A 144,179-nucleotide genomic window follows, 5' to 3' on the forward strand; every position below is an offset into this window, starting at 1 on the left:
GTGGTTAAAAATCCACCTGCTAATGCAGGGGACACAGGTTCGAGCCCTGGTCCCGGAAGATCCCACGTGCCACGGAACAACTAAGCCAGTGCGCCACAACTACTAAACCTGCTCTCTAGAGCCCGTGAACCACAGCTACTGAACTCACGTGCCACAACTACTGAAGCCCACGCACCTAGAGCCCATGCTCCACGACAAGAGAAGCCACTGCAATAAGAAGGCTGCACACCTCAATGAAGAGTAGCCGCCGCTCGCCACAACTAGAGAAAGCCTGCACGCAGTAACGAAGACCCAACGCAGCCAAAAATAAAAAAATAAAATAAGTAAATAAAAATGAAAAGGAAAATTAGTAGTTAGAGTTTACAAGCTGTTCCTGGTTTTTATATGTTATACATTCCTTGAAAACATGAAAAAATGGTTTAAAATTTGATATTGAAAGGAGAAAAGTTTCATTCTGAGAGCTAAAAATATAAAATCACAAATTATACATTATTTTTCAAAAATAATATTTAAAAATATATCCTCAATATTTTATATATGACCTCTAATTTTATTTTCCTTCACATATGAATTCAGTGTATGTGGATTTGAGCTTGGGTTCAAAGAATGTGAGCTTGAAGCTAAAGACGCAGCACTTTAAGGCTTCAGCTAATAATTTCCAGCATTGTCTGTTATTTCAATTTTGTGAGACTAAGTATTTTAGCAAGAATATGAATATTTTTTGTTATTCCTTTTTTTTTTAAGAAGGGCAAAATAAAATACCCAAATAATTGTGACCTTTGCTATTGCTAATAATTAATATTCAGAATGCTATATTTTTATGAGCACTTATTTTATGTTAGGACTGAATAAAACATCTTTGTGTGCATTAATCCATTTAATACTGCAACACTCTGAGATGCTGTAATTATCCCATTTGAAACTGAAGCTTAAAGCAAATTGCATATGATTTCACAGCTAGTAAGCAGATGAACCTTTAGAAAGATGGCATAATTACTGGTCACCTTTGTGTAACATTTTGAAAAACTGGTTGTCCAGCTGACATATTGAAAGTGTGAATTTAGCGTAAGAAAGGAAGTTTAGGGGTGTTGATTATATCAACATTGATTACATGACTGTTGAATACGTAAGATTTAAGAACTACATATTTTCTTAAATAATTACAATATTATTATTTTACAAAGAGTTATTTGTTATCAGTCCGAATATTAGCTTTGGTAGAATTTCACATAATTCAGCTGTTCAATTTCAGAACCCATTTGTCTCACCCAGTTGTTCAGTACCTAAATCTTCTAGGCAAGCAAAGTGTACATTGAGATTACTAGTAAGGTTAATTTAATGAAGAAAAATTTGGCACAAGGAATGGAGATTTTTGTCTTAAATATTCCAAATATACAGCCTAAACTAAAATATATTATGTATAACATATGTAATAATGTATATTAAACATTTAAGTTATGAAGTCAGGATTTAACCTGGACAATTTGGCTGAAAAGACTCATCCTCCAAAGTCTTTGGTGTTGTGTGACATTTACATCAATTAAAATGCTCCAAGCACTCAACAATATATTTTTGAAGTAAATACTAACATTTTCAATATCCTTCTTATATGTCAAACACTAAACTTTTAAAAATCAGTTTTATTTTAACTTTAGATAAACTGCTTTAAAAATAACCCAAAGTGTACAAACCAAACTTACATACGGTATCTACTTAATGGTAGAAATTTGAGTACTTGCAGATTTATGCATGATTTGCCAAATATTATCTCACCTTTAAAATATTCTGATGTATGTATGGTACAATGTAAAACATTGCTATTTGTTTTTACTTGAATATGCTATTTCAACCAAATACCCATATTCCAATCTCACTTTTTTGTTTATACCGTCTGTAACCTAATCCCTGACTACCATGAGTTCAAATGTCTCTTCTTGGCCTTTTAAAAATGATATAATTCACGTATATGCTTGTGTGATGTTCAAACTCAATGAACCCTATTGGACCTAACACTCCCCTTTTATAATAAACATTTTGTTATGAACACTCACATAGATAAAATAACTTGCATATACTTATCATTACCATATATATATATACATATATCAAAAAGAAAACAACATTCAATAAACTAACTGGTATTTCAAAATATAAGTTCTTAGGAACAACTACATTGCAATATTGCAACTGCCCTGGAAGACATAATGAAGAAGTCTTGCTCCTGTACATAGAATCACCATGAATGGGAACAGCAGTAAGTGCATACTGATGAGTTGAAGTGTGTTGCTCAAATTTAGCTACTACAAGCAGCAGGCATTCGCACTGATGACATGATTTATCAAAGTAGAAATTACATCTTTGTAAAATTAAGACATTATACAATTTTTCTTTAACATACATTACAGTAGCATTTCTGGATAATTCGGTTTATATTAAAGCTCTGAAAACAAACAAAAAATCAAACTTTGTGTTGATACAGAAAATTGAGTTACATTCTAGGCCAAGATAATTATATAGGGGGTTCACACCTATGTGAATGACCAATAGAATATTCAGTGGTTGTGCAGTGCTATATATGGGGGAATTATATGCTTATGAAACTGTCCTGGACTTGGCAGGATATCGCACATTTAGGCGCCACCCATCAACACCAGGAAGGTCCCACAGTCATTGCAACAACCTAAAATGCTGCCTCAAATTAAAAAAAAAAAAAAATCCCTTGGGGGTCATAATGGCATTGTTGAGAACCAAAGGCCTAAATCATCTTTGTTATCTGTCTGTGTGACCCAAATTCATTGAAAAACTGCTTAGACTGTGTTTTTCATTGAGCTGTAAAGTTCTAACTGTGAATATAATCAAGAGTTAGAAGATAGCCTTCCATGTGTTAACAGTTTATGATAATTTACTGTCTCAAGAATAGGGCACAAAAGCAAAATTTAATTTATGGGTTTAAATACCCTTATTAACTCGCTTACAAGTGAGTCAAAAGTAAAGCCTAATTAAAAATAGTTTCTAGTGGGGCAGTTTCTTTTATATCTGAGTTTCACTTTGAAATATCAATACATTTAGTATCCTATTTATTACCTGAAGCTTCTCTTCCAATCTACTTGCATGAAATGTTCAATTGCATTTCATGGCACCTTAAAGTTTAATTAAATTTTTGCAGCAGCAGGTCTGCCCTTTAAGGCAAGATATTTCTTCCAATCAATATGATTTTCATACAAAAAAGAGCTTGCAAAATTTATTTTCTCCTTTTGGAAAGCAAATACTATTTGCCTATAAGTAAATAAATGATAGTTTCCCATGGCTATTTTTTTCCCATGGCTTATTTTTAAAATAAGGTAGTCTGTGGCAATACGAATGCATTTGAGCTTGTAGAAAAAGAAGAATATTTAATCCTTTGAGATGCCATCTAATCCCAGAACCCTATATTTCATCAAGCTCTAGATAATGAAAACATATAACTCACATTTGAATCAAAATTACTTGACATTATTCAGCTTTATGGTTTTTCTACTGCTTGGATTATATTACCAAGACTAGAAAATCTAATGTATCTAGGAATATACCTGAGCTTAGCAAAGTGATTCTTATCTCTATATCTAATTTTATCAGCCAGAAGAAGGCAATTTCTTTTCCTATTTTTAGTTGCTTCTATATTTTTGTGACAACTGTCAATTGCCAATCTGCAGCAGTAAGAGGAAAAGTCACAGACAAGCAGGGCACTCTCTGCTACAGTCACACTAGCCTGATTCCCATTTCCCCACATCCCAGCCCCACGCATGCGAGCTGACCTGGCCCCAGTCCCCAAAATAATCCATCAAGCAAGCCTGTCCTCATTGGTGCCAAGTGTTCAGTTGCCCAAGCCAGAAACAAGAAGTCATTCTTAATACCTTTCTTCCCCTTCCCCTGTCCCTCTGATACTCAATTCACAGAGCCCAAGCAATGGTACCTGCTAAAAAGCTAAGATCCACCCACAGCTGCCCATCTCTTGCAACAGCAGCTTTTTCTAAACTACCATTACTTGCTGCTTGACAAACGAAAACAGCCATCAAACTGGTCCATTTGGATCTATCCTGTTCCCCCATCCCCTTGTCAAAATATTTTAAAAATTAATTCCTAAAAATATGACTTCACTGCTTAAAATGCTTCAATATCTTACAATTTCTCATTAAACAAAAGTCCTTCATGTGCACTCCAAAGCCCTGGATCAGTGGTTTTTATCGACCTTTCCTGTCTCACTCTGTTCCTTGCTACTTTCGCTTGTGTCACATGGTCTAGTTTCAGCTCCTCACTTCAGACAGGCATGCCTCTTCCAGAGCCTTGAACATGTCATTTCTCCTGCCTGGATTCTCTTCCTTATTTAAGGAGATGGAATAATAACAGAGAGAACTGGAGCATTGCAACAGAGATTGGGGCTCATATGCCAGGTGCACAGTTTACTAGCTGTATAACCTTAAACTCTCTGGGAACAGCAGTTTCAGCATCTGTAACATGGGGATAAATAACAGTCTGTTTCAGAGTTACTCTGAAAATGACAAGATTTGATACATGTAAAGCATTTAGGAAACATCTGGCACATGGTTAGCCTTCTACTCTCTTTACCTAGTTAATCCCTACTAAGCCTCAGATCTTGGCTTCTGTGTTGCTTCCTAAGAATTCCCTGATCTCCCTAACCTAATCAGGGCAAACTCCTTGTGGAGAATCCCTTATCACTGTGTACCCGTCCATCACAGGGTATGTTACTGTTGCAGTTTTCTGGTTTTTGGTTTTTTTCTTTTTCGGCTGTGTTGGGTCTTCATAGCTGCACGGGCTTTCTCTAGTTGCAGCGAGCAGGGGCTAATCTTTGTTTCAGTGCACGGGCTCTAGGCACGTAGGCTTCAGTAGTTGTGGCTCGTGGGCTCTAGAGCGCAGGCTCAGTAGTCATGGCGCACAGGCTTAGTTGCTCCGCGGCACGTGGGATCTTCCCAGCCCAGGGCTCGAACTCGTGTCCCCTGCATTGGCAGGCAGATTCTTAACCACTGCGCCCCCAGGGAAGTACACTGTTGCAGTTTTAAGTTTATTTGTGTTAATGTCTGGTTAATGTCTAACTCTCCACTAGATATAAAACTCTTTAATGGTAGAAAATATTTTTGGTTTTGGCCAAAATTACATTCCCCATACCTAACACACTGCCCAGAACCTAGTAGCACTCATTAAATATTTGCTGAATAAATGAATGTTCTACCTTTTTCCTTGCTTGCCTTCTCTTTCCCATCACGTGTTTTCCATTTATCAAAGTCGTTTGATTCCTGTCTTATTTAGTGGTCTTCCCAAAAATCTCACAGTTGGGATTAATCTCTCTGCTCTCAGCTCTCCCATTGCTATATTTCTCTTTTAGAACAATAATCATCATCTACCTTGCATCAAGCTACACTTGGTCTTTCTTCAATTGTCATTAGCATCAGGTTTCTAAAACTTAAACCTGATATATTCAGGTCTGATGTAGTCAAAGCTTTCGGATGACTTCTCAGAAGGTGAAGTCAACCTCCTTAGCCTGATACACATGTAAGTCACAACCTGATTCCAGCCAACTTTTTTCCAAACTTATATTGCCCCTAACCCCCATGTCAGGTTTAGACAGGCATTCTCTGCGTGGAACAGAAGGTACCTACTACCTTTATGGAGAAGCATGACCATCACATTGTATAGTCAGGGGGGAAAAAAGCAATAATTTCCAAAAGAAATCAAAAAGAAAACATGTAAAAAGGATTTCCTTGTCTAGTTCTAGACTCCAAAATAAGTGAAACCTTGAGCCTTGAGCACAAGATAGTGACACACTAACTAAAACAATATACTTTGTTACTTTTGCGATACTGATGTCTGGAAATTATGTGCGTCTGTCTGCACGCACCACAATGTTTGTGGTTTGGAAATAAGGTGAGAAAAATTGCTCTTTTCCACCATGAACAGTCAGTGTGGTAGAATGCACTACTGTTTTCAGTTCTCCATCCCTCCCTCCATCCTTACTTTCTGACATGTGGCTTTGGAGTTTCCCCCTCTGAAGGTGAGTATACTCTCCTGCACTATTGATGTTGGGAATGGCCCACGTAGCTTGTTTTGACCAATGAGTTGAAAGTGACAGTTTGCCAATTTAGACCCCAGTCCTTGAGAGACATCCACTCACCCACAAGCTTCTGTCATCACCTGAGAAGAACATGTCCTGGCTAGCCCACTGGACCAAGGAGGATAGGATAGGAGACACTTGGAGCAGACTTGAGCCCATATTAAAACTTGGAGTCACCAGCCAAATCCAAACCAGAGCTAACTAGCCCCAGCTGACCAGCTCATATGCTTATGAAGCCATTGGGATTTGTAGTAGTTTGTAGCACAGCATATGGACTAGAGCTAACTGATAAACAAGGTCACCTTGATAACCTCATGGGGACTTTTTTCTTTAAATACTCACTGTATTCTTAAGTTTGTGAGCCAGTCCTTTTAAAGCCTGATCTTTCTTGCAGTCTTAATAAGTAAACTCTTTTTCCTTCTCTAGATGCTGTATCCCTGAGTTATCCTTGATAAGAACAATCCATGAAACTGTGTTAAAAATTAGTTTCTAATCACCGTGGGGAGTAGTATATTCCTGAGCAGTTTGTCTGCCTGACATTCTTCCCTTGGAATCAGTTCTCTCCTAGGAGATGTCAGAATTCCTCATCTACAATAGACTTCTGGTGGGCTTCTGCCCCTGAATTTAAATTTAACTTCTTCTTGTATTGGTTCTAACCCCCTGATATAGATGACACTGTTGTCTAGTTTCTGGTCCTTATTTAGAAGAGACTGAATATGGCAAGTTTATCTTCCCAAAACGACTGCAATAATATTTCCAATTCTACATACTCCCCTAGAATTTTTCCACTCTCGCATCAAGAGGAGCAATCTATTTCCCAACCTCTTGAACCTGGGCAGAAGTTTGTAACAGTCTCAGCAAATAGAACAGAGCAGAATGTCTGACTTCCATAAGAGGTAACACTTTCTAAGTGGATCTCTCCATTGGAACCCAGTCACCATGTTATGAGGAAGTTCAGGCTACATGCTGGTGTTCCAGCCAACAGTCCAGCATCAACCATCGTACATGGGAGTGAATGAGTCTTTAGATGATTCCAGCTCCCAGCATCTGCTCTCATCAACTCCTCAACGAGCAGAGGGGGTGCTTGCCTGGACACTGGAGCAGGGGCACAGGGCATCCGTGTCTGACTGCAGCCACTGAGTTCTGTGAAGTGGGCTTAGTCTTAAATGCAGGGAAAAGTCAAAGTTGCACTTAAAAAGCTTCATCTCACCCATGCTCTCCCCGCCTTCTGCAGCCCTCCATCCTCAGAAGCTCTCTCCACTTGTACCAGCTCAGTAAAGACTTTTACTTCTCTGAGGGTTTCTCATGTTTATTTTCTAATTTCCTGAACTCTCCATTTCTCTCTCACATCTATAGATTCCTCAGGGTTGATTTTAATGTAAAGAGACTGCTAGCAGTCCATGCTTGTTCACTATCTTGGCAACAGATATATAAGAAGTACAGATAAGAGAAACATTTGCTTATACACCAGATATTTTACACTTTGGATTCCTATTTCATAGTGGACCAGTTTTCCAAAAATTGCCTTGACAAGATAAGCCTGGTAAGTGTGCATACAGGTAGATTCATGGGAACATCTTGGCAGGTGCCAGTTTAAGCAGGGTCCCTGATTTAGATAACATTAGTGACCAAGATACCTACTGTCTGTTGGTCATTATTGGAACTTAGAATACTAACCAGTATACTAACCAGCTTCTACCTATGTTTACCATTCTTCAGCTCCAACTATATTTAAATAGAACTCTATCATTGGCAGTTTATAAATGAAGGAACCAAACCACACCTTAGATCAACTACTTACAAATTTGTTACATAGCTAAATGTTTCAAATCATTTCATGCTTCATTCAGAATAAACTGTAGAGTTCTGTCATCAGGTCACTGGCTCTGTTTCCCACTGCTATTCTAGTTTCCAATGTGTCATCTGTACCCCTATGTCTGCTTCTGTCATAGCTTTGGGGAGGAAAGCTGCCAGTCCTGTACTTTGACAAAATATCTTGTCTTATAATACAAAACTTCCTTGTCTTAATGAGAAAATACAGAACTGTTGTTGGTTTGTAAACTGGCCCTCTTACACAGTGTGGAGGGAGAGACCAAAGAAAGAGGCAGACCACTCCAGATTGGAAATGGTAGAGTTAATAAACAAGGGAACTTACATATGAGGCTTGTTTTGTGTGACCACAAGACAAGTGGATCTCTACACCCACCCACCAGAATCTTAAAGGTTTACATAGTGTCCTTAACTGGGTTCAGTCATATATTCAGCCAGATGGTCTTGACAACAAGTCTCTCAAGGATACGGCTCCTTGTGTGGCACTGGTAGGCAGAATGTATTGTACATTCCAAGGGCAGGGGTGAGGGGTGTCTAATTGCCCTGGCCCAGCTCAAGGGCCAACCATTAGTCACATCCTCTCGATGTCCTCCTCCAACACCTTCTCTATGAAAGCTGCAGCCCCTTCATACTGAACCCTAGCAGGACCCTGTGGGGCTCCTGGGCACAAAAGCCTTTCTGTGTCCCCTGTTATTTTTTGGCAGGAAATAGGCTTCATTCAGTCTCCAGGACCTTCCCTGAGTTCCAGGGCAGGTTCAAACAGTTGCTAATCAGGGAAGAGAGGGGATGCAGAGACAAGGGAGGAGCAGTCAAGAAACAATAGTGCATTTTTAGTTTTTTTAGGAACTTCCATATTGTTCTCCATAGTGGCTGTATCAATTTACATTCCACAGTTCAGGAGGATTCCCTTTTCTCCACACCCTCTTCAGCATTTATTGTTTCTAGATTTTTTGATGATGGCCATTCTGACTGGTGTGAGGTGATACCTCATTGTGGTTTTGATTTGCATTTCTCTAATGATTAGTGAAGTTGAGCATCTTTTCACATGTTTGTTGGCAATCTGTATGTCTACTTTGGAGAAACATCTATTTAGCTCTTCCGCCCATTTTTGGATTGGGTTTTTTTTTGCTATTGAGCTGCATGAGCTGCTTGTATAGTTTGGAGATTAATCCTTTGTCAGTTGCTTCGTTTGGAAATATTTTCTCCCATTATGTGGGTTGCCTTTTTGTCTTGTTTTATGGTTTCCTTTGTTGTGCAAAAGCTTTTAAGTTTCATTAGGTCCCATTTGTTTATTTTTTATTTTATTTCCATTACTAGGAGGTGGGTCAAAAAGGATCTTGCTGTGATTTATGTCATAGAGTGTTCTGCGGGGGGAAGGGGAAGCTGGGATGAAGTGAGAGAGTAGCATTGACATATATACACTACCAAATGTAAAATGGACGGCTAGTGGCAAGCTGCTGCATAGCACAGGGAGATCAGCTTGGTGCTTTGTGACCACCTAGAGGGGTGGGAGGGAGGCTCAAGAGGGAAGGGATATGGAGACATATGTATACACATAGCTGATTCACTTTGTTGTACAGCAGAAACTAACACAACATTGTAAAGCGATTTTACTCCAATAAAGAGATTAAAAAAAAAAAAAAGAAACAATAGTGCAACGTTGGGGCAGAGTCCTGGTTCCCCCTCAAGGGATATGCATAACAATATCTTTGGGCTGTTTTACAGATATTGAAACGCCCAACAGGTGGGAGAAATTAACTGTATGCTGCCCACAAGCACATAGATCCCAGACCAGTTGGAACCAGGAGGTTGATGATGCAGACTCCCAATTATCTCACACAAGCTGATCATGCCCTCCTCTTTGAACTATTACCATAAAGCTCCTCACTACCCCCTCCAGGTTGGGACACACAGTTTTGAGGGCATTAGCCCACTGTGGCCCCCTTTGCCTGGCAAAGCAATAGAACTATTCTTTTCTACTTCACCCACAACTGTCTCCAAGATTCAAGTTGGTACCCGTGTACAGAGGCCGAATTTCAGCCACAATACCTTAACGTTCTCTGGCTGTATCTACTGTTAAGGCTCCACCTCCATCTAGGTTCACAGCCTCACAGCCCAAAGCTGAAAACTATGATTTCACCACGTGATTGCAGAGCCTCTCTGATTCTTTATACTTTAAGGAAATTTTTATTTGCTCCGTAGAAGAAAAAGTAAATAATTCCTGATTTATGCTTATGGTTGGCACACACTAGGAAGTCTAAAATGTTTATTAAAATAATTTACTAATGTTCTGGGGTAAAAGGATTAAGAAGTAAAAAAAATTAAGTTTACAAAGGCTGGCAGAGTCAGTCATTCATCTGTACAGATGGGAGAAACTTTTGCTACATCTGCTCCTGCTTCCCTTATTTTGCAGATAAGAAAAGTGAAGCTAAGGGATGTGGCTGAAGTCTTGTGGTCACAAGTCAGTCTGGCTCAGTGGATCCCTGCTCGGGCCAGCAGCCCTGGTGTGCTCACCCCAGGGTGGTCAGCATCTCTGTTTGCTGCATTAACAATATGTGATCCCAGGCACAGGGTGACCTGTCTGGCCACAAACACAGAGGCTTTGAGAGTCTCTGCTAGAGCACAGAAATACATCTTGGACTCTATGAGAGACCTTAAAATAGCTCTCATGTGGCAGCACTGCTTGGATGGCTTTGGAAAGACATTCACTAGCCAACAACCCAGAAGAAGTTTTCAGTTCAAGGTTGAAGAAGCTCACAGCCCAAAGTCAAGGGGCTGGAACCTAGTAACATTCTCATAATCCAGAGAGATATTCAGCTGAGTGGGTAGGGAGGAATGTTTAAGTGGGAGGAAGTGTTGTCAAATTTGAAACAAAAAATTATTTTATTTAAAGCTGGGGTTCCTGATTCATTCTGGATGGTGAGTAATATATCTTTAGGTGGGAGGGTAATTGACACGAAATCGTGGATGTCTGGCGGATGGTTTTCACTTTGCACCTGCCTTTCAGGGTACAATGTTGTACAGGCAAAGCTGAAAAGCAGGGGAAAAATAAGGGAAGTATGTAAAGTCACTTGAATCTCAAGGTCACCAAAGTACTCATTTATATCTCCAGATACTGGGCACTGAATAAATCGTTTTCAAAATGAATGCAGTAATTTACCAGCTATTATTTCAACAAGGACCAAGCTTGGGAGCTGACAGGACATGTGGCTGGATAAACTGCTTTTACTTTGCCCCTAACACAATGCCATGTGAAGGCAGGCATTTAACACATGCTTTTGATCATCCTGGAGATGGGTTGTAATTGTTATGAGAGTTAAGGGAACATCAATCAGAATTAAGCTAAAACCCTCACTATATTCAGATCTGCAGAATCATTATTATAAGAACTAGTCTTCCTATTCTTAAAAAAAGAAAAAACAAACAAAAAACCGACTGAGAACTCTTAATGAGCAGATGAAATGTACCAGGACCATTTTCCCACATTTCAACAGGGAGTAAAATTTTTCAAAAAAGACATGTAAGGGGACAATAAACATATATAAAAATATTCAATCTAAGTAAGAACACAAAATGCAAATTAAAAGGATAATAACCAAATTAGCACAGATTAAAAAAAAAGATAATGCCCACTGCTGATAAGGGTACAGTAGAGTGGGCAATTCTCTGGCTGATAGAGTGTAAATTAATTTACCCTTTCTGGAAAAGCGAAAACAGCAGTATGCATCAACGGCCTGAAATTGCTTATAGCCTTTAAAGTGATGATTCTATTTATAGTCATTCTGCCTAAAGAAATAATTTTAAACACAAAGCTTTATGCAAAAAGTTGCTCATGTCATCATAGTTTTAACACTTAATGGTCAAAAATCAACCTAAATGTGTATAGTAGGATTTAAAGAATAATTGATAAAATATATAAAATATCTACATACACATATACGCACAAGAAAAATTTTTTAATACTAGAAAGAAAATGTTTTAAACATCTGGATGTTGTGATTCTCCAAAATCTGTAATGTTCATGATGAAGTAAAATCCTGAAAACGGACTATTTTTAAAAGTAAGAGATACTCACTAAAAGTACTTCGTGTGTTTTTATTCATTAGAGTTTTAGACCACTAAGTGACCTCTGACTTCAGTTAAAATGGTATGAAACTTGTCAATGTCTCTCATTACAAAGGAGTTCTGTCAATTCCTGAACCTGATAAAGGTTCCAGCCAGTCTTATGGAAATCTGATTCTGAACTCAGTATTTTTTGAGTACCTGCCTCTCACTCTCTCTGATAAAATTAGCAAGGTACCCCAGAGTTAAAAGCCCAGCACAGCCACTGCTCTTCATCACCCTCATTTGGGTTCCTTTTCCTTATTTCATGCCAGGCCTACACCAGTCATTGGCTTCATTGGCTGCCCTGAAAATATTACTTGCACTCCTTTGACTCTTACACCCAACTGGAAACATCCATCTTGCTGTGCTAAATGGTCTTACTCTATTATTCTTCAGCCACTCCTATTTTGTTCCTACCAATTAGAATTTTACCTCTAGGTCCATAAAGTGAAGAGAGATTCCTCATTTCTAGCATATACTCCTGAAACAGGAGGGAAGGGGGCAGGGTACAACCTTTAAAAGAATGACATAGCCCGAGGACACGACATAAACTGACTAGAACCAAACAGATCTAAGATGGCAGAAGAGTTGACTTCCACTAGACCTTGAGCCTCAGTATAAGCTCATGGAAACACATCACCTAAATGACACACCCACAGGCGCCATGACAGTTCCAAGACTGACCATAAGGGTCAAAAAGTGGGAGGTGGGAGACGGCTTAAAGATGGCGGAAGAGTAAGACGCGGAGATCTCCTTCCTCCTCACAGAGACATCAGAAATACACCTACACGTGGAGCTTCTCCTGTAGAGCACCCACCGAACGCTGGCAGAGGACCTCGGACCTCCAAAAAGGCAAGAAACTCCCCACATATCTGGGTAGGGCAAAAGAAAAAAGAATAAACAGGGACAAAAGAATAGGGACGGGACCTACGCCAGTGGGAGGGAGCCGTGAAGGAGGAAAGACTCCCACACACTAGAGGCCCCTTCGCGGGCGGAGACTGCGGGCGCCGGAGGGGGAAGCTCCGGAGCCGCGGAGGAGAGCGCAGCCACAGGGTGCGGAGGGCAAAGCGGAGAGATTCCCGCAGAGGATCGGTGCCGACCGGCACTCACCAGCCCGAGAGGCTTGTCTGCTCGCCCGCCGGGGCGGGCGGGGCCGGGAGCTGAGGCTCGGGCTTCAGTCGGATCCCGGGGAAAGGTCTGGAGTTGGCAGAGTGAAGACAGCTTGAAGGGGGCTAGTGCGCCACGGCTGGCCGGGAGGGAGTTCGGGAGAAGTCTGGAGCTGCCGAAGAGGCAAGAGACCTTTTCCTCCCTCTTTGCTGCCTGGGCGCGAGGAGAGGGGAGTAAGTGCGCCGCTTAAAGGAGCCCCAGAAGCGGGCGCGGAGCTGCCGAAGAGACAAGAGACTTTTTCTTGCCTCTTTGCTTCCTCGGGTGTGAGGTGAGGGGACTAAGAGCACCGCGTAGAGGAGCTCCAGAAACGGGCGCGAGCCGCGGCTGTCGGCACGGACAGTAGAGACGAGTGTCGGACGCTAAGGTTGCTGCTGCCACCACCAAGAGGCCTGTGTGTGAGCACAGGTCACTCTCCACACCGGCCCTCCCGGGAGCCCGTGCAGTCCGCCACTGCCGGGGTCCCGGGATCCAGGGACAGCTTCCCCAGGAGAACGCGCGGCGCGCCTTGGGCCTGTGCAGCGTCACGTCGGCCTCTGACGTCGCGGACTCGCCCCGCCCCCGTGCCACTCCCTCCCCCCAGCCTGAGTGAGCTGGAGCCCCCGAATCAACTGCTCCTTTAACATCGTCCTGTCTGAGCGAAGGGCAGTCACCCTCGGACAACCTACACGCAGAGGCGGGACCAAGTCCAAAGCTGAACCCCAGGAGCTGTGCGAACAGAGAGGAGAGGGGGAGGTCTCTCCCAGCAGCCTCAGAAGCGGCGGATTAAAGCTCCACAATCAACTTGAAGTGCCCTGCATCTGTTGAAAACCTGAATAGACAACGAATCATCCCAAGTTGAGGAGGTGGACTTTGGGAGCAAGATATACTATTATTTTCCCTTTTTTTTCTTTTTATGGGTGTGTATGTGTGTGCTGCTGTGTGAGATTTTGTCTGTATAGCTTTGCTTGCACCATTTGTCCTAGGGTTAGACCGACCCATTTTTCTGTTTTTTGTTTGTTTGTTTGTTTTTTGTTTTTTGTTTTTTTTAAAGGAAATTTTTCTTCTTAATAATTATTTTTTGTTTTAATAACTATACTTTATACTACTCTGTCTTCTCCCTTTCTTTCTTCCTTTCTTCTTTCCTTTCTTCCCTCCTTCCCTCCTTTCTTCCTTCCTTCCCCCCTTCTTTCCTCCCTTCCTCTCTTCCTTCCTCCCTTTCTTCCTCTGCACCTTCCTTCCTTGCTTTCTTGCTTCCTTCCTTCATTTCTTCCTTCCTTTCTTCCTTCCTTCCCTCCCTCCCTCCTTCCTTCCTTTTCTTTCCTCTCTATTTATTCTACCTTTTAGTTTGAGCCGTGTGGATTAAAGGTTCTTGGCGCCCCAGCCAGGCACCAGGGCGGTGTCCCTGAGGTGGGAGAACCAACCTCAAGACACTAGTCCACAAGAGACCTCCGAGCTCCACGTAATATCAGACGGCGAAAATCTCCCAGAGACCTCCATCTCAACACCAAGACCCAGCTTCACTCAAGGACCAGCAAAGAACAGTGCTGGACACCCTATCCCCAACAAAGAGTAAGACAGGTCTACAGCCCCATCCATTAGCAGAGAGGCTGCCTAAAATCATAATAAGGTTACCAACATCCCCAAACACACCACCAGACGAGGACCTGCCCACCAGAAAGACAAGATCCAGCCTCATCCACCAGAACAGAGGCACTAGTCCCCCCAACCAGGGAATCTACTCAACCCACTGAACCAACCTTAGCCACTGGGGACAGCCACCAAAAACAACAGGAACTACGAACCTGCAGCGTGCAAAAAGGAGACCTCAAACACAGTAAGATAAGCGAAATGAGAAGACAGAAAAACACACAACAGATGAAGGAGCAAGATAAAAACACACCAGACCTAACAGATGAAGAGGTAATAGCCAATCTACCTGAAAGAGAATTTAGAATAATGATGGTGAAGATGATGCAAAATCTTGGAAATAGAATAGACAATTTGCAAGAAACAGTTAACAGGGACCTAGAAGAAATAAAGAGGAAGCAAGCAACGATGAGCAACACAATAAATGAAATTAAAAATACTCTAGATGGGATCAATAGCAGAATAACTGAGGCAGAAGGACGGATAAGTGACCTGGAAGATAAAATAGTGGAAATAACTACTGCAGAGCAGAAGAAAGAAAAAAGAATGAAAAGAACTGAGGACAGTCTCAGAGACCTCTGGGACAACATTAAACACACCAACATTCGAATTATAGGGGTCCCAGAAGAAGAAGAGAAAAAGAAAGGGACTGAGAAAATATTTGAAGAGATTATAGTTGAAAACTTCCCTAATATAGGAAAGGAAATAGTCAATCAAGTCCAGGAAGCACAGAGAGTTCCATACAGGATAAACCCAAAGAGAAACACGCCAAGACACATAATAATCAAACTGTCAAAAATTAAATACAAAGAAAACATATTAAGAGCAGCAAGGGAAAAACAACAAATAACACACAAGGGAATCCCCATAAGATTAACATCTGATCTTTCAGCAGAAACTCTACAAGCCAGAAGGGAGTGGCAGGACATATTTAAAGTGATGAAGGAAAAAAACCTACAACTAAGATTACTCTACCCAGCAAGGATCTCATTCAGATTTGATGGAGAAATTAAAACCTTTACAGACAAGCAAAAGCTGAGAGAGTTCAGCACCACCAAACCAGCTCTACAACAAATCCTAAAGGAACTTCTCTAGGCAAGAAACACAAGAGAAGGAAAAGACCTATAAGAACAACCCGAAACAATTAAGTAAATGGTAATAGGAACATACATATCGATAATTACCTTAAATGTAAATGGATTAAATGCTCCCATCAAAAGACACAGACTGGCTGAATGGATACAAAAACAAGACCCATATATATGCTGTCTACAAGAGACCCACTTCAGACCTAGAGACACATACAGACTGAAAGTAAGGGGATGGAAAAAGATATTCCATGCAAATGGAAATCAGAAGAAAGCTGGAGTAGCAATTCTCATATCAGACAAAATAGACTTTAAAATAAAGACTATTACAAGAGACAAAGAAGGACACTACATAATGATCAAGGGATCGATCCATGAAGAAGATATAACAATTGTAAATATTTATGCACCCAACATAGGAGCACCTCAATACATAAGGCAAATACTAACAGCCTTAAAAGGGGAAATCGACAGTAACACAATTATAATGGGGGACTTTAACACCCCACTGTCACCAATGGACAGATCATCCAAAATGAAAATAAATAAGGAAACACAAGCTTTAAATGATACATTACACAAGATGGACTTAATTGATATTCATAGGACATTCCATCCAAAAACAACAGAATACACATTTTTCTCAAGTGCTCATGGAACATTCTCCAGGATTGATCATATATTGGGTCACAAATCTAGCCTTGGCAAATTTAAGAAAATTGAAATCGTATCAAGTATCTTTTCCGACCACAACGCTATGAGACTAGATATCAATTATAGGAAAAGATCTGTAAAAAATACAAACACATGGAGGCTAAACAATACACTACTTAATAACGAAGTGATCACTGAAGAAATCAAAGAGGAAATCAAAAAATACTTAGAAACAAATGACAATGGAGACACAACGACCCAAAACCTATGGGATACAGCAAAAGCAGTTCTAAGAGGCAAGTTTATAGCAATACAATCATACCTTAAGAAACAGGAAACATCTCGAATAAACAACCTAACTTTGCACTTAAAGCAATTAGAGAAAGAAGAACAAAAAACCCCCAAATTTAGCAGAAGGAAAGAAATCATAAAGATCAGATCAGAAATAAATGAAAAAGAAGTGAAGGAAACAATAGCAAAGATCAATAAAACTAAAAGCTGGTTCTTTGAGAAGATAAATAAAATTGATAAACCATTAGCCAGACTCATCAAGAATAAAAGGGAGAAGACTCAAATCAATAGAATTAGAAATGAAAAAGGAGATATAACAACTGACACTGCAGAAATACAAAAGATTATTAGAGATTACTACAAGCAACTGTATGCCAATAAAATGGACAACCTGGAAGAAATGGACAAATTCTTAGAAATGCACAACCTGCTGAGACTGAACCAGGAAGAAATAGAAAATATGAACAGACCAATCACAAGCACTGAAATTGAAACTGTGATTAAAAATCTTCCAGCAAACAAAAGCCCAGGACCAGATGGCTTCACAGGCGAATTCTATCAAACATTTAGAGAAGAGCTAACACAGCAGAGGGAGGAACACTCCCAAACTCATTCTATGAGGCCAACATCACCCTGATACCAAAACCAGACAAAGACGTCACAAAGAAAGAAAACTACAGGCCAATATCACTGATGAACATAGATGCAAAAATCCTCAACAAAATATTAGCAAACAGAATCCAACAGCACATTAAAAGGATCATACACCATGATCAAGTGAGGTTTATCCCAGGAATGCAAGGATTCTTCAATATACGCAAATCAATCAATGTGATACACCATATCAACAAACTGAAGGAGAAAAACCATATGATCATCTCAATAGATGCAGAGAAAGCTTTTGACAAAATTCAACACTCATTTATGATAAAAACCTTGCAGAAAGTAGGCATACAGGGAACTTTCCTCAACATAATAAAGGCCATATATGACAAACCCACAGCTAGCATCATTCTCAATGGTGAAAAACTGAAACCATTTCCACTAAGATCAGGAACAAGACAAGGTTGCCCACTCTCACCACTCTTATTCAACATAGTTTTGGAAGTTCTAGCCACAGCAATCAGAGAAGAAAAAGAAATAAAAGGAATCCAAGTAGGAAAAGAAGAAGTAAAGCTGTCACTATTTGCCGATGACATGATACTATACATAGAAAATCCTAAGGATGCTACCAGAAAACTACTAGAGCTAATCAATGAATTTGGTAAAGTTGCAGGATACAAAATTAATGCACAGAAATCTCTGGCATTCTTATACACTAATGATGAAAAATCTGAGAGTGAAATTAAGAAAACACTCCCATTTACCATTGCAACAAAAAGAATAAAATATCTAGGAATAAACCTACCTAAGGAGACAAAAGACTTGTATGCAGAAAACTATAAGACACTGATGAAAGAAATTAAAGATGATACAAATAGGTGGAGAAATATACCATGTTCTTGGATTGGAAGAATCAACATAGTGAAAATGACTATACTACCCAAAGCAATCTACCGATTCAATGCAATCCCTATCAAATTACCACTGGCATTTTTTACAGAACTAGAACAAAAAATTTCACAATTTGTATGGAAACACAAAAGACCCCGAATAGCCAAAGCAATCTTGAGAACGAGAAATGGAGCTGGAGGAATTAGGCTCCCTGACTTCAGACTCTACTACAAGGCTACAGTAATCAAGACAATATGGTACTGGCACAAAAACAGAAATATAGATCAATGGAACAGGATAGAGAGCCCAGAGATAAACCCACACACATATGGTCACCTTATCTTTGATAAAGGAGGGAAGGATATACAGTGGAGAAAAGACAGCCTCTTCAATAAGTGGTGCTGGGAAAACTGGACAGCTACATGTAAAAGTATGAAATTAGAACAATCCCTAACACCACACACAAAAATAAACTCAAAATGGGTTAAAGACCTAAATGTAAGGCCAGACACTATCAAACTCTTAGAGGAAAACATAGGCAGAACACTATACGACATAAATCACAGCAAGATCCTTTTTGACCCATCTCCTAGAGAAATGGAAATAAAAACACAAATAAACAAATGGGACCTAATGAAACTTAAAAGCTTTTGCACAGCAAAGGATACCATAAACAAGACCAAAAGACAACCCTCAGAATGGGAGAAAATATTTGCAAATGAGGCAACTGACAAAGGATTAATTTCCAAAATTTATAAGCAACTCATGCAGCTCAATAACAAAAAAACAAACAACCCAATCCAAAAATGGGCAGAAGAACTAAATAGACATTTCTCCAAAGAAGATATACAGATTGCTAACAAACACATGAAAGAATGCTCAACCTCATTAATCATTAGAGAAATGCAAATCAAAACTACAATGAGATATCATCTCACACCGGTCAGATTGGCCATCATCAAAAACTCTAGAAACAATAAATGCTGGAGAGGGTGTGGAGAAAAGGGAACCCTCTTGCACTGCTGGTGGGAATGTAAATTGATACAGCCGCTATGGAGAACAGTATGGAGGTTCCTTAAAAAACTACAAATAGAACTACCATACAACCCAGCAATCCCACTACTGGGAATATACCCTGAGAAAACCATAATTCAGAAAGACTCATGTACCAAAATGTTCATTGCAGCTCTATTTACAATAGCCAGGACATGGAAGCAACCTAAGTGTCCATCAACAGATGAATGGATAAAGAAGATGTGGCACATATATACAATGGAATATTACTCAGCCATAAAAAGAAATGAAACTGAGTTATTTATAATGAGGTGGATGGACCTGGAGTCTGTCATACAGAGTGAAGTAAGTCAGAAGGAGAAAAACAAATACCGTATGCTAACACATATATATGGACTCTAAGGGAAAAAAATGTCATGAAGAGATTAGTGGTAGGACGGGAATAAAACACAGACTTACTCGAGCATGGACTTGAGGATATGGGGAGGGGGAGGGGTGGGCTGTGACGAAGTGGGGGAGTGGCAGGGACATATATACACTATCAAATGTAAATTAGATAGCTGGTGGGAAGCTGCTGCATAGCACAGGGAGATCACCTCTGTGCTTTGTGACCACCTGCGGGGGTGGGATAGGGAGGGTGGGAGAGAGGGTGATGCAAGAGGGAGGAGATGTGGGAGCATGTGTGTATGTATAATTGATTTAGTTTGTTGTAGAGGGAAAACTAACACACTATTGTAAAACAATTATACTCCAATAAAGATGTTTAAAAAAAAAAAAAAAAAAAGTGGGAGGTGGCCCAATGCCTGGAAATCCCCACCCCTTCCCCAAAAGAGCTGGAATACTCCTCTCACTCATTAGTCTATGAAATTACCCACCTGTATTAAAACTGACAACCCCATACCCTGGTGCCTCTCTCGCCTTCTGAGATGGCCCACACTCTGCCTGTGGAGTGTGTTTCTCTCTAAATAAATCCACTTCTTACCTATCACTGTCTCTCACTAAATTCTTTCTGCAATGAGACATCAAGAACCTGAGCTTCATTAAGTCTTGAGACCAGGTATGATCTCAGTTAAAAGAGTGTGGGTTCAAGTCCCAATCTGGGTTTTGTCTGGGTTTGAATCCCAGTGTGTGGGTTCAAGTCCCAATCTGAGTTACATGCTTTCATTCCTAGTGTATACTAAAGCATATACACTGAAACATAAGAAACCCATCTCTTGGTAACAGTTTACAAGTTTGTGTATGTATGTATGTATTAACTATAGTTGATTTACAATGTTGTATAATTTCTGCTGTACAGCAAAGTGATTCTATTATAAATATATACATTTTTTCTTTTTTAAAAATATTATTTCCCAATATGGTTTATCATAGAATATTGAATATAGTTCTCTGTGCTATACAGTAGGACCTTGTTGTTTATCTATTCTGTATATAAAAGCTTACCTCTGTTAACCCCAACCTAGTTTGTGTATTTAAAACAATACAGCTGGCAATGTCAAATGGCATATGTAGAGATGTTACACTTGCCCACTTCCCTAAAGTATTTAATATTTGGAAAGAATGAAGGATGTCTCCTGCCTTCTCCAGTCTCACTGACCACGTTAGGCAAGACTTCCACGTGCCCCTGAGTACCAGCACAGCCAAGAGTTAAGGCCTGAAAAATGGCCAGTAAAAGCCTGAGTCTAAAACACGAATTCGTGACTCTTCCTAAACAGCTTTGTATAATGAATTCTAATGGGAAACATAATGGAAAGCCAGTCATATGACATCAAACTTTTATTACTTGTGATGTATTCATTTTAGGCAGGTGTTTTGAACTAACCTGTAGCCAATTTCATGCAGGAAACCAAGTCATACAGAATTCTACCACAGTGGAAAATGAAGTATGCTTGCTGTAAGGTGAAACTTATATACTCTAGTCATGGTAGAAAAGTGACCGGATTAAAGAAGAAATTGGTTAACCATGTTTTCTAAGTCTGTGAGTCTGTTTCTGTTTTGTAAATAAGTTCATTTGTATTTTTTTTACATATAAGTGATATCATAAGATATTTGTATAACTGAATCACTTTGTTGTACACCTGAAACTAACACAACATTGTAAATCAACTATACTCCAATATAAAATTAAAATTTTAAAAAAAGAAACTGGTTATATGAATTCTTTTTTCAGTAGGACCATTCAAAACAAATTTCTCTAAAGCAACAATTCATTTTTAAAATCACAAAAGGCTTAGAGCACTTGACAAAAACATATTGCATTATGCAACAAAATCATCTCCTTTCCATAGACAAGACTGTATTATCTATCATTTTTGATGGTTTGGAAGGAGACAAGGCAATACCTTAAAAGTACCCTCTCTCCTACTTCCTTCAGTGTCATTTGTCACAAAATAGGCACTTGCTCCAAGATTATTGAAGGTTTTTCAGGATGATATGTTGTTTACTTGCCCTCCTGATCACCAACATCCAGCTCTCTCCTCATTTCCTGAATGTTTTGAAGTTACAGGTTTTTCTTTGCAGACCCTGTTCATATTCAAAGTGGGAGATGTTTTTCTGAGGGAAGAAGGAAAGCTGCAAAGAAGAAAGTGTTCCCACTATTGACTCAGGCTACAATCTTGAAGAAAAATAATAATATAATGAAATGGGACCAAAAAAAGACAACTGAAGCAGAAGAAAAACCAGAGAGGGAAAACATTCCCAGGATGTAGGAAAGACAAAATAGTACCAAGAGCAGCAGACCTTTGAATAAACACTGGGTATAAGGAGGAAAGCTCATCAGAATGAAAATGAAAGTTTTATAAGGAAATGGGAGGGAGAGAAGGAGAAATGAAAAAGCGAATGCAAATACAAAAGCATATTCAGGCAAAAACACAGGTTGAATGAAATGAAGCCAACAACTGAGCAGGCCAGGGCTCGTTCTTACTAGTGTTTCATCATTTGGCCAAAATGTATTTCCTTGCTTTAATTGACAACACTCCACACAACAGGAGAACAACTGAGCAGTCCCTACTAGCCTCCCCTACCACCTCTTCCATGCTCTGTAAAAGAGCCATTCCCTGTAGGAAATTTTGGAAGACTGGGGAAGCCATATCTCTGTCTAATCCCTGTGTTCTCTCTTTCCTTACATACCCATCTCAGAAAATCTATTTTTTGCCATTAAATAAACTTCAAGCCTGTAACTATATCCACAGACATCTTTCTGAAAATAACATCACTGACCCAATGAGACAACTATACAGGAAGCAATCATGTCTAGATACACAAAAAGGTGTTTGTGAATCATCGCCCGTGGCTTCAATTTTCCCTAAAGTGAAGTATGCACCATTTGGAAGTATTTATTGGTCATATCAAAGAAACTTCTGAGCATCTACCATGGGCACAGACTATGTCAGGAACAAAAAAGGATGCAAAAATAATTTGCTCTGTTTTCTAGTAATTTGCAATTTAATAGGGAAGGTGAAATAAATAAAAAGTAGAGAATAATAAGTACTAGTAAAGAGGAAAACATAAAACGCCTCAGAAATCCAGAAAAAAAGAGATTAATTCCTACTAAGGGGCTTAGGAAAGCTCTTGAAGTGGATACTGTTTGAGCTGTGGTTTGGGGTGTGTAGGGGGGCGGTGGTTAACAGAACAGAAGAAAATATAGCTTAAAAGGCATTTTGAACAGGGAAAAACATGAGTAAAGGTACAGAGTTGAGAAATTATAAGATGTATACAGGAAGAACATCTAATCAAGTTTGACTAAAGCATCAGGCCTATGAAAGAATATTGTTTTACTTTTTCCCTCTTTTAACAAGGCTGTATGGATACTGGTCAAAAGCAAAGTTGCAGGTGTCAGAATGCTTGGATTCAAATCTGTTCTCTGCCCGTCCTTGCTGTGTGACCTGGAGCAAGTGAATGAACTTTCTTTACCTCCATTTTCTCTCTATAAAGTGGGGATTATATGGACATATTCCATAGAGTTGTCACAAGAAGCAGAGACCTTAGAAGTGTCCATGGCCCATGATGAGCACTGAGTGTTATTAGTTATTATCATTCTTATCTAGGGAGTCTGCAGACATGAAAAGCTATAAGGACAATTTTCTAATCTTTTCTCTCAGCTACAGCAAACTAGCTTCCTTAACTTACACACAGAAAGCCTAGACCAAAGGGGGTGGGGGAAGAGAAGACTAACCAATAAATAACCTGATACTCTTGCATTCCTGCTCTTAAAATATATGTAGATAAAACAGCTCTTCTGATTATTCTGTTCAACTTTAAGCACATAAACTCATTGTGCTTGCTCAATCTGTCAATGGGACAAGGCAAGTCAAAGAACAGCTAGTTCTACAGAAAAGTGTTTAAAGTTGGGCATTCTTTTCCTGTGTTTATCTGCTTTCTTCCTTAGTCAGAAGCATTTACATCTTCGAAAATACCAAGTGTGCCCTGACTCAGAGATTCACCTACAGGGAATGAAAAAGTTTTCCTTGATCCTCTTAGGGTCCCTGGCTGGGTCAGCAAATTAAACTGACAAAGACCCATTAACAGGAGAAAAGCATACACATTTATCCCATATGTTTTACATGGCATGGAGTCCTCATGAGGAAATGAAGACCTAAAGGAACAGTTAAACCTGATAATATTTATGCTCGGTTAATGTAGTGTGGATAGTCATGTAGCAATATGATAGGTCACATAGCATGACGTAAGTGTAGCAAACTGGGAGAAATTTAGCAAAGGCCTGTTTGTTTAGATTCTTCTCGGTGTCCCTTTGTCCTCAGAAATAAGGATGTTGCTTTCCTCCAGGGAGGGCACCTCTCACTTGAGAGTTTTATGACCTGTGTCAGGGGAGAAGGATGAGAAGAAGGTCAAGGTGACCTTCCTGCTTCTGCCATTTTCTCAAACTCCTTCAGCGTAACATATTCAACATGCCATATTTTGGGGTAGTGAGTCCTCAACTCCATCACATCCCAGTTAGCTGAGCAGAGTCCACCACCTACCTCTATTTCCACAGAGAAACCCAAACCAGCCCTGGTGTCTACCTTCATCTATACATGGACTTCGAGTAAAAATCAAGAGATTTTGGTGAACTTATTTTCTTTCCTCTCAGCCTGCTGGTATTTTCTTTTCCTCATCTGTTAGTTCAGTGCAAGAACTGTAGTCTACAGTTAAGCAAAAAAGCAGAGTCGAGTCTCAACTTAGAAATAAATTTGAATCTTAGGTTCATTCCTTTTGGAATATGACAGGAATTAGGTGACTAGTAATAATCTACGGCCATAACCTAAGAGCCATGGAACATGCACTTAGCAAGACACTAAGATAACTGTCCGCCCAGGACTCCCAGGCTTTATCCTTCTCCGCAGTGAGTGACTAACTGTGCTCTGAACTGTGGTCTCCTGCTGCACAAAAACAGGTTATAGAATGTGAGAATGCCCATCTGAGATGGGAATGGAAGAGTGAATGAACCTTGTTGTGGAGAAATCATTAATTAAGACAGTGAGAAAGACGTTCAAAATCAAAGGTTTATTTTAAAAGCAAAGTCATGAACTCTTTTTCATTCATAGAGATAATTTCAATATCTACCTCTCTACTTCTATGTTTGGCTTCATCTCCCCTTCTTTACAAATCCCTAGGCAGATAAAGACATAAGTCTTTCATTTTAGACTGAAAGGCACTCGGGTAAGGGAGAAAGCTAGTTAACATTCTTCAGTATAGGGGTCTACACACCCTTACCAATTATAATTGCATTGTCTGTCTGGAAATTCTATTTTAGAACACACCAAAGTGAACAGATGCCTAGAAATACTTTTTGTTGTTTTCTTCCCCACTTTACAGCTTTCTTTCTCTCAAGTGAAAGCTTAGTTTATTTATTGAATTATGGAACAGAGAATTTAGTCAATTCTGGCTTGAAAATGTAGATCACAGTCCTCTGAACAATGTTCTAAGAATTAATTAAATTGAATTCCAATTTATTTCTTGCCCATATGTAACTCACATTTGTCTGACTTTTTTTTATAAATGAACATCAAGAAGATATTGCTAGCTTTCACTGAATAACAATGTGCTTGCTTGTATTTATACAGAAGCACTCTAAGTCTTTCAGAGAAACTGGTATCATTAACTCTCAATAGTTCTGTGAGACATGAGCCACATTCCTATCTTTGAAACGGTAACAAAGAAGTCAGCTCTGAAAATCTCTTGATTAGGAAAATAACACCCTAAATCTTTCAATAGGCACGAATGTGGTTTCTTTCCAGCGAGCTATTTCAACTTTGAAGTTCCATTTTCTTTGTCTTACTGGAATTGTTTCTGTTCTTAAACAAAGATTCATTTCTGCCACTAATTATCTTTATGACTTCAGGCAAGTCATGTAATGTCTCTGCATCTGAAATTTCTTATCTGTAAAGTGAATGAGGATTTCCGGTTAAAAATGGAAATTTGACACGCCTGGAAAATGAGAGTAGAAGACTGTTAAAGGTATAAACCCATAAAAACAGAGTATGGAAGAGGAGACAACAGAAGACAGGACATGTCAACCACACTGCGGAGGATGAAAAGGAGATAGACAAGTGGTACCTGACTGCAGGCAAGCAAAATGCAAACAAACTGGCTGCTGAGGAGAAAGTCAGAAGCCCATGGATTGTGGGAAACTAAATCCACCCCCATCCATGTTCTAACGTCCACAACTGTAATATGTTACCTTACATGGCAAAGGGACTTTGCAGATGCAATTAAGTTAAGGATCTTGAGCTGGAGATAGTGGCCTGGATTATCCAGGTGGAGACAGGAGAGGCAGAGCGAGACGTGATGAGGGAAGCAGAGGTTGGAGTGATGAGGGGCCGTAAGCCAAGGAATGCAAGCAGCCTCTATAAGCCAGAGAAAGCAAGAGATGTATTCTACCCTGGAGCCACCAGAAGGAATGCAACCCCGCCAACACCTTGATTTTAGCCCCATTAAGGTTCACTTTGGACTTCTGACCTCCAGAACTGTAAGATAATAAATCTGTGTCTTTTTAGGCCACTAAGTTTGTGGTAATTTGTTACACCAGAAATAGGAAACTAATACACAAATTTACACCTCAGAATTTAGGGTAGACTCAGGAACTAGGAGCAGCACACACCACTAAAGATGGGTTGAGGGGGGCTTCCCTGGTGGCGCAGTGGTTGAGAGTCCGCCTGCCGATGCAGGGGACATGGGTTCGTGCCCCAGTCCAGGAGGATCCCACATGCCGCGGAGCGGCTGGGCCCGTGAGCCATGGCCGCTGGGCCTGCGCGTCCAGAGCCTGTGCTCCGCAACGGGAGAGGCCACAACAGTGAGAGGTCCGCGTACAGAAAAAAAAAAAGAAAAAAAAAAAAAAAGGAAATGGGGCCAATTGAAAGTCTATATATGGAAGACGTGGACCCCCAGTTCTCTTCTCTCACCCTATGTAGCCAGGTGACAACCCTTCCCCCATCACCACAGAAGCATGACGTTTTATGTTCTAGAAAAATAAGATAAGGAAGCCTCCAAATGTGGGAAAACCAGGCACAGTGGAGGGAAAGAGTGAACCACTAGGCCGAAAGCCATCTGCATACTGAACAATGGTGACACTAGCCCCTTCCCCAGACATGCAATTCCATAACACAAGCAACCAAAGGGTTTCTCTCTGAGGAGACATCTACAGATGCCAGGACAGGACCCTTCAGGAGATCATTTGGTCCTGCCCTGTACCCCGACAGCAGCCCAGCAGCTGAGGGGCTCCAGCTATGCACACAGTTTTCACATAGTGTCTTGGCACTTCATACTTTGATACACGTGAGCAGACAAGACTCAAGATGTTTGCGATTGTGGGCCTGGGCTTATATCCTGATTCCAACATTTACTAAGTGTGTGACTGTGGACAGGTTTATTAGCCTTTCTTCAGCTCACTGTTCTTATCTGTTAAATAGATTTCTACTTCATAAGGTTGTTGTAAAGATTAAATGAGATTCTGGATGCAAAGCATTCAGAATCATCAGTAGAATGAGAAAAGATAAAATCCAGAACACACACACACACACACACACACACACACACAGGGAATTCAGGTGGAAAAGAGATAATGTAAGGATACAAAGAAAATTCCAAAAAAAAAAACCCTTTAATATCCTCAGATGAAGTAAGAGAGTATGTTATCGGGGGTGGGTGGAGATCAGGGAACAGCTCTTAAAAATTAAAAATATGATAGCAGAAACAAAAATGTCCATAGACTGGGCAGAAAATAAATTTTAAATATTCTCCCAGAAAGTAGAATAAGATAAAAAGATGGACAATATAAGAAAAATGTAAGGAAATCAGTCATAAAGCATATCTGCCAAGTGGTAGTGGTATTTGGGGGGATAAAATTTTGCACCTTGAACCACAACAGCATAATCTGTAAATAAACTTCATATAACACAAGACACCAGGTATACTGTTGCCATTCCTCTCCCTGGTTCCCATTTCTTAAGCTTTAATCAAGAAATACTTAGGAACTATATCTTTCTTATCCTTTCAATCTAATTCAGTTCAGACAGCCTCGAACCAACATTTCATTCATATTTAATTTCCATTTTAAACATGAAATAGAAGGTGAGCAAGGAAAAGGATAAAGTCAAAACCATAGTTTCAATAAACCACATAAACTGCACAATTTGTGTTCAAATTTTTCAATTCATCCTTCACTTATATGTTATTTGGTCTGTGTATTCCCAGACACGTTTTGTCCAATCTGCACCTGAGTATTACCTGAATTCTTATAACCTGCTTTCCACCTCTTTTAACTAATTTGTTTCTTACTAGCTACATTAGCTCATTCTCCCATAAAGAATAGGATGGGGAAAAAAATTAAAAGGGAAATTTAGAAATTGTTGAGATTCAGAGGATTCTGTGATTCTACGTGGGTCATATTGTTATCAGCTTCTATAAAATTGAGCCTGAAATGGTCAGCCTCAGTCATGGCCTTTTTATACAGGTATTGAGCCCTTTCAATGACCCTGTATGGATTTATATAAACTTAACTTTAGTTACATTAAATTAAACCAGAATTTAACCAAATGAAAACTGGTTAAAAATAAACAAATGTCAAGAGCTATCTTAATTTTATTTTAACAAAAATACACTTTTAACAAAGCAAATGAAAAGAGATCTGTAAAGATAGTGAGAAGTTGGGCTCCAAACCCTGGGTGTTTATCTTACTTTAAGGATATAAGCCTCAGATTATACATGGCACCTGCTAGCAGCACTGCTTTTTGTTTTCCCTTCACCTGAGGTATTTTCAATTATTGTGCAGTTCAAGAACCACCTGGTATCCCTAGCAGAAATAAATAAAATAATCAAGAGAGAAAACATCAGACTTTAACAAATGAGAATTTAAGAATTGTGGGTGGATTTATAACAGCTTTTTCTCCTGCATTCATTTTCACCATGATTAATAAAAAGAAGCTCTCTCAACACATTTAAGAGTGTTCCTGCTGAATATAACATGTCATTTAAATGTTGTTACCTTCAAGGCAAAAATCCCAGAGCAGCTAATACAAGCAACAACAAAGAAACTGCCACCAAAACTCATTCTCTATCTGAGAATGGACAGACCAAATATACCAAAATAAAAGTATGTCAATATTACATAAGGACCGTACACAGAAAGGTTGTTGATATGTGATGTCCCTCAACCCTGACAGACCTCAAAACACCACCCCTGCCCCTCTCCCTGAAATCTAAACCACAACCAAGCTGACTTTGGTCAATGGCACCATCTAGTGGTAGCTACAAAGACTGCCCCAAATCATCTCATTTCTTCCCCAGGAGATCATACAGTGATTCCATTCTTTCCATACATGTAACTCTGTGTATTTTACCTAAGTAATTTCTATCTTTAGGAGTAGAATTTTTTTTTAATAATTTTCAAAGTAATACTTATTGGATTGTGTTTTGTTTTATACTAAAGTAAACCTTAACAAGTATAGAAGATTCAGAATACAAAATATGCAAATTAAAATGAATTCTAACACAAAGCCATCATCCCAAATAACCACCAATGGGCTTCCCTGTTAAGATGGAAGGTTTAATACATGCATATAATTTCACTTCCTCATCCAACCCCATTAAACTACAATAAAGGGATTTTTTTTAAAGACATAAATCCACAGGATAGGAAGTACTGGAGAAAACAGTAACATAATTTTAGAAGATGGAAAACAGATCATGAGACAAAACTGACTTAAGCCCCAAGGCAGGGGAACCTGAAGTCAATAGTGGGGAAAGCTGATAAACAACATAATTTTCATTGTAAATTCCAGCTACAGCTGGAACTGTGAGCAATGGAGACAGAGGCTAAAATAAGGAAAAATTTATTACAGTTGTTTCAGCAACAATTAGACCCTTTCCCCACAGCATGCTGACAAATGACTGTCTCTTCCTAATACCAGCAGAATCCTCGAGTTTTATCTTTAGGAGGGTGAGTCAGGGTTTCTGAACCTTGGACTGACTGGGGCACAATTGAAGCATTGGGTACCATACATAAAGGGTAATTAAGGTACCAAAGGCATATTGAATTATTTGTTCTAGGTGCTGAGACCTTCAGCCCCCTGGCTTTACTTTCCCACAACTTTGGAAGCCAGAACTCTACTCCCCAAGCAGGAACCAACTAGGGCCAGCTTCTCTGGGTAACCTCAGAGAACAAGGTAACAAGGACATAAAGGTCAAATCAACCTACATTGAAACTCAAAACCTCACACATTCAATAAGAACTGCAGGCTCACTTTTAATTCTGAGCAGACACCCAAGGATCAATGAACATTTGATGAAATCAGTTAACAAGGAAGATAAAGACAAACAGGAAAAAATAACTTAGAACAGAGATTTTTCAGAGAGAAAAAAAGCTTACAATCAATCTATGGTTAATATCCTCAGAACAATGAGATATTACATCCATGAAGCATCATGCTCTTGGAAATTAAAAACATAACAAAAAATATTTTTAATCAATAGGATAATTAGAAGACACATTGGATAAAATCACAAGTAGAGTAGAAAAAATAAAGAGAGAGAAAAAAATTGAAGAACAAATACAGTTGGTATAATATCCAAATATTAGCATAGTCTGAGTAAGAGTTCCAGAGAGCAAAAACAGGGGAGGATATTATAAATGAAATCACTCATGAAAATTCCCCAGGACTAATAGACCTGAGTCTCTACATTGAAAGGAATCATCAAAATGCTCAATAGGTGGAAAAAGACCCACTCTAAGTCACATCATTGTCAACTTTCAAAACACTGAGGACACACAGAAGATCCTAAAAGCTTTCTGGAGTTAAAAAAAACAGGTCACATACAAATAATAATAAGCATCAGAATGGTTTCTGACTTATCAGAAATACTGGAACATGGAAGATAATAGAACACCTTCAAAATTCTGAAGGAAATAACTTCCAACATAGATTCATACAAGTCAGGTAGAAAAGTAAACTAAAGACATATACAGAGATACAAGATCTCAAATTTCTCAAAATTATCTGCCACATATCCCTTCTCAGGAAATCACTGGTCGTTGTATTCCACCAAAATGCAGAAGTAAACTAAGAGGAATATACAAAACATAAGAAATAATATATCCAACCTGAGAGAACAGTGGAGAGAATTTCCAGGGTGATGTGGAAGGAGGAATCCCAGGATAACTGCTGTACTGCCAGTAAGGAGAGAAACTGGTTCAAATTAAACTCATCAGAAAATGTGTTGCCAAAGACGGCACAAGGCCCCATATCTGGAGGCATCTGTCTCTCCAGAGGGAGCAGGAAGACAGAGGTAAGGTCAATGGAACCATCTCTTCACTGATGTTATCCACAATAGTGATGGCATAGAGCTGTAACTGAAAGATGAGACTACAAAGAAATATGTTTCTAACAAGGTTTACAATGAAGCCTAACATCATTTGTTTGTTTGTTTGTTTGTTTTTACTAAATATCTTGACAAGAGCCTTCCAGGCCTTAGAGACTTCAATACCCATTAAACACAAATTCATCCACATATTTAATTCATATGTGTGTATTAATGATTACATACCTACAAATGCTAGTATATGCATAGAATTTATCTGGAAAGATACACAAGAAATGTAACAAATGTTAGATTTGTTAAATGTTAAATGTTAAATCTAACATTTGTTAGATTTCTTGTGTATCTAACAAATGGGAAAGGCAGCTGGGTCAGCAGGAGTAAAGAAAGAGGTGTAAAGGAGAGTCAATTTTAGTTAACTTTTGTCTTTTTTGATTTCTGTAACATGGGTGTATATTAAGTGAATAAAACAAGATGTTTCCTCCCCTCAAACAATAAATATTTAGGTGCATTATCTGCTATTCCCATCTTCCCATCAGGCTCTTAAAGTTTTGCTCACTCACCCATACACATTTATTTTTAATGCTTTTCTTCATTCCACTCGCTATTCTTTTTTTTTTCCCAGTTATCCTAGGGGGGAAAAAATCTTTTCATTTGTAAGGCAAAAGATTATTCTAATTATGGTTGATCAGCCTAAGAGTAGTGCTAATGATATTTCCATATGAAGGAAGAGTAAATCCATAAGTTCTGAAGGGAAATTAACCGTAATAGTCATTGCCTTTATTTCTGAAGAACTTGCCTACGAGGCTCAGATAATTCAAATTTTTAAAATAATTTTCATGTATCTCCTCTTTTCCTCTAATTAAGACTACTCTAAGCACAAGCTTTCAAGATTAAGCAACTATTTCTTATTCAAGTTGCTTTCAGTTTTGTTTAATTACTGTACTGCAACAGCCTTGCTTCCTTGTTTCTTACATCTGGGTCCCTGATTCCGGCTGCATCACATCTACAGTAGCGTGAGACAGCTGTTGAACGTGGTGCTCAGGCAAGCCCATCCTAGAACAGGCAGGAGCTGGAGACCTGTCAGAACAATGGAAGTAAGTGAGGAAGCACCTAAAACCATGTTTAGGAAGAAATGATAAGGAGTTGGATGTGGTATCTTCAGCCTAGAAGTAGGAATAACCAGATGTCCATGTGATGGTTGATAGCAGAAAGGCTCCACAATGAGCAGCTAACAAATGGCCCCATCTGCCAGTGGGAACAAGCATCTAGGAGTCTGGCAGTGGCAGCAAATAGAGAAGCAAGGCAGGATAGAAAGCATATGAGGGCTAGACAGGGATAATGTCAGTAACTGGCAAGAAAGAAGAACTAAGTTGCTAGAGACAGTAACAAGTTCTGATCGGGCCAAAATCTAGTTGTAAGTCAACAGACTCCTGAAATATAACTCCTTAAAAAGAGATTTTACAGGGCTTCCCTGGTGGCGCAGTGGTTGAGAGTCCGCCTGCTGATGCGGGGGACGCGAGTTCGTGCCCTGGTCCGGGAGGATCCCACGTGCCGCGGAGCGGCTGGGCCCGTGAGCCGTGGCCGCTGAGCCTGTGCGTCCGGAGCCTGTGCTCCGCAACGGTAGAGGCCACAACAGTGAGAGGCCCGCATACCGCAAAAAAAAAAAAAAAAAAAAAAAAAAAAAAAGAGATTTTACAAAGCATCTAATTTCAGAATCTAATTTAGGAAGAGAAAAAGAGATTTAAATGTTGGAATTAAACGGGTTTAGTCTAAGACCTTGAGGGAAGGAGTTGTAGATATGAGTAGAGGAAGCTAGGCAGGGTATCAGCAGCCTAGGGACATGATCATCCTTTTATATCTTTCATTTTATAAAGTATAGAATTATAATTATTAGAATTCTACATAATTATAGAAAAATGTGTTCTACATTTTAACCCACCAGAGTCACCTTTGAAAACAAACTTTGCAAGTAGGAAATTTCTTATATGTAAGTTGTGTTTACTTTTTTACCATCTACAATGAATTATACATTAAGAGTTATTAGGAGAATTGTGTTCGGATGGTTTTGCAGGTTGCAATAACTGGGGTGTGCTTCTGGCATCTAGGGTGTGGAGTCCAGTGATTCAGAAAGTCCTGCAATAAGCTAGACCAACATGTGTACATGCACACTTACATACAATGTCCCACTCAAAGCGCCAGGAGCACCACCATTGCAATATACCAATTATTTTACTTTACCAATGTGCTTTCTATGTATAAATTCAGTCCTGTGCAACTTCAAAGCTTCTAATAGAGACCTTAAAAGTTCTATTGCCTATACTTCTTTACCTGAATTCATTTATTAGTGGTTTAAAAATATGGTAAAACTTCTGGTTAGGTTTTAGACACTTCTTTCATGAGCATTTTATCTAATTATGAATAAATACAGTAGAATCAGCTCAAAGCTATCACGAAAAGCACTACAGAAGAGAGTTTTCTTGCTGATGTTTGTTCCTAATGGTAAAGGAAACGTGGGTGAGAGAATCTAAGGCATTCTCAATGTAATAAACTCATGCAAAGGAACAAGAATCAATTAAAGCAAATCTGTCACGGATCTTGGGTTTGACAAATCACCCCTCAGCTTCACAGCAGGTGGCTGCCTTGGGTTAGCATCCGATCCATGCACCGAAGGAAACGTCTTCAAAATGACTTCCTATGTCATTACCCTCAAGAGAGACTTGTTTATCAGAAAGGCACATTGGTTTTTGAAACAAGAGACGAACATATGTTCTATGATTCCAGGGACTACAGGAGTCCCAGGCACCAGCAGATTAGAATGAACTGTTCACCTATTTCAGCTCATTAAATTCAATGGAGGTACTATCTGTACAACAGGATAAGAATGCCCATAAATCTGCAGTTGGCTGTGGATGTACTACACAACACATTCACACATGAAGCTCCTCTACAAATCTACCTTGATATGAAGCACATCATCAAGGCCACTGTTTTATGCCTGAGCACCATTTAGACAAAGGCATCTCTACTCAACTGTCTTAGAGCACGATTACTTCAATGAGTGACACATACATGAAGTGCATGGAGTTTTAATCGAATCTGTCTTACAGATTGAACTTTCACAGTCTGAGGTAATATGAGGGGAAATTGTGATTCAAATTTTATAGAATTTGGCCAGTCAAAATTAGAGAACAGAATTTTTCACATCCTTAGGTATTAACTGAAAAATAGACAATCTGGTTGCTATCCACCGACCCTACCACCGCACACACATACACACTTCCAACCCCATGTAAACCCTATTCACCTTCCTGGTCCAGGTAAAGTTCAAGTTATCTCTCTCCTTTTCTAGGTCCTGTGGTTATCGTTTTCTCTAACAAGCACTTAGCATATGCTACTCCATTTTACTTTTTTTTTTTTTTCAAAAAACAAATTTCATATCTTCATTGCCCATAAGGTTTGTTCATGTTGTATACATAGCAAAACCCCTGTGCAGAGTAAGCACGTAGGTATTTATGGATGAGGGTACTGTGGCTAAGGGACATGCCCGGCTGCTGAAAGGCAGAATGGAGGCTCACGCGAGACTTTCTGATTCCATCTACTCCTTCTAGTTGGGAGCTGGGGAGTGTTGCAGTAGGCGGGGAGGTGGGGTGGGGAGGAAGAGGAGGTTCAACTTAAAAGCTAAAGAGTGAGCTCCTTGAATTTATTTTATTAAAATCTACATCAGTGATTATTTTAAATATGCTGCTCAGTTGCTGTCTGGGCAGGAGCATTTGAAAGTAACCAGAAGACTTTGCTTGGATCAAAGTATCTTTTATGGGTTGCTGGGTTTTCTTCTTCCCAGCTTTATTTCCTGGTGTATAAGCAAGGAATGCATATACCTATGTATCCTCAACAGAAGCATACATGTGTTACAAGGACAAAGAATTTTCACTGGGAAGAGATCTATGGAAAGGATCAGCCAGAGGTCCAGAAGTATAGGAGTTAGGATGACTTTGCCTCCTGGTTTGCCCAGAACAGTCTCAATTATTCTAGTTGTCCTAGAATAATTATTCATGAAGCCCCCTTTCACTCTGAGAGGTGTCCTGGTCTAGTCAATAAGTTACAGTCGCTTGATATGTGAGGGTTTGGGGTTTAAACTGGGGCCCATGTTGCTGGAGCCCTTTAGCCTCTCAAAGGTATTAAAGAGGGATGATTGTAAGAGGTAAAACTCACCTCTCCTGACTCCTAATTCAGTGTTTTTTTCTTCTGGCTGGCCTCTAACAACAGCATAGTTATTGTACCTGAATTTTCTCTTCTAGATTACTTTTGTCTCCCCCAAAATGTTTGAAGGCCTTTAATGATTGATACCATCTCTCATCATTCTTTCCCTCGATCCTTGGCATCTAGAACCTGCTAAAACCATAGTAAACAGTTCAATATATGCTCACTAATTGACTGGTAGTCAATTACACGCTACCATTTTATGTTCTGAAGATCAAGTTCTTGACATTTGTCAGGGATGAAACCTGAGATCTTCACAACCTGCCCAATTGATTTGTACAGTTGTTTTCCTCCAACTGCTAAACTTTCTCTTCTATCTCTAGGGCCAGCAATTGGATTTCATTTTAGATCTACTTGTCCAACCACTTCCTAAGTGTGTCTACACATATAACAAGTCATCTGAGATGGGGTTGCTGGGTGGTGAGCAAGGAGTCTCACTTGTCCACCACTGCATCCTTGGCTCCAAACTGTCCCTCAGCACAGTGATAAGATCTGAGAGACACAGGCTTTAGAGTGGTGGGCTGTGTGGTGCAATTCCAGGTTGCCGTTCTCATCTATGCAACACAGCAGCTCCACTCTTGATTTCCATGAGTCAGAATCACAAATTTCAATTTGCTAATTCCAAACATTCACTAAATATTAAAAATGCAAGCTATATCAACAAGGACCTACTGTACAGCACAGGGAACTCTACTCAGTACTCTATAATAACCTATATGTGAACAGAAAAATAGATATAGATAGATGTAGATATATAGATATATCTATCTATATATCTACATCTATCTATATCTATATATCTATAGATATATATAGATCGATATACATATACATATATGTATAACTAAGTCACTTTGCTGTACAGCTGAAAATAACACAACATTGTAAATCAAATATACTCCAATATAAACAATATATAAATAAAAATAAAATAAAATAAGACAAATTATAATAGGCAAGATTTCATCATTTTTTCCTAGTTCAGTTTTGATTCCGTCTGAAAGAAATCTGATTTCTGACTTAAAAGATCTTTCTCCTCTGTAATTCCATCTTTTAAAAATTGTCCACAATCAAGTTCCATTCAAATTTTGATATCAATTTCATGATGGAGAAGGGAAAAAAAATCTGGCACCAAATTTTGTCACCTAAGTACTGACAGATTTTGATGGATCTGTTTACATATATCTAGTCCTACGACATAATGATCACATTATACTAAGATGGCACCTCTGTGTTCTCACTGCTGTGAACTGGCAAAGACTCGCTTGGCATTTATCACAGCCAGGTTTCTAAAAGAAGGATTAAAATGGAAAACACATTTCATTTGAACCAAGTTTAATCTCCAATTACACCTAATTTCATGATTCAGAAATGCTGCTTTTTGTAATTATTAAGTATGACCCCAAAAGCGTTTTAAGCCTATATTTGGGATTAACATGGAAATGAGTCAAAAAATACAGCTGGCAGAGCTCACGAGAGATGCAATGATTCACACAAGATACGTATACCCTTCAATTCGGGCAGAACAGGTAGTTACCGTTTAACAGCTTGGTGATTGTTGATGCCTCCTGGTATGCGGCAAGCCAACTTTTAAAAAATTTCTGCATCCAACGCTCTTCACAGAAATTCATAGAGGAAAAAAAATATCCAGCTGTTTTTAAAATACAAAATGCTTAACTGACAGCATGATTATCAGTTGAAACCACGGACTATTTAGTTGTCAGGGGTTCTCAAGGGCAGATTCTGCAGCTTTGCTGAATTCTTACTCATTAAATGCTTGGTTCAAAAATAGGGCTTCCATCTTTAGAGTTGGGGCTACATTTCTCAAGTGCTTGGCATCCCAAGGGCAAAAGCAGAAGTACTTACTGAGAGTTGCTAATAGAAACATAATTAAAAAGACAACGACCCCACCATTTAATCCCCTGAAAAAACAGAGCTAGATTTGTTGGCAATGCCAAGTGGCATCTTGAAGTGATTCAGTAATTCAGTACCAAAATGTCTCTAACATGAGGGAAAAAAAGAGGCTTTGTGCCTTCATAATAAAAACTGGCTCTCTATAGTGTTGACAAAATCCTAGTGGAGCACTTCCATTTCCCTGCGTAGATGTCACTTCGCTATACATATACCTCCACTTTCACAGACCATGTTTCCTTAAGGATTCCCTCATTGTGACTGGCAAGCAAGATGCTGCCCACCACATGAGCCAGGATTCACTCTACTTGAGTTGTTTTGTTTATTTATTTTAAATAAACTTTCTTTTAGGAAACAATCTAAGTGTCCATCAACAGATGAATGGATAAAGAAGATGTGGTGTATATATACACAATGCAATACTACTTGGCCTAAAAAAAGAACAAACTTTTGCCATTTGCAGCAACATGGATGGATTTGATGGGCATTATGCTAAGTGAAATAAGTCAGTCATAGAAAGACAAATACTGTATGATATCACTTATATGTGGAATCTAAAAAATATAACAGACTAGTGAGTATAACAAAAAAGCAGACTCACAGATACAGAGAACAAGAGGGGAGAGGGGGCAATAAAGGGGTGGGGGAGTGGGAGACACAAACTATTGTGTGTACAATAGGCTCAAGCATATATTATACAATACAGGGAATATAGCCAATATTTTGTAATAGCTGTAAATGGAAAGTAACCTTTAAAAATTGTATAAAAATTTTTAAAACTTTTAAATAATTTTCGATTTACAGAAAAGTTACAAAGATAGTACAGAGTATTGCCATATATGCTTCACCCAGCTCCCCCTAATGTTATCTTACAAAACCAGCATATATTTGTGAAAATTAATAACTTAATATTGGCAGAATGCTATTAACGACAGACTTTACTCCAATTTCACCAGTTTTCCCACTAGCATTCTTTGTCTGTTCTAGGATCCAGTCCAGAATACCACAGTGCATTTAGACAATTTCTCTTGCTTTTCCTGTTCTTCAGGATCTTGACACTTTTTCCCTCATTTGTGTTGTCTGATGTTTTCTTATGATGAGACTAAGGTTATGGGTTTTGTGGGAAAATATCACAGAGGTGAGGTGCCCTTCTCATAACATCTCTGAGCTGTTTTCGAGCAAGAAATAAAATGGTAAAAAGTTCTTACCTTATCCTCCAGCATAAAGATGTAACAGCTTACAAATAGGTGAGTTAAGGAATTGTTTAAACATGAAAAATCACCTTTAGCATGAAGTTAAAGCATCTAAAGCTAGTCTGTTTGCCTTCAGACAGAGATTTCAACCAAAGGATTACAGCACATCTGTGCATTACAAGCAGTTTTTGAGGTGTTAAAAAATATTTGGTATTAATGACAGAGTACTAAAGCCTACACATGATTGGCTCTATCTATAAACTGGAGTAAATTTAAGAATATCACATAATATACTCCTACTGACTTGCATCTAATATGCTTCCTGGAGTGGGAAAAGATGGGGTAGAGCTACAGGTCATATGCCCATGAAAACGGCTCACATTCATAGAGATGTAGCACATATACAAGCATTAGAATATCATCTGAGAGGCTCATTTCCTTTTTAAAAAAGAGTTGATAATTAACTCGTTAAACCGGTAATCTACAAAATGTTTCTTATATCCTTTCATCAAGGTGTTTTAGCATGCACCCTACTTAGCCTGGATTCTTCCTCAAAAGTCTGTAAGACAATGGCATCTGTGCAGGGAATTTGCTTTCAGAAATGATCCCACTAAAGGGAACGGAAATAAGCGCTGCATAAAGGAAAAGATGGCAGAGTCAAAGGCCAGTCCAAACGTGCACAACTGGGCTGGTTACTATTAAGCATCAATGAGGTCAGTCATGTCGGGACCCCGTGAGGGGCCATGCAGAATGTACTTCAGCGTCATCCATCTGGGACACTGGAAAGGCAAGCATTTATCCACTGACTCCTGGCCCACACTGAGTCAATTTTCTTACACTTCCAGATTTGTGCATGCATCAGAATGACGAGAGAGATAGAAAAAGCCCGGAACTACAGGTGAGACAGGGATATAGCTGAAGGGGCTGACAGATTATGCCTGTGCATAGCTGGTTGCCACACAACAGCTGTAGTACAAAGGTGAGCTAAGAGTGTATGAGCCAGGACACAAGGAGGGAGGGCTATACGTATATGCATTCCTATATAAATTCATGTGTTACTCTCAACCCATATTAAATATTAGCAAATTTATTTTGTTCTTATTTTCAGGGAAAAATTAATATAAATACAAATCCTAATATTTTCTTCCTACAGCCCAATGAACAGTCTTGCCAACCCCTGGATTGCACATGGACCACTTTGGAGACCACTGATTTAGACTATACAAGATTCCCCTTGAATGACTTTTTTCTTTGTAACATTTTTATTGGAGTATAATTGCTTTACAGTGTTGTGTTAGTTTCCGCTGTATAACAAAGCGAATCAGCTATATGCATACATATATCCCCATATCCCCTCCCTCTTGCGTCTCCCTCCCACCCTCCCTATCCCACCCCTCTAGGTGGTCACAAAGCACCAAGATGATCTCCCTATGCTATGCAGCTTCTTCCCACTAGCTATCTATTTCACATCTGGTAGTGTAATTATGTCAGGGCTACTCTCTCACTTCATCCCATCTGTTAACCTTATGGGGATTCACTTGTATATTATTTGTTGCTTTTCCCTTGTTGCTTTTAATATGTTTTCTTGTATTTAATTTTTGGTAGTTTGATTGTTATGTGTCTTGGCATGTTTCTCCTCGGATTTATCCTGTGGTGGACTCTCTGTGCTTCCTGGACTTATTTCCTTTCCCATGTTAGGAAAGTTTTCAACTATAATATTTTCAAATATTTTCTCAGATCCTTTCTTTTTCTCTTCTTCTTCTGGGACCCTTATAATTCGAATGTTGGTGCATTTAATGTTGTCCCAGAGGTCTCTGAGACCGTCCTCAATTCTTTTCAGTCTTTTTTCTTTATTCTGCTCTGCAGTAGTTATTTCCACTATTTTATCTTCCAGGTCACTTATCCATTCTTCTGCTTCAGTTATTCTGCTATTGATTCCTTCTAGAGATTTTAAATTTCATTTATTGTGTTGTTCATCATTGTTTGTCTGCTCTTTAGTTCTTGTAGTTCCTTGTTAAATATTTCTTATATTTTCTCCATTCTATTTCCAAGATTTTGGATCATCTTTACTATCATTACTCTGAATTCTCTTTCAGGTAGACTGCCTATTTCCTCTTCATTTGTTTGGTCTGGTGGGGTTTTACCTTGCTCCTTTATCTGTTGCATATTTCTCTGTCTTCCCAATTTGCTTACCTACTGTGTTTGGGGTCTCCTTTCCGCAGGCTGCAGGTTCGCAGTTCCCCTGGTTTTGGGTGTCTGCCCCCAGTGGGTAAAGGTGGTTCAGTGGCTTGTGTAGGCTTCCTGGTGGAAGGGACTGGCGGGTGGGGCTGGATCTTGTCTTTCTGGTGGGCAGGGCTGTGTCCAGTGGTGTGTTTTGTGGTACCTGTGAACTTATTATGATTTTAGGCAGCCTCTCTGCTAATGTGTGGGGTTGTGTTCCTGTCTTGCTACTTGTTTGGCATGGGGCATCCAGCACTGGAGCTTGCTGGCCGTTAGGTGGAGTTGGGTCTTAGTGCTGAGACAGAGATCTCTGGGAGAGCTCTTGCCGATTGATACTATGTGGGGCCAGGAGGTCTCTGGTGGTCCAATGTCCTGAACTTGGCTCTCCCACCTCAGAGGCTCAGGCCTGACACCAGGCTGGAGCACCAAGACCCCATCAGCCACTTGGCTCAGAATAAAAGGGAGAAAAAACAAAGAAAAAAAAAAATCTTTTAAAATAATAATTAAAATAAAAATAATTAAAAATAGGAAAAAAGAAGAGAGCATCTAAACCAATAAACAAATCCACCAATGATAACAAGTGCTAAAAACTATACTAAGATAAACATAAAAATGAGAAACAGTCACAGATAGCAAACCCCAAGTCTACAGTTGCTTCCATAGTCCACCTCCTCAATTTTGGGTTGATTCATTGTCTATTCAGGTATTCCACAGATGCTGGGTACCTCAAGTTGATTGTGGGGATTTAATCTGCTGCTCCTGAGGCGGCACGGAGAAATTTCCCTTTCTCTTCTTTGTTTTCACAGCTCCTGGGGTTCAGCTTTGGTTTTGGACCCACCTCTTCTTGTAGGTTGCCCTCAGGCTTCTGTTCCCGCCCAGACAGGATGGGGTTAAAGCAGTGGCTGATTAGGAGGCTCTGCTCACTCAGGCTGGGGGGAGGGAGGGTTCCGGTAGTTATCATTGGAATGCGGGGCGAGCCTGCAGCGGCAGAGGCTGGCGTGACGTTGCAACAGCCTGAGGCGCACCATGGTTTCTCCCAGGGATTGTCCCTGGATCACGGGACGGTGGCAGTGGCGGGCTGCACAGGCTCCGGGGGCGGGGGGCATGTGGATAGTGACCTGTGCTTGCACACAGGATTCTTGGTGGCTACAGTAGCAGTGTTAGCGTTTCATGCCCATCTCTGTGGTCCGAGCTGATAGCCACAGCTTGCACCCAAATCTGGAGCTCGTTTAGGCGGTGCTCTGCCTTCTGTGGGCAGACAGGGAAGGAATCCCCTCTCCTCGAGCACCCCGAAACAATGGTCTCTTGCCTCTTAGGTAGTTCCAGACTTTTTCCTGGACTCCCTCCCGGCTAGCTGTGGCACACTAGTCCCCTTCAGGCTGTGTTCACACAGCCAACCTCAGTCCTCTACCTGGGATCCGACCTCTGAAGCCCAAGCCTCAGCTCCCAGCCCCTACCTTCCCTGGCAGGTGAGCAGACAAGCCTCTCAGTCTGGTGAGTGCTGATCGGCACTGATCATCTGTGTGGGAATCTCTCCGCTTTGCCCTCTGCACCCCTGTTGCTGTGCTCTCCTCCGTGGCTCTGAAGCTTCCCCTGCTCCCATTCCACCGTCTCCACCAGTGAAGGGTTTTCCTAATGCGTGGAAACATTTCCTCCTTCACAACTCCCTCCCGGAGGTGCAGGTCCCATCCCTATTCTTTTGTCTCTGTTTTTTCTTTTTTCTTTTGCCCTTCCCGGGTACCTGAGGATTTTCTTGCCTTTTGGGAAGTCTGAGGTCTTCTGCCAGCATTCATAGGTGTTCTGTAGGAGTTGTTCCACATGTAGATGTATTTTTGATGTATTTGTGGGCAGGAAAGTGATCTCTACATCTTATTCCTCTGCCATCTTGAAGGTCCCCCTCCTTGAATGATTTTGACTTGGAAGTTTTTCTTGGTTGCTTCAAGTAAGACAGTGGAAGAAATTGGAAACAAAGTCCAGTTAAGAAGCTCAATTTAATTAGACCATTGACTTCCCTCTTCATTTAACAGGAGTTGCAGTTAATTCCACTTCTCTTGTTAAAAATAATAAAGGTCTAATAATAAGGACCCATGGCATAGTACAGTGGTTCTCAAATTTGAGCATGCATCAAAATTTCCTGTGAACGATAACCATGAAACACAGATTGCTGGGCCCCAACCTCAGAGCTCCTGATTCAGTAGGTCTAGGGTTAGGCCTAAGAATTTAAATTTTCAACCAGTTTCCAGGAGATGTACACTTGGACAGTCAGGGGAAAATGGGGGCTGGAGGGTGTGTGAGAGGAGAGGGGCACACTTTGAAAACCACAGGCCCGGTGGGAGGAGCATGGGCTTTGGCATCAGACAGTCAGGCCTGCGTTTAATCTTCAGCTCTACTATGTGCTATCTTGAACTTCTCTGCTGACCAGCTGTGCAATGAGAGTAATTCTCACTGTACAGGGCTGTTGTAAGAAGTAAGGGAGGAGATAATGTTAGCAAGGGGCCCAGCGTCGTATTGGGCATGCTGTAGGCTTCATCAGTATAAACAAAACCACTAATATTGTGGGTTAGTTCAGCAAATAATGTTAGAACACCAAAAAGTAATTTAAGAGATTTAACGGTAATTTGGCAGAATGACAGATCTTTCTAGACCAGGTGGGTTTGTTTTGAAAAATTAAGGATAATACAGAACTGGCAGTAAAATTTTGGTGTTCATGATTAGTTAAGGACTGTCTTATTATTATTCATGTCTCTAATTTTTCTTCACTTCCCCACTTGCTCTAGACTTTGTGCTGCTATTAGCTCAGAGTTGGGGGCAGGGAGAGATGGCCTCACAGGCCTGATCACCAACACGCAGAGAGTGGTTGCAGGGCACTGGGCCACCAGGCAGAATTTCCAGGGGTTGCAAAACCTCTATTGATCTCTCCCCTGCTTTTACAAATGTGAGATCATAAAATCTGCCAAATGTCCTCTGGAGTTTAGATAAATGTTTTGAATTTTTAGAATACAAAATATTTCAGATTGTCCAGTCTGTTAAGCAATATTTTCAACTCTTTAAAAAAAAACAAAAAAAAGGCCTGTATTCATCTTAAAATTATTTTTACCATGTTGATTTGCTCATCTACAAATGTATGCTGCTTAAGTAGTAGTTTAAATGTAAATTTTAATGAATGCTATGAATCAGTGCCTAATTTGCACATTTTGTTAATTACCTGTGGTTTAGGATAATCCATCCAAGATGTTCCCTATTACCCTGGATAATTGAGTTGACCTACTTTCAAATTTTTGCAGCTCAAATAGAAGGCATTCTAGTCAATTTTCATTCCTAATAGAAAAACCATCATTTATTTAAATTGTATATCAGACATAATTGGAATATAAAATCTTGGGATGAAAATTGACTTTCAAAGGTCATAGAATTCAGCCCCCTACTCTTGGGTGGACTGTCAAGCCAGCTAGAGAATAATATACTCCATCTTTTACAGCACAGAATGCTGTCAAATGTAGCCAAAAGGTGCACCAACCTGAGGATCAGCCCATTTCTCTCTTCACCATCTGAGTCCTTGATCTAAAGGAAGGTCAACCATAGCTGTTGCCAATATCACATATATAAACATACTTATAAATACACCCAGGCACAGCCTACACGCCCCCTCACACACATAGAGGTTTGCAGTAAAAATTCACACAGCATGAAGTTCACTCCTCCCCACAATTCTCTTCCTTGGGTACCTTTGATGGTCCTTTTATGCCTAGAGCCGAATCAGATGTTCCTCTATGAGATTTCTCCCCACTCAAAAAAAGAAAAAGAAGTTGACTTTAAATTGTGGTTCATATTCCACATTTAAAAGATTCAGGAGCAGCTTTGCTGTGGAACCTGGTTTGGCAGTGGGGAATTTGTTTTTTCAACCTATCATGCTCTTGTCTCCATCTCTTTTTTGTTAAGAACTCTAGATCCACAGTGGAGCAATAGTGTAAGGCAAATGTGATAACCACTACTATGGAAACAAGGAGTAATAGTTATCTGAGAGCTCCTCTCAGTTTTCCCTCAAGCCCATTCTGTCAGTTTCTGCAACACTGTACCCCTAGGTTGTCTTATAAACCTCTTGCAAGCCTCCATCCTGGAATCTGCCTGTGGCCTGATTTGCCTCTTCCTGTCCACACCCAGGAAACCATATCTACACGTAGGTTCACTTTCTAGGCAGAGGCTTTCTCTTGCCCTCTTTCCATTGAACCTACTCTACCCACTTGTCATCGTCCTCTTCTTGCTCAGACTCCCCATCTCGAAGGCTAGTCGTGGCCTAGGTCAGGAGACCTTGCCTCAGACAGACTTTGACTTAATATTAAGCTTCAAATTGAGTGCAGATGCATGGAGCCTGCCCTTCAGTTTCCCTGCCTGGATCCTGCTTTTCTCACCCCAGACTTCACCTACCCGGTCTTCCCTATCTTTGCTGTGACAACTCCTTTTTGCTTGTTGCTTAAACCCAAAACCTCAGAGTCATCCTTCCTTCCTCCTCCTCCCACATCACATATCCAACCCAGACACTCAAAATACTAAATGCATTTTGGTGGATTGATACTATGGATACAAATTCTTTCTATCCTGCTATGCAGGTCCCTTTGCAATGTGACTTTGCTGCTCTTCTCAAGAGATGGATCGATTTTCCCACCAGTTATATCTGGACTGCCCTTGTGATTTGTTTGAAAAAATAGGATGTGGCAGAAATATTATGAGACTTGGAGGTGAGGATTGTGCAGCATCCCATTCCCTCTCCTGAAACACTGCCCTGAACCCCTACATAAGAGGGCTGGTCTAGTACTGGAGGATGAGCAGCTGGGTGGAGGAAAACCAAGGATCCTCAGCATGTGAAGAAACCTGTCTTGGACCTTTAACCCACTCAGCCTTCTAGTGAATGCAGCCACATGAGTGTGTCCAGAAGAAACTATCAGAGGAACCAGCTGGCCAACACACAGAAAAAAGATAATAAATTATTTTAAGCCACGAAGCTTTGGGGTGTGTTACCCAGCCACTTTCCACCACCCACATTGCTGCCATTTTGATTGGAACCACCAACCAGAATTACCTCAGTAGCTTCTTACTGGGCCTACCTAACTTTTTGCCCTTGGCCCCTATAGTCACTTATCAATACAGCAGCCAAAGTGATCCCTTCAAAAAATAGTCGCCATATGATCCAGCAATCGCATTCCTGGGCATCTATCTGGAGAAAACTCTAATTCAAAAAGATTCAAGTACCCCAATGTTCATAGCAGCACTATTTACAATAGCCAAGACATGGAAACAACCTAAATGTCCATCAACAGATGAATGGATAAAGAAGATGTGAAAAAAATATATGTGTGTGTGTGTGTGTGTGTGTGTGTGTGTGTGTGTGTGTGTGTGTGATGGAATATTACTCAGCCATAAAAAAGAATGAAATTATGCCATTTGCAGCAACACAGATGGACCTAAAGATAATCGTACTGAGTGAAGTAAGTCAGGAAAAGAAAGACAAATACCATATGATATCATTTATATGTGGAATCTAAAAAAAATGATACAAATGAACTTATTTACAAAACAGAAATAGACTCAGACACAGAACACAAATTTATGGTTACCAGAAGGGAAGGTATGGGGGATAAATTAGGAGTTTGGGATTAACATATACACACTTCTGGATATAAAATAAACAACGAGGACCTACTATATAGTACAGGGAACTATACTCAATATCTTGTAATAACCTATAAAGGAAAATAATCTGAAAAATATATATATATATAAGTGTATAACTGAATCACTTTGCTGTACACTAAAAACTAATACAACACTGTAAATTAACTATACTTCAATTTTTTTAAATGAAATTAAAAAATACAAGCCAGATCATGTTACTCCTCTGCTACTAATCTACCAAGGGTTCCTGTTGTACTCGGATTGAAAGCCCAGGTACTTATAATATCCTGCATGGCCCAACAAGGGTTAGCCCCATCATCTCTCTAACCTCATCTCTTGGATGTAGAACTCACAGATACAGAGGTCCGACTGTGCTACACTATTTTATATAAGGGGCTTGAACATCTTTGGATATGGTCCTGGAACCTGTACTACTGTACTCTCTCTTTTCCACTCAGCTTCAACCACACTGGCTCCCTCTGGTCCCAAACACGCCAAACATGCTTCCGGTGCCTGCAGTGCTCCTCTCTCAGATATGTCCGTATCTAACTCACTTGCCACCTTCAAATCTTTGCTCAGATATCACCTCCTCGGTGAAACCCATCCTGACCACCTTATTTAAAATTGCACTTTGCACTTGCATTCTGCCCAGGACTCCTAATTGCTCGTACCCTTTCTATATCTCTTATCATCTTCCATCATTCTATAGAATTAACTTATTTATTATGCTTTTGTCAGTCTTGCTCCATGATGGCAGAGATTTATGTCTATTTTCTTCATTAATGCCTGGCATACAAAAGACTAGATAACTGTTTGTTAAATGGATATTCATTATTTACAGGAAAGGTCATCAGGGTCTTTGATAATGCTTAAATCAAAGTTTAACAAATCATGGTGATTTTCAGAAACTCCAAAAATGTTTTGTTTGAATTTCCCTTTTAAAATATGCTTCTGCCATTTTGGAAAGTGGTATGGAAAATACACACTCAAATATGTTATTGACTGAATTATGTGTTAATCAAAACAGCCTCCTCATAACTGTCATGAGTTGAAGCATGGCAGCTTCCATTTTTCTTCAGTTTTTTCCTATTTTTCCCCTACACACTTTCTGTCCTAAAGTTCCTCAGCTCAGGCAAGCCTCTGTTTTCTCCAGCTAGGCTCCCATAGACCTGGCTCTGGCACCTGCTATGCACTGAGCTTGGGTCCCCAGAGGCAACTGCTAAAGTTGTTATCTACGGAAACCAGGAACCAGACACAGCATCTGGAAACCAGGAGAAGGCAACTGGAATTCCCAGAATAATGACAAAGGGAAGGACCAGAAGTACCTAGCAGGAACGCAAACAGTCTCCAGGAAAAAAAAGAAAAGAAATGGAGCCGATTAACTGACAGATTTGACCAGGTGGAAAATCGTATTGAGAAGCATTTTACAAAACTGTCATAGAGTGTGGGAGGACCCAGTGTTAAGTTGAAGAAAAGTAGACTGAAGAAAAACAAAAATGAAACAATTATTAACTACAGAAAAAAATGAAGATGCTGTACTTGAAATGAACATCATAAAAATTAGGTCTTCTCTGGTGGTGCAGTGGTTAAGAATCCCACATTACAGTCAGCTAATCAACAACAAAAGTGCCACTAGAGTGTAGTGGGAAAGAAAATTCTTTTCAATAAAGGATACTGACTCAAATTAAATTAAAACCCTTTAAAAGAATCCCATAGTATCGACAGGCAAATAGAGAATGTAAGAGAGACAAAGAAACAGTGTTTAGTGTCTGGGGACCTGCTAGGGACAAGGGCTGTCAGCAGTGGCAGACAAGGTGTGGGGTTTGACTCTAAGAAAGGGACTCATTGCATCTGCTTTCTTTTTAAGCCCGTCTTTGATTTTTGCAGAAAAAGGACCTGCAGGTGTGTAAAACATTTTCAGTTAAGGAGGGCTCTGAAGGCATTTAGGTGGACATATTTTGCTGAATTTTGACACGTTTCTTGGTAAATTTTAGCAGTTCTAAGGCTTACTATGCTCTCCTCCTAAAGCATTCCTGGGTCCTGGTGATACTAGAAGAAATACCCTTTATTCAACTTATTTTTTACAATGGTCCTTTAAATGGTAAATATGTTCCAAATCAGAAATGTTAACTTCTGTGTATAGCAGGAGTCTTCTCACTTTGTGTCTTTCTGAAAGTAACACTATTATTTGCTCAATTTAGTTTAACTAATTTTTCTATTATTTAAACCATTTACTGAAGCAGTATGAAATATTTCTTCATTCCAAGTTTAAGGCCCAAGAAAGAATGGTTTCTGCTCTTCTCACCCCATATCTAGGGAATTCCCAATCAAATTGAACAGTACTTTGGGAATTTATCCAAGGAAACGTAGACCTCAAAAAGATTTCAGTCTAAATGATTCCGATTTTTCTCTACCCAAACTCATAAAATTAACTTGGAAACCCTCTTGAACCTCTGCATTATTTCAAATTCTAGTACCTAGTACAGTGCCATGCTCCCTGCATACATTCAATAAGTGTTAATTGAATTTAAATTTAGATTTAATTCAAAGTCTTTGAGGGAACTAAATTTACCACATTTTTGTAGCTTTTTGCTTTACACCAAGGAGTCTTTTCCCTAGGTGTACTGTAAATTAACTTCAGAACTTAATGTTTAAATGAAGGCAAAGCAACTCAATACACAGCCTGACAAAGCTGAAAATACGTCTCCCTGTGATGATCAAACTGCTGTGGTACCTTTGCAGTAATTCTCCTCAGCAGAAAATCAAATGGATAATAGTCTATGTGTTTAGTATATTCTCCTCATCACAATAATAGCTCTGTTAAAACGGGTTCCAAAGGGAAATGCTATTAAGCATTTCATCAATTCACAGTAACAGTTTAGTGAGAGACTATTCATGGAGGCTTGTGCCATAGAGTGCATTTATAACACCCAGTAACTGCTCAAATCATCTTTGACTAAACCTGAAATAGTGATGGCAGACTCTCAGCCCTTTTCACAATGGCACCTAGCTTGTTTCCTCTACTTTTGTCTTCACTTGATTTTATTTTTGATGAGCAGCTCATTCTCCAGAACTAATCATCTTCCCGTAAAACAGAAGACAAACTGAATGGGAGAAAGAAGTTCCGCCCATCCAGAGCACTGCTGAGTAAGACATGGCCTCCTTCGCTCTTCTGAGTTCTTGTTCTGAGACGCCTCAAGTCTCCTCTAGGTGTCAGGGGAAGGAGAAGGGAGGGAAAGTGTTCTTGCATGGAAGGAGAGGCCCTCTGAGGACGTCAATATGGCCAAAATGGGGCTACAAAGAATTCCCCCCTACTGCTTTTCTGGTTCAATATAAAAGGTCAAATATAGAAGAAAGGTATCTCTTCACCCTCAGGAGCACATTGCCCAAAGAAAATAACTACATGTTCTTACTTTAATCTTAGGCAACACAGATGAGGGCAGTCTGCCTAGGAAGAGGACAAGAAAGGAATCTTAGTTAGATACTCCCACCATTTTTATAAGAGTTCCTATAAGTATAATTCAGACTCACCGCTTCATGTAAGGAAAAATGTCAAATATATATATATGTAATTGAGATGTGTCCAAAACTGGGGGCAGCCTCTCATCCCAACTCGAGCCCACTTAAAGCCAGACTCAAAAACAAATCCAACTCTATGAACCACTGGTGAGCGTTTGAGATTTACTGAAAATTAGGTGAGGCGTCTTGGGAATGGCTACATGGTATACTCTATGTAAAAATGACTTCTAGATCCCTAGGGAATATCTCTGTAGTACCCTCCTTTGGTAGCCAGCCTCCCAGATGGCCCCCAAGGATCTGTATTTCCTGGCATCTATGCCCTTGTGTATTTCCCTCCCACACTGAGTCAGAGCTGGCTCTGAGGGATCAGGAGTGAAAGTGATGGTGTGGTGCTTCTGAGGCTAAATCATAAAAGCCATTATAGCTCCAACGTGGCCTCTAGTATTGCTCGTCCTGGCAAAAGTCAGCTACTACATTATGCAAACACTCAAGCAGCTCCATGGAGGGGCCCACGTGGAGAACGCAACCAAGAGGCAGCACTGATTTACTGACTATGCTAGCTGGTCCTCCAGCCCAGTCAAGTTTCCAGGTGACTGTAGCCCCAGCCAGCATATAACTGCAACTGACAACTGCCCAACCAAACCTGACTGTCAGAATCTGCAAGTGTAATAAATGATTATTTTGTCACTAAATTTGGGATGATTTATATGCAACATTAGATAATTAGGACACTCCCACCTCCAACTTTCCTCTCTGGCTGCCGCCGCCTTTTTCCTCATCACCTTTTCCCCACATGACTTCTGTCCACATCTTTCTGCATCCTGAACCCTCAGAAGCAATGCCACGTCTCCTCCCTACCCCATCCCCTCCATGTCTGCCTTTTTTATGCAGAACCCTGCTCTCTCATGCCTCTCGGTAAATACAGCTATCCCTTCTCTTAAAAATAATACCTTTTCTCTTTAATAATATCCAATGATCTCCCCAGTAATTTATTTTCCTTTTACATACAGAGGTGCTAAATCTTACTTTCTTAAATTAAGACTCAGAAATGATGTCACCAGCACTTTCAGGTCCCAAATTTACTACAGTGAAGTAAGGACTGCTCCTTAAGGCCATCTCATTAAATCAAATTAAAAGTAAATAAGCAAGTGAGTCATCTCATTAAAACTTAAAGGTAAACAAACATGAAAGGTGATTTTTCTTATTTTATTTTATTTTTTTTTTTTTGCGGTATGCGGGCCTCTCACTGCTGTGGCCTCTCCCGTTGCGGAGCACAGGCTCCGGACGCGCAGGCCTAGCGGCCATGGCTCACCGGCTTAGTTGCTCCGCGGCATGTGGGATCTTCCCGGACCAGGGCACGAACCCGTGTCTCCTGCATCGGCAGGCGGATTCTCAACCACTGAGCCACCAGGGAAGCCCGAAAGGTGATTTTTCTTATTTTTCTTTGTGTGTCCTCATTATGCAGCATTATTCTCAACTGAGAAATGTGAATTCAGTTACCCTTATTCGTTTCAGCATTTTGTAACTTATTGTGCAATATTTGCCAAGGCTTAAGAAAAATTATTTTGTCCTAATAATAGATCTCTAACCACAGTGGTTGAAACTATTTGTTGTAACTTTTCTGGCTATTGCGGGATTTCTGAAAAATAAATAAATCTTCACTTTTTTGCTCCATTGCTGTATGCTGTATTCAAGGGCATCTCCCTTGAAAAGTACTTGTAGAAAGAAGAGGATGCATTTATCTCTAAATTGTCCATAAACAATTCATTTTCACTCTAGTGTTAAATTTTTAAGCTACTAGTGCCTAGATTTACTTCTATTATCAAAAATACCTACTACTAGAAATGGAGAGAACTTTCAGCTTCTTTTTCCTCCCACCTTCTCTTGAAACCTTCCCAGCCTGTGGTCTTCTGTGGCAGCCTCCAAGTTCCCACAGCAAGTATCCCCCCAACACCCCTACCCCCGCCTCATTCAGGATCCCTGTCACTTCACTTCACCATTGTTTGACGCTCTTACTTGTTTCACTCTATTCCAGAGAAAGACAAATTGACTGCCTTAGTTTATAATGCATATGAAAATGTTAAAACCAGAAAGTTTGTCATTTTTTCTAAATCTCTTTTATTCAGGGAAAAAAAAAAGAAACATGTTCCTTATTTTGCAGGAAATGACAGTTTTCTGTTTGTTAAATGACAACATATAATTAAAATCAAATAACGATTCCATGGGCTTATATTATCCCTGCATAAATAAACTCAAAGACACATTTTAGAATTGTTCCAATTCACTCTCCATGCTCTCATTGATTCCCATAATTTCACCCAAATTCCACATCTGTGTAGGTGAAAATGGAAATTATTACCTAAGTATTTCAGAGACAGAAAAATGGTCTTCATGGAAGTTTCTTTCCTAATCATTGTGGTCACTCCCTTTCTCTTTTATACAAAACCCATCTAGTTTGTGTGTATTAGTCAGGGCTCTCCAGAGAAACAGAACCGGTAAGATGTATATAGACATACAGAACGAGACTTATTATGAGGGGCTGGTTCATGCAGTCGTGGAGGCTGAGAAGTCCTATGATCTGCCATCTGTAAACTGGAGGCTCAGGGAGGCAAGTGGTCCCTTTCTGAACCCCAAGGCTGTAGGACCAGGTGAGCCAATAGTGTAAGACCTAGTCGAGTACAAAGGAGTACAACCTAGTTGAGAACCAGGACCGCTGATGTCTGGGAGCAGGGAAAGAAGGGTGTCCCAGCTTAGGCAGACAGCTGGAGCCTTCCCTTCCTATGCCCTGTTATTCTCTTCAGGCCCTTGATGGGTTGGATGACACCCATCAGCATCCGAGGGAGGGCGATCTGCTTTACTCTGTCTACTGATTTAAATGCTAATCTCTTCTAGAAACACCCTCACAGACACACCCAGAAATAATGTTTTACCAACTATCAGGTTATCCCCTTAGCCCAGTCAAATTGACAGATGAAAAGAACCATCATGATGTGTTTCATCATGAAACATGAAAATTCAGATGCCAGTAACGGTAAATTCAAAAGTAGCAATCACCCTGGTGTTAATCCCAAGATTGTTTAAGAAAAGAAAACCATGCCATGTTAGCAGGTATGTGCAAGGAGAGAAAAGTGAAGAGGGAGAAAGAATATAAATCAAATCAATCACATGAAGAGCAAAATTCTTTAAAATTTTTAATCAATAAAGGGTCTAGAACTGTCCTGTCCTGCTGTCCAGTAGAACTTTCTATGATGATGTAGAGTATTAAGTATTTGAAATGTGGTTAGTCCAACTGAGGAACTGAATTATTTAATTTTAATTAATTTAAACTTAAATGTAAATAGCCTTGTGGATATGGGGCCGCTATATTGGCCAATACAGGTTTAAAAGCTAAAAGGGACCTTGTTTTCCTCAGTGTCTACAGGGGTCTGGCCCAAAGTAGTTCTAGAGACACCAAATGGTGAAGAGAAAAAGATGAAACATTTAAAAACATGTTGTAAAGCAATTATACTCCAATTTTTAAAAAAATACTACCAAAAACAGATGTATTCTGGTCCTGTTTGCTCCATGAGCTTGAGCAACTTATCTGGCCCGCTGTTTCCTATCTGTGAGTGGGGAGGGTAACTGTCTGGCCCCTTTCATCGATTTCCTATAACTCTCCAAATGAGATCACCAACAAGAAAACCCAATATTGTAGTTCAGTCATTCAGGGGCAATGTGCTATTGTTTATTGACTGAGGTTGAGTCCAGAAATGGAAAGCAGGAAGAAAAAGTTTGACTTTACTTAAAACTAGCTCTCTTAAATCAGGAAGCAAACCATGAGAAGATCTCCATGCTGGTGGTATACTAAGGAAGTGCTCCCAGGAGAAACCAGGAAGAGACCAGGAAGCAGGACAAGCAAGGGGAGAAAGACGAAGTCCCAGCCTTAGCCTGACCCTCAGGACAGCTCTTAAGGGTAAATTACAGCTCAGAGTTTGTCTCAGCTGGAGGCAAGGAAGCTGGACTTCCACAGCCCCCAGTCACAACCTAGGGGCTGCCCCGGAGGATGTAAACTTCCAAATACTTTCAGCTGTGTGTATGTCTGTGTTTGTCTGTTCCCTCGCACACGTACATAAGCATGGATGCTGCAGGCAGTTTGGAGCAGTTCCAGCACCCAACATAGAGGCAAGAGAGTCATCACAGGGACTGGCCAGGGCACAAAGTCATGGTAAAGGGATCCCAGGGATCTGCAGGGTCTGGAGCCCTGGGCAGAAAGGGATCCATTAACTAGCAAAGAATGGACAAGGAAGACTTGACAGAGAAATCCTAGAAATGAATAAAATGTCTGCCTGCATAAAACTGCTGACAGTATGAATAGAAAGAGCATTTAGCTATAGCAATTAGTCAGAGGTGTGCTCTAGATAAATGTTCTAGGGCTTTTAAGTTTTCCATCTTTTTGGTTAAACTTTCCATATTCCAGAAAAGAAATAAAATGTTTTTGGTTTTAAAGCAGAGTCACTTTGTTTTTCTAGCTCTTAAAACAAAGATACCAGGCTTCCCTGATGGCACACTGGTTAAGAATCCACCTGCCAATGCAGGGGACATGGGTTTGAGCCCTGGTCTGGGAAGATCCCATATGCCACGGAGCAACTAAGCCCGTGCACCACAACTACTGAGTCTGCGCTCTAGAGCCCGCGAGCCACAACTACTGAGCCCACACGCCACAACTAGTGAAGCCTGTGCGCCTAGAGTCCGCGCTCCGCAACGAGAAGCCACCGCAATGAGAAGCCCGTGCACCGCAACAAAGAGTAGCCCCGGCTCGCCGCAACTAGAGGGGAAGCCCGCACACAGCAATGAAAACCCAACGCAGCCAAAAAATAAATAAATTTTTTAAAAACACTTGAAAAAACCCCAATAATATCTCATCAATTTAGAAAGAATATGAAGTTAAACATTAGACTTACTACAGACAAGTCAAACTTGAATGGCCTATCTACTAAGCACGTTTTGTTTCTGGCCTTTAACTTTCACCTTCAACCTAAAGCAGCTATACTTCCACAGCTTTGTGTTTTCATTGTTCTTTTTTCTTAATTAAAAGGATTGTTTCCAGGAAATAATGGAAACTGCTCTGATCTGTTCTCTTGGTCCAATGCTAATTTTTTCCTACCTCTTATTTTGATACAGTAGTACCTCATTCCTGAGCTTACTTTCTCCTCCAACAGTTTAGATGAGAATTTAATATTATATTATTTTTTCTTTGACACTCTGGTACATTCCTTTAAGAACTATAGGTTGTAAAGAGGTCATGTTTACATTCATACATATTCTTCACAGATTTATACTTTAAAATTACAAACGAAAATGGGAGCAATCACAATTTTACAACAGTTGGTCATGGAGCCTAACAACTTTTCAGTTACTTTTAAGATGAAGATAAAAATGAAATACACATATTAATTTAAATGATATCAGCAATGCTTAAAGTTTTTCATTGCTTGAAAAGCAGACTTTAATATCTGATATGTACAATATACTTAATTCCAAGGAATATTTGACCTGAAATATTATCCTAACTATTAAGTTTATCCAATTTAAGGATTGTACCCCTTCATATTTTAAAAACATTTCCCCAGCAAATTAAGTGAAATTCTAGTATATAATTTCTATTTTTCTATTTTCTATATAATTTCTATTTTTCTGATTCTATTTTTCATAAAATATTCGCTCCAAGGGAGGAAAAAAACTAAGCTCCAGGATTTTTTTTTTTTAATCTCACACTTGAGCTAACTCTTTACAAAGAAAATATCAACATTGGTAGAGTAATAATAACCAAAATAATAACAAATCTCAAATAACAAGTATTAAACACATTCATTATTTTACTATAAATATCACAAAGTAAAGTCAAAGTGTCATGCAGCATCAGAAAATGTACAAATGTGATTATTTATCTGCATTGAGTTTTTAGCAAATTGCCTGTTTTAACCAGCTCCAAATATCCTTAAAACTTTTAAATTTCCTTTATAATTTTCCTATCCAAATTTTAAACATTATATCCAATATTTTGTTGCTTTGTCCTTTAGCTTTACTATCCCAGGTCCTGACTACACCAATTGCCTTCACAATATCCATATACCTAAGAAAAACCATCTATCAAACTGTGGGATAAATAACAGGAATGGTTAGATACATACAGGATAGTCCTTTCATTATGGAGTCATAAGGTAATGGATAAAAAGGATAGACTGCAGTAAGTCCTACCTAGAGAAATATAACTATCAGGAAAATCCAACCACAGTCTTTAAAAAGGCACAGCTTTTGAGTGACAGGTTAACCTCCCCTTCACACACATGCACGAATACAAGACTGATCGGTATATGGAAAAATACATGTTCAACCTTAATCAGAATTAAAGAAATGCAAATTTTAAAAATTAGACATAATTTCTTTAACCTTCAGATTGGCACAGATCAAAAAGTTTTAAACTGTAAAAGGTAGAAAAAGTGAAGGGAAATAGGCATTCTCATATCCTTCTGTTCAGAGTGCAAATATGGCAGCTTCATATTTTTAGATACAAATATTCCTTTTCCCAGCAGTTCCTCTATTATGAATCTGCCTTACAGATATACTCACAAAATTATGTCATGGTATATTTATGGGCATATTCATCTTGTTATCTGTATAATACCTAAAAATAAATAAAACCTAGACAAACCACAGATACATACATATATTATGCAGTATACTCTATATATGTATAGAGTAATATAATATATTAATATTATAAGAGTAATATAATATATTACTATCTGAATATAATCTATAGTTTATACACATTAAATATACAATATATAAATAGATATACTATCAATCGTATATAAATATAGATATATAGATATGATTATATATATATGTAGGGTTAATATATATAGCTGGAATATGTATTATACAATATTTTCAGATAAAGCCTAAAAATGCGTCTGGAAGGTGACTTTAGGTAGTGAAACTGAGCCTGATTTTTTCTTTGTGTTCCATTTAAATATCCAGCATGTATGTATAAATTTTATTTAAAACTGAAAACTCAGAAACAATTCTGGAAGTAGCAATGGAACACTAGGAAGATGTAAGACTCAGTCATTCACTGTCAGATATAAGCCCCATAATTATTATTATTATTTTTTTAAGCCCCATAATTATTAAGGGCTGAGATATCCAATCTCCTTTGTAATAGAGGCTTCCCCAGTGTTTCCTAGGACTTGGAATTGTCTGGCAATTAACTAATGTCCAATAATGATGTGTAAATTACTAGATTCATCACATGTGCAGCTTCTGCCACCAAACTAATGGTTTGTTTAACAAATGGCTGATGTCTCCATTAGAGGCTTTTCTGTTTCTAAACTGCATTTGTTGCGTTTGGCAAGTGCCCCAGCATGGGTGTTTGCTGACTGGCACTGCTTGATACCTACAACAGCATAGATGTGCTCTACAGTGGAGGGCAGTATCAAAGGGCTGTTAGAGAAGGCCCCCAGATTCTGAAAGTTCAGGGGGGGCCCAACTGCAGACCAAGCCTACGGCTTAACTTTCTTCCCCTTGTTGGTCTGCCTTTCCCATCCATCCATCCACCCAGCAGGTGCTCAATGAGCTTACACTATGTGCAGATAATGCTCTGGGTACCAGAAAAGACTAAAACCAATGAAAACCCTGCCTCCTGGAGCTGACATCCTACTAAAATGATGTGTAAAATAAGAATTAAAAAACAGTTAATTTAGACCATGTTTGATGGTGATAAGTATGTGAAGAAACTAAAAGAGGGAAGGGGTTCAACTTTATGGTCAGGAAAGTCCTCCCTGAGAAGGTGACCTCTGAGTGAAGATCTGAAGGAGGTGATGGAGCAAGCCTGAAGATATGTGAGAGGAAGAATGTTCCAGGTGATGCAAATAGCAAGGGGGCGAGCCCTTCCATGAGAGTATGCCTGGCAAGTTGGGGAACAGCAAGGAAGTGAGGAAGAAGAAAGATGAGGTGAAAATAGATAACTGGCTGGCTGGAGAGGCCCACACTAGGTAAGGCCTTATAAATTATCATAGGACCCTGGGTTTTTCCTCTAGGCCAGATGAAAAGACATTGAAAGGTTTGAGCCATGAAGCAACTTGCAATGACTTACATTTTTAAAGAATCACTCTTGCCCAATGGTTCTCAAATGGGGGCAATTCCCCCACCACCACCAGTCAGGGGATGTTTTGCCATGTCTGGGAACATTTTTGATTGTGTGACTTAGGGCAGGGAGGTGTTACTGGCATCTAGTGAGGAAATATGCTGCCAAGCATCCTACAACTCCCTGCAACAAAGAATGATGTGGCTCAAAATGTTTAAAAGGTGCCTAGGTTGAGAAGAGCTATGCTGTACTATGAGCAGAACATAGGGTGGGCTGGGGAGAAAACAAGCAGCAAAATCCATCAATACGATGTAAACCAGATGAGAGAGTATGGCTTGAACCAGCTGGTGGAGGTGATGAGAAGCGGTTAGTTTCTAAATGATTTCTGAGCATAGATTCCATATGACTTGTAAATGGTTGGATGTAAAGTACAAAAGAAAGGCAGGAGTCAGTAGTGAGGGTGAGGTTTCTGGTCCTACTCTGCCTTTTGAACCTTGTCTCCTCGAATCCGTGTTTTCTTCACTCACCACATGTCCTGAACCTCCCTGTCCTCCCCATCAATGCTACCATGCTCTGTCCCACCACATCTGGTTCCACATCATGGCTTCTAACTTTCATCCACTGCATTTCATACCTTTCCCATTCCTCAAACACTGTGCTAGACCACCCCTGCTCAGTCCACACCCAGACTGCTACAACATCATTTTTCATTATATCACACTGTTGATCCAGAGGACTTTGTTCCCCGTATCAATTCCCCCCAAAATGGCACAGTAAAAATTCAGTTAATTTCTAAACTTTCTCTTCCATTCACCTTCCATTCCAAGCATACCATCTTTACCATCTCCTGAACGGACCTCTTGTCATTCCCTCCCTCTGGAATTTCCTCTGTCTCTTTACCTCTAAAATCGTTTTGAAAGCCCAACCATGCAAAATCTGGCTCAATCAACGCCCATCTTTCTAAAACGGCTTCCGTGTTTAAGCCTGGATAATTCTGTTCACACCTCTACTAGGAAGCTGGCTAGATGACTATTTGGTGGGCTGCTTTGAAAAGTATTGTTCCGCTGATTTACCTATATATGCTAGAATATTCTGCAAGTTTGATAAAGAAAGAAGAATTATACATTTTTGTACCTTTCCCTGAGATGCCATATAGAGCTGCTGCCCACACAGAGAAATTAATTAAATGCTTTGACTTTGACTAATGAAAGAAATGCTGACATGTTTATTATATTAGAACATTTTGCATAATACAATAATTTTTAAAGGCACATGGTTGGATAAATGACATAAAATATGCCTACTTCAGGCTCACTTTCTCTTTTAAAACAATAAATTTTCCACCCAAAGCAATAAGAACACAATGCCAAGAGAACTAGAAATGTATTTGGTGAGTGGAATGCTCAAGACAGGAAATGGAGACTATTGATGAAAGAGGACAGCTCACAATAAATGCATAGGCACTGTATTCATTTTCACTGTAGGTGCTGTTACCTGGCTAAATGGCTAACCAGAAGGACACAAATCAACAAAGTTGAAATGCCAGTCAGCCTGCTCTAGTCTTTTTCACGAGTGCCCTCAATGGTTTCTGTGGGCATGATGGCAGCAGGCATTCAATTTTAGCGGGAAGATAACCTCAGGTCTCACACAGCCAGTCTCCTCAATAGGTAACACAGCCTCAGATACGTAGATAATCCTGCTGATAACCTGGCCTCCTCTCCTCCAGTTATCTTGTCTTTCACCTGCTCTGCCTCACTCCCAAGGCCATCCCTCAGCATTGCCATCACCAACAAACGCCACTCCACAGCCCAATGGTAGCCTCTTCGTTGGTCTCTCTTCTTCCCCCTTGGCTCCTATACAGTGTGCTGTGAACATAGCAGCCAAGGGATAAAACAGAAGGTAGATCACTTCTCACCTGCTCAAAACCTCCCAATGGCTCCATCTCACTCAAGACACCACACAAAGCCCTAACAATCACCTCCAAGGTCTTACAGGACCCTGACCCCTATTATTTCTCTAATCTCATCTCCTACAACCCCCCCTCACTCACTCTGCTCCAATCACCCTGACCCTTTTGGCATTCTGCCAGCACACCCAGCCTCAAGGTTTCTGTCATCGCTGTTGCCCCTGCTTACAATGCTCTTCTCCCAAATTACTCACTTCAACATGGGTGACTTCGACCTTCTGTGCTCGTTCTATTTAATGAAGTTGTAGCTCCCCCAGTATTGCTCTCCCTCTGCCCCTATTTTTCCATATAGTACTTGTCAACATCTGAATTGCAACGTAACTTTTTATTATTTGTAATATTTACTGCCTTCCTCCACTAAAATATAAGTTCCATAGGGCAGGGATTTTGTGTGTGTTTTCTCCACTCCTATACCTTCAGCATCCAGAACAATATATGGTTGTGCTCAATAAATGGCTGCATAGATGTTGCCTGCGGTGCCAATGCTTATGTATTTGCACACATTTTTTTTTTTTTTTTTTTTTTTGGTGGTACGTGGGCCTCTCACTGCTGTGGCCTCTCCCGTTGCGGAGCACAGGCTCCGGACGCGCAGGCTCAGCGGCCACGGCTCACGGGCCCAGCCGCTCCGCGGCACGTGGGATCCTCCTGGACCGGGGCACGAACCCGTGTTCCCTGCATCCGCAGGCGGACTCTCAACCACTGCGCCACCAGGGAAGCCCCTTGCACACACGTTTATGTGCATGCACCCGCATACACACACCCATAGTCAAGCGTGCACATGCATAAATTGGGATTACAGCAGCATCGATTGAAGGATAAGAGCCTTCAAAAACCTCCCACTTTCCTTTGGCTCGGTTTTTCACTGTTTACTCCTTAATTCAAAGGCTATGGAAATCGCACCTACATAAGGGACAAAATGACCAAGTCAAACTCTCCCTCTGTCGATTCATTTAAGGCAGACTCCACTTCTGAAACGCCCATGTTTTCCACATACTCACATTTCTAACTTTGCAAAGCCTGATGTTTCAAGCCTTTGCAAGCAGAGATCCAAATAGCATCCCCATCTCCTTGATAGAAAGAAATAACTGGCTTTATCTCTGATAGAGTATGGAATTGACTTTTATGCATTAGTCATTCAACCTTGAATTGAATTTTGACAGGCTCTGCAGTGTGTTGAATTGCTCCCTCAAGGATGAGAAGTATACATTCCTTATTAAATGTGTAACAGAACTCAATAAGGCCTGTCATTTTCCACTGCAGAGATGAACTTGAATTAAAGCAGAATTAATTCGGCTAACTTAAGCAGAAGTCTAATACCAAGTTTATTTCAGTTAAGGTAGAAGACAAATAAATCAAATTCCTATGCAAAGCTCTGTAGTAGTTCAAACAATAATCTCTGATTCAAAAGGACAGCTGGAAGTATGTCAGAATCAAGAATTTTATGACTCCTTTGCAGCCTACAGAAATGCTTAGATGAATGGCACATGTTAAAAAGAAGTGAACTATATTTTTAGAAAGGACATATTGTTGCAGAAATGAGCCTGTCCTTAAGACAGCTCTGCTGTATACTCTCCAGCAAAGTGGACAGCTGGGGCATGTGTGGAGCAGGCCTCTAACGCTTACTGAGCACCTGCTATGAACATCTCATTACATCCTTTAACATATGAATCCTCTTACGTTTCCCTCTCATTTCTCTTTTTATGTCTAATTATGCCTTTGCTTTCTTTAAGACTCTGCAGGTGTATAACTTACAACACTCCTACCCCAACAGTCCTCATTCTCCCCTTAGGTCACTTCACTGTTCATTATACCCTGCTATTTGTAGATTTCAGTCTGATTTCATCATTTATGCATTTGCCATGTACCATAACACCACACACACACACACACACACACACACACACACACACACACACACACAGTCATGATTCATCTTTCCTTCATTAATAAAACTTACTTAACCTGATGGATTATTATTGTAAAGAACTGGTCTTGGGTAACATCTTAAAGTAGCTGCTTTTGGCTTTTACCAAATCCCGCTTTCCCTTATATGAATTCGTCCACTTCCCCAAAGTGCCAACAACCTTCACAATTACCCAGCTGCCCAGCACTGTCATGGCTGTTAACCCAGGCCTGCAGTCTGAAGGTATCAATCTGAGTCCTTGATCCTTGTCTTTCTCTCCCTCCTATCTACTCTACAAAAAGCAGATCTGTTCTGTGTCCTAGTCTCTCCGTGCCTCGGGATCTGATAAACTAAAACAGGTCAACATCAAATGAGTAAGACTTTTTAGCCAAGCAAAATATCTGTAGTATACAGGAAATCATCTAAGCAGTAAATAACCCATTAGGAAGGGGGAAAAGGAAAGAAAACAGGTCTGAAAATACCAAATAAAACAGCAGAGGTCAATCCAGAAGCCGTTTGGGAGCCAACAAGCTTTCCATAAGTTATCAAAGCACATCTCCAGATGACTGCCAACCCACCTCCTTACTGGACCAGTCTCGGCAAACTTGTATTAGTGCTCCCTATCAGCATTATTTGAAGGCATTTCACCAGAGCCCACCTCTAGGTCCTTACTTCTCTCTATGACCCTGTTATTGAACTTCACAAGTCAGACCTTCAGAAGCACGTGTAGAAAATACCGGATGCGGGGTGACCATCACCGCCACGTTCACTCTAACTTTAAACAGGACTGCTACTAAGTCCTGATAGGGAGAATAGAATCCTAAGGTCATCCTATCCATGCCTAACTGTTCTGCTGGACTTCTGAGAGTGACTTATCCTTGGAATCTCAATTCCTGGACTTTGCCCAGCTTTTTGGACCCCCATTGCCTCTCTCTGAGCCCCTAATGCAACTGCTTACCTGCTTCATACTACCCTTTGGATACTAAGTTCTGTTTGGAACTTCTAATCCCTAAAAGGTAGCTTTTTATCCCAATCATTCCAGAACTTACCCTTCCCTTAACAGGTAAATCTGCTTCTGGTTCTTGGTCCCTCTACATGTCCCTCTCACTGTAGTTAAGAAAGTGCTACATCCTGCTAGTTCCAGAAAGAACAGTCTTGTCTTCCCTATCAGGGTTCCACTACCATATAAACAAAGATCATGACATAATACTCTATATAGCATCTTCTTCTCCACTCTGTTCATCTCATTTTCCTATGGTATTCCAAGCACTCTACTATGGAGTACTTTACTGAGAATAGGAATCAGTCCTATTCTTCTGAAATCAGTGAGTCAGAAGATTATTCTAGTGGCCTGGGCATTTGGCCACAATGATGGTAGTCCTTATGGACAATTCACACCAAATTCAGCTAGCCTTGGTCGATAACAGAAGATTGCTAAGAAGTGGTAAAGAAGGGGTATGTAAAGATAACAAGATTTGTTCATTTTTTTAAAGTGATCTTAAAGGTTTATTCAGAAAGTTACTCAGAAGTATAGGGCTAGGTAAGAATAGTTAAATGCCACACCCATCCAAAGCAAAACCACATAAATCACGTATACCTTACATCCTATGTATCTTTATTCTCTTCAAGGTGCTTTCATATAACAAATCGAGTAAAATTTCTATCCCCACTCATTGATCCAGAGTATATCCACAATTTGATCTTGAGAAAAATAGTATGGACTAGGATACTTCCTGACATATTCCATCCTATAGAGCTAAGCCCTGTAAGGATGTTTTCTCCTCTGGGTTTGCTGCCTCACAAGTAGTGCAGGTGATCACAAGCTATTTATCTTTATTTCCAAAGCACTCTGGGAGATCAGAAGAGATGAGAATTGATTAATGCTCTCTATGAAAAGTTCAATAACTGTTTAATCACAGCTTGGAAATAAAGTAATGCTTCTGATATTTTACAAATTAATTTAACGTTGCATTAAAAATAAAATAGGCCGTAAACTGTGCTGTGCAGGGATAATCAATGGCTCATTATCTTTGCTTCTAGCAAAATGCACTGATTCTTTTAAAGCCATTAATGAGCAGTATTGTGCAGTACACAGCTGCAAATGTGTTCAATTATTATTGATCCTATATCTATAAAACTAATCTTATCTGGGCAGAATTTATGAGCAATAATAATACAAACTCTTCTCAGTTTATACCAAAGAAATAAAGAAAATTCATGTCCATAAGGCAAGATTCTAAGATCACTGGGGGGAAACAATTTCTGAGCGCTTATTCTATTCTGCTGCCACCACATCACAGCACTTAATCACTGTTAAACATAAATCAAATAAGACATCATCAGTGGTGACCAATGAAATGTTAACAGAGTCTTTCCATATAACCAAACCATTATGGCAATTCCATAATTTGGATTGATGTTACCACTTTGTTTAGATGTTACTGGGACATTATACACAGATTAGCAATAAGGTTACTTCTATATTCTTTCATATTTTATGACATAATGCTTACAAATATTTTGCTACTAAAACAGAAACTTTGAGTTAGATTGTTTTCATTGTCCAACTTTGTCAAGTATGTGTTGTCCATGTGTCTAACTGCTTATTTGATATCTCCCCCTTGGAGGTCCTTTAAGCTCCTCAAACCTATTATGTCCAAACATCGTGGGCCAGCTCCTAGGGAGGGAGGGTAGCAGTGGAGTCTTGGGACCTAGCTTATCCAGGATGCCAGGGTGTGGGAAGAAGGCAGAACTGACTATTACAGCCTCTTTAGAGGGAGAATGGTAGGAGAATGGAGAATCCCCTGCAAATAGAAAGGAGGATGGAAAATGGCAATCTAACCACTCTACCATGTATCAGATTTTTACGTTCTATTTTATTTTCATTGCTGCAAAACAGAGGTAAAACTTAACTATTTTCAGGCGACACCAAGGACTGCTTTACAGTGAAACGGTAAGTAATCACCAAGATGTATCATAAAAGGGGGACACGTTTCGTTTCGGAAAGCTGCCAGACTGGTTCCCTCCCATGCTTTTGTGGAGCTTCACCAGTTTGTTAAGCCAGTTCTGAAATGCAAAGATTTAACATCCTCCTTTTACTAACTACCCTCATCTCAAATAGCAGGAACAAGAAATAACAACAATGCAGATAACAAAAGTGTGTAGAAATTGCCAACATTTGTTAACTCTCTTTAAAACCATATCTTGATGTTTCAAACAACTAATCATGTTGCACCTTTCAGGGGGTTTCAGATTGCTGCCACTAACACTGGCAGCCTCCTGACCAGAATGCTCAGGGAGAGAAAGCAGAATGTGATCTCTCCTCTCAGCATTTCAAGGCCCCAATATGCAGATTAATGCCATCCCCATCTAGCAATGGTATGAAGCAACATGACAGATTTCACCCCCTTTCCTTACATGGTGTTTAAAGGAACGTTCTTGCCTACGTCTAATTTTATTATAGAACCACAAATAAAAACTCACTCCCAACATGTCCTCAAAAAGATTGCCAAACTTTCCATCAACTGTTCAACAGATTCAGAGCCAGATGAGGTCAACACTCACTCACACTTGGCAAGTGTGAATCTGAAAACACCCACATTTCTCAGGAATGGATCAAAAGGGAGGCAAATTCAGAGAGTGAATGAGGCCAAAAGCAGTACCTGAGCTGAGGTAAGACAGTAGGTCCAAACCAGAGGAAGCTCAACATCTCTGAGGCTGAGCTGTCCCCAGCTAATCCAGGAGGGGGCAGCAGAGTGATAGCCCGGGTCTCTAGCGGTTACAAGGGGCACACCCAGGATATCAAACAAAGAATTTTTCTCTTTTTCACCTAGTAGCTCTGAAGACAAAGCTATCTTTGCTACTTAACTGCTTTCAGTCGTTGGACATGTCAGACTCACAGGCAAGGGAACATGCTGGTGGGAGTTTCTGAGATCATATATACTTGTAAAGACTGTTGGCCTAATCATAAGTTATTATATTTTGGCACAGGTGAGTTTAATGTAGATAACTAAGGTCCCAAAACAAGGGTTTAAGCTGAGTAAGAACTTTGAATTATAATACATCTACAACCCTTCTCAAACTTTAGTATGAATGAAAATTACTTACAAATCTTGTTTTTAAAGCACGAGTGTACAAGAAAAAATGCTCATCATGCAGATTCAGAAAATGCAAATCAAAACCTCAGTGAGAGGTTTACCACTTCATACTCACTAGGATGGCTAAAATCAAAACAACAGACAATAACAAGTGTTGACAAGTATGTGGAGAAATTGGATTGTGAAATGGTGTAGCCACACTGGAAAACAGTGTGGCAGTTCCTCAAAATGTTAAATACAGAGTTACCATATGACCAAGCAATTCCATTCTTAGCTATATACCTGTTTGTTTGCTAGGGCTGCCATAACAAAATACTTCAGACTGGGTGGCATGAAGAACGGAAATTTGTTTTCTCACTGTTCTGGATGTTCAAGACCAAGGCACCAGCAGGGCCGGATTCTCCTGAGACCTCTGTCACTAGCTTGCAGATGGCTGCCCTCTTACTGCCTCTTCACATGGTTGTCCCTCTGTGCACACACACCCCTCTAATCTCCTTTTCTTATAAGGACACTGGTCAGATTGGATTAGGGCCCACCCTAAAGGCCTATTTTAACTTAATCACCTCTTTAAAGGCCTGATCTACAAGCACAGTCACATTATGAAATACTGAGGGTTAGAGCTTCAACATATGAATTTGGTGGAGATACAAATAAGAATAGAACATATGTCTACACAAAACCTGTATTTGAATGTTCACAGCAGCATTATTCACAGTAGCCAAAAGTGGAAGCAAACCAAATGTCCCTCAGCTGACAAATGGATAGAGTATATCCACACAGTGGATTATTATTGGGCAATAAAAAGAAATAAAGTACTGATTTATGCTACAACATGGATAAACCTTGAAAGCATTCTGCTAAGTGAAAGAAGCCAGTCACAAAAGGCTGTATATTATTCCATTTATATGAAATATCCAGAATATGCAAATCCATAGAAAGTCAGTTAGCGGTTTCCAGAATCTGGAGGGAGGTGGGTAGGTGGAGTGACTGTTAATGGGTTGAGCTTCTTTTGGGGGTGATAAAAATGTTCTGAAATTACTTACTGGTGGTGGTTGCACAACTTTGTGAATATACTGAAAACCACTGAATTGTATATTTTAAAAGGGTGGATTTTATGGTCTGAGAATTATTTTTTAATAAATATTTCACTTAAATCGAAAACAATGGGTACATTCTAGGCCCCAATTACAGATTTTGATTCATATCTGCAGAGGGTCCAGAAATCTGCATTTTAAACAAGTGTTTCCACCCCAAAGATTATACTGAATTATGTTGGAGATATAATAGGCTAAAAAGTTGGTCATGTGGAGGCTACTTTGAATGAATAGTCACCTTCAGGGTCACCCTGAGTGGGAAAGAACTAAAATATACAAACCTGCACTTGAACAGGTGCAGGAACAGGTAGGAAGGGAGAAGCTACAGCTTTGAGCCCTGGATGTCCCGGGAAAATAGAGCTTACATTCAGAGACAGTCAACTCAAGTGCTCATTCACTGAGAATTTACATAAAACCAAATGTGTACAGTTTAAACAGCAGAAATTTTTGCACTGGAGAAGAATACAGACTCTGCTCTTCCCAGCTTCAGCTCTGAGACAGATTAAAAGAAAATTACCACTGTCAAAGAATGATAGAAAAGTTACTTTAGAATAGCAAGGTGGCCCTGGATTTTATCAGCTATTATTGGATTCTTTTAACTACTATTGAGACCGTTTGCAGGCACACAAGGCCAAGGTGTGGAGTTAAGGTTCAGGTTAAAAATAAGATACAGGATTCAGAATTCTGTCCCTCTTTCTATAAAGAGTATATGTGTATAAGGTCTGAGTAACCCTACAAAAGTAATAATCATGTTTCTTCCCAGCACATGTGTTTGATAGAAAGCTAATGAGAGAATGGTCAAATTATATAACCTTTAAATATTATCATAAAAAAGCAGGCAACCACCACAAACAAATCAATTCATGGAAGAATATTCCCAGTTCTCAGCAAAAAAAAATTAAGTTGTGGAAAGTGTGATAGCCAGCCTCCCAGATAGCCTCCTGGTATTCCCACTGCTGTACAGCCCCTTCCCATATCAACCAACAGAACACAGCAGAAGTGATGGTATATCACCTCCAACATTAGACTGTAAAAGACATCATGGCTTCCAGCTTGGTCACTCTCTTTCTTGTATCACACAGTCTGGGGGAAACCAGCTGCCCTCTCATGAGAAACCCTAGGGACAGGCTCTTAAGGAACTGGGACTCTTGCTCGCAGCCATCTTGTTAGCAGATCAGCCCGCCCCAGACAAGCCCTCAGATGCCTGCAGCCCCAGTCAACAGCTTGACTGTAACCTCGTGAAAGATCCTGAGCCAAAATCACCCAGCTAAGTCACTCTCAGATTCCCAGCTCTCAGAAACTATGTGAGATAAATGTTTATTGTCTTTTTCTTCTACATTTGGGGGTAATTAAGTTTGGGGATCATTTTTACAATAGATAACTAATACAGCAAGTTAATTTTTTTTATGCTATACTGTCTTAATCAATTGCACCTAATATTTACTGTCTGCTAGAGAGACAACAAAATATATAAAACAAGTTAACTAATGGTATGAATGCAAAAGTCAGGAACCACCATCCATGAGGTGGGGGAGTAATGTGATGGGAGAAGGTTTTGAGTCAGGCAGACCTGGATTCAATTGAGGCTCCACTACTTTCTTGGTGAGTGACCTTGGGCAAGTTTCTTAAACTCTCCTAACATTCAACTGGGGATAATGCCTTCCTCGTGGGACTTTTAGAAAGTTTAAATAAATGATCACATGTGTGAAACACTCAATGCAAAAAGTGTTCAACAAATGTTGATTTCTCCTCCATCCTTGTTGATAGTTTACTGCAATTTCAGTCATCAATAGTGACATAATCATGTTTTCTTCTAGCCAAAGTGTTTCTAATTAGATATCACAAAATAAAATATAACACTCTTTCCTAACATTTTATAGAAAAGAAACTTGACTTCTAGTTACATCAATTGAACGTGTTGAGAATAATTGGATCCTATGACTAATGTGGAACATATTCTCATTAATTAATCGCATACATGTAGCAAGAATAAATAACATATTAAAGTTAACTCCTTAGAATACCAACTTCCATTCTTAGTCTCACCTTCAGAGATGGCCAAATTTATTTATTTATTTATTTTAAAAGTAGAGGGGAGACGGCTTAAAGATGGCGGAAGAGTAAGACGCGGAGATCTCCTTTCTCCTCACAGAGACATCAGAAATACATCTACACGTGGAACTGCTCCTATAGAACACCCACCGAACGCTGGCAGAAGACCTCAGACCTCCAAAAAGGCAAGAAACTCCCCACATATCTGGGTAGGGCAAAAGAAAAAAGAATAAACAGGGACAAAAGAATAGGGACGGGACCTACGCCAGTGGGAGGGAGCCGTGAAGGAGGAAAGACTCCCACACACTAGAGGCCCCTTCGCGGGCGGAGACTGCGGGCGCTGGAGGGGGAAGCTCCGGAGCCGCGGAGGACAGCTCAGCCACAGGGGTGCGGAGGGCAAAGCGGAGAGATTCCCGCAGAGGATCGGTGCCGACCGGCACTCACCAGCCCGAGAGGCTTGTCTGCTCGCCTGCCGGGGCGGGCGGGGCCGGGAGCTGAGCCTCGGGCTTCAGTCGGATCCCAGGGAAAGGTCTAGAGTTGGCAGAGTGAAGACAGCTTGAAGGGGGCTAGTGCGCCACGGCTGGCCGGGAGGGAGTTCGGGAGAAGTCTGGAGCTGCCGAAGAGGCAAGAGACCTTTTCCTCCCTCTTTGCTGCCTGGGCGCGAGGAGAGGGGATTAAGTGCGCCGCTTGAAGGAGCCCCAGGGGCGGGCGCGGAGCTGCCGAAGAGACAAGAGACTTTTTCTTGCCTCTTTGCTTCCTCGGGTGTGAGGTGAGGGGATTAAGAGCACCGTGTAGAGGAACTCCAGAAACGGGCGCGAGCCGCGTCTGTCGGCACGGACAGTAGAGACGGGTGTTGGACGCTAAGGTTGCTGCTGCCACCACCAAGAGGCCTGTGTGTGAGCACAGGTCACTCTCCACACCGGCCCTCCCGGGAGCCCGTGCAGCCCGCCACTGCCGGGGTCCCGGGATCCAGGGACAGCTTCCCGGGGAGAACGCACGGCGCGCCTTGGGCCTGTGCAGCGTCACGTCGGCCTCTGCCGCCGCGGACTCGCCCCGCCCCCGTGCCACTCCCTCCCCTCAGCCTGAGTGAGCTGGAGCCCCCGAATCAACTGCTCCTTTAACATCGTCCTGTCTGAGCGAAGGGCAGTCGCACTCGGACAACCTACACGCAGAGGCGGGACCAAGTCCAAAGCTGAACCCCAGGAGCTGTGCGAACAGAGAGGAGAGGGGGAGGTCTCTCCCAGCAGCCTCAGAAGCGGCGGATTAAAGCTCCACAATCAACTTGAAGTGCCCTGCATCTGTTGAAAACCTGAATAGACAACGAATCATCCCAAGTTGAGGAGGTGGACTTTGGGAGCAAGATATACTATTATTTTCCCTTTTTTTTTTTCTTTTTGTGAGTATGTATGTGTGTGCTGCTGTGTGAGATTTTGTCTGTATAGCTTTGCTTTCACCATTTGTCCTAGGGTTAGACTGACCCATTTTTCTGTTTTTTTTGTTTTTTTTTTTTTTTTAAAGGAAATTTTTCTTCTTAATTATTTTTTATTTTAATAACTATACTTTATACTACTCTGTCTTCTTCCTTTCTTTCTTCCTTTCTTCCTTCCTTTCTTCCCTCCTTCCCTCCTTTCTTCCTTCCTTCCCCCTTCTTTCCTCCCTTCCTCTCTTCCTTCCTCCCTTTCTTCCTCTGCACCTTCCTTCCTTCCTTTCTTGCTTCCTTCCTTCATTTCTTCCTTCCTTTCTTCCTTCCTTCCCCCCCTCCCTCCTTCCTTCCTTTTCTTTCCTTTCTATTTATTCTACCTTTTATTTTGAGCCGTGTGGATTAAAGGTTCTTGGTGCCCCAGCCAGGCACCAGGGCGGTGTCCCTGAGGTGGGAGAACCAACCTCAAGACACTAGTCCACAAGAGACCTCCCAGCTCCACGCAATATCAAACAGCGAAAATCTCCCAGAGATCTCCATCTCAACACCAAGACCCAGCTTCAATCAAGGACCGGCAAAGAACAGTGCTGGACACCCTATCCCCAACAAAGAGCAAGACAGGTCTACAGCCCCATCCATTAGCAGAGAGGCTGCCTAAAATCATAATAAGGTAACCAACATCCCCAAACACACCACCAGATGAGGACCTGCCCATCAGAAAGACAAGATCCAGCCTCATCCACCAGAACAGAGGCACTAGTCCCCCCAACCAGGGAATCTACTCAACCCACTGAACCAACCTTAGCCACTGGGGACAGCCACCAAAAACAACAGGAACTACGAACCTGCAGCGTGCAAAAAGGAGACCCCAAACACAGTAAGATAAGCGAAATGAGAAGACAGAAAAACACACAACAGATGAAGGAGCAAGATAAAAACACACCAGACCTAACAGATGAAGAGGTAATAGCCAATCTACCTGAAAGAGAATTTAGAATAATGATGGTGAAGATGATGCAAAATCTTGGAAGTAGAATAGACAATTTGCAAGAAACAGTTAACAGGGACCTAGAAGAAATAAAGAGGAAGCAAGAAACGATGAGCAACACAATAAATGAAATTAAAAATACTCTAGATGGGATCAATAGTAGAATAACTGAGGCAGAAGGACGGATAAGTGACCTGGAAGATAAAATAGTGGAAATAACTACTGCAGAGCAGAAGAAAGAAAAAAGAATGAAAAGAACTGAGGACAGTCTCAGAGACCTCTGGGACAACATTAAACGCACCAACATTCGAATTATAGGGGTCCCAGAAGAAGAAGAGAAAAAGAAAGGGACTGAGAAAATATTTGAAGAGATTATAGTTGAAAACTTCCCTAATATAGGAAAGGAAATAATCAATCAAGTCCAGGAAGCACAGAGAGTTCCATACAGGAGAAACACGCCAAGACACATAATAATCAAACTGTCAAAAATTAAATACAAAGAAAACATATTAAAAGCAGCAAGGGAAAAACAACAAATAACACACAAGGGAATCCCCATAAGATTAACATCTGATCTTTCAGCAGAAACTCTACAAGCCAGAAGGGAGTGGCAGGACATATTTAAAAGTAGAGGGGTTCCCTGGTGGCGCAGTGGTTGGGAGTCCGCCTGCTGATGCAGGGGACATAGGTTCGTGTCCCGGTCCGGGAAGATCCCGCATGCCGCGGAGCGGCTGGGCCCGTGAGCCATGGCCGCTGAGCCTGCGCGTCCGGAGCCTGCACTCTGCAACAGGAGGGGCCACAGCAGTGAGAGGCCCGCGTACCGCAAAATTAATTAATTAATTAATTAAATAATTTTAAAAATAAAAAGTAGAATATATATCTTCTTTTTTTATTCATCTATTTTCAGTAGGGGCAGAAACTATTTTTATATCAGCCATTTTGAGCAAGTATATTAAAAAATTTTTACCTGACATGTAAACATTTTATAAACATTCAGTTTTCACTTCCTCGGCAGGAGTTTTTAGAAGCACGGGTGGAACCCTCTCTCTCTAGCCCACCCTGTGGCCTGGGTCCCTGAATCCAGCCTGTTGCTGATGGTCACTAGTGGACATGGCTGCCTGGAACCTGCCCTCCCTCTGGGCGCCTCAGCTCACCCCAGAATCTCACACTCGATTTATTCATGAGGATATAAATCACCGCAGGTTTATACAGTTAGACATTTTTTTCACTTGCAGACTTACAATTTCCAGAAATCAGGAGTGGAGGCCTCTTCTAAAACTGCAATGGAAGCTAAACCCTTACCCTTTTCTTTAAGCTTAAGGCTGTCCCTGAACACAATTATTTGCAAAAGTAAGAAGTTCTTAACTCGCTTTAAAATCCTTTCTCTGAATGGAAGCTTCATCCATTTAACAAATATTTATTGAGCATGTGCCCTCTTCTGGGCACTGAGCTCCTGGGAGGAGACAACTGTGAACTGGACACAATCCTCATCCTCGGCTACAGCTCCAAACCACATGGCTGTCAAAGCACACTCGGGTGTCTGCGGCCCCCTGCACGCGGGACATGTGAGATGGCCAGATTTAAATTGACAATATATTCCAGATGCTGAAGGACAGAGAGCACCTTTGGGTAGCATTCAATGAAATTGTACCCCAATCTCATAATCAGGAAGGCCTGCTCTTTTCTGTACAGTGGAGAAAAGAGCAGAATTCAGTAGAAATTTCAAGTCATAGTAAAGTTACACCTGAACAAAAGCGCACAAAAAATTTCTTTTTTAGGGAAATGTTTTTTGAAACAGTTACTTCTCAAAGCATGTTTCTTAGGTTGTAGAACTCTGGGGATTCTTTTTAGAAAGAGGTAGGAGATATAGGTGTTCAGTCTTCAGTTTTCTGCCACCCAGTGGAAATTCTTTGGATAGTTGGTTTCCTCACACCCACCTGCACTGACTGTCTGCTCTTCTATATGTATGCATAAGATGCTGTCTAATCCAAGTGTCATGAGAGACAGGTGCCATCTGCCTCATCTAGTCCATGACTCACCTGTGACACATCTAATACTGCCTAGATAATGAGCATTCCAATGGCACAATAGGACCCAAGCTTCTTAGCAGCCCATCTGTTCAGCCAGAAATTCACCTCAACTGGATGTGAGAATAGGATGGGAAAGGCTTAGCAGAGCAGACCCATGTGCTGTTAAGCAGGCTGATTTTAGAGTACTGATGGTGGTTTTAAGACTGATTATTTATTAAAATGATACATGCTCATCTTGAAATGAATTTAGAGTTTAGAAACTAACACAAATGATACACTTAATCTTATATTTTTCCTTAAACCATAAACTCTTGTGATATCCACATCACTTGCATCCTCACTCAAGTCTTTGCTCAAATATGATCTTCTATGGATAAAGAAGATGTGGTACATACACACAATGGACTATTACTCAGCCATAAAAAAGAATGAAATAATGCCATTTGCAGCAACATGGATAGACCTAGAGATTATCATACTAAGTGAAGTCAGTCAGACAGAAAGACAAATATAATGTGATATTACTTACATGTGGAATCTAAAATGTGATACAAATGAACTTATTTACAAAACAGAAACAGACTCACAGACATAGAAAACGTATGGTTGCCAAAGTGGGGCAGGGGAGGGATAAATTAGGAGTTTGGTATTAACATATACACACTACTATATATAAAATAGATAAACAAGGTCCTACTATATAGCACAGGGAACTATATTTAACATCTTTTTTTTTTTTTTTTTGGCCATGCGTTGCAGCATGCAGGATCTCGGTTTTCTGACTAGGCATCAAACCCATGTCCCCTGCATTGGGAGCATGGAGTCTTAACCACTGGACCACCAGGGAAGCCCCTATATTTAATATCTTGTAATAAACAATAAAAAAGAATCTAAAATACATATATATGTAGGTATAACTGAATCACTGTGCTGTACACCTAAAATTAATATATTGTAAATCAACTATATTTCAATAAAATTTTTTTTAAATATGATCTTCTCACTGTAGCTTTCCCAAACCACCCCATTTTAAATTGTAGGCCTCTACCCTTGAACATCCTCTACTACTTCCCTCCTTTAATTTACTCGATAATACTTATCATAATATGCCATCTAATTTATTGATGTGTTTTGTTTAATTTTTAGTTCCAGTAGAATGTAAAACTCTATTGGAAATTAAAAATGAGGATTTATCACCAATATCTAAAATAGCAACAAAGGCATAATAGTGCTTACTAAATATCTGTTAAATGGCCACTATTTTTCCACTAATCTTTATGTGCCAGTACAGTGTCTTAAAGTTTTGTCTCCAACTCGTAACTCCACTGCTCTCTCCCTACTCATAATAGATCTATCCCAGTGCTTAACACAAGGTAAAGTGCAATAAACATTAAGAATATTGATCAATTAATCACTGATTTCACTAGAGAGACACGAGAACAGGAAGAAAAAAGAAACAAAATTACCTAGATTAAAATATAGTATTTGTTATTCATCTGTTCACTGGATGAACATTTATTAAAAGCCTTCCATGCTATCTTCACTTTCACAAATGGCTTTGCCACTTGTGAGAGACTGAACAGTGAAAATACCTACACTCATTGTAGTCACTTCAGTGTGCTGTCAGAATTTGTGATTTTGCTTTTAAATAATTTTCCTGAAACAATAAAATATAAGCTTTAACATATAATGAGCTGTCTAAGGGTCTGGCACAATTATATATCCTATTCTCATAAATCAGTTGCTTAGCAGATGGCCAATAACCCCTCTGATTTATAGAAGGCATTTTGGGGACTCTATTTGAAATGTAGAAATAGTTTAAAACCCTGATAACATGGAATGGGCTGGTTGCTTATATGAGGAAAAGAGAGATCAGGGGTAAATGGAGCTTAATTTTAGAACAAGACAGTTTAGGGATGAGATAACAAGGAGAGAAGGGCCATTGGGACCCAACATCAATGGGGCTTAGACTTTATGAAGCACCGCAGAATTATTGCCACTCTGAGGTCTCCTGAGATGCCATTAACTAAATTTCTTTGTTAGTGTATAAATGATGTTATTAACTCGAAAGAACTAGCCCAGATTCCAGGGAATGTCTAACTCACCCAGTGAGCAGTGCTTTAAGCACCAGAGGAGTCTGGCTCACGGCGTGGATGGAGGGCTTTTAAAGTGTTCTCCTGATCAAGCATATGTAACATGTATGCTCTTTGGAGTTAAAAGATTTCCACAGCTGCAAAAGTTATTTCATTCATTTATTTAACAAACATTAGTTGATCACCCACCCCACTAATCCCCAAGCATACAATGCTGATAAATCAGACAATGAAGCTTCCTGACTTCAGAGGGCCAACATTTGAGATGGAGAGGCTAGTCAGGAACAACAAGAGTAACAAAAAGAAGCAAAACAAAACAAATTTTAAATGAAGATTATCTATGGACTGTGATAAGTGCTATGAAAGAAATATACAGAGTGATGACAAAGAATAACAGAGAGGCGGCTTGAAGAAGGGTCTGAGGAGCTGACATTGAAGCTGTGACCTGAAGGATAAACCAGCAATACAAAGAACAGAAAAAAAGTCCAAGCCGAGGAACAGCCTGGAGTCCGGAGAGGGCCTGCCTTGCTCTCTGCAATAAAAGCAGGCCAGAGAGGCTTGAGGGAGGGAGGTAAGGTTCAAAGGTGCACCAGAGCCAGTGCGTACAGAGCAATGTGGTCCAGGTCTAGGGACTCAGAATTTTATTTTAGATGTAATTGGGGAATAACCTTTTCCTATGACTCCCAATTAAGGCCATGTGTAAAGTAGGATAAATGAATAACTTCCAGCTACAAACACCTAGAAACGCTGGATAAAATGGCAGAATTTTTTTTTCAAAAACTAAGTGCAGCTCTGAACTTAGGATAAATAAAAGGAGAGTCCCAGGTGCTAGGGGGTGAAAGGGTGAATATATACTTAGAAGTGGCATACAAGAACATTCTGGATGCTGGAAAGGTTTTAAATTTTGATCTGGGTGATAGTTAAATGAGCGTAGATTTATATAAAAAGCAACAAAGTTGTGCACTTATGATTTGTGCATTTCCTATGTGTATTTTATACATTGATAACATTTTTTTAGATAAATAAAAGCAAACAGAGAGGAAAAACAGGGAGGGCAGTTAGAATGCCAACCAATTTTTTAACTGCAACAATAGAGGCTAGCATCCAAAGGAATAATATTTCAATGTGCTAAGAGAAAATTTCAGTCTAGAACTCCATATTCTATTAAATCATCATTCAAAAATGTAAACAAAGACATTTTTAGACAAAGATTAAGTTACCAACCACTGATCCTCACTATGGATAGAATTAAATAAAAAGAAAATTGCATCTAGTAGAAAAGAATAAGAAGAAACAATGACAAGTGGAAAAGGTGTTACAGACACCACTGATTTGCAGTCCAGTATCTGGGGGTACCATCAAATTAGACAATGATTGAGGTTCGTTGGGCTGAGTTTTTAAATATAAATTCTCCGTGCCTTTGATTTTTCATCTATAATATAGAGATGATAACTGTACCTTCTGCACACAATAGTTGTAAAGATTAAGTGTGTATATGTGCATCCTTGGAACAGTGCCTGGTAACAGTGAGTTGTTATTACATATTATACATCTGAACCCTTGGTAGAAAGTCTTGCTCTGCTGTACTCTGTCCAAAGAAAGGTTTTTTCAGAAGTGTCATGATTCTTTTTCCTTATATATCACAAATAGCTTATTTTCTACTTAAAGTCTTCAAGATGTTCATTAAACTATTTTTTTAAAGAGTATTGGGAATCCATTGAAGGCTTTCAAGCTGAAGATTAGGAGACTGATTTACATTTTTAAGTGATCTCTGAAACTACTGTATGGAAAGTAGGCAAGAGGGCAAAAATTCAATCAAGGAAGCCAATTACAGTGTATTTCAAAAGGAAAAGTGGGAACTGATAGCGCCCTATCTGGGCATAAATTAGGGAGAAATGTAGAAAAAAATAATAAAAACAAAATGTATTAGGATGTAAAATCTGTTACTAAAGAACTCTTTTGAAAACACTGGAGTAAAAAGTTAATAACCAGATTCTCAAAAATCAGAAAATGCAACTCTGAAAAGTGTCTCTTATTGTAGTCTAGTATTATTTTTGTTTATGTAATACTTTTAACAATCCTAGATTTCTATCCAAACTTATCTCCAACTATACAATTGCAGACTGTACAATTCTCACTCCCTTGCCTTTGATCATCCGATTGCATCTCTGCCCTAAATGTTCCCCTCTCCCTCCTCTGTACTGCAAGATGCCTTACACATACTACGAAGACTGACTCAGATTTCATCTTCTCCGTCCCAGAGTTTCTACAGGGGGCATCAATATTTCTTTCCCTTGTTTTCCAAATGAGCTATGTCTACAATATTAATGGACCTGTCCTTATTGTAGTCTACCTTGCCTTATAGTTACTTGCATTATCACTCTCCCTGGATTACAAAACTCTCAAAATTAAGGAAAATGTCATATTTGGTCTGCATCCTTTACATCTCCAGCAGAGTAGCTTTACAAATATTAAAGGACTTGAAGTTGAAGTGAAAAGGGAGTCATCGTAATTGAATGATCTAAACGATGAGACCTCTGAAAAAAAGAACAGAACAATCGTGACTGAGGAGACCTCAGTGCCCAGGAGTTGCAAAAGTTGCCTCTGGTTGCATCATCCCAAGAGTTTGCCTCTTTGAGTGTCAGTCCTGATTTGTGAAATACTATTTAACCACCAGAAACACATTCCTACTTCCAAGTACCAGAGAGGACGGAAAAGAAAAGCAGAAAGCAATAAATATTTATTTGCCATCGCTGCCTCAGGCACCTTAATTTGGAGATGTTATTCTTATTTAACAGGAAAATGAATGACTGAATGAATCCTTAGTCATTAGTATCTTTCTATTTTATATTCTATTCCTACATTTTTGTGATTGACAGATTTTGCCTCATGAGGTGCTTCATGGATACTAACATTAGAGATCAGAAAGCATCCATGGAGTAGTGAAGAGGGTCCAGCTCAGAGACAAAATAATACAGAATGGAAATATAAATTGACCTCCTTACATAGAGAGCTTGATGTGCTCTCAGAATCATTGGGATAATGTAGTAGTTTTCAAAGTTCACTTGAGGACAAATGTTGTAGCATCTTGGAGAGAATGCGGTAAACGCGTCTGCCAGTGCTCATGTCCTCACAGGGTGGCTGTTTGAGACTTATCTACAGAACTGTATACGTGCCTTCTCCCAAATAGCCTGAGGCCTAATTAAAAATATGTCAGCTGCTAAATCATGAGGTTAGGGGTAAGATAGGTTTGTCCCAAAGGGCACAAGCACAATTTTGCAAATTCCCAAAATGGCAGGTTTGGGAAGCCACTCTACTCAACTAAGGCAGATGCCCAATCTGTAAAAACACATTTAGAACCCTCTCCCCTATTCAGCTGCCCATACTTCAGGCAGATCATTAGTCTCTAGACATGGAAAGTTTAGCTCTCCTACCCAGTGAAGGGAGTCTAAAATAAGCAACTCAAAAAAGACAGAACAAAAGCAATTTTGAGGCTGAAAGATAGCAAATGGCCCTGTGCTGGCCGGTGTTCAGTGGTATTCTGTGGTGTTCCGTGGACATTGGGTGGCACACTGGCAGGAACACACCCTGTCAAGCCATGGTCGCCTTTGCTCAGAACATAGTTAACCATTCTGGTCCTCACTTTCCTCATCTATAAAATGGGAATAATAATACTTAACTCACAGTGTGGTTGTTAATGGAAGCGTGTTCAATGAAGCGATCATATTACCAGCGTGTGGAGGTGAACGTGTACAAAGTGTGCTCACTCCTTTTAATGCCCCTCAGTCCCATGCCCCCCTGACCCCTGCAGCAGCTACACTTTCTCTCTCCATTAGAAGAAGGCAAGGTGTAGTAGAACCAGATTACATAGCAGACCATCTGCTCAGCTCAGCTGCGCCAGGCAATGAACTCTAAAGGCTAAAACATGTCTATGAAAACATGGGACATAATTCCATACTCGGTTGGCAAAATGTAAATGGCTCTAACTCATATATGCATTAAAGCATGCATGTATTTTGAATTTTAACAGTTCAATAGTATTTGTTATATGTAATTTCCTGGAACCTTCACAGGGGGATGGAATTTGGTAGCAGGAGGACCCTTCTTTTTTTTTTTCCTGAGAACGATTAAAATCTTCATCCTTCTTTTAATGACGATCAAGGCATTAAACTTGAAGATAGTATTAAATTGTGGATGGTGGCATAAAAGCTGGGAGATAGAAGCCAGAAAGAGAAAAAATGCTGTGAATAAAAAGAGTGACAGAGAAGGGACAGGAGGATTTAGAAAAAGTAAATCAGAACTACTAATTGCTGGAGGTAGGGGAGAAAGAGAAAGAAGAATATATAAGGCTGTGGGGTAGAGAAGAGAATGAATGATAAGAAATGAGATACCCAATGGGAATTTCTGGAAATGTTATGTACATCCTCCCTGATCACTCTTATAGAATTTTTATTAAATTCTACATTGCTCATTGATGAACTTAGACAAGTGCATTTTTATTTTAAGGGAATTTGAAAAGGAAAAAAAAGGCTAAATAATAAATAAGTTATAACTATAGAGGCATACTATATTTGTATTAATAGAAAAGTGGTTTCACTCCACCCGCCATGAAATAGATGTTGAGTAAATACTTAAACATAAGTTTGAAAGGATACCACAGTCCCTGAGATGCCAACTTGTTTCCTCAATTCAGCTGATATTTGAGGAAGAGGAGAAACCAGATTAAGACGACACAGAGAGATGCTCAGAGGTCAGCCAAATGTGGAGAGAGGAGAAAGCTGAGGAAGCTGAGAATCCGCTTATCTGCTGGGATTAGTATGAGGTTGCTAACTTACTTCTACAGGATGGGACAACAAAGGAACATTCACAAAAGCAGGGAGAGAGAGGGAGCTTCAGAAGGCGAAGAAAGTGACTATCGGTGTCAAATGCTGCAGCAAGGTCCATGAAATCAGAAGAAACAATTCTGCTTGGTGGCAAAAAGCCATCTCAGTAAAGAAATGACCCCTCAAGTGATATCACAGACTAACAGAGAGACCAAAGAAGCTTATGAGAGTCAGAGAAGGGCTCCATCGAAGACTCGTTTGTTCCATCCTGCATGCTCTCTGTAGGCAAGTCCATCCACTTCTGTGATATCAATGACCCCCTGAAAGATGATCTCCCCAAGTTTATCACCCATCCCGAGACTCTCCCTCCTCCACCTCCTCCACCCAGCATTCCAACAGCTTGTCAGGTATTTCCACCTGCTTGTCCTATGGGAATCTCCATTTCATTGCATTCAAAATAGAACTGATCATCTTCCTTCCCAAGTGTTCCACCTTTTACCTTCTCTATGAATAGTGCCTACAGTAACACCTGAGAACAGCCTGGATTCCTCCCTTTTTCTCACTTTTCACATAAAACACTAACCAAATGCTAATGGTACTTGTAACCCCTGGGTATCTCTTTATCTACCATCTCCCTTCCTTCCCCTATTCAATCAGTTTTTCAGGTCTTCAACCTTTCCCACCTGTGTTACTGTACCAATTTCCTAACTGGTCTCCCTGTCCGGCCTGGCATGGCTGTACATCACCGCCAGAGTGACTCTTCTGAAACACAATCTAATCTCGTAAATATCTTAGATTCAAATTCCTTCCTTAGCATCAGTAATTAACATGGATTCAAGATAGGAGAAAATCACTTCAGTGCTTTAACTTTCCTTTTGTAAAAAGGGAATCATGCTGAATTTCTTAACCTACAGCCAAAGAATTTCTGTGATGATTAATTCAATATTGCTTTCTAAAAACTAAGTTTTAATGATTGTAAATGTCAAGGAAACAAGCCTATGATATAAAGCTAAGTTTTAAAGTTTTAACAAGAAGAATCCTAAATTACGTTTTATAGTGTGATACCATCAATGTAAAATGCACAGTAAAAATCCTAGAAGAAAATGGTCTAAAATTTTAATCGCAAGTGCCTCTTAATGATGTGATTACAGACAACTATTATTTTTTTTTCATTAACACAATTTCTCCCTCTCCCACAATAAGCATATAGTTCTTCAATAATAGAGGCAAAAGAGTCAACTTTTCAAAACCTGAGCTGTATGAAAGGGGCCCTAGTACAAAAGAAAATTCCCAATATTTAAAGCTGCTGTTATAATTCTGAGGAAGGTTCCTGGACGTAATTACTTACTGAACTGTTACAAGAAATTGGTCCTCTCTTTGTACTTCTCCCAGCGTTTATGTCTGGGAGACATGACCAAGGACAGTTCTGAACCATCCCAACACTACCCGGCTAAGGAGGGTGAAAGAATACAGAAGCTAACAGTTAATTAAAGGAGGCTACCGTGTGGCAGGCAGGTCCCAACTGTGGTGGGTAACAATTGTAGCTCTTCTGGGGCCTTGGAATAAAGTTCTGAGTACTAAAGCAGGCACTAAAGTGCAATTTATATTGGGACTTTAACAGAATTGCTAAGTGAAAATTCAGCCCATAATATTCTCTACCAGTTTCATGCATACCATCCAGGGAAATTGAAAAATAACCCCAAAAGGAATCATTTATAGATTCTTTCTTAGAGTCTGGATTTTCATTAAAGGACTATTTTTCTACCTGCATGTATTTTCAGCTTCTTGGCTTCTCTCTTTCAAAGAGAAGTTTCCTCTTAAATGTTTGTACCAAGCAGAAGGGTAGACCCATGTTAATTACATGGGCACAAGGAGATTTCTCCAGCTTGGTTCCTCTCATTTCATACAGCACAATCTGTATAACAATTGTATAAATAAAATAGACTTTGTAGAAGTAGTCATTAGAAAAGTTCAGTTGCTTTAAATAAGTGGTTCTCAATCAGGGGCAATTTTGTCTCTGAGGAGATATTTTCATGATCATAACTGAGAAGGTCTTACTGGCATGTAGTGGGTGAAAGCCAAGGATGCTGCCCAACATCACACAATGCTCAGGAGAGCCTCCCACAGCAAAGAACTATCCAGCCCCAATGTCAAAATGTTAAGATTGAGAAACCCTTAAACATCAAAAACAGTAAAATGCTAGTTAATGGTAACCAGCTTTCAAGAGTGAGAGACAAATTTATATCTTTCTTTGTTAGACTCAAAGTCACCCACTTTCCTCCTAAGGGCCCATCCAGTAGAACTCAGGACTCTTGCTAGAAACTTGGAGAACCCACTGTCTAGTCCTTTCCAACCTCTTTCTCTGATACCCAAGCAGTGAGCCTCTCGTTATCAAAATCAGAAAGTTCCTTCTAAATTTCATACGTACCCGTCATCACATTAACTATTGTTTTTCATCATATTAATTATAATCTTATAAATGACAGAGACTATTTAACAACCTCAAAGCAGAGAACAAGAATTAGGTTCATATACTACAAAACTACAGTAATCAAGACAGTATGGTACTGGCACAAAAACAGAAATATAGATCAATGGAACAAGATAGAAAGCCCAGAGATAAACCCACACACATATGGTCACCTTATCTTTGATTAAGGAGGCAAGAATATACAGTGGAGAAAAGACAGCCTCTTCAGTAAGTGGTGCTGGGAAAACTGGACAGCTACATGTAAAAGAATGAAATTAGAACACTTCCTAATATCATACACAAAAATAAACTCAAAATGGATTAAAGACCTAAATTTAAGGCCAGACACTATAAAACTCTTAGAGGAAAACATAGTTAGAACATCCTATGACATAAACCACAGCAAGATCCTTTTTGACCCACCTCCAAGAGAAATGGAAATAAAAACAAAAATAAACAAATGGGACCTAATGAAACTTAAAAGGTTTTGCACAGCAAAGGAAACCATAAACAAGACGAAAAGACAACCCTCAGAATGGGAAAAAATATTTGCAAATGAAGCAACTGACAAAGGATTAATCTCCAAAATTTACAAGCAGCTCATGCAGCTCAATATCAAAAAAACAAACTACCCACTCCAAAAATGGGCAGAAGAACTAAATAGACATTTCTCCAAAGAAGATACACAGATTGCCAACAAACACATGAAAGAATGCTCAACAACACTAATCATTAGAGAAATGCAAATCAAAACTACAATGAGTTATCACCTCACACCAGTCAGAATGGCCATCATCAAAATATCTACAAACAATAAATGCTGGAGAGGGTGTGGAGAAAAGGGAACTCTCTTGCACTGTTGGTGGGAATATAAATTGATACAGCCACTATGGAGAACAGTAAGGAGGTTCCTTACAAAACTAAAAAGAGAATTACCATATGATCCAGCAATCCCACTACTGGGCATATACCCTGAGAAAACCATAATTCAAAAAGAGTCATGTATCACAATGTTCATTGCAACTCTATTTACAATAGCCAGGACATGGAAGCAACCTAAGTGTCCATTGACAGATGAATGGATAAAGAAGATGTGGCACATATATGCAATGGAATATTACTCAGCCATAAAAGGAAATGAAATTGAGTTATTTGTAGTAAGGTGGATGGACCTAGAGTCTTTCATACAGAGTGAAGTAAGTCAGAAAGAGAAAAAAAAATACCATATGCTAACACATATATATGGAATCTTAAAAAAATGGTTATGAAGAACCTAGGGTAGGACAGGAATAAAGACAGACATAGAGAATGGACTTGAGGACATAGGGAGGGGGAAGGGTAAGCTGGGACAAAGTGAGATAGTGGCATGGACATAGATACACTACCAAATGTAAAACAGATAGCTAGTGGGAAGCAGCTGCATAGCACAGGGAGATCAGCTCGGTGCTATGTGACCACCTAGAGGGGTGGGATGGGGAGGATGGGAGGGAGATGCAAGAGGGAGGAGATATGGGGATATATGTACAGCTGATTCACTCTGTTATAATGCAGAAACTAACAACAACAACAAAAAAGACATGTACATTTTCATCAAAAAAAAAAAAGAATTAGCTTCAAATTAGGCTGTAGGTTTATACAGAGTCCCAGGGTGAAAGAAAAGGGATCAAGGAGAAGATGATCAAGACAAAATCCAATTGTCCTCAAATTCCACCTGAATTCATCATCACAAGCGAAGTACATGGACTTTGGAATAAGAAGACCTGGGTTTGAACTCCAACTCTACCATTTAATAATTGGCTGTGCAGCATATGGTAGGTCATTATTTTGAGTCTCATTTTCCTCCTCTCTTAAGTGGAAATAATTACATCTACCTCCTAGTAATCTTTTTCATCCCCAAAACAGTAAGTGGTCAATCAACATTAGCTTCCTGCTCTCTTCTATATTCAACACTGTAATAGCGATTAGGTCACATACATTTCCTAACACTCTTACTCTATGGAAAATTGTTGGGTCTCAGATCCTTGATTTCCCCATCATTAAGAATATACATAAAGCAAATATCAAATAATACATTAGCATCTATGTGCCTGGTACCAAGCAAGTGCTCTAAGATGGTAGCTATTGTTACTCTGCAGTAAAGTCTCACAAGTGTTCATCTTCCTGAAGACTCCTTGAACCTCTGTATGCTCTGGTTAACATCTGTATGCTCCTGCACCAAGTTCACTTCCCTGGATATCACTCCCTTAGAACATCTGAGCATTCCACTCATTCCCAGGGAGCCCCTTGGTTCCCAGTGAGAAGAAAGTCCAACCTCTCTCAAATAGATTCTGATCTTCCCCTATCCTGGGACTTGCCAGAATGAGAATTTTAAGTTTTAAATATCAAGGTTTATGTTCACTATGGTACCTAGGCCTTGGTGGACACCTAAATAAATCAGTACCAACGCAGGAACAGGAACCTGGTATCTGGGGCTTTAGATGCGCAAACAAGGCTGTCCTTAGACCTTCTACATCCTTGCTGACCTTGCATAAAATGATCTCTGAAATGTTGCCTACTTCATTACTTGGGAATTTACTCTTTTTTCTATTTTGACCTTTGTAACATACCTGAGAGGTGGTATAGAACTATACTTCATCTTTTTACAGCTTTTGACCCAGAGCAGTCAAAGTCAGCCTCTCAAAGCCGTTGTGTACACTATGCCGTGTGGTCAGCTCTACAAAGAGCTTCATCCCTCCTCCAGGTCCTCTTTCCACCCTTCGCTGAAGCACTGAGTTGATTTAGCAAACACTCACAAATCCAGGCAATCTTTTGTCCCAGAAAAAAATTTCTGTGATTTGTCACATCTTTCTACTGCAGTGGTTTCTTGCTGCAATAGATAAGATGATAGAGTCTAAAAGGAACCCACAGTTAATTTCTTGTCTTCTTCCATGAACTAATTCTCAGATAATCCTTCAACACTCCTCCTGCCTTATCCTCTGCTCCAAGACACGAATAACATCTCTTCCCTCTTTACATACAGTTTGAGGAGCATTTTATCCTCCTGCATTGTACTGTTCACCTATCTTCCCACGTAGACCCCAATCATATGCTAAGCAGGGCTGGCTCATTTGTTTCCATAAACTGATAGAGCATAGGGCATGGCCCACTAAAGGTAAGCAATAAATGTTTGCTTAAAAAATGCACCTAGGGCTTCCCTGGTGGCGCAGTGGTTGAGAATCCGCCTGCCGATGCAGGGGACACGGGTTCATGCCCCGGTCCGGGAAGATCCCATATGCCGCGGAGCAGCTAGGCCCGTGAGCCAAGGCCGCTGAGCCTGTGTGTCCGGAGCCTGTGCTCTGCAACGGGAGAGGCCACAACAGTGAGAGGCCCGCGTAGCACTAAAAAAAAAAAAAAAAAAAAAAATGCACCTAAAACATATGTCTATTTGCATGCACAATGTAATATAGGGAAACCCTATAGAAAGAAAATATGAACAGAGATGGTTTATAAATTGATGTAATTATAACACTCATGAACCAAATGGATTGCTATCCAAACTGACGACAAACCGAGAAAGGGCGTCTTGGCCTTTGAGTAATGGAAGGTGGTGATGCCAACCAAAAAACTCAGTCCACAATAAAGGATCCTAAGGCCTATGAGAACTGGCATTGGAGTACCTTGCTTTCTTTCAGGCAGGCCAATTCAAATTGAACACGGCTCTTACCTGGGGGTGAGATCCTCTGGCTTCATTCCCATGGAACCATGAACCCTGGGTCATCCCTCAGAAGAATAGATTCTTCTCTAAGGAGCTTGGGCAGTGACACAGTTGAGACTCACTTCTCAATGAGTAGCTCTTAGGACAAGTCCAGACCAGGAGATGCATGTGCAGCAACTGAGCAAAAAGGAAATCTCTTTTGAAGTTGCCGCAAATGAGCTGAACTTCAGTAAAAGCGAGAAAGGGGAGCAAGAGAAACGCTTTCTGGCTTCACTATAATACAGTCCTGTATACAGTATTGTAGTGAATGTTGAGGAAGAGTGTATCTGACAAAAGCAGCTCACAGGTCATTCTCAGGAACAGGGATGTTCTGGATAATCAACAATTCCAAGAGCCAAGAGACAGTGCCTTGCCAGTCAGCCTTAGGTACCTGAAATATGTATTGTCTATAATGCCTCAAACTTGAAAACACTCAGCTTTCTGTAGGGAGAGAGACTGTGGGAGCAAAAAACAATCTTAAGAGTTGATCTGGTTCAAACCTGTCATTTTACAGATGAAGTACCAAAGCCTAGCAGATTAATTTGTCCAAAGTCACTACTGGCTTAGTCTTAAAATTGTATTTATTTATTTACACTCCAACTTGTTTCAGAAAATATTGAAGACAGCTGAGCAAAAAAAACATTCAGTTCAACAGGAGGAAATAAATGTTAAATAAGATTAAAGAGCAATGAGCAGGTAAGAGTGAGGTCAGTACACCATAGAGCCCTATATTCTGGTGAGAAGTGGGCAACAAAATTGGTTCCAAGCTTTCTAATAGCCAATAATACAAAGAAAGAGCCTCAATCTGTTTCATAGTTTTGTGTCTGTAAATTAAGACCCGGTTACTCAGAAAATTATTAATCCTGCACCAAGATCACGGGACAATTTCTCCCTTACATTCTCATAGGGAAAGCCCTGGGCTTCACAGAAAGGCTGCAGTGTCACATGGTTCTTTCTGATAATGTCTCCCCATGAAAAATGATAGCACCACACCAAAGAGTAGCTCAATAAAAGGGATTTTTTGGAGGACTAAGATGTTTCAGACATGTAGTTCAATACAGGGACAGTATCTAGAGAATGTAGAGGAATGGATAGACTATATATCCCTAAGGCAAGGCTCAGTAAATAACATTTTTCTCAAACATAATTCTGCTGGATGTTGAGTGTTGATTTGTCAATACTTAACCCATCCCATCGTCACCGTGTTCTCTCTCAACATGGGCCTTCCACTCATCCACTCCATGTTCAAACAGATCCAAGAGCATTCCTTGATGTCTCCCACTCCCCTGCCATCATATCAGTCAACAGGTTTTATTCATTTTGCTTCCTAGATATCTCAGAATCTACCAGTTCCCTCCATCCTGAACTTCTACACCAATGTGTCAGCGTTTCATCTACCACAGAATTTTCTGCTTCTAATCTTATGCCCTTCCAGTCATGGTCCCCACAGAGACCCTGTGACCTTTCCAAATACAACCTGATGGCATCATTCTCCTGCTTAAAACCTTTCAGGGTTCCCCTGGTGCCCTCAGAATAAAATACCAAGTCCTTCTTAACATGGCAGACCAGGTCCTGCATTGTCTGCTCCCTGACTGTCCCAGCCTTTTTCACAGCCACTCTCCTCCTCACTCTCTTTACTGCAAGTACACAGGTCTTCAGGCAGTTCCAGTAAGTGCTCTATACTTTCCTCCATCAGAACCTCGAAGTCTCCAATTATTCACGTTCATAGCACTTTATTTGCATTTGTCATGTTATAACTAGTTATTTGGGTAATTATGCTGTTAAAAATCTCTCTACCCGGGCTTCCCTGGTGGTGCAGTGGTTGGGAATCCGCCTGCCGATGCAGGGGACGCGGGTTCGTGCCCCGGTCCGGGAGGATCCCACGTGCTGCGGAGCGGCTGGGCCCGTGAGCCATGGCCGCTGAGCCTGCGCGTCCGGAGCCTGCGCTCCGCAATGGGAGAGGCCACGACAGTGAGAGGCCCGTGTAGCACAAAAAAAAAAAAAAAAAAAAAAAAATCTCTCTACCCTGTGGACTAAAAGCTTCATAAGGTAAAGAACTGCATCTTTCTAGCTCTTTGTTGTTCTTCTTATCTAGCATAGCACCAGGCACAGTGCCTGGGACATCTTAAGCATTGAAATACATGAATAAAAAATGGGATAACTAAATGAATAAATAAAAAGTGAATATTAGAGTCTAGCTATTCTGTTTTCCTAGATAAATAGATGATTAGATAGAAATTTTGTATGACATGGAGAGCCGTGTATTGGCAGACATACTGTACTGGTCTCTTGTGTTTCAGCCCATCTTCCAAGAAAAAGGCACTGACAGCTTTGTTCTGAAAAATCTCTGCAAAGATGTCTACATAGCAAGCAACCTTGGAAGACAGGTTTTTCTCCAAGGCAGAGGGCATATTTGTTTCCTGACCAGGGTAATAAACATAATGACTTCCTCTGGAGCAAAGGTTTGGCAACTTGCTAGCAGCCCTCTTATACAATTGAGGGTTTCCTAAATTCAATGTTTCTCTGACAAGGCAACTGTGTGCACAGCATCCGCCTTCATTGCCCTTCATTGTCTCTAAGGGACTTAATGGGCCAAGGGAACCAATACAAACATGAAGCTCATGACACTTGCTGTGCCATGAGTAATCAAGTTCTTTGTCTCTGACCCAAAAGTCTCATGTCTTCTGCCAGCACCCATGAAACTATGGTGGGCTAATTTTTTAGCTTGCAAACAGCACAAAAACTCAGACTCTTCACAATTTTTGATACCACGTGCTTGAACAACTGGCAGAGCTCAGAGGAGGAGAGGTGGAGGCTGAGAACCTCTTGTGAAGATTGGGAAGGTTACAAAAGACAGTGCTTCCGTTGGTTGTGAATTAGAGATCCTCCTCAAAGGTTAATTTTGGGGTGACTCAAAAAAAGGAAAATCTTGGTTCCCAATTTATAAATATCACGAAATACATTGTAAAAGTATTAACTAATGTGTAATTCTTGAAGCACTTGCAACAGAATTGTCTGTGTTTAAAATAACGACCCCTCGGGCTTCCCTGGTGGCGCAGTGGTTGAGAGTCCGCCCGCCAATGCAGGGGACACGGGTTCGTGCCCCGGTCCGGGAAGATCCCACATGCCGCGGAGGGGCTGGGCCCGTGAGCCATGGCCGCTGAGCCTGCGCGTCCGGAGCCTGTGCTCCGCAACGGGAGAGGCCACAGCAGTGAGAGGCCCGCGTACCGCAAAAAAACAAAATAATAATGCCTGCACCCTATTCCAAGTCTGTTCAATCAGAACTATACTCATAAAATAATTTTCTAGTTTGACAAAGTTTTCACTGACCCATTGATATTTTTTTCAAATACCTCCTAAAAACCATCTTCACTGAGACCAAAAAAAAAAAAAAAACAGTATAACAGGCCTTGTATTGGAGTTGGGCCTAAATAAAAAACATGTAATATCTATTCAATACCAGGATCAGAACCTCTAAACTCTTAAGAAGAGTTATAGTTATGACCCCACCTTACTCTTATTCCATCCTCTCTGTAATAACCCCACCCATTTCGTTCAATTCTATATAACACCATTGTAAACATATTTTATAAATAGATGATTGATAAAGAGACAGCATATCCAAACACGAGATAAACACAATATACCACAAAAAATAAATCCAATATACTAAAACCTCTCCATTTGGAATAGGGCAAGAATGTAAGGTAAATTAAAAAATTATAAAGTTGAACAGAAAATGAATTGATAGCCTTCTATTTAAACCTCTAGATGCAAAAGAAAATGACATCTCCAGCAAGTTTAAAAGCTCAAAATTCAATCTTCTTTACTGCCACAGTAAGGTCTGCATTTTCTGTTTCCCTTTATTTCACAAATAAGCTCCCAAACTTGCAGAGTTCTATATGCAAGGTAGTGCTTGCTCAAAAGCCAAGAATGAAAGATCTAATTACTGATGGAAGCTCACCCGTGAGCACAACCCAGCAAGAGCCACTAGCGGGGCTCATTTAGAGTCTCCTAATGGTTATGAGTCAAAGAACTCCCTGAAGATTGAGCTGATTACATCAGGATTTCTGACTACAATGGTCAAAGTAACATCCATAGGATATGACAGGAATTATGATGGATATCTAAAGTACTGCAAGGTGAAGAGTAAAATCACTTTTCTACCTGAGAGTTCTGTTCCATATAAAACTCAGTATAGATCAACAATGAAAAGTTACTCTCTTCCCAGTGGAAGTAATGAAGACATACAACACACAACTCTGCCAGAGAAAAGAAAAAATATTTTCTGCATGAAGATTTTCTTCACAGTCTAATTGGAAATTTGTAAATGATACTAAATAATCTATCAGATTTTTAAATATCCAGATTAACATGGGAAAAAAATGATCTCTCTTCACGATATATATAAATTGATTTGAAAAGAGTTTAACAATAAATGTCTTCCAGATATTAAAATATGTCTTCAAAAGTAACCTAAGTTTTGGTGCCATTATTAAAAATTTCAATTTAACTTAAAAAAACAATGGTTGTGGGAAATTATTATTATTATTTTTTTTTTTTTTTTTTTTGCGGTACGCGGGCTTCTCACTGTGGTGGCCTCTCCCGTTGCGGAGCACAGGCTCCGGACGCGCAGGCTCAGTGGTCATGGCTCACGGGCCCAGCCGCTCCGCGGCATGTGGGATCTTCCCGGACTGGGGCACGAACCCGCGTCCCCTGCATCGGCAGGCAGACTCTCAACCACCGCGCCACCAGGGAAGCCCTATTTTCCTTATTTTTGAACCTATATTTATAGCACCAAGCCTAAAATTTTTTTAAAAAAATACACATTTAAAATGAACACCGGTTAAAGCCAAATAATTTATGAAGCAAAATTCTGCACTTCTAAAATGTGGGCAGTGCATTGTGACTTCCTTCCAAAGAGGATGGTGTGGAAAGAGGGGGAAAAATTTGAGTGGGAAACCTGGCAAACACTACCTCAGCCAAGCGATCAAGGTTTACATCACAAGTGACAAGTCATGATCTCTCCATATGATGAGAATGGCACATGGGCCTCCTCCCCAAAACCTACAACCCCAGTCTAATGAATAAAACATCAGACAAACCCCAACTGAAGGATATCTACAAGACACCTGACCGGAATGCCCCAAAATTATCAGAGCTCTCAGAAACAAGGAAAATCTAGAGGTTGGTAAAAGGGTACAAACTTTCAGTTAGATGAAGTAAGGAGATGAATAAGCTCTGAGCATCTAATGGATAACATGGTGACTGTGGCTGATAATACTGAATTGTATAATTGAAATTTGCTAAGAGACTAGAACTTAAGCGTTTTCACCAAAAAAGACAAAGAAAAGAAGTCTTTCCCACTCTGTGTATGAAACGTGAAAGTAAAATGAGAGTTATATAGTCTAGCGGATAGCAATTCATATCATACAGTGTTCACAAAATAATCATTAGAGGTGCTCCGATTTGCATATGAACAAGGAAATTAAACTATAGTCCTGAAAGACAAAAAAAAAACAAAGCAGAAAAAAAAGTCTGAGAAACTTGTCATAACCAAAATGAGCCTAATGAGACATGGTGACTGAATGTAATGTGATATCTTGGATGGGATCCTGGAACAGAAAAATAACATTAGGTGAATACCAAGGAAACCTGAATAAAGTGTGAGCTTTAGTTAATAGTAATGTATCAATATTTGTTCATTAACGTTGACAAAAGTGCCATACTGTAAGATATCAATAATAGGCAAAACTGGGAGTAGGGTATGTGGGAACTCTGTACTACCTTTGCATTTTCCTGTAAATCTAAATCTATTCTAAAATACACATTTTTTAAATTATTTTATTGAGTCAAACTTTTCTGAAACACAAGCCTACAAATATCTGAAGCCAGACTTGATGCTAGGTCAGTAGTGATATGACTATATCCATGCAAGCTAATTATAAAGTACTCATATTCCCACAGAGCTAGACAGCAACTAAAAGCAAGACAAAAGATTATAGATTAACAACCAATGAATAAGAATGCACCTATATATACAAAATCTTCCATGTCACATCTGACTAGCATCTTCTACATTTTAATTTTTCTAGCAAAAATATGTTCTCAAAATGGAAGCCACTGTTTTACTGTTCCTGGTAAATACCAAGCACTGACCTCAGTTGACAGCAAAAATAAAGTATGCAGGGCTAATAAGGTATGAATTAGGAATAAAAGGTTACCCTTCTCTTTCAAAAAAACTGCTTCTATACAGGGTGCCTAAAAATCCTTTTCCCAGGGTATAAAGGATCTCATAACTAAAGAGATTTAATTGCAAATTCTTTCTGATTCATAGAAAACCTAAATTTCTACTCAAGCCTAAATGACTGGTAAGGGTTGTTTTGTTTCCACGGCTTGGCAGTAGCCTTTCATGAAGACATGGATTGAGATGAGAAAAAGAAAATAAAGGAGGAAAGGACTGTACTATTCATACTGTAACTCAGCAGCTCAGCTATGTTTGTATTTATATATATTTCATATACACTGAAGTGATGTTATAATTGGTATTTAGGTTGCCAATAAATCTCATGAGTTAAATGAAGTCTCATGAGATATACTGAGAAGCTAAATACCAATTAAAACATCACTTCAGTACAAAAATATGTACTGATTTTCAAACACTGCATTATAAGCAACTGAGTTTGGAATCCAGACCACGTGTAAAATGTTGCCTACTGATATACATTCATACCAGGAATTTTACATGTTGCATCCACTTATAATATTTGAGTAATGCTATACCTATCCTCATCTTCACAGCTCTATTAAAGCACCAACACTATCTGTCCTAAGGAAAAAATTAAGATTAACTAACCTCTGGTTGCACAGTTGTCCCATAATAGTATTTATAATAGGGAAGGACTTGTTCCTAACAAAAAGGAGGGACTGCTTAAATGACCATTTACATCTCTGTGTTGGTATTATACAATCATTAGAATCGCCATAGAAAAATGTTTGATGTCAGGGGAAAATGTTTATGACATTGTGAATGGGAGTCTATTGCCTCTCTGCTCTCAGATCACTCTCCATCATTCTCAGCTCTGTTCCATCTCACAGAGAACTGTATTTCCTTGCCCCGTGGCATCCAGCATTTCCAGACCATGAAAGGTACGGGTAGAATGAGTCTGAGTATAGCCTACAAATGTCAGCAGTGCACTCAGATCACCTGGGGTTCCTTGTTCATGGTTTCTGTGTGTACCTCACCCAACTCCCACTAGCCTCCATGTGACTTCATTTCAAGGGAACCCCTGAAGTTATTTTCTGGAAAACTGTTTAAGCTCTTGGAGCCCACTTTGCCTCTAGAGCAAAGAGCTGGAAATGCCTGGGAATTTACCTGTGGGGGCAGGGGGAGGGGGGGGTCACCCTTCACCAATGACCAAGATGGCTGGGGGTAAGAACACCCAGCTCCTTTGCTTCAAGAGAACTGAGGCACAGCTTACACTCCAGATGTTTCCTCCAGGATCCAGCTATAGTCACCCTCTGAGGAACTCTGCCTGGCTTTCACCCTTCTCTCTCATCCTGCCTCTCACACCCTCCTATGGTGCTCCCCCAGGAGCACTCCTGCAATAATTTTTTATACACAAATCCCTGCCCCAGGAGGACTCAATCTAAGATCATAGAAGGGAAGAAGCCAGGGTATTTCTTCCCCTCTCCCCCTGGCTCCAGGATTGTCCCCAGCAGTGGCTGCTCTCCTCCATGGCTCCAGCTCCTGTTGGTTGAACCCCACTGTGGTTGTCCAATGCAAGCACACTCAAGTCCCCAATGCTAAGGTTAGGGCAGTGTTCAAAAGAGCAGGGCTATGAGATCTGGGATGGGGATATTTGGCTGTCTCAGATAAAACTGAGAAATCTTGAACCTCCCCCTAACCTCTTGGACCTCCATTACCATTACCATTTCAGAGTAAAAAGGGACTGAAGTTTCAGAAATGAGCTTGTACCCATGTTATTCCCTCATCTTATGCAGCCCGTGACTGAGAAGCAGCAGGCCTAATGGAATAGAAGAATGGTTTACTAAGACTCGCTGAGGTTGGTGTAATATGTTTTAAACCAGAGACAGATACAAGGGGCTATTTCTCCCATTGTCAGGTACACATAGACCTGAAAGTAAAAGATGGGGTGGTAGAAGTGGCCTTTTTTCACTATTACACATCATGTTCCCTCATTGCAACCTTGCATTATGATGGTTTATAAATCTTAATTCCCAAGGGAAGAAGGTTTCCAATAAAAGGTACACAATCATCCCATTAAATTATAAGTTAAAACTGCCATCTGGCCATTTTGGACTCCTCATACCATTGATTTAACAGGCAGAGGAGGAGTTACTGTACTAGCTGTGATGATTTATTCAATCTGCCAAAGGGAAATTGCACTGCTGCAACACAAGAGAGGCAGAGAAGTCTGTACCAGAACCCAGAAGATGCACCAGGACACTGGGCAGTACTTCCATGTCCAGCAGTGAAAGTCAGTGGAAGATTACAACCCAATCAAGGCAAGACCACTAAAGACTCCCATGATTCAGGAAGAAAGATTCCAATCAGTCCACCAAAAAAAAGAACCCAGGTAGGGCATGCCCACGTGTAGGAGAACATGGGATGGAGAGTGGAAGAAGAAAATGATCAACGTCAACTATGGCCTCACGATCAGTTACAGAAATGAGGGCTGTAGCATCTATGCACATTTTCATTATAAACATGCTTATATATATTAACAAAATACCTATTTTTACCTTTTGCTTCCTTTCCTATTCTGTTTGAGGAGCATTGGTGAGCCATAATTTTGTGACTTAATTCTCAGATAACCTGACCACAAATAGGAGTATCCAAAATGAATGGAGGGGGCCTCTCACTTGCTCTGCCATTCAACATACTGACTCTTGGTCCAGGCTGCGTCCAGGTGAGGGATGAAAGAAGGAAGTGTAGAAGGACTGAGGGAAAGGAGGCTGTCAGGGCTTTGTGACCAGCAGCAGCTGTCTACAGCTGGGGGAGAGGGCGGGAGCTCATAAAGCCCCACAAGGTGCAGGTGCCTGGGGTCATGAGGAGGCTGGGGGTGGGGTAGAGGAGGGAGGACACAACTCCCAGGCACTCCAGGTCCTCATGGAGCAGGAAGCAGCAGCCATCAAAGACGAGGAGGAGCAGGAGTGTTGAGGGAGACATTCCCTGAAGCAGACACAGGGGAAACCCCCAGAGAGAAATGGCAGGGCAGGTCTGAGTACTCAGTTTTTACTTAAAGCTCTTACTCTCTTTGAGAAGCAAATCATCATCTAGGAGATGGACCAGGAACATACTCCTTTATCAGTCACTGTGAGATGCTGAATCTCTTCCAGTGATCAAATCTTTGTCACTGGGTTCATCTCATGGTGCCCAGGTCCCTCTTCTCAGAAGGGGTTCTCTCATGGGAGGTGTATCAGGTACTCCAAGATACCTACCCATGTCTAATCCCATCCCCTTTTACTTTCCTAATAGAATTCCGATTTCACGCAAGTGATCTGCCCTCCTCTGGGCATCATGTGCTCTAAGGAAGCCTAGACCCACCAGTAGCCCCAGGGGACAAACACTGACAGGCCTAAACCAATCATGGATGTCCCAGTCCCCTTGCCAGTGACTGGTTTAGCCATAGGCACGTGAGGCACTTGTGTCCTATGAAACATGAGATGTCTGCTATCAGCTTCCTGGAAAAGGTTTCTTCACTCTTAAGAAGACACACCTGAAGAGAGATGGTCTCTTCAAGTATGGACATATCTGGCGATGACCCCTGGAACTGTTGCAGCCCTCTTACAATTATGAGGGGAGCATGTCTGAGGGCAAACCCAAAAGGCTAAGGATGGCAGAGCAGAAAGATGGAACATGGAGTCTTAATGATGTAATTTATCAATTAAATTAGCCAGTGCTGGCCCTGCCCTATCCTTGGTTTGTAAGATGCTAAATATCCTTGTTACAGTGGATTACATTTGGAGTTTTCTGTTGCCTGTAGCCAAAAGCATCCTAATTGATACAGGAAGTATCTCACACTTTCTCCTGATGGTTGGCATTTTACTGGAGTTTTTAATGCTATTTATTCTCACAAATGACCCTCAGATCTCAGTGGTTTAACACAAAAGTACATTGCTGTTTCATGATCAGATGTTTGGCAGATGACCTTTTCTGTGTGGTTCAGGGATTCTTGCTTCTTCTGTTTTATGGTCCTAGTATCCGTTGGTGTTGCCTTGAAGTTACCTGTTGGATCTTCTGCATTTAACTCACTGAGAAGATACGGAAGATGGAAGAAGATGTTTAAGAGCCAGATCTGCCCAGGTGGTTGGATCAGCCCCACGTTTTCTAGGCATGTCTAGTGTATTTGTCAGGTTTGCCTTTTCTACACATAACAGAAACCCAAGTACACTAGCATTAGCAAACTGAGTTAATTTTTTTCCACCAAAAAAAATCCCAAAATGGCAACTTAGCACTAATACAACTATACCAAGATGCCACCAAGGTCCTAGGATCATTCAATCTTTCCACTCTACCATCCTTAGCACGCATCTTTCTTCTTCATGCCTCCAAAATGGTGTTACACTTCAAGGGATTAGAGTATTACACTAAGTTCCAGACAGGGAGGAGAAGAAAGGAGAAAGGGCTAAAGTCATGTGCCACTTGTCTGCCTCTTCTTGAGGGAAAAAGTTTTCCTGGAAACCTTACCCAGTAGACTTCCACTTACTGTTCATTGGCCAGAACTACATTTTCTAGCAAGGGAGTTTGTGTAACAAGTATTTAACTAGTACATTGCCATACTGAAAAAAAGTGGGCTTCTGTAACTAAGGAAGAAGGCAGGATGGGTTCAGAGCAGGCAACTTTGAGCATGTGCCTCACCTGGACACGCCAGTCATCCAGAGCTTTAGCTGAGATCTCTAGGACACTGATTTGATTTTTTTTCTCCACCACCTTTAAAGGCCTGTAACTCTACAGTCTAAGCTATGAAAATAAACACTCTCGTCTTCTTTAATGTCCATGTGTTGAAGGAACTAAAGATTTCAGATTTACTACCTCGCATAAGATATAACACTCATTTCCTGTTTGAGTCAGACAGGAGTTTGATCAGAAATAGAGTAACATAGGGTGGGGTCCCAGAGTCATTTATTTTCAGCCCAGACACTTTATGCTATACTCTATTCACAGTTTCTTGATCTAGGAATGAGATTTGATGGACTGTGTCTATAACTCTGGTTAGCAAGAACAGGAAATGGCAGTTCTGATCTCCCAGAGAACTCACAGAAAATTGAGGAGAGGCCTCTGGGGTATGCACATAAAGGCACCACTTAAGATGCAACTTTGAAGTGGGGGAGGGGCTAAGAGCGCCACTTTGCATCTGTTTGCATATGTTTGTTTCACTCACCTAACACATTTTTAAAAATATTTTCCATTATGTGTAAAATCAATATTAGGTAATTTGAAAATAACAAAATATATTAGGCACAAACCCACCTTCAAAGATTTTATAAAATAGAGAGCATATATGTACCAGACCCACCTCAATACAAATTAAATTGTGATAAGCACGATTGTATACTAAGAAGTACAAAGGACTGAAAAAAAAAATCAGTTCCTCTGTGGGTGTTCAGAAAGGTGATTTTTCACGTATCTGGGTCCTAAGCATGGGTAGAATTTTGGTAGATGGCTATAGGGAAGAGGAAGTTCAAGTGGAGGAAAAACATAAGCATGTCAGCCAAGTCTCCCAAAAAAGTGGAGAACGCTAGATTTAGAAAATCTAGAAGATACCTAGAAAATAAAGTTGTCAACATAGGTTGAAACCAAGTTATGAGACCATAGAAGCCTACATCTTACATTATTTGTATATATCCAACTGACCTGGGTTGTAAAACTGGCAAGAAGTTTTGGTTTTTTGTTTTTGTTTTTTTGAAAGTTACACTTCTAAGGGGCAGAGAAAAAATTTAGAATTATAAGTTTTCTAAGGTGAATGTTCTAAGAAAAGGGAGGTCAGGGCCTAGATTCAGGAAGAAGCCTGCCTCAAGTTTAGCCAAGTTGAAGGGAACATTAAGGCTCTCTTGGTCCTATCTGAAAAAATAAACTGGGGTCTATGGGTCACATGGAACCATAACACTGAGCTAAAACATAGTTACAAAATTCTGCATCTTTTTAATATTCATATTGAGGAAGTTGAACATTTAAAATTAAATATAACAGGTTTTTGTAACAATAGCTTTATACTTAAACTTGAAGTGTATCTCTGTTCTCAGAATTCATTAAATCAACGCACGTTCCTAATTGCATGCCGACCCGCCTGCAATACTGGGGGTACAAAGACAGCACCAAAAGCAGAATCATTCTTCATTTCACCTGTTCCTAAAAACCTTAAGAATTGTTTGTGTTTACTTGGCATCGATACCAGCATGGCTGTATCTTGCTGTCACTCATCTCTAAGAAATTAATGGCATTAGTATAATCAGTGCTACCCTCCTACCAGTAAAATCCCAAGTTGCTAATGTGAAGGTGGGAAATTGAAGACTATTTTCATAATTGCTAACTACTCTGATGAAAACATAGAATGAGCTGCTTTCTTCAAGTGTCAAATGAAGATATCATCTCAAACATATAATTTGAATGATTCATAAGGCACATTGAAAGTCTGCCCTTGCTCAAAGGCAAAGAAAAAAAAACTTTATAAAGGAAGAGTTAAATAGGTAGAAGTGGGGATAAAAATAGGTTCTCAAACAAAATATTGAGTGGCAGGAGGTTATGGTAAAAGACACTTCCTCCTAAATAACAATTTTTCTTCAGGATCACTTGATTCTTTCAGAATACATCTGAAATTTTCCACTTATTTTCTGCTTCTTCCAACAGTATGGATGAAAGGCACAGTAAGATTTAGTATAGACAGCATTTCCAAGATATATTTATGTAAACGTCACTTGAAGAAAAATCCTGTATTCCCAGAGCAAGAAAATTAACCCCCAACCTTACTGAATATTTAGCCTATATTTACTTTTCAAGATTAGATATTGGAAGAACATATCATGTTTAATTCCACAGAAGTTTTTTTTTTTTTTTTTTTTTTTTTTTTTTTTGCGGTATGCGGGCCTCTCACTGTTGTGGCCTCTCCCGTTGCGGAGCACAGGCTCCGGACGCGCAGGCTCAGCGGCCATGGCTCACGGGCCCAGCCGCTGCACGGCATGTGGGAACTTCCCAGACCGGGGCACGAACCCGTGTCCCCTGCATCGGCAGGCGGATTCTCAACCACTGCGCCACCGGAGAAGCCCCACAGAAGTATTTTTAATGACAGTTAAATCATTCCTTATTCCTCCTATACCTATTAACAATTTCTCGGATAATTTTATGAATGAATCTGATGATTCTCAGAGATTATTTATAAGGAATTTTCAAAGCCATGCATCAGGAAGACAAAAGAAGTTTGCTTTTTGGAGGGATTTTCTAAGTGAATGGAGAACAGTCAAAAGCTTGAATTTCAGTGTTTTATGAAAAGAAAATAACCTATTAAGGCAAATTATTTGGGAATTAGAAATTAAGTTCAAAATAACTACAGGTTTGCCTCAGAATGGGAGAAGATATTTGCAAACGAAGCAACTGACAAAGGATTAATCTCCAAAATATACAAGCAGCTCATGCAGCTCAATATCAAAAAAACAAACAACACAATCCAAAACTGAGCAGAAGAAGATCTAAATAGACATTTCTCCAAAGAAGATATACAGATTGCTGACAAACACATGAAAGGATGCTCAACAACACTAATCATTAGAGAAATGCAAATCAAAACTACAATGAGGTATCACCTCACACCAGTCAGAATGGCCATCATCAAAAAAACTACAAACAATAAATGCTGGAAAGGGTGTGGAGAAAAGGAAACCCTCTTGCACTGTTGGTGGGAATGTAAATTGATACAGCCACTATGGAGAACAGTAAGGAGGTTCCTTAAAAAAGTAAAAATAGAACTACCATACAACCCAGCAATCCCACTACTGGGCATATACCCTGAGAAAACCATAACCAAAAAGAGTCATGTCACACAATGTTCATTGCAGCTCTATTTACAATAGCCAGGACATGGAAGCAACCTAAGTGTCCATCGACAGATGAATGGATAAAGAAGATGTGGCACATATATACAATGGAATATTACTCAGCCATAAAAAGAAACAAAATTGAGTTATTTGTAGTGAGGTGGATGGACCTAGAGTATGTCATACAAAGTGAAGTAAGTCAGAAAGAGAAAGACAAATACCATATTCTAACACATATATATGGAATCTTAAAAAAAAAAAGGTTCTGAAGAACCTAGGGATAGGACAGGAATAAAGATGCAGACATAGAGAATGGACTTCAGGACATGGGGAGGGGGAAGGGTAAGCTGGGACTAAGTGAGAGAGTAGCACTGACATATATACACTACCAAACGTAAAATAGCTTGCGGGAAGCGGCTGCATCGCATGGGGAGATCAGCTCGGTGCTTTGTGACCACCTAGAGCGGAGGGATAGGGACGGTGGGAGGGAAAGGCAAGAGTGTGGGTATATAGGAATATATGTACGCATACAGCTGATTCACATTGCTATACAGCAGAAACTAACACAACACTGTTAAGCAATTATACTCCAATAAAGATGTTTAAAAAAGAAATAAATAACTGCAGGTTTGGTCTGATTTAGTGTCAGCCATCTAAAAGATAGATGGGGCCAGTTATCAGATGGAAGCCATGTGCTTCTTTATTTTTCTTTCAAAAATAAGAAATAGCGGGCTTCCCTGGTGGCGCAGTGGTTGAGAGTCCGCCTGCTGGTGCAGGGGACACGGGTTCGTGCCCCGGTCCGGGAAGATCCCACATGCCGCGGAGCGGCTGGGCCCGTGAGCCATGGCCGCTGAGCCTGAGCGTCCGGAGCCTGTGCTCCGCAACGGGAGACGCCACAACAGTGACGGGCCCGCGTACAAAAAAAAAAAAAAAAAAAAAAAAAAAAAAAAAAAAAAATAAGAAATAGCAACAAAAAAAAGAATAAGCAGCAGACTAAAACAAAGTGAAAGTGAGAAGTTAAAGAGGTAAGTGCCTATGTTGGCTTTGCAAAAGGGTTTCTGCTGGACCTGAAGCCCTAGTTTTTCTGCTTTGAAGTCTGCATAAGTTTTAAGGGATAAGGCAAAGCAAGTGCAAGGTAAGGAACCTTATAAGAGATTCTCCTCCGTAAACCTGAAATTACAATGGGTTTTACCCCCAATGTAAGGGGGAAAAAAGAGATACCTCATGCATAAAAATACAAGTCTCAATCTTGGCACTGGAAAACAGGGAAAGGGTTTCCTTGAGAACTTGTAACCACAATCCAGATTTCATAGATGTTAGCAAGCCAAATCAAGCAACCTTTGTGATCCCCAAAAACTCAGTTGAGAATTCACAGTGATTCTGCATTGGCACTTACCTAAATGTAACTAGCAGATGCAAACACAAATTATCTCTGGAGACCTAAAAAATATTCCCTTAGATAAAATTAGTATTAGCAGCTCAAGTCAAAAATTACAAAACATACAAGGAAACAACACTGTAGGCAAAAATTTAAAAATAACAAATGCTAGATGGTCACCTAATCTATGACAAAGGAGGCAAGAATATACAATGGAGAAAAGACAGCCTCTTCAATAAGTGGTGCGGGGAAAACTGAACAGCTGCATGTAGAAGAATGAAATTAGAACATTACCTAAGACCATACACACCAAAAAACTCAGAATGGATTAAAGACCTAAATTAAGGCTGGATACTGTAACACTCTTAGAGGAAAACAGGCAGAACACTCTTTCACATAAATTGCAGCAAGATCTTTTTCAATCCACCTCCTAGAGTAATGAAAATAAAAAATAATCAAATGGGACCTAATTAAACTTAAAAGCTTTTACATAGCAAAGGAAATCATAAACAAAAAGAAAACACTCAAAATGAGAGAAAATATTTGCAAACGAAGCAACTGACAAGGGATTAATCTCCAAAATATACAAACAGCTTATACAACTCAATATATTTTTTAAAAATCAGAAAATGGGCATAAGACCTGAATAGACATTTCCCCAGAGAAGACATAGAGATGGCTAACAAGCACATGAAAATATGCTCAACTTTCAGAGAAATGCAAATCAAAACTACAATGAGGCATCACCACACACTGGTCAGAATGGCCATCATTAAAAAGTCTACAAGCAATAAATGCTGGAGGGGGTGTGGAGAAAAGGGAACTCTCTTGCACTGTTGGTGAGAATATAAATTGGTACAGCCACTATGGAGAACAGTATGGACGTTCCTTTAAAAAACTAAAAATAGAGTTACCATATGATCCAGCAATCCCACTCCTGGACATATATCTGGAGAAAAACATAATTCAAAAAGATACATGCACCCCAATGTTCACTGCAGCACTATTTACAATAGCCAGGACACGGAACAGCCTAAATGTTCATCAACAGAGGAATGGATAAAGAAGATGTGGTACATATATACAATGGAATATTACTCAGCCATAAAAGAGAAAAAAATAATGCCATTTACAGCAATGTGGATGGACCTAGAGATTGTTATACTGAGTGAAGTAGGTCAGACAAAGACAAATATAGTATAAATATCACTTATATGTGGAATCTAAAAAAATGGTACAAATGAACTTATCTATAAAATAGAAATAGAGGTACAGATGTTAAAAAACAAACTTATGGTCATCAGGGGGAAAGGGGAGGAAGGATAAATTGAGAGATTGGGATTGACATATACACACTACTATGTATAAAATAGATAACTGATAAGGACCTCCTGTATAACACAGGGAACTCTACTCAATACTCTGTAATTGCCTGTATGGTGGAAAAAGAATCTAAAATAAGAGTGGATATATGTATATATATATATAACTGATTCATTTTGCTGTACACCTGAATCTGACACAACATTGTAAATCAACTGTACTCCAATAAAAATTTTTAAAAACAACAACAACAACAACCAGCAACAACAACAACAAATGTTAGGATCAGACCTGCAAAGAATTTGAGGTTTTGAAATTATCAGAATATTACTATTCTACACAGAATATTAAATAACTATTACAATATGTATACAGAAATAAAGGGGAAGTTGAAAATATGAGCCAGGAAATTATAAGGAATGGCAAAATACATATGAAAATAACAGAATTTCTAGAAATGAAAATATAATTAAAATGTGACCTCAAGGGATGGTATCAGCCTACTAGACACTGCCAGAGAGAAATAATGAACTGAAAGATGAATCTAAACAAATTATTCAGAACATGGCATGAGAGACAAAGATGTGAATATTATTTGTAAGAAGAGATTAAGGAAATGGAAAAAAGAATGAAAAATATAGTATGCATCTAATGGAAGTTCCAGAAAAATAAAATAGAATAGGAAGAATTTAGAAGAATATTAAAACAGATAATGGATGAGAATTTTCTAGAATTTTTTAAAGTCTCCCAATATTAGATGCAGAAAGTCCAATACCAAGCATGCTAGAGAAAAAAAGTATGTAAATATTTTTATATTTATAAATATATTAAGTACATTACATACAAATCTACACAATTAGATACATCACTGTGGAAAACTACAGGACACCAATGATCAGGAGATCTTCAATTCAGCTAAGGAGATAAAATAGATCACCTTGATGGTAAACAGCTACAACTAAAAGCTAGAAACCAAATATGTTCGATGTGCTAGAAAAAAAAAAAAAAGCAAAAAACTACAGTTCTAGAATTCTTTAACCAGTGATGAAACATTCCAATATTGAAGGCAAAATAGGTACATTTCAAGAAGAATAAAAACGGAATTTGCTACTGCAAACCTGCACTAAATTCTAAAGGAGTTCTAGACAGTTGGAAAATTATCCCATATAAAAAGGTTTAAGATGCTAGAAGTAATGAACAGCAAAGACAGTGTTAAATATCGACACAAATCTAGAAGAACATGGTATAAAGCACTAATTACAAAGCCTTTAGGATTCTCTTAATATAGAATTTAAATATATAATAAAGTAGCATATAAATGAGAGGGGGATAAATTGAGTTACAATGTTGTATAGACCTTGTATTGTTCTGGAGGAGGGTTAAGGTTCTGATTAACAGAATTTTATAAATCAGGAAATCATGTTGAAATCTGTATGGAAATCAGTAAAAGAAACGGACTGTAGAAATTCTAAGCTAGTGAAGAAGGAAAGTAAGGTCATAAAAGACATAATCAACCCCCAAAAAAAGGAAGTAAAGAAGAGAACATAGCCCAGGAAACATATTTAGGGGGAAATGTATAAATATATAAATACATGTAAAAGTTAAGGATGTATAACATATTAAAATATAGAAACAAAAACAGAGAAAAAATTGGACAACAGTACAAAATGTTAGATTTAATCCAAATATGTCAATCATTACATTCAATGTCAGTAGACTAAATTCTACAGTTAAGACAAAAGTTATAAAAATGGGTATTAAAAATACAGCATGCATGTGTGTATCTGTACATGTATAATCTAAAATATGAACATACAGAAAAATTCAAAATTAAAAGTAGCAAAAATAAGTACTAACAAAGTTGGTGAGGCAATATCATGCAAAATGAACAAAGAAAAAATTTAAATTACAAAAGATAAAGGTAGTGACAAAAGTTTTAAATCACCAGGATTTACAGTAATCCTATGTTTGCATGCACCTAACAAAATTATTTCAAAATACATAAAGCAAAAATTGCCAATACTACAAGAAGAAATCGAAAATTCCACCATAACAATGGGACTTTTTTAAACACCTTTCTTGCTGATCGGTAGAGAAAACAAGAATAGCCCCAAAACAAAACAAAAGAAGATGCTCAAGCTGATTGGTATTGGGTTGGGGGGGATACCAGATAAAGCTAGAGCAAGATACAATTTCACACCCACCTGTTTAGCAGAAATTTAAAAATCAAACAACAGGACATGGCGCAAAAGGAACTCTCATCTACTTGCAATTGCTTAGAAAAATGTGGCGTGTGCATCCTTTTAATCCAACAATTACACTCCTGGACAAAAGACCTTAAAGTAACATTTGCACATGTGTATCAGAAGATTAGTTCATGAATACGTATTTCAGCATTTTTCAAAATCCCGAAAGTAGAAGCAGTAGAAAGGATAAACCGTGGTATAAACAAAGAAAAATTATAAAGCAATGAAAACAAATGAAACAATGGAAACATAGCAACAACCAGACAATGAGAGGGTCTCAAAAACTGAACACTGAGTAAAAGATGCAAATCATAGAACATGGATTATGATTCCATTGAAAGTTTAAAGCAGGTGAAACTAAAGAATATGCATGTGGAGTGTGACTGTGTGAGTGTGTTTGTGTGTGTGCACACGTGCGTGTATTGCAACCCACTACCTGGATTGCACTGGGCCCACTAACTGTGTCAACTAGCATAACTCAGGACAATCAGAGCATCCGATAGTGACAGCCAAGATACCAGACAAGGGCTGACAGAACCCAAGCCCCAGGACTTTGGTGCATGCTCCACAATTGCCCCGAGTAACATAGGCAGCAATGAAATCTGAATTTGAAATTCAAAGAAGGAATCAAAACTCTGAAATAGTCCACAAGACGTGGCCTGAGAAACAAAAGCTGTAAGGTGTTGGAAAGCCCGGGGAACTCATCACATTCTCTCCCTCAAATCCTCCAATTATTCCTCAGAATTAAATACCAATTCCTTAACATTCTGAACTCAATCCACTGGGGCTAAACAAAATGGGCCACTTTTACTCTCCAACTCCACACTTTCTCCATCCCTTGTTTTTGTGACATTTGTCACCTCTCTAAAATTCTTTTTGCTGCATCTCATAATGTCAAAATCCGACTGATCACTCAAGGTGATCACACAAATTAAATGCTGCTCTGTGAAACTTTCCCTCATTCTCCTGGTTAAAAGTAACCTCTGAACTTGCAAGACAGTAAGAACCTTTATAGTGATACATAGCCTTCTCTCCTGTATTACAGCTTAACGGAAGACTGGGGTAGAGAGCCTGGTCTCCCAGGGAGACAGATGTCCTGTCATTCTATTTCCATGCACAGCTGCTACGTCTCCTGGCAGATGTGGCAAACTAGACTTTAGTATTGATAGATGCAGGGATTGATGTTCCTGGACAAAGAGGAGTAATAAAGATTGGCCCACTCTATCCTCGCTCCTTGGAAAGTGCCTGGGTGGGAAGAATATAAACTCTGAAAGTTAAAGTTATGGGTTGCAAAACTCTAAGACCCAGTGAGCCAGCTATCCCAGCCTTCTCATTTAATTGAAAGTTGAATATGCCAGCCTATCAGTATGACTTTAAAGAAAGATATGGAAATGCTAATGGTCTTCTCAACATCAGAGAGGAGCAGAGCAATGAAGCCGGTAACAGAAAATTACATGAAACTGTCCACAAAGGCACTGAAATATGGATTGAGGTCACCAAGGGGCAGTGAGTGATGGTGCTTTTCTCAGCAAAGGCAAACAGACTTCAACACCTAGTTCTATTAACAGTTCTCAGATGTTTAGTCAAATTAGGCTAATACATGCAGAAAAGGTGGGCTTCTTTTGAAACTCTGAATATGCTAGTTAGATGTGAAGCTGCAAAAGAATGAAGACTGAAAAGAAGTGGCCATTATTTAACGTTTCTCCACCTCCTTTATGTACAGAGCCAATGGTCTTATTATGAAAGCTACATAGGCTCTACTGTCAAGAATGAAATGGCGTTGCCAGATCTTAACCCAAGAATTACTATGCTGTTTTGAAACACCAATTGTATTTCATTAGAGAAACTGTCCAGAGAGAGTGAGTGTGACATACTGTGCTGTTAATTTGTAACAGTTAATCTGATCCCATTCTTTCTGCAGTAACCAAAAAGTTGCCTAAAACCTCTACAATCTAGCTCTCTCAAGTTAGGCCTGCTCCGTGAAAGGCAAGAGTCTCATGGGAGCAGGAGTGTTTAAGTTATGGATACCAGCCTGTAGAGCACAGATGTAATACAACACATGAACTTGGCATTTTGCTTTATTCTACCTGGCACCAACCCTGTGCACTCTCTCCAAACAATAAAAGTTGAGTGTATTCATCTCACTCCTGATCAGAGTCATCAGTTAAACCTACATGAGCTCACAGAGTTGACATATTAAACAACATTACAGCTGCCAGATTATTAGGACTAATCATTGCCACGTGCCAGGGGATCCAAGCCCTGCTTGGGTGTTGGCTGCAACACATCTATCAGTTGCAACTAAATTCTCTTTGGGAAATCTCATGCTGCAGAGGTATGTAGAAGATTCAGTGCCTCATTACATTTCATGAAACTGATTTCAGATATGAAATTGCCCCCAGAACTATAATCAAATATGTTGCTTTCATTTATGTCATTCACCTGCTTCAAAACCAGCTCAAAAATAAGACTCCACATTTTTTTAAGATTTTAAAAATATTTTTTGAGATTATTATGTTGACATTTGTTTCTCATTCCACATCATCTTCAGCCAAGCTCTGAGCACTTGCAATTCTCTGACTAATTGTTGGGAGCTTAGTTAGAAGCATCTGGCACACTGGTGGTGGAAGAGTTTGCTGCAACACTTGCAGTGTTGTGGCTGTCCACACACAGCAGTTGCATTTGTCTGATGGTCCACATGCTTCTCATATTCACCTTGAGCTAGTAACTCTTCACCAAGCTTTATTTTTTCAAGGAAGAATTTCTGAACAGCTTCAGCATCTTTAAGATCAGGTAATTAATTTATCTACACGTCACGTAACATTTTTTATAAAGCAGATAAACCTATGTAATCATTAAAAATAATCATGAACACAGGATCTTGGAAAGACCAACTCTCTCCTTGGCAAGCTTGTTTCTTTCTTTCAAGGTCACAACTAGTGAGCGGTGGAGTGGCGATTCAAACCCAGGCAGCCCAGGTAGTGCAAATTTCAGCACATGTGTACTCATATATTACACTGCCTCTATATACTGTACAGAAGTGAAGACATGCCCATCAATACAAAAGGCACCTCAGAAATAAACAGTCGGCATTTGTAGGGCCTTCTCCATCAGACTGCACATTTTTTATTGATAGTTCCTATGTTTCAATAGCAACTAAAACTTAGGCAAAGACCATTAAAATAAGTGTTTGAGAATGTAAAGCGGATTATGAATTACCTTTGTTGAAAATGAGAAATAAAGGGGAATGTTGGTGGTGTTTGCGTATTAATTGCCATAAAATTTATCTAATTTAGTCAGTATGAAAGACTAGAAAGATACTCTTAGAATTAAAAATATACGTAAATGGATCAATGTCCAGAATGGTGGTGTGAGGACCATGGACCTTCTCGCCACTGATACAACCATTCAGCTGCTGAAAATTTAATTCCTGGAAATTGTCCTAAGGGCACATAGCGAGTGGGAAAAGTCCACTTAAGAAAATCTGCTAAATCTCAGTAAGAACATTTGAGCCTAATTTGCTCTTATCTCTGTCCCCCAGCCCCCACCGCCCTGCACCCACTCCCAATTCATTTATTGTCAACACTGCACCAGAATGTACGTCCTACCTCCCCACCTAGATTATCAGTTCCTAGAGATTATCAGTTCCTTGAGAGCATGTTTTGTTTTGTTTTTTTTAATTATGTCTCTCATATGTTCTAAACTGCTGTAATAGAAAAAGGTTCCAAACAAATATTTTCTGAACAAGATTACTTCCAGAGGCACCTATCCAAAGGAAAGACCAGGGATTTACAGTTGGGAGAATTCTGCTATTGTTCTGGCTCTTGGGGTAACACAGAACCATAATGGATAAAGCTGCTATCCTCCCCAAAGTAGGGAATCTTCTCTAAACATACCCAGGCTTTTGGAAATACGCTCACTCCTCTGAGAACGAGAGGTCAAATGGTGAGAACTCCACGTGGAGGAGACATAAGTTAGTGTGAATTCCAATTCACCAATACAAAGGAAAGCTAAGCGCCTAATAACTAAGCATGAAACTGCACTTTTCAATATAGGCTTCTTCATTAACACAGGCATGTGTTGTCTGTGGAGGCCTGGTTCTTGTGTGCATCAGAAAAACTGATTTCACAACAGCGGTATCAGTGAAGCATTGGAGAACCACTGGGCTCTTTGTTTAGTGCTCCTTTGTGTAACGCATGGCCTCCCCAAGGCAAAGGCTGTAATGACCTAGTTTTTCAGCTGCTGTTGGAGTCATCCAGGAGCACTTTCAAACAGCTGCTGGAGAAAAATCATGATCACCACGTGTCTTCCTATGGATGAAACTAATTTGAAAGGAATTCAAAGGAATTTGGTGAGGTTTACTCACATGTCAAATGAGTCCCTCCCGAAGTGAGAGAGTAGCGTTGACATATATACACTACGAAGTGTAAAATGGATGGCTAGTGGCAGGCTACTGCATAGCACAGGGAGATCAGCTCGATGCTTTGTGACCACCTAGAGGGGTGGGATAGGGAGGGTGGGAGGGAGGCTCAGGAGGGAGGGGATATGGGGATGTATGCATGCATGTGGCTGATTCATTTTTTTATACAGCAGAGACTGGTACAACATTGTAAAGCAATTATATTCCAATAAAGACGTAAAAAAAAAATAAGATAAAATAAACTAGCTGCACCACTTGCAAAAAAAAAAAAAAAAAATTAGTCCCTCCTTAGGAAAAAAGAATGTTCAAGCACAGATAAGGATTACATGAGCTTGTACTAGGAGGGAAAACGAATTCCTAAGAGAGGAGCAGAGTGGCCTTAGGCAACATCTACTCCTTGGAGAAGCCCAGTGTGCCCTGGCCATTAGGGCCCCAAGGCTGCCTGGGAGGCTGCAGTGCTGTGTGGGGGACCAGCGTGATTTGCCATGTTTTCCCAGGGCACTGCCACTTCATGGGGCAAGAATTTGATTGGACAGGAGAGGCTTTCCTGGTGAGACCGAAAGACAAGCTCATCTCTGATGAGTGAATTTCAACATGCAGAGATTTGAGTCTGTTTCTCTGGCAGACACCATATGTTGACCGACACACTCTCATCAATTTCATTTTCTTTGCCCACCTCCCTATAGAGGCTAAAGGAGCTAAAGGCTGCACCTGCACTGTTCTGGCCAGTGAAATGTAAAGGAAAGTCTTCTAGAATCTGGAAAGGATTTTTTTCTTAATAAAAGAATCAGCTATGGCTGGTGCCACCCCCTTTATCCTTCCTGCATTGAAAGGGGGTGCTACCACAAAGTAAAAGATCCAGAGAACTGCCCAGAAAATAACTGACACCACTGAGCCACTGAACCAACCCCAGCAGGCACCTACTTCCAGACTTCTCATTATGAGACAAAAATAAAGGTCTTTTTATTAGTCCACTGTTGGTCAGGATTTGTATTTCTTGCAGCAGAAGGCATTCACAACTAATTCTATTGCTGTACCAGGATGGAAAGAAGACTGCTTATAATTGTGACAGGAGACTTAGGCTTTATACAGAAGAATGTGGAAAGTCATTGTGACCCATGTCACAATTTTTTATTTCCCCACACATACCACTCTATTAGGCAGCACATGAGAAGTCACTTGTACTAGGCAACACACAAACTTATTACTGTGAACAGCCCTGCCATAGAGCAGGGCAGTTATCCCTTCTAATGATTGCTCAGCCTCTGTGTAGATGTACGACAATGACTAATACTCCCAGTTTGTCTTCGAGACTCTCAGCTCATAGTTTAAAGCCTTTTGCCTAAAGTTCATTTTCAATGTGGTCAACAAACTGGAAAAAGTTGGAGTCTACACTAAAAATAGTAACAGTCTCATTCCTCAAAACAGGGTAAATTTAAACCCTGATAGTAGTGGATATTTGTCTCCAGATCAGCTCCATCAATATCATCTGGGAATGAGTTAGAAATGCAAGTTCTAAGGTCCCTACTGACAAACAGAATTACATGCTGTAAGTTTGAGAACCATTTCCCTATAGCACAAGGGTATATCAGGTGAAATGCTCTCCTCCTACTTTCACATTTTCCTTTTCTTCCCACCTTCTTCTAATCTACTTTATTCCTTCTCTTCTGTTAATGTTAAATGTCTTCAGATGTTATCCTAAGCCATCATTTGGTCTTATTACCAAGAGGATTACTGACATCACACTAAGCCTCATGGGACATTTTCCACTTATAGATCAGAAATAAGTAACTCAAAAGTCCAGCCCTCCAAATATTTAACTAAAGACTGTCAAACCCGGGTGGGAAGCAGAGTGAGAAGTCCCAGTCCATGTCTGTCTGAACCCCCACTAAAGACATTGAACCCTTTTCTTCATTTAATCCATCCTAAACCCTGGGTCTTTCTTCTCATTTCTCATTCCCTTATGTCTTAGTTCCTTCAGGCTGCTTTAGCCAAAATACCATACACTGACTCACTTTGAACAGAAATGTATTTCTCACAGTTCTGGAGGCTGGGAAGTCCAAGATCAAGATGCTGGCAGATTCAGTGTCTGGTGAGGGTCCACTCCCTGGTTTACTGTGTCAGAGGGGGTGAGAGCTCTTTCTAGAGTCTTCTCTAAGGACATTAATTCCATTCATGAGGACTCTACCCTCATGACCAGTTCACCTCCCAAAGACCCCACCTCCCTCCTAATAGCATCACCTGTGGGTTAGTATTTCAACATGTGAGTTTGCAGGGACACAAACATTCAGGCCATAACACGTTTTTTCTCTTCACTTAGTAGTCAATCCGCTTTCACTTCATTTTCAAAGTATCTCTTACCAATTCAATCTCAAGTTATTATCTTTGCTTCTGTCTAAACCTCATGCTATTTTCATTTCTTTCTGCTAGGAGAATGAAAGCTGAGCTTCGATGAGCTGTGGGTATATATCCTAGAGATTCAGTCTAATTATCTTGTACTAAAGACAAGGTATTAGTGTCATCCGTTTTTAATTGGCTGTCACCACAGTCACAGAATGTCCTATTTGAAGAAGTAAGCTCGGCATGAACCCCTGCCCCACCCCTAGCTCCCTTTTACTAACCTCTAATTTATGTAAATGTTCACAAAATTGAGTTGATATGCTCCCCACTGTGTATCCTAGCAGATTTTTCGAACAGATATCCTCATGTATTCTCCTTGTCTCTTAAAGACTTTCGAAAATGTGATTTTGGCTGTGCATTCATTAGAATGTCATCTAACACCATGCCTCCACCTTGAGACATAAAAGAGCGTGGAGAAAAAAGAGCGTGGAGAAAAAAACCAAAGCCATGAGAGCCCCCCCTCCACTCAGTCTGGGTGTATAGCAGAGTTCTCCCCAGTACTATTCAAGTGCCCTTATTTAAGCAACTAAAAACAATTTTTAAGAGTGCTATAGGACAGACATCTCCTCAGGTGGCAGCTGTTTAAAGAACATTGAAGGCCTTAATGGAAGTGATGCCTATATATGTATGTCCTCTTCTATGAGGAAAGCTACACTCTGCTAATCTTTATATTCTCCTTTTTTCTTTGGTCTTGATATTTTTTCTATTTCTATTATTCTCTTTGAAGCCACTACAAATCCTTTTTGGAAAAAAACCACGTGAAATCAATGATTTATTCATAAAAACAGTTATAATAGTATTTATTCTATTATGTTTAGGAATAATTAAATGGTAATAACAGCATCATTTATATAGTGATTTTAACTTTTCTAAGCATTTCATTATTTTTTTGAAGGATACTTACAGTAAATTCAGGAGCAAGAACTTTTGTCTTTTAAGGGACGAGGAATTAAAATCTAGAACATGATTCTCTCAAGGTCACGCATTCAGTTAGTATTAACAATAACAAACACACCAGCAGCAGCTGCTTATCACATTTGCTAACGGGGACTTAAAGTCAGGTCCCCGGACTCCAAATCTCACACTGTTGTCTCTGTACACAATATACCACTCTAGTATCCCTGACACAAAGTAACTAAGTTACCGAGTTACCAGGAAGAAGAAATAATTAAAGCCCAAGACCATGATACATTTCATTAGCCACTAGCATAGAACAGAATATTTACTTAGTTGCTCAATTCTCTTAAGGAAGTGTGGACAAGAGAGAGGTAGGACAAAATAATGGAAAATCAGTCGTCTTGGATCCACTCGGTGGCAGAACCAAGAGTAATTACGTTACCTCATCAGGTTGGTTTCGCACCAGGCACAGCAAGCCAAAACATTGAGGTGCCGAGGTTCGCAGCAGAGAGGGTTTATTCACAAGGCCGCCAAGCTAAGAAACGGAAAAATAAGCCTCAGCTCCGCCTCCCAGAAGGCAAGCGGCCAGGGGTATTATGGGATGAGGAATAAAGCAGCAGGTGGTCTGAGGCGTGGAGAGCGTGGGGAGCCCGGAGAAACATGATTGAAAAAGTGCCCTAATCCTCGTTCTGCGCAGGCGTAACTAAGCTTCAGGCCTCTGCACGTGCAAACTGGAGGTACTTAACACGCTCTGAGGGTGGAGTTTTGGGCCCTCAAATGTCAAAAGGTCACCAAGAATGCTCATGTGTGCTCATTTGGAAGGTTGGGTCGGTCGTCCTGTCCAGCCTTAACCAGCTCAGCTCAAACGAGACACAGCTGACTCCAAGTTCCTGGAAAACAAAACGGGCTAACATCTTGTTGAGGGCCCCAGGTCAAGCAGAGGACACGCAAGTCTTTTGTAGATGACCTTGATTAGTGAAGGCTGGTGAAATGGATTTGACTAATGATTACCCACAGTTTCAATAACTACTCTTACGGTGCACTGGGAACGCCCAGTTCCTCTCATTTTAACACATTTCTCTGCCTTCCACGCTAACATATGAACTTGGACTAGGTCATTGAGCTCTGTGAACCTTGATGGCCGTTGCCTATAAGATAATGTTCCTGGACTAGATGATCTCTAAGGTCCCTGTATCCTAATAGTTTCTGCTTCTATGAATGAGAGTTTGGCAGTTCCTTCTAACAGTTTCTTTAAAAGTAACAATGGAGAAAGCAATGCTCAATGCTCATCAGGTTGGGTCTGACCAATTGTAGCTCAGTGCACCCTTTGTGTGCAGCAAAATCATTACCTGTAGTGCATATATCTTTGTCCTCATGGAAAGATATTCTGATCCATGGACCACACTTTGGGAAACATTTATCCTCTCCTTTAAATGCTAATCTTGAATTTGGTGATTCACTAGAGTAATACCTGCTTCCAGTGGGTGCAGTTGGCTCCATTAGTTATCCTAGTTCCAGATGAAAATATTAATTGTTTTGTTAAGGCCTTTTAACATTTTTATTTGCCAATGAAGTAAACAAATTTTCTATTTCTAACAATGACCTTAGTAAAATATATATACTAATAAACCACCTGAAGAGAATGAATTAGCTACTGAAAGATTAGAGAGAAATTATAATATTACATACTTTAAATGCATTTTCTAAGATTTTCACAAATATTAAAAGGCAGTTTATTATAATAAAGATTCTCAATATCAATTCATTATAAAAATAATAAAGTTAACTAATTTTGAACAATCTTAATCATTGAAATAAAGGTTTGATTGCCCTATATAAGAAATGACAACATCTCAAAGTAAAACTTTGTGAATGAAATTAATCATTATAAACATGTAAGCAAAAAGAGAAAATGGGGAACAAAATATTTAACACTAAAGGTTTGGGGACAGGGAATTCCCCAAAACAGAGTAAATCCCTATAGTACTAAAGGAATAGTGTAGAGTTCAATAAAGGATGGTAAATAATAAAAAATTAAAAATCAACTGATACACATCCAGTATAACTCACAAGACATGAGTAAAGCATAATGTATTGGGAGAAAATGCTACAGAGCTATAGAGTATCCTAAACCCAGTCTTCTGAGAGATTTAATTTTTTATCACCCTAAACAATTTTGCATATATACAATGGAAATCAATGGAAAAGTAAAACCCCTGTCCTTGACTTTTTCATAATAACTGATGTGTTTCCCATGATGTTTCTAACTTAATATTTTTGAAACAACATAATTGTTCTTCTAAATAGTCTTAATTTTTTAAAGAAACACTTATTCTTTCATCTATGACCAAACCCAAGTCAATAGATTTTGATTTTGAAGGGAAAAACTATTTCCAGAAAAGGTTTTAGACCTTGTGATCTAACAGCACAGTGCTTGGGCCATAATAGATGCTTAATTACCTTTTCTTGAATAAATAAATGAAGACAGTACCCACTCAGGAAACTATATTTCTGGTTTCATCATCATTTTTCTTTGTCAAATAATTCAATTTCTTAATTATTATTCTCTACCACATGGAAGGAAAGAAGTTACCATGATGGACAAAAATAGTTAAGAGATAAGTTTCTGTCTTTAAAAAGATGAAAAATAAGAAATTAAGACAAATACATAAATTATAACACATGATAGACTGTGGTAGGTGCCCACAAAAAGGTACAAACATAACTTAATGCAGGTTAGAAATGAGAAGATATTTTTTTCAAGTAGGAAAAGTATTTTATGGAGGCTATCTTACTGGATATACATCCTGAGGGACTGGTGGAATTTGAACAGGTGGAGAAAAGATGAGATGAAATAGGACACATATGAGTTTTTTAATTGCCAAATAGAAAAAAAAATCAATATATCCAAACAAATACCAGTTAGAAAATAAACGGAGACAACATAATCTATGCAGCAAAATATTGTAAAATAAAATGAAATATTTAGGCATAAACTAAGCAAAATATATTCAAAACCTATATGAGAAAAATATTTAAAGACTCCTAAAGGAAACACAAGTAGACTTGAACAAATAGACCTTCATTCCATGTTCTTGGATGTGTCATCATGAATATGTCATCTTCTTCATAAATTATATTAAATACATTAAATAAATGTATGTTAAATACATTTATAAATTTAATGTAATCTCAAAAAAAAAAACCCAGTCCATTTTGACTGGCCTAGGATAGTAGTGGGGTACAGCTTGGCAGGTTTGGAGCCTCTGGGTGGCTGGCTTTCAGAGAAGAGGGTCTCTGAAGATGGCTGAATGGAATTGGCACAAAGAGCTCCAGCCTAGGAAACCCAGCGACGGGCACTCTGTTTGAGTGAGTGGAGTCATCCACAGACCAGGGTCACCCCAGCCAGGACTGGATCTGCTTCACCACAAACTTTACTGCAGCAGGCGGAGCCATGTGGAGAGATGAAGAACCAAAAGCCAACAACACAAGAGTGGTAGCCAGCAATGGTAACCTCAGGGGTTTTCCACCCTTGAAAGTAGAACTCTTCTTTAGACTTAAAAAAACCCCTCTGGGTTCTCAATCCAGGAGAAAGGGGGAAAGGGACAAGAACGTGGTGACGCCCACCCTGCCATCTGCTAGGAGGGCTTAAACCAGTTTTAACTTGTTTGAATTGTAATTAGCTGAACCAGTCTAACCTATTGGGTGTGGAGGGTGAGGGGAGGAGGAGACAGGACCACTGTCTTAGGAGAAGAAACTCTAAAGTTGCTTTATCAGAGAGTCTCCTGGGAACACCTGTGTGGCGTGGGGCAGTGGAACTGGGCAGAGGGGTGTTGAGCTGGGGCACCCATCCCATGGAGACTCTGGAGCTGGGATGGCCCTGTAGAGTTGCTCCAACGGAACCAAGGAAGCCATGACTTTGTTCCCTCAGTTCGCCGGTTATTGGCGTGGGTTGTGTACCCTCAGGCAAGGCAGCTCCCTTCAGGTAGAGGGTTAGGCTCACAGAAGGACTCAGGTGGGAGCCATGAAGCAACCAACACGTCAGGTATCTAGGAGAATGAATGGCTTGTTTCTGAAGGGGATCTGCGTGGCGCCCCACAGCCTTTATGAGATCAGTTTTTCTGCACATCTCTGTATCCCACACAAATTTTAACCCAGTGATCTGCACATTTTATTTTATTTTATGTATTTTTATTTTTTCTTTTTTGTGGTACGCAGGCCTCTCACCGTCGCGGCCTCTCCCTCCGCAGAGCACAGGCCCCGGACGCGCAGGCCCAGCGGCCATAGCTCACGGGCCCAGCTGCTCCGCGGCATGCGCGACCCTCCTGGACCGGGGAACGAGCCCGCGTTCTCCGCATCGGCAGGCGGGCTCCCAACCACTGCGCCACCAGGGAAGCCCTGCACATTTTAGATACTCGGTGATTATGTATTGATACTCACAGAGATTCTTTGACTGGAGACAACTGGAATAATCAGGTCATTAACAGTGATAGGGGAGCCAGGAGAGGAAGTTGGTTTGAGAACAAAACAGATGACGGTGGCTCATTTGGACAAACTGAATTTAAAGTGACAATGGGGCAGCTAGGTAAAGGTGTTCAAAAGGGGTTAAAAATGTAGGATAATAGTTTGGGGGACACTTCAGTCTTACACAACAGAATTTATGACATTTTTTTCTCAGTTCTTAAGTGGAAAAAACATCTGGGGGTAGAAGGTAGATTAGTGGATAAATATTGCCACTTAATATTTTTTATAGAAGATGCAATATAGTTAAAATAAGCATTAAGGGGGCTTCCCTGGTGGCGCAGTGGTTGAGAATCCGCCTGCCGATGCAGGGGATACGGGTTCGTGCCCCGGTCCGGGAAGATCCCACATGCCGCGGAGCGGCTGGGCCCGTGAGCCATGGCTGCTGAACCTGCGCGTCCAGAGCCTGTGCCCCGCAACGGGAGAGGCCACAGCAGTGAGAGGCCCGCGTACCACAAAAAAAAAAAAAAAAAAAAAAGCATTAAGGGTATCCTTGCAGGGAAAAACAAAGTAAAGGTTATGACCAGAGAGGGGCTAAGGGATAATTCTACTCCATCCATCTTGGGATTCAGGCTGTATAAGCAAAGAATATAATAGGGTTATATGTACAAGAATAACCCCAATTCAGTGCTGTAAGTCCTCACCCATGTAAAGAGTAGAACATGTCAGCTTTTTTATATAGGAAGTCCTCTCCCTAAATATTCCAAAATTTTCAAAAGTGCCCACACATAGCATTTAAATGTCCCCTAAGACTCACCAGGCCTGGGCCCTTGATGAAATCACTTTATCAGAGTCTCCAAGAGTGGGGAGGGGACAGGAGGAGATGTGCAGTGAGGGAAGAGTTAATCAAACACCATCAGATCCACTACTTACAGCTCAGCCATCCTCTTGCTCCAGTTCTCTACTGATGCTGGCCTTGGACCTCTGCCATCCTACAGATGTCCATTTGGGACCAGTGGCCCCCAGATATCTGTGGCTTATCATTCTCTCCAGTGAGTAGAAAAATTCTTTCCCTTTTCTGGCTCACTTCCTCACAGATGATTTCAGAGTAGAGCTGTTTTGAACCTAAGACAATAGTCATTTTTCCTTCCCAGAGCTCATGAGCACTTGCACAGTTAGGTTTATCTTCCATGAGCACCTAGAGGACCTTGGTGGTGGACGGAGGGGACCCTTGCTGCACAGGTGGCCTCTCAGAGTCCCAGCCAGGCTATTCCTTTCCATACCTGTTAATGATCCATTGTCCTATTTATCATTACCTTGTCTCGGTTCATTTTCTGCCTCTTCCTCTTCCCATGGCTTCCTTTGATTCTTACAGCTACCCAAAGTGCCCCAAAGTATGAATCTCACAGTCATGTCCCTAATTTGGTGCATCAAGACTGACTCTGCTAGTTTCCTCGCACCAGGCAAGTCCCACTTAAAAACAAAAAGTACAATCAATTTTCAATACGAAGAGATAATGTCTGAAAGCCTGGGGATAGCAGTTAAACCCATTCAAAATCAATAAAAAGCCCTTGAAAGGCCACCATTCTCATTCATGACATTTTTCTTAATGCTGGATGTCCCAGAGCACCAGGCAGTCAGGTAATGGGATTGATTTTTATATGACTCTGGCTTAGGAACAAGCAACCATTATAGGGAAGTGGAGGGGCTGAGGAGAAAAGAGAAAAATGAATTTTCTTTGCCTTCTCTCTGGCACAGCTCCACAATTCTTTTTTTTTTAACATCTTTATTGGAGTATAATTGATTTACAATGGTGTGTTAGTTTCTGCTTTATAACAAAGTGGATCAGTTATACATATACATACATTCCCATATCTCTTCCCTCTTGCATCTCCCTCCCTCCCACCCTCCCTATCCCACTCCTCTAGGTGATCACAAAGCACTGAGCTGATCGCCCTGTGCTATGCGGCTGCTTCCCACTAGCTATCTATTTTACATTTGGTAGTGTATATATGTCCATGCCACTCACTCACTCTCTCACTTTGTCCCAGCTTACCCTTCCTTCTTCCCATATCCTCAAGTCCATTCTCTAGTAGGTCTGTGTCTTTCTTCCCATCTTACCCCTAGGTTCTTCATGACATTTTTTTTCTTAGATTCCATATATATGTGTTAGCATATGGTATTTGTCTTTCTCTTTCTGACTTACTTCACTCTGTATGACAGACTCTAGGTCCATCCACATCACTACAAATAACTCAATTTCGTTTCTTTTTATGGCTGAGTAATATTCCATTGTATATATGTGCCACATCTTTATCCATTCATCTGTTGATAGACACTTAGGTTGCTTCCATGTCCTGGCTATTGTAAATAGAGCTGCAATGAACATTTTGGTACATGACTCTTTTTGAATTATGGTTTTCTCAGGGTATATGCCCAGTAGTGGGATTGCTGTGTCGTATGGTAGTTCTATTTGTAGTTTTTTAGGAAACCTCCATACTGTTCTCCATAGTGGCTGTACCAACTCACATTCCCACCAGCAGTGCAAGAGTGTTCTCTTTTCTCCACACCCTCTCCAGCATTTATTGTTTATAGATTTTTTTGATGATGGCCAATCTGACTGGTGTGAGATGATATCTCATTGTAGTTTTGATTTGCATTTCTCTAATGATTAATGATGTTGAGCATTCTTTCATGTGTTTGTTGGCAATCTGTATATCTTCTCTGGAGAAACGTCTATTTAGGGCTTCTGCCCATTTTTGGATTGGGTTGTTTGTTTTTTTGTTATTGAGCTGCATGAACTGCTTGTAAATTTTGGAGATTAATCCTTTGTCAGTTGCTTCATTTGAAAATATTTTCTCCTATTCTGATGGTTGTATTTTCACCTTGTTTATGGTTTCCTTCGCTGTGCAAAACCTTTTAAGTTTCATTAGGTCCCATTTGTTTATTTTTCTTTTTATTTCCATTTCTCTAGGAGGTGGGTCAAAAAGGATCTTGCTGTGATTTATGTCATAGAGCATTCTGCCTATGTTTTCCTCTAAGAGTTTTATAGTTTCTGGCCTTACATTTAGGTCTTTAATCCATTTTGAGCTTATTTTTGTGTATGGTGTTAGGGAGCGTTCTAATCTCATACTTTTATATGTACCTATGCAGTTTCCCCAGCACTTATTGAAGAGGCAGTCCTTTCTCCACTGTACATTCCTGCCACCTTTATCAAAGATAAGGTGACCACATGTGCATAGGTTTATCTCTGGGCTTTCTATCCCGTTCCATTAATCTATATTTCTGTTTTTATGCCAGTACCATACTGTCTTGATTACTGTAGCTTTGTAATATAGTAGTCTGAAGTCAGTGAGCCTGATTCCTCCAGCTCCGTTTTTTGTTCTCAAGATTGCTTTGGTTATTCGGGGTCTTTTTCTAAGAGGGAAGTTTATAGAAATTCAATCTCACCTCAAGAAACAAGGAAAATCTCAAATAAACAATCTAACCCTACACCTAAAGCAACTAGAGAAAGAAGAACAAAGAAAACCCAAAGTCAGCAGAAGGAAAGAAATCATAAAGATAGAGCAGAAATAAATGAAATAGAAACAAAGAAAACAGTAGCAAAGATCAATAAAAGTAAAAGCTTGTTCTTTGAGAGGATAAACAAAATTGATAAACCCTTAGCCAGACTCATCAAGAAAAAAAGGGAGAGGACCCAAATCAATAAAATTAGAAATGAAAAAGGAGAAATCACAACTGACACTGCAGAAATACAAAGGATTATAAGAGAGTACTACAGACAACCATATGCCAATAAAATGGACAACCTGGAAGAAATGGACAAATTCTTGGAAAGGTACAATTTTCCAAGTCTGAACCAGGAAGAATTAGGAAATATAAACAGACCTATCATAAGTAATGAAATTGAAACTGTAATTAAAAATCTTCCAACAAACAAAAGTCCAGGACCAGATGGCTTCACAGGTGAGTTCTATCAAATATTTAGAGAAGAGCTAACACCGATCCTTCTCAAATTCTTCCAAAAAATTGCAAGGGGAGGAACACTCCCAAATTCATTCTACAAAGCCACCATCACCCTGATACCAAAACCAGAAAAAGATACTACAAAAAAGAAAATTATAGACTGATATCACTGATGAACATAGATGCAAAAATCCTTAACAAAATACTAGCAAACAGAATCCAACAACATTTTAAAAGGATCATAAACCATGATCAAGTAGGATTTATCCCAGGAATGCAAGTATTCTTCAACATATGCAAATCAATCAATGTGATGCACCATATCAAAAAATTAAAGAATAAAAACCATATGATCATCTCAATAGATGCATAAAAAACTGACAAAATTCAACACCCATTTATGATAAAAACTCTCCAGAAAATGTGTATAGAAGGAAACTACCTCAACATAATAAAGGCCAAATATGACTAACCCACAGGAAGCATCATACTCAATGGTGAAAAATTGAAAGCATTTCCACTAAGATCAGGAACAAGACAAGGATGTCCACTCTCACCACTCTTATTCAACATAGTTTTGGAAGTCCTAGCCACAGCAATCAGAGAATAAAAAGAAATAAATGGAATACAAATTCAAAAGGAGAAGTAAAACTGTCACTGTCTGCAGATGACATGATTCTATATACAGAAAATCCTAAAAATGCCACCAGAAAACTGCTAAAACTAATCAATGAATTTGGTAAGGTTGCAGGATACCAAATTAATGCACAGAAATCTCTTGCTTTCCTATACACTAACAATGAAAAATCAGAAAGAGGAATTAAGGAAACAATTCCATTTACCATCTCAACAAAAAGAATAAAATACCTTGGAATAAAGCTACCTAAGGATGCAAAAGACTTGTACTCAGAAAACTATAAAACACTGATGAAAGAAATCAAAGATGACATAAACAGATGGAGAAATATAACATGTTCTTGGATTGCAAGAATCAATATTGTGAAAATGACTCTACTACCCAAAGCAATCTACAGATTCAATGCAATCCCTATCAAACTACTAATGGCATTCTTCACAGAATTAGAACAAAAAATTTTACAATTTGTATGGAAACACAAAAGACCCCTAATAGCCAAAGCAATCTTGAGAAAGAAAAACAGAGCTGGAGGAATCAGGCTCCCTGACTTCAAACTATACTACAAAACTACAGTAGTCAAGACAGTATGGTACTGGCACACAAACATATATAGATCAATGGAACAGGATACAAAGCCCAGAGATAAACCCACGCACCTATGGTCAACTAATTTATGACAAAGGAGGCAAGAACATACAATGGAGAAAAAGTCTCTTCAATAAGTGGTGCTGGGAAAACTGGACAGCTACATGTAAAAGAATGAAATTAGAACACTCCCTAACACCATACACAAAAATAAACTCAAAATGGATTAAAGACGTAAATGTAAGACCAGACACTATAAAACTCTTAGAGGAAAACATAGGAAAAACACTCTTTGACATAAGCCACAGCAAGATGTTTTTTGACTCACCTCCTAGATAATGGACATAAAAACAAAAATAAACAAATGGGACCTAATGAAACCTAAAAGCTTTTGCACAGTAAAGGAAACTATAAACAAGAGGAAAAGACCAACCTCAGAATGGGAGAAAATATTTGCAAATGAAACAACAGGCAAAAGATTAACCTCCAAAATATACAGACAGCTCATGGAGCTCAATATCAAAGAAACAAAGAATTCAATTAAAAAATGGGCAGGGCTTCCCTGGTGGCACAGTGGATGAGAGTCCACCTGATGCAGGGGACACGGGTTTGTGCCCCAGTCTGGGAAGATCCCACATGCCGTGGAGCGGCTAGGCCAGTGAGCCTTGGCCACTGAGCCTGCGCATCTGGAGCCTGTGCTCTGCAATGGGAGAGGCCACAACAGTGAAAGGCCCGTGTACCACACACACAAAAAAAATGGGCAGAGGACCTAAATAGACATTTCACCAAAGAAGACATACAGATGGCCAAGAGGCACATGAAAAGCTGCTCAACATCACTAATTATTAGAGAAATGCAAATCAATACTACAATGAGGTATCACCTCACACCAGTCAGAATGGCCATTATCAAAAAATCTAGAAACAATAAATGCTGGAGAGGGTGTGGAGAAAAGGGAACCCTCCTACACTGTTGGTAGGAATGTAAATTGATACAGCCACTATGGAGAACAGTGTGGAAGTTCCTTAAAAAACTAAAAATAGAACTACCATATAACCCAGCGATCCCACTACTGGGCATATACCCTGAGAAAACCATAATTCAAAAATAGACATGTACCACAGTGTTCATTGCAGCACTATTTACAATACCCAGGACATGGAAGCAACCTAAATGTCCATTGACAGTTGAAGGGATAAAGAAGATGTGGCACATATATACAATGGAATATTACTCAGCCATAAAACGGAATGAAATTGAGTTATTTGTAGTGAGGTGGATGGACCTAGAGTCTGTCATACAGAGTGAAGTAAGTCAGAAAGAGAAAAACAAATACTGTATGCTAACACATATATATGAAATCTAAAAAATAAAAAGGTACTGATGAACCTAGTGGCAGTAAAGGCATAAAGATGTAGATATAGAGAATGGACTTGAGGAAATGGATGGGGAGGGGGAAGCTGGGGCTAAGTGAGAGTAGCATCGACATATATATACTACCACATGTAAAATAGTTAGCTAGTGGCAAGCAGCAGCATAGCACAGGGAGAACAGCTTGGTGCTTTGCAATGACCTAGAGGGGTGGGATAGGGAGGATGGAGGGAGGTTCAAGAGGGAGGGGATATGGGGATATATGTATACATATAGCTGATTCACTTTGTTGTACAACAGAAACTAACACAGTATTGTGAAGCAATTATACTCCAGTAAAGATCTATTAAAAAAAAAGAATGTATGGACTTGAAAAAATTTTAAATGGAGCTACCATATGATCCAGCAATTTTATTCCTGGGTATTTATCCAAAGAAAAGAAAAATACTAATTCAAAAAGATACATGCACCCCAATGTTCATAACAGCACAATAGATATGACAATAGATATGACATGGAAACAATCAAAGTTTTCATCAACAGGTGAATGTATAAAGAAGACATGGTGTATATATACAATGAGATATTACTCAGCCATAAAAAAGAACAAAATTTTACCATTTACAACAGCACAGATGGACCTGGAGGGTAGTATGTTTAGTGAAATCAGTCAGACAGAGAAAGACAAATACTGTGTGTTGTCACTTATATGTTGAATCTGAAAAATAAAAAAAGCAAATGAATATAACAAAGCAGAAACAGACACATAGTTACAGAGAACAGTTACTGATAGGGAGAAAGGGAGGGGGAGGGACAAGATAGGGGAAGGAGATCAAGAGGTTCAGCTACTAGGTAAAAAATAAATAAGATACAATGATGTAATGTGCAGCTGAGGTAATATAGCTAATATTTTATAATGACTTTATATGGAGTATAACCTACAAAAATATCGAATCACTGTTGTACACCTGAAACTAATATAATGTAAATCAACTGTATTTCAACTTAAAAAGACACAGACGTCCAAGATGTTTTATTAGGTGACTAGATCAATTTATAGAATAATATGTATGGTATGAACTCATGTGAAAAATGTGTGTGTGTGCGCGCATACAGACAAAAATATCTGGAGGTTGCACATTAAAGTAGATACTTGTAGGCTGTAGGCTTGAAGGAACCCAGGCTGGTAAGGAAGGGATAGTTTTTACTTTTTACTTAACATCTCTCTGTTTGGATTTTTTACAGTGAGCACATAGTACATATATAACTTTTGTTATAGTTTGTTTCTTTCTGGGCTGAAACTCTTGAAACCCTCTTTCTCCTCTGCAGCATGACACTGTCCCTAAGCTCCCAAGAACCTCCTCCTCCTGCTGACAGTTCACATTTGTGGCTCCAGGAAAGTTATTAACCCCTCCTGGGTCTCTGATATTCAGTAGATTATCACAAAAATCTCATCCAGCTCTAAGTCTGATTCCAATTCTATGGCAAACAGACCAGAAAGTGCCATCCCGGGATGAAAACAAAACATTAACTGCAGAGGGAAAACAAGTTTTGGTTTCCAATAAATAATTTAAAATGGATTCCTGGAACATAAGCATTTTTTTTTCTTTTTTTTTTTTTGTGGTACGCAGGCCTCTCACTGTTGTGGCCTCTCCCGTTGCAGAGCACAGGCTCCGGACGCACAGGCTCAGCGGCCATGGCTCACAGGCCCAGCCGCTCCGCGGCATGTGGGATCTTCCCGGACCGGGGCACGAACCCGTGTCCCCTACATCAGCAGGTGGATTCTCAACCACCGCGCCACCAGGGAAGCCCCCATGAGCATATTTTTAAGAGAAGCCTGATCATGTGTGACTAAAAAATAATGAAAATACAGATTTGGAAATTATTTTTATAGAAACCCAATGTTGCCTAAATTTTCCTTTTATTATTATTTCTTCTCTGAACTCATATTTTCTCTCTCATTTCTCTTTTATTTAGTTTCAAGGAGGAATTCATTGTCTCATATTCACTTTTCATAAAATCCAATCAAACTTTGCCGCTACAATCAGAGTGCAGATATTTCTTATAACCACTAGGGGTCAGACTACTACATTAATACAAACCTATCCCAAATTGAAAAGTAGCATTAACTGTTTGAGGGCTGTGCCAACTTCTTTTCCTGCATAAGAACAGAAGACTGGTCATTTAAATTAAACATTACATACAAAAGATAATGAAGAAGAATACATTCGGCCAAAGAGACTCAGAAAGTTGAAGCTATCATATATAATGAATAGTATATAATAAAGTAGTTTCATCCTTAATAAAAATTTCAGTTATTCACTTGCTCTTTCCAGTTGGGAAGATCTTATTCCAATCTAAGTGGGTTCAGATTGGAGAATTAATCATTGAACTGGGCAAATGCTAGGAGAGCAGAAACAACTAAAATTATAAAACATGTCAGCAAAAAAGAAGAAATCCTTATTGTTAAAGGATGGACTGCATGAATAGCAGAGGATTGAGATGCATGGCAGAAGCATTTCTCCAATGGATTTCAGCCATGTAATAATAAATCTGAACCATTTTATGGCAATGAAAGCATTCACAGATATGGGCAGAAGGCAGCCCAAGACTGGGCCTCTGTTCCTGTCCCAGGTCTTCTACAAACTGACCCTTTGTCCTTGAATGAGCAACTTGTCTTCTCTCGATCATGAAGAAGTAAGATTATATGATTTACAAAGAAACTGAAAGCCCTAAAATTAAACAGATTTACTTGGACTTGTAGTTATTTATATAAAAGAAAAGAAAGTAAGTGAAAATGTAAGAAAGTTTTATTTTTCTAATTTAATTTAATTTTTATACAGCAGGTTCTTATTAGGTATCTATTTTATACATATTAGTGTATATATGTCAATCCCAATCGCCCAATTCATCCCACCACCACCACACCACCCCGCTTTCCCCCCTTGGTGTCCATACATTTGTTCTCTACATCTGTGTCTCCATTTCTGCCTTGCAAACCAGTTCATATGTACCATTTTTCTAGATTCCACATATATGTGTTAATATACGATATTTGTATTTCTCTTTCTGACTTACTTCACTCTGAATGACAGTCTCTAGGTCCATCCACATGTCTACAAATAACCCAATTTCATTCCTTTTTATGGCTGAGTAATATTCCATTGTATATATGTATATATATATATATATATATATATATATATATACACAACTTCTTTATCCATTCATCTGTCAGTGGGCATTTAGGTTGCTTCCATGACCTGACAATTGTAAACAGTACAGCAATGAATATTGGGGTGCACATGTTTCTTTGAATTATGGTTTTCTCAGGGTATATGCCCAGTAGTGGGATTGCTGGGTCATATGGTAATTCTATTTTTAGTTTTTTAAGGAACCTCCATATTGTTTTCTATAGTGGTTGTATCAATTTCCATTCTAACCAATAGTGCATGAGGGTTCCATATTCTCCATACCCTCTCCAGTATTTGTTGTTTGTAGATTTTCTGATGATGCCCATTCTAACTGGTGAGGGTGATACCTCATTATAATTTTGATTTGCATTTCTCTAATAAATAGTGATGATGAGCAGCTTTTTTTGTGCCTCTTGGTCATCTGTATGTCTTCTTTGGAGAAATGTCTGTTTAGGTCTTCTGCCCATTTTTTTATTATTTGTTTTTTTAATATTGAGCTCCATGAGCTCTTTATATATTTTGGAGAATAATCCTTTGTCCATTGATTCATTTGCAAATATTTTCTCCCATTCTGAGGGCTGACTTTTTGTCTTGCTTATAGTTGCCTTTGCTGTGCAAAAGCTTTTAATTTTCATTAGGTCCCATTTGTTTATTTTTGTTTTCATTTCCATTGCTCTAGGAGGTGGGTCAAAAAAGATCTTCCTGTGATTTACGTGAAAGAGTGTTCCTCCTATGTTTTCCTCTAAGGGTTTTATACTGTCCGGTCTTACATTTAGGTCTTTAATACATTTTGAGTTTATTTTTGTGTATGGTGTTAGGGAGTGTTCTAATTTCATTCTTTTACATGTAACTGTCCAGTTTTCCCAGCACCACTTATTGACGAGACCGTCTTTTCTCCATTGTATATCCTTGCCTCCTTTGTCATAGATTAGCTGACCATAGGTGCGTGGGTTTATCTCTGGCCTTTCTATCCTCTTCCATTGATCTTTATTTCTGTTTTTGTGCAAGTACCATATTGCCTTGATTACTGTAGCTTTGCAGTATAGTCTGAAGTCAGGGAGTCTTATTCCTCCAGCTCGACTTTTTTCCCTCAAGACTGCTTTGGCTATTCGGGGTATTTTGGGTCTCCACACAAATTTTATGATTTTTTTGTTCTAGTTCTGTAAAAAATGCCATTGGTAATTTGATAGGGATTGCATTGAATCTGTAGATTGTTTTAGGTAGTATAGTCATTTTCACAATATTGATTCTTCCAATCCAAGAACATGGTATATTTCTCCATTTATTTGTGTGATCTTTGATTTCTTTCATCAATGTCTTATAGTTTTCTGTATACAGGTCTTTTACCTCCTTAGGTAGTTGATTCCTAGGTATTTTATTCTTTTTGTTCCAATGGTAAATGGGATTTTTTCCCTTAATTTCTTTTTCAGATTTTTCATCATTAGTGTATAGGAATGCAAGAGATTTCTGTGCATTAATTTTGTATCCTGCAACCTTACCAAATTCATTGATTAGTTTTAGCAGTTTTCTGGTGGCATTTTTAGGATTTTCTGTATATAGAATCATGTCATCTGCAGACAGTGACAGTTTTACTTCTCCTTTTGAATTTGTATTCCATTTATTTCTTTTTATTCTCTGATTGCTGTGGCTAGGACTTCCAAAACTATGTTGAATAAGAGTGGTGAGAGTGGACATCCTTGTCTTGTTCCTGATCTTAGTGGAAATGCTTTCAGTTTTTCACCATTAAGAATGGTGTTTGCTGTGGGTTTGTCATATATGGCCTTTATTATGTTGAGGTAGGTTCCCTCTATGCCCACTTACTGGAGAGTTCATATCATAAATGGGTGTTGAATTTTGTCACAAGCTTTTTCTGCATCTATTGAGATGATCATATGGTTTTCATTCTTCCATGTGTTAATATGGTGTATCACATTGATTGATTTGCATATATTGAAGAATCCTTGCATCCCTGGCAAAAATCCCACTTGGTCATGGTGTAGGATCCTTTTAATATGTTGTTAGATTCTGTTTGCTAGTATTTTGTTCAGGATTTTTGCCTCTATATTTATCAGTGATATTGGTCTGCAATTTTCTTTTTTTGTAGTATCTTTGTCTGGTTTTGGTATCAGGGTGATGGTGGCCTCGTAGAATGAGTTTGGGAGTGTTCCTTCCTCTGCAATTTTCTGGAAGAGTTTGAGAGTGATGGGTGTAATCTATTCTCTAAATGTTTGATGGAATTCACCTGTGAAGCCATCTGGTCCTGGACTTTTGTTTGTTGGAAGGTTTTTAATCACAGTTTCAATTTCATTATTGTGATTGGTTTGTTCATATTTTCTATTTCTTCCTGGTTCAGCCTAGGAAGGTTATACCTTTCTAAGAATTTGTCCATTTCTTCCAGGTTGTCCATTTTATTGGCATAGAGTTGCTTGTAGTAGTCTCTTATGATCCTTTTTATTTCTGCACTGTCTGTTGTGATTTCTCCTTTTTTATTTCTAATTTTATTGATTTGAGTCCTCTCCCTCTTTTTCTTGATGAGACTGGTGAAAGGTTTATTAATTTCATTTATCTTCTCAAAGAACCAGCTTTTAGTTTTATTGATATTTGCTATTATTTTTTTGTTTCTATTTCATTTATTTCTGCTCTGATCTTTATGATTTCTTTCCTTCAACTAACTTTGGGTTTTGTTTGTTCTTCTTTCTCTTGTTCCTGTAGGTGTAAGTTTAGATTGTTTATTTGAGATTTGTTTTATATCTTGAGGTAGGTTTGTATTTCTATAAAGTTCCCTCTTGCTGCATACCATAGGTTTGGGGTCATTGTGTTTTCATTGTCATTTTTCTCTAGGTATTTTTTGATTTCCTCTTTGATTTCTTCAGTTATCTCTTGGTTATTTAGTAACGTATTGTTTAGCCTCCATGTGTTTGTGTTTTTTATGTTTTTTTCCCTGCAATTGACTTCTACTTTCATAACATGTGGTCGGAAAAGATGCTTGTTATGATTTCAGTTTTCTTAAGTTTACCAGGGCTTGATTTGTGACCCAAGATGTGATCTATCCTGGACAATGTTCCACGTGCACTTGAGAAGAAAGTGTAATCTGCTGTTTTCAGATAGAATGTCCTATAAATATCAATGAAATCTGTCTGGTCTATTGTGTCTTTTAAAGCTTCTGTTTCCTTATTTATTTTCATTTTGGATGATCTGTCCATGGGTGTAAGTGAGGTGTTAAATTCCCCCACTATTATTGTGTTACTGTCGATTTCCTCTTTTATAGCTGTTAGCAGTTGCCTTATGTATTGAGGTGCTGCTATGTTGGGTGCATATATATTTATAGTTTTTATATCTTCTTCTTGTATTGATCCCTTGATCATTATGTAGTGTCCTTCCTTTTCTCTTGTAACATTCTTTATTTAAAAGTCTATTTTATATAATATGAGTATAGCTACTCCAGCTTTCTTTTGATTTCCATTTGCATGGAATATCTTTTTCTGTCCCCTCACTTTCAATCTGTATGTGTCCCTAGGTCTGAAGTGGGTCTCTTGTAGACAGCATATATATGGGTCTTGTTTTTGTATCCATTCAGCGAGCCTGTGTCTTTTGGTTGGAGCATTTAATCCATTCACATTTAAGGTAATTATTGACATTTATATTCGTATTATCATTTTCTTAATTGTTTTGAGTTTGTTTTTGTAGGTCCTTTTCTTCTCTTTTGTTTCCCACTTAGAGAAATTCCTTTAGCATTTGTTGTAGAGCTGGTTTGGTGGTGTTGAATTCTCTTAGCTTTTCCTTGTCTATAAAGTTTTGATTTCTCTGTCAAATCTGAATGAGATTCTTGCTGGGTAGAGCAATTTTGGTTGTAGGTTCTTCCCTTTCATCACTTTAAATATATCATGCCACTCCCTTCTGGCTTGTAGAGTTTCTGCTGAGAAATCAGCTGTTAACCTTATGGGTGTTCCCTTGTGTGTTATTTGTCATTTTTTCCTTGTTGCTTTTAATAATTTTTCTTTGTCTTTAATTCTTGTCAGTTTGATTACTATGTGTCTCAGCATGTTTCTCTTTGGATTTATCCTGCCTGGGAATCTCTGTGCTTCCTGGACTTGGGTGGCTATTTGCTTTCCCATGTTAGGGAAGTTCTCGACTATAATCTCTTCAAATATTTTCTCCTTCTCTCTCTCTTCTCCTTCTGGGACCCCTGTAATGCAGATGTTGGTGCGTTTAATGTTGTCCCAGAGGTCTCTTAGGCTGTCTTCATTTCTTTTCATTCTTTTTTCTTTATTCAGTTCCATGGCAGTGAATTCCACCATTCTGTTTTCCATGGTCACTTATCCATTCTTCTGCTTCAATTACTCTGCTATTGATTCCTTCTAGTGTATTTTCCATTTTAGTTATTGTATTGTTCATCTCTGTTTCTTTGCTCTTTAATTCTTCTAGGTCTTTGTTAAACACTTCTTGCATCCTCTCGATCTTTGTCTCCATTCTTTTTCTGAGGTCCTGAATCATCTTCACTACCATTATTCTGAACTCTTTTTCTGGAAGGTTGCCTACCTCCACTTCATTTAGTTGTTTTTCTGGGGTTTTATCTTTTCGCTTCATCTGGTACATAGTCCTCTGCCTTTTCATTTTTTCTGTCTTTCTGTGATTGTGGTTTTCATTCCACGGGCTGCAGGATTGTAGTACTTCTTGCTTGTGCTGTCTGCCCTCTGGTGGATGAGGCTATCTTAGAGGCTTGTGCAAGCTTCCTGATGGTAGGGACTGGTGGTGGATAGAGCTGGGTGTTGCTCTGGTGGGCAGAGCTCAGTAAAACTTTAATCCACTTGTCTGCTGATGGGTGGGGCTGAATTCCCTCTTGTTGGTTGTTTGGCCTGAGATGGCCCAGCACTGGAGCCTACAGGCTCTTTGGTCTGGTTCAGTCTCCTATGGGGTCACTGCTCCTTCCCCCTGGGTCCTGATGTGCACACTACTTTGTGTGTGCCCTCCAAGAGTGGAGTCTCTGTTTCCCCCAGTCCTGTCAAAGTCCTGCAATCAAATCCTGCCAGCCTTCAAAGTCTGATTCTCTGGGGATTCCTCCTCCCATTGCCGGACCCCCAGGTTGGGAAACCTGACATGGTGCTCAGAAACTTCACTCCAGTTGGTGGACTTCTGTTGTATAAGTGTTCTCCAGTTTGTGAGTCACCCAGCCAGCAGTTATGGGATTTGATTTTATTGTGATTGTGCCCCTCCTACTGTCTCATTGCAGCTTCTCCTTTGTCTTTGGATATAGGATATCTTTTTTGGTGAGTTCCAGTGTCTTCCTCTCAATGATTGTTCAGCAGTTAGTTGTGATTCTGGTGCTCTTGCAAGAGGGAGTGAGTGCATGTCCTCCCAAAGTTTTAAAAAGGAAGGTTTTGACTGTCAATATACATTATTTCAAATTTTCACCATTAAAAAAAACGTGGAAAAAACTGAGATCATACATCATGTCCATTGTCAGACAGAGTTAAAGTAATGAATAAAAAGTCAAACTGAAACAGGAGGGAAGGAGCAGGGCACAACCTTTGAAAGAATAACATAGTCTGAGGATATGACATAAACTGATTAGAACCAAATGGATCCAAGATGGCAGACAAGTCAACTTTTTCCACTAGACCTTGAGCCTCAGTATATGCTCACATCAGCAAGCTAAATGACACAGCCACAGGTGCCATGACATTTCCAAGACCAACCATAACGATCAAAAAGTGTACAGTGGCCCAATTCCTGGAAATCCCCACCCCTTCCTAAGATAGCTGGAATACTCCTCCCACTCATTAGCCTATGAAATTACCCACCCCTATAAAAACTGACAATGCCATACCCGGGTGCCTTTCTCACCTTCTGAGTTGGCCCACACTCTGGAGTGTGTTTCTCCCAAGCCCTTTCTCACCTTCTGAGATGACCTACACCACTCTGTCTGTGGAGTGTGTTTCTCTCTAAATAAATCCACTTCTTACCTATCACTTAGTTTCTCACTGAATTCTTTCTGTGATGAGATGTCAAGAACCTGCACTTCATTAAGTCCTGAAACCAGGTATGTGATCTCAGTTGGAAGACTGTAGGGTTTGGCCGGGTTCAATTTCCAGTAAGGATTTTGCCCAGCTTCGAGTCCCAGCACGTGGGTTCAAGTCCCAATCTGAGGTGGGTGGTTTCAAAACCTGAATTTATTTGCATTTTTAATGACCGAATATTCTAAAGTAAATATTCTAAGCATATATGTGAAAATATATGCTGATCATTCTCTGGAATGATAAACTAGAAATTCAAAAGTGATTACCTGTTGGGATGGGATAGAATTGGATGGATGTGGGTTTGGGTAGAATGGGTATAAGAATATAAGGTGTATTTCTTCATATGTTGTTTTGATATTTTTACCCATGTGAATCTATTACCTATTTTTTAAATTTTTAATTAATTAAGAATTTCATAGATGGGACCAAAATGTGTGTCAATACAAAACAAACACAACTGAAAATCCTCCGTGATTAGAATGGGGATTAGGAATAGGTATAGGGATCTATGTTACTAATATAAGCTGATAATATAAGAGTGATGTTGTGTTTTATTTTATTTTTATTTATTTATTTATTTTTTGCGGTATGTGGGCCTCTCACTGTTGTGGCCTCTCCCGTTGCGGAGCACAGGCTCCGGACGCACAGGTTCAGTGGCCGTGGCTCACGGGCCCAGCCACTCTGCGGCATGTGGGATCTTCCTGGACCAGGGCACGAACCCGCGTCCCCTGCATCGGCAGGTGGATTCTCAACCACTGCGCCACCAGGGAAGCCCGATATCGTGTTTTAAAAGGGCTGCATCAAATTACCTCAACCAAATTAACCATGTAAATATGGTCATATCCAAAGGTTCTATCTGGCAGTTTTATCACCTGGTCCCCAAACCCTCACTGAGCTTCTTGTCCCTGACTCTCTATATCCAGAGGGGCACTAAATCAGAACAAGTACTATTTTATCTCCCTTTCATTCTTTACAAACACACACGCACACACACACTCATACACATGCACCCACAAACATTTTCTTAGCACACCATCATGAATGTTAACCTATGTAAATAAGCAATGGAGAGGGTTACAAGCAACTCAGTTCTACAAAAAGCTGAATCCTGAATCCCAGACTTCCTAACATACAGGTTTAATGAAATTCCTATAAAATTTCCAGCAAGATAATCTGCAAACCTAGACAAGATTATCTCAAAATTTAAATGGAATGGCAAAGGATCTAGAATAGGTAAAACAATCTTGAATATAAAGAAGTAAGTAGGAGAAATCAGTGCACTTGATTTCCACTTATTATATAACTACAGTAATCAAGACTTTATGGTATTGATGGAGAAATAGACACATAGCTCAGTGAGATAAAATGGAGAACACAGAAATACACCCATAGGTAAGTCTAATTTATTTTTGACAAAGGTGCAAAGCCAATTCAGTGGAGGAAAGATAACCTTTTCAGAAACCGGTACTGGAATAATTGGACACCCATAGGCCAAAAAGATGAACCTCAACCTAAACTTCATACATTAAACAAAATTAGCTCAAAATGTATTAAAGACTTTAGAAAAAAAAAAAAAACACATAAGAGAAACTCTTCCAGATCTATGACAAGGCAAAAATTTCTTAAAGTTGACACCAAAGCACAATTCATAAGAAAAAAAACTGATATATTGGACTTCATCAGAATTAAAATGTTTGCTCTGTGGAAGACCATATTAAGAGGATAAAGAGAAAAACTACAGATTGGGAGAAAATATTTTCAAACCATATATCTGACAAAGGACTGGTGTTTAGAATAAAAGTTTTTAAAAACTCTCAAAACTCAACAATAAAAAAATCCAGTTAAAAGATGGGCAAAAGACAGGAACAGACATATTATTGAAGAGGATATACAGATGGCAAATAAGCACATGAAAAGATGCTTAACATCATTAACCATTAAGGAAATGCAAATTAAAACCTCACTAAAATATCATTACATATCAGAATAGCTAAAAGAAAAAATTATGACTACACCAAATTCTGGCAAGGAAGTAAAGAAACTGGGCCTTATACATTGCTGATTAGAATGTAAAATGCCCAGAGAAAAGAAAACATATATTCACATAAAAACCTGTACAAGAATGTTTTTATCTACTTTGTAATAGCCTAAAACTAAGCATAGCCCAGACGTCCTTCAATGGGTGAATGGATACACAAACTCTGGCATATCAATATCATGTGATACTACTCAGTAATAAAAAGGAATTTTGTAGTAATAAATGCAACAACTTGGATGCACCTCCAGAGAATTATGCTGAGTCAGAAAAGCCACTCCCAAAAGGTTATATACTGTTATATACTGTAACATTCTTGAAATGAAAAAATTATTGAACGGAGAACAGATTAGTGAGTGCCAGGGATTAAGAAAAGGGTTGGGGAAGTTGGCAAGGAGCAGAGTGGGGGGGGGGGGCGAAGGAAGGAAGGAAAGTTATAAAAGGGCAACCCAAGGATTCTATGGTGATGAAATCTTCTGTATCTTTTTATTTATTTATTTTTGCGGTACACGGGCCTCTCACTGTTGTGGCCTCTCCCGTTGCGGAGCACAGGCTCTGGACGCGCAGGCTCAGCGGCCATGGCTCACGGGCCCAGACGCTGTGCGGCACCTGGGATCCTCCCGGACCGGGGCACGAACCCATGTCCCCTGCATCGGCAGGCGGACTCTCAACCACTGCGCCACCAGGGAAGCCCTCTTCTGTATCTTAATTATATCCATGTCAGTATCCCGACTGTAATATTGCACTACAGTTCTGCAACTTCTGTTGTATAGCTACCATTGGGGGAACAATGAGTAAACTGGTACATGAAATTGCTCTGCATTATTTCTTACAACTGCATATGAATCTATAATGATGTCAAAATGATTAATTTAGTTCAATAAATATATGCATATACATACATACAAACTATGGCCTCAAGTTGAGTTTCAGAAACAAGGTCAGTAGCAGCTACTTATACTTTTCCCCACTTATGTATGTGTGTATTTGTGTATGTGTGCTCAAGTGATTAAGCTATTATCTATAAGTTCTAAATCTTCTCTTGTCTCTACTTTGTGTTTCCAGGACTGGGACTACAAATCTACAAATCACATTTCCACTTTTTCAGCTTCTTCCCTCCTAAGCCACCAACAGGGGGTGACATAAGGAACCTAAGTCTGGAGGATAATGAAGAGCCTTCCTCCTTCTCATTGGCTTTCCCTGGGCTTACCCTCTGTTTCATGTTCCCCTGCATATCACACAATGATATGTCTTCTTCACCTACGAGTAGCAAGTCCTTCCAGTAGCAGCAGCCGAATCCAATTTGCATTTCTCAACACTTTTGCAAAACCAGTCACATAGAAGAGATGTCAGCACACTTTGGCTGTTGAAAGCCAGACAGTAAATATTTGACACTTTGCTGGCCTTTGTCTGTAGCAGCCACTCAACTCTGCCATCGTAGCATGACAACAGCCAGAGATAGTAAATGAATGAGCATGGCAAAGTATAACTTGATTTATAGACACCAAAATCTGAATTTCATATAATTTTCATGTCTCACAAAATATTATTATTGTTATGGGTTAAATTGTACCCCCCAAGAGAAACGCTGAAGCCCTAACCCCCTGTTCCTGTGAATGTAGTCTTATTTAGAAATAAGGTCTTAGCAGATATGATCAAGATAAGATGAGGTCGTTAGGTGGGTCCTAATCCAGTATGACTGATGTCCTTATAAGAGAGGAAAATATTATGTAAAAACACAGACACACAGAGAGGAGAGCACTATGTGGAGATAGAGGCAGAGACTGGAGTTTAGCAACTGCAGGGTCAGGACTGCCAAGGCCTGACGGCCACCTGCAGAAGCTAGAAAGAAGCAAGGAAGGGTCCTGCCCAGAGTCACAGATGGAGGACGGTCCCGTGACAACTTGATTTTGGATTTCTAGCCTCCACACTGTGAGAGCATACATTTCTGTTATTTTAAGCCACCCAGTTTGTAAAACAGTAGCCTTAGGAAAATAATGCAATTATTCCTCTGATTTTTCTCCAGCTATTAAAAAATGTAAAAAGCATTACTACACGCCATACCAAATAATAATAATAAGTTGGTTTTAGCCTATGAGCCATAATTTGCAGACCCCTGTCATACAGCCTCCCTGACCCAGAGACACCAACACCAAGCAAGTCATGCCCCCTAAGGTCTAAATTTTAGCTCCATACTACTAAATTGTAGTAATTCCAACCTCTTTTCCTTTTTCTCCACTCTTGGGGGAAGGTAGCTACTTTTTATAATTCCTGCTTCCATTATACCTTACTGTTCTCTTTTTCTCCTTCAGTTATCTAGTTACTAACTTTATATCTAGTTAACAATGATTTGTATTAAGTTCTCATGGTTGAAATAATTGATTTCTGTCTGCCGACTGGACACTGACTGATAAAATTTTCTTTTTAAAAAATTCTTCAAGGGCTTCCCTGGTGGCACAGTGGTTAAGAATACGCCTGCCAATGCAATGGACACGGGTTTGAGCCCTGGCCCAGGAAGATCCCACATGCCGTGGAGCAGCTAAGCCCATGAGCCACAACTACCAAGCTTGCACTCTAGAGCCCGTGAGCTACAACTACTGAGCCCGTGAGCCACAACTACTGAAGCCTATGCACCTAGAGCCGGTGCTCCACAAGAGAAGCCCACGCACCACAACGAAGAGCAGCCCCTGTTTGCCGCAACTAGAGAAAGCCCGCGTACAGCAACGAAGACCCAACACAGCCAAAAAGAAAAGAAATAAATAAATTTATTTTAAAAAATTCATCATGGGGCTTCCCTGGTGGCACAGTGGTTGAGAATCTGCCTGCTAATGCAGGGGACATGGGTTCGAGCCCTGGTCTGGGAGGATCCCACATGCCGCGGAGCAACTAAGCCCGTGAGCCACAACTACTGAGCCTGCGCGTCTGGAGCCTGTGCTCCGCAACAAGAGATGCCGCGATAGTGAGAGGCCCGCGCACCGCGATGAAGAATGGCCCATGCTTGCCACAACTAGAGAAAGCCCTCGCACAGAAATGAAGACGCAACACAGCAAAAATAAATAACTAATAAACTCCTACCCCCAACATTAAACAATAAAATAAAAATAAAATGATGGGGTATTTAAAAAAAAAAATTCATCAAGATTTTGCATGAAGTACACTGACCTTCAAGGCTTTTTGCATGTCTTGGTAATTATTAAATTTAGTTTTAAGTAATTAAGACAACTCTTTTCAGAGTTGGAATTTCTGACATAATAATTGCATAATTTATTTGTCATAAACTTTAATTAATCATTCTTGCTTAATAGACTTATTCCTCTGAGGATCCCCAAGTGCTTTAGAAGAACTAAGGAATTAATCCCATGTTACACTGAAGTAGGGACAAAGCTGCCAGTGTCTTATAAAGTTTAATGTACACCTACCTTTCAACCCAGCAATTCCATCCTAGGTATTTTCCCAAGATAAACAAAAACATGTTCAAAAAAAAAAAAAGACTTGCACAAAATATTCACAGAAGCCTTATTTATAACAGCCAAAACCTGGCAACAACCCATATGTTCACTAATGGATAAACAAAAGTATATCCATATAATGAAATACTACTCATCAATAAAAAGGAATGAACTACTGATACACAGAAGAACATGGTTAAATCTCATGAGCATTTTGTTGAGTAAAAGAGATGAGACACAAAACAGTGTATATGATTTTGTTTATATGAAGTCCAAGACCAGGTAAGACTAATCTATGATGATAGAAATCAGAAGAACTGTTGCCTTGGAGCAGGAGAAGAATATTGACTAGAAAGGGGCAGAAGGAAATTTAGGTGTGATAGAAATATATCTTGATTGGTGTAAGGGTTACAGAGACATATATTTGTCAAAGCTCATTGATCTACACTCTTAATGTGTGCATTTCATTTTATGTAAATTTTACTTTAAAATTTTATGGATAAGTAAAAGGAAAAAATTAAGGCACAGTTGATGTATAATTTTTCAGACCTGAAATCCATAGTGTAACCCTTGAAATTGCAGACTCTAAACTTTCAGAAGACAAGCACCAAAACAGTCTTGTTAATTTTACATATATTTTAACATGATGTAACATATATGTTAACCCAGTTATGTGTTAGTGTTAGAAGCACAAGTATTTTTCAAATATATGAAGGAGGCATGGCTTTCAAACAAACTCCATGTAAGTAACTCAAGTTTGACCTTCCCTCCCTCCTTCCCTCAATCTCTTCCATCTTTCCTGCTCTCCCTCCATCTCTTGTTTTGAAAATAATGTTAAAAGCCTTCAGGAGCAAATTTATCATAAAATTAATAAAACCTGCACTTCAAAGGTCTTCACTGCATAGTCTTCTATAAAGCTCAGGAAAGAGCCTAACAAGGTGTTCACAGAGTCATATGTTTCTGTAAAATTTTGCAGAAGGTAAAATATTGACTACAATAGGTAAAAACCACTGTATCTTCCCATTTTGCATTTTCCCTAGATCACAATTCCCTCTATAGCATGTTGGTGAGAGCAGCTGCAGACATTCTAGGGATTCGGCTATATTGAGTTGGTAGATTTATGTCATCTGCAGCCCCTTCCTTGTATAGTTAATGCTAGCCATCTTATGTAGGCATGACTTGCTGGAATACTTCTGCCCAACTTCCCAACATGCCCTCAACTCAGAGATTCAGGACCAGAGGTCATATTGCAAAATGAGTGTGTCCTGAGGCAGCCCTCACCAGAAGTCTGTGGGTAGTGAAGGAAGAAAGAGTTAGAAGTATACCAAGGTAGAGGCTGGCCTATAAAGAATTCTTCCAATCACCACATGTATAAATTTGGCAACAGGAGAGTCAATTGTCATCAACAATTAGTCAAAACAGAAACTCATTATTCTCAAGAATGTAGTCAAAGAAAAAAAAAGAAAAGAATGTAGTCAATAATGCAGAGTATACAATTATAAATGTACAAGTTATACAATTTTTTTATTTTCTGGTAGAAATCACTTGACCTATCATTTATTAGAATTCTTGTGTTTTCAAAATGCAAACCTATAAAGGTATTTTAAACTATTGAATATATTTACATGTGAAGTTGCAAATTTATGCATTTCAAGTATCAATAAGTTTAAATTTTGAAATCAACCAGGCAGATGAAAGTCTTATTTCTTATTTTATAACAATAATTACAAAATTATTGCCATACAAAGAGGTGATCAAAGATACACAGCCAAGAAAGTGTAGAAGAAAAGTTTTCTTAAGTGTGACAAGCCATTAATAAAATTGGACATTGTGATGTTTGTGGTATTTGTTGACATTTTAAAAATTGGAATTTGTTATTTCTTGTTTCATTTTAAATAAATATTCATTTTAAAACCTAAGGAAAGCCACAAAATTTTATAAACTTCAGGTCCCAGCTGAGTCCATTCCTAGATGGGGTAACCAAAACAATGTCAACAATCAAAACAGACAAAAATAAATAAATGAAACTAGGCAAATGAAGAAATAAATATGTAGAGGAATAAACAATCAATATGCAAGGGCCCTAAAGAAGGGCAAGTCAGGAATGGAGGTAATTTCACAGCCCTGTTCTAAGCAATACTGTTTTTCTCTTGTTAACTCTTACTTAGTTATATATTTCTTCCTCTATGATCTCAAACTCTTGTAATAAAAAACCTTAAAATCTTAAATACAGTATGAGAGATTCTGAGGGATTTTTTTCTCACCAGATTTTGGTTCCCAACAAACATCATCAACATAAAATAACTCATTGAAGGGAAGTATTCTCTCCCTTTGGGAAAAACATAAATCTAAACATTTTTCATCTGCCTGAAGATTATTTCAATGGCATCAACAATTTGAATAATTTAATCTGCTTATAAAATATTGTCTACCACAGAAAGTGCTGGGCAGTGTGTTAGGACTGACTCAATTTAAGAATTTCTATCCACCAAACAGTCAATTTCAAGTTTGTGTAACCAAAACTCAACAGTCATTTTCTTTAATCTGGCCCACAGATACCAGGAGTAACTTGCTATATCCAGCCATTTTGGTGTAACTTTTGCCTTTAGTCATGTATGACTAAGTATTCCTTTTTAAATTTTAACCTAAGACCACACAACAAATTATTGCCATTGTGTGTGTGTGTGTGCATGTGTGTGTGTTTTTAAGAAAACTCAGAGAATAAATTGGAAATAACCTACACACTCATTAATAAGGGAATTTATTAAATAATTATGGAAATGTGCGGTTCCTTTTTTCTTTTTTAATGAGGTACAATTAAAGTGGCATGAAAATTTTTCCTAGATATAACATTGTTATAAAAAAAGTCACAAAAAGTTAGCCATAGTATGATCTCACATGTTAAAAATCTATAAATATGTGTAAAGAAATAAAACTCACCTAAATATTATTAAGTACATAAAGAAAAGATCCAGAAGGATCCATCTAAATTGTGGAAATGGTTAACTGCAAAGGAATGTTAAAAAGAAGGTGGACATAAGAGGATTTGCACTTGAATTTTATAATCAGCACAAAATCCCTGTTTTTGGAACAATGCTTGACAGAGGTAGATACTGAATGAATTGTTGTCAAATGAATAAATGGTTAATGAATTAATGGATTCTGTTACATTAAAACAAAAAAATAAGTGTAAGAAAACACAAATAAGTAAAAACAGATGGAAACTACCTAAAATCTGCTACCCAAATAACTGTTTACATTTTGCTGTGCACTCATATACCAACATCTTTATTTTTCTTATGAATATGCTATATTAAAACAATACACAATATTTTGTAAATTTTTTTTTCCAACTAAAAATACCAGGGCAGGGCTTCCCTGGTGGTCAGTGGTTGGGAGTCTGCCTGCCTATGCAGGGGACATGGGTTCAAGCCCTGGCCTGGGAAGATCCCACGTGCCACAGAGCAACTAAGCCCGCGTGCCACAACTACTGAAGCCTGCTCGCCTAGAGCCCGTGCTCCGCAACAAGAGAAGCCACCACAATGAGAAGCCCATGCACCACAACGAAGGGTAGCCCCCCTCCCCGCAACTAGGGAAAGCCCGTGCGCAGCAACGAACACCCAACACAGCCAAAAATAAATAAATAAAATAATTTTTTTTTTTTTTTTTTTTTTTTTGCGGTACACAGGCCTCTCACTGTTGTGGCCTCTCCCGTTGCAGAGCGCAGGCTCCGGACGCACAGGCTCAGCGGCCATGGCTCACGGGCGCAGCCGCTCCGCGGCATGTGGGCTCTTCCCGGACCGGGGCAGGAACCCGCGTCCCCTGCATCGGCAGGCGGACTCTCAACCACTGCGCCACCAGGGAAGCCCATAAATAAATTTATTTTTAAAAAATGCCAGGGCATCTTTCCATGTCTTTCCATGTGTATACTATATACTGGGAAGTAACTTGAACACTTCGTCCCACCATGCTCGAGCTTGGGGTCAGCCCAAATGTGTTTCTAAGGGACATAGACACCCTAGAGGAACTCCGGTACCAGCAGAGGGCCTGGCCCTCCTTCAGAAGCTGACACAGAAGAGACCAAACCAGATCTGCCTGGCTCCCTGTGGCCTAATTTCCCTAAGCTCATTTTAACTGTCAGATCACCATAACCCCAATAGCCAGCTTCCCCTCACACGGACAGGCTCAGCTCAGGCAGCTGTGTTCACGGTGATATAAGGCCTATAATTTAAAAAATGAGACCCCCCAGGAGCTCAGCCCTGCACTGACCATGCTGGGAGGAGCCCTTAAGGAGTCCCAGTTGAAAAAGAAAGGACAATGCTGAAAAACCTAAAAACTGCATTTTTAGGAATCTTTAAGGAACTGAGAGTGTTCAGCCAAGAAGACAGAAGGCATGGTAGGCATCTTCTAGAATTTGAAGGAAGAAGATGTATGAATGATGTCAACCATTCCAGAGATAACCAGTTGGCAGCATTAGAAGCAGAGAGTAAAGCTCATATAAGGCAGATGTCTTAGTCTGGTTTCCTTAGAAAACAGACTTTAAGGCAAAGCTGAGGTCTGACTGTTTTATTTGGGGGTGCTATCTCAGAGGAAAAAAAAATAAAGGAAAAGAGATGTGAAGGATTGGGAGTTTGGGATTAGCAGATGCAAACTTCTATATACAGGATGGATAAACAATGAGGTCCTACTGTATAGCACAGGGAACTATATTCAATATCCTAATGACGATTGACTGAGGACAGTAATTAACGTGATGGGTACTTTTCTCATCATCCCCTTTCCATTATGATAAACCATATCAGAAAAGAATATGAAAAAGAATATGTATCAATATATATGTATAACTGAGTCACTTTGCTGTACAGCAGAAATTAATACTGTAAGTCAACTATACTCCAATAATTTTTTTTTTTTTAATGAGAGATGTGAGGCAGGGAAGAAGCTAGAGCAAATACAAGGTAGTATGTTACCAAGCTGCCCACAATAT

Source organism: Kogia breviceps, chromosome 3 (assembly GCF_026419965.1).
Source record: "Kogia breviceps isolate mKogBre1 chromosome 3, mKogBre1 haplotype 1, whole genome shotgun sequence".
In the NCBI taxonomy this organism is placed as follows: Eukaryota; Metazoa; Chordata; class Mammalia; order Artiodactyla; family Physeteridae; genus Kogia; species Kogia breviceps.